General features: G+C 39.5%; 7 protein-coding genes and 1 pseudogene across 13 annotated transcripts; 7 read left to right on the forward strand and 1 right to left on the reverse strand.

The window, feature by feature from the left end:
- Positions 1-19,287: 19,287 nt before the first annotated feature.
- Positions 19,288-23,303, forward strand: LOC142848725 (cathepsin 7-like). Of its 2 annotated transcripts, none has more exons than XM_075970907.1 (7): positions 19,288-19,413; positions 19,813-19,935; positions 20,019-20,162; positions 20,707-20,935; positions 21,412-21,570; positions 22,072-22,189; positions 23,133-23,303. In XM_075970907.1, the coding sequence occupies exons 1-7, from the start codon at positions 19,288-19,290 to the stop codon at positions 23,230-23,232; spliced, it is 999 nt and encodes a 332-aa protein (XP_075827022.1). In that variant the 3' UTR covers positions 23,233-23,303. The 2 variants fall into 2 exon arrangements, with proteins under 2 accessions (XP_075827022.1, XP_075827023.1); XM_075970908.1 differs by having other exon boundaries at positions 20,707-20,931; positions 21,408-21,570.
- A 3,962-nt stretch (positions 23,304-27,265) lies between these two features.
- LOC142848726 (cathepsin 8-like) lies at positions 27,266-31,294 on the forward strand. Of its 2 annotated transcripts, none has more exons than XM_075970910.1 (7): positions 27,266-27,391; positions 27,683-27,805; positions 27,926-28,072; positions 28,479-28,707; positions 29,171-29,329; positions 30,141-30,258; positions 31,195-31,294. In XM_075970910.1, exons 1-7 carry the CDS (start codon positions 27,266-27,268, stop codon positions 31,292-31,294), a joined length of 1,002 nt encoding a protein of 333 aa, XP_075827025.1. The 2 variants fall into 2 exon arrangements, with proteins under 2 accessions (XP_075827025.1, XP_075827024.1); XM_075970909.1 differs by having other exon boundaries at positions 28,479-28,703; positions 29,167-29,329.
- A 22,081-nt stretch (positions 31,295-53,375) lies between these two features.
- Positions 53,376-57,570, forward strand: LOC142848728 (cathepsin R-like). Its single transcript, XM_075970911.1, has 7 exons — positions 53,376-53,501; positions 53,810-53,932; positions 54,027-54,179; positions 54,697-54,921; positions 55,805-55,967; positions 56,572-56,689; positions 57,471-57,570. Exons 1-7 carry the CDS (start codon positions 53,376-53,378, stop codon positions 57,568-57,570), a joined length of 1,008 nt encoding a protein of 335 aa, XP_075827026.1.
- A 6,700-nt stretch (positions 57,571-64,270) lies between these two features.
- LOC142849175 (U6 spliceosomal RNA) lies at positions 64,271-64,370 on the reverse strand (annotated as a pseudogene).
- A 13,474-nt stretch (positions 64,371-77,844) lies between these two features.
- LOC142848729 (cathepsin Q-like) lies at positions 77,845-81,423 on the forward strand. 2 transcript variants are annotated; one of them, XM_075970912.1, is made up of 7 exons: positions 77,845-77,970; positions 78,257-78,379; positions 78,474-78,620; positions 79,090-79,314; positions 79,739-79,901; positions 80,586-80,703; positions 81,324-81,423. In XM_075970912.1, exons 1-7 carry the CDS (start codon positions 77,845-77,847, stop codon positions 81,421-81,423), a joined length of 1,002 nt encoding a protein of 333 aa, XP_075827027.1. The 2 variants fall into 2 exon arrangements, with proteins under 2 accessions (XP_075827027.1, XP_075827029.1); XM_075970914.1 differs by having other exon boundaries at positions 78,260-78,379.
- A 25,876-nt stretch (positions 81,424-107,299) lies between these two features.
- On the forward strand, positions 107,300-111,058 carry LOC142848730 (cathepsin Q-like). Of its 2 annotated transcripts, none has more exons than XM_075970916.1 (7): positions 107,300-107,425; positions 107,713-107,835; positions 107,930-108,076; positions 108,724-108,948; positions 109,373-109,535; positions 110,215-110,332; positions 110,959-111,058. In XM_075970916.1, exons 1-7 carry the CDS (start codon positions 107,300-107,302, stop codon positions 111,056-111,058), a joined length of 1,002 nt encoding a protein of 333 aa, XP_075827031.1. The 2 variants fall into 2 exon arrangements, with proteins under 2 accessions (XP_075827031.1, XP_075827030.1); XM_075970915.1 differs by having other exon boundaries at positions 109,373-109,501; positions 110,175-110,332.
- Positions 111,059-115,221: 4,163 nt separating this feature from the next.
- On the forward strand, positions 115,222-119,389 carry LOC142848731 (cathepsin Q-like). 2 transcript variants are annotated; one of them, XM_075970917.1, is made up of 7 exons: positions 115,222-115,347; positions 115,635-115,757; positions 115,852-115,998; positions 116,454-116,678; positions 117,497-117,659; positions 118,389-118,506; positions 119,290-119,389. In XM_075970917.1, the coding sequence occupies exons 1-7, from the start codon at positions 115,222-115,224 to the stop codon at positions 119,387-119,389; spliced, it is 1,002 nt and encodes a 333-aa protein (XP_075827032.1). The 2 variants fall into 2 exon arrangements, with proteins under 2 accessions (XP_075827032.1, XP_075827033.1); XM_075970918.1 differs by having other exon boundaries at positions 115,638-115,757.
- Positions 119,390-137,245: 17,856 nt separating this feature from the next.
- Positions 137,246-141,318, forward strand: LOC142848732 (cathepsin Q-like). Of its 2 annotated transcripts, none has more exons than XM_075970919.1 (7): positions 137,246-137,371; positions 137,654-137,776; positions 137,871-138,017; positions 138,473-138,697; positions 139,525-139,687; positions 140,319-140,436; positions 141,219-141,318. In XM_075970919.1, the coding sequence occupies exons 1-7, from the start codon at positions 137,246-137,248 to the stop codon at positions 141,316-141,318; spliced, it is 1,002 nt and encodes a 333-aa protein (XP_075827034.1). The 2 variants fall into 2 exon arrangements, with proteins under 2 accessions (XP_075827034.1, XP_075827035.1); XM_075970920.1 differs by having other exon boundaries at positions 137,657-137,776.
- Positions 141,319-144,179: the final 2,861 nt, after the last annotated feature.

Here is a 144,179-nt window from a genome sequence, read left to right on the forward strand (position 1 = left end):
TAAAGAGGTTGAGCACACCTTAAGTGTCTTTTGGCCATTTGAACTTCCTCTGCTGAGAATTCTCTGTTCAGTTCAGTGCCCCATTTTTTAATTGGGTTAATTAGCATTTTTTCTTTTTAATATTTATTTATTTGTTATGTATACAGTATACAAAATTCTGTCTGTGTGTATGTCTGCAGACCAGAAGAGGGCAGCAGACCTCACCACAGATGGTTGTGAGCCACCATGTGGTTGCCGGGAATTGAACTCATGACCTTTGGAAGAGCAGGCAATGCTCTTAACCACTGAGCCATCTCTCCAGCCCCTCTACTGAGGATCTTTTTTTAAAATTTAATTTATTTATTTATTAAGGATTTCTGCCTCCTCCCCGCAACCACCTCCCATTTCCCTCCCCCTCCCCCGATCAAGTCCCCCTCCCTCATCTGCTCGAAGAGCAATCAGGGATCCCTGACCTGTGGGAAGCCCAAGGACCGCCCACCTCTATCCAGGTCTCCTAAGGTGAGCATCCAAACTGCCTAGGCTCCCCCAAAGCCAGTACGTGCAGTAGGATCTAAAATCCACTGCGATTGTTCTTGAGTTCTCAGTATTCCTCATTGTCTGCTATGTTCAGCTAGTCCGGATTTATCCCATGCTTTTTCAGACCCAGGCCAGCTGACCTTGGTGAGTTCCCGATAGAACATCCTCATTGTCTCAGTGTGTGGGTGCACCCCTCGCGGTCCTGAGTTCCTTGCTCATGCTCCCTCTCCTTCTGCTCCTGATTTGGACCTTGAGATTTCTGTCCCGTGCTCCTCTGTCTCTGTCTCCTTTCATCGCCTGATGAAGGTTAATATTCATGAGGATGCCTATGTGTTTGTCTTTGGGTTCACCTTCTTATTTAGCTTCTCTAGGAACATGCATTATAAGCTCAATGTCCTTTATTTATGTCTAGAAACCAAATATGAGTGAGTACAACCCATGTTCCTCTTTTTGGGTCTGGCTTACCTCACTCAGGATAGTGTTTTCTATTTCCATCCATTTGTATGCAAAATTCAAGAAGTCCTTGTTTTTTACTGCTGAGTAATACTCTAATATGTATATATTCCATATTTTCTTCATCCATTCTTCCATTGAAGGGCATCTAGGTTGTTTCCAGGTTCTGGCTATTACAAACAATGCTGCCATGAACATAGTTGACCATATACTTTTGTTGTATGATAGGGCCTCTCTTGGGTATATTCCCAAGAGTGGTATTGCTGGATCCAGGGGTAGGTTGATCCCGAATTTCCTGAGAAACCGCCACACTGCTTTCCAGAGTGGTTGCACAAGTTTGCATTCCCACCAGCAATGGGTGAGTATACCCCTTTCTCCACAACCTCTCCAGCAAAGGCTATCATTGGTGTTTTTTATTTTAGCCATTCTGACAGGTGTAAGATGGTATCTTAAAGTTGTCTTGATTTGCATTTCCCTGATCGCTAGGGAAGTTGAGCATGACCTTAAGTGTCTTTTGGCCATTTGAAGTTCTTCTGTTGAGAATTCTCTGTTCAGTTCAGTGCCCCATTTTATAATTGGGTTGATTAGCCTTTTGCAGTCTAGTTTCTTGAGTTCTTTATATATTTTGGAGATCAGACCTTTGTCTGTTGCGGGGTTGGTGAAGATCTTCTCCCAGTCAGTGGGTTGCCTTTGTGTCTTAGTGACAGTGTCCTTTGCTTTACAGAAGCTTCTCAGTCTCAGGAGGTCCCATTTATTCAATGATGCCCTTAGTGTCTGTGCTGCTGGGGTTATACGTAGGAAGTGGTCTCCTGTGCCCATGTGCTGTAGAGTACTTCCCACTTCCTCTTCTATCAGGTTCAGTGTGTTCGGACTGATATTGAGGTCTTTAATCCATTTGGACTTGAGTTTTGTGCATGGTGATAAATATGGATCTATTTTCATTCTTCTACAGATTGACATCCAGTTTTGCCAGCACAATTTGTTGAAGCTCAGGAAACTAGACTTTAAGGTTAATTAGCATTTTAAAATCTAGTTTCCTGAGTTCTCTATATATTTTGGAGATCAGACCTTTGTTTGTATCGGGGTTGGTGAAGATCTTCTCCCAGTCAGTAGGTTGCCTTTTTGTCTTGGTGACAGTGTCCTTTGCTTTACAGAAGCTTCTCAGTTTTAGTAGATCCCATTTATTCAATGTTGCCCTTAATGTCTGTGCTGTTGGGGTTACACATAGGAAGCGATCTCCTGTGCCCATCTGATGTAGGGTACTTCCCACTTTCTCTTCTATCAGGTTCAATGTGTTCTGACTGATAGTGAGGTCTTTAATCCATTTGGACTTGAGTTTTGTGCATGGTGATAGATATGGGTCTGTTTTTATTCTTCTACAGGTTAGATCTTGAGAGGACAATAATCAACTTTATATGGAAAAACAAGAAATCCAGGATAGCCAAAACAATCCTATACAATAAAGGATTGTCTGGAGGCATTACCATTCCTGACTTCAAACTCTATTACAGAGCTACAGTGATGAAAACAGTGTGGTACTGGCATAAAAACAGAGAAGTCAACCAATGGAATCGTATAGAAGACCCGAATTTTAACCCACAAACCTATGAACACCTCTTTTTTGATAAAGGAGCCAAAAGTATACAATGGAAGAAAGAAAGCATCTTCAACAAATGGTGCTGGCATAACTGGATGTCAACTTGTAGAAGAATGAAAATAGACCCATATCTTTTTTGTGCTTTTTCATATGTCTCTAAGAAAAAGTATTACCTCACTGTCAGGGGACAGGTGCTTTCATTGCTCTGAAATGTTGTCTCTTTGTTTCTGACCAGTTTATCAGAAGCCACTCATTTTCCACTCTAGGAAAAGTCTTTCCAGCCTTCCATGCTTTGCCCTCTCTCTCCAGCACTCAAGCCCAGTGTCTCCCTGAACAGTGGGAGATTACACTGTTCTGCAAGCCAGGGCTTTGTCAGCAGGGGTCGCTTAGTGTCTGTTGACTGGTCAGGATTGGCTGACTAACATTATCATCCCTAAATGGTTTAACTTGCTTAAACACCTTTATACATTTAAACAAAAGGGGATCAATGATCCCCTTTAATTTGATTCAAACTGGCAAATTGAAAATGGAGATGCAGATGGAGTGCTAGAGAAACTGCATTTATGATTCCAAGCATAATGTAGAAAAGTAATCTCCTTTGGGTTAATTTCTTGAAATCTCCCTACAGCCAACAGTTAGTGGTAGATTCCAGGGAATCAATATCAGCCACTAGTCTGACTGCCAATAGAATATTTCAGTAAGGACTAGGTGAAATAATTCTGTTGGCTTTCCATACATAGAGTTGGAGGTTGTATCTGAGGAAAGACCTTCCTTGTTTGAGAGAGGAAGGAAACCAAGTGGTCAGACTGGACATTGGCATGCTTTGTCTTTCTGTTTGTTGTCTTTCTGTTTATTTTTCCACGGTCTTTTACAGAGACCACAATAAGCTAATGATCATTCTTTCCAATTCTGTTTTGGCTTGGCAGGTACTAGACTTGAATGATTCCAGATCAATCCTCCAAAAATATACTCAAAAGATAAGGGCTGGAAAGACTGAACAGCATTTAAGAGCACATATTGCTCTTACAGAGGATACAAGTTCAATTCCCAGCACTTACATAAGACATTTCACAACTACTTGCAACTGAAGAGCTAGGGGGACCTGACCTCTGTCTACAGCCACATTACATACCTCCCCCATTCATACACATAATTAAAAAATACCAACAATCCATTAAAGAAGATATGAGTCAACTGAGGCATACACAAATGGATTTTTTTTTCTTCAATGATTTAAGAAAGAAATGGGAAGGAAAGGCAAGGTCACTTCACTTAGCCAGATTTTATTGATATTAAAATCACACATGTCACCAGACAAACAGGTAAAGAAATATTCCCTGTGTAGCAATGTGAACTGAAGCTAGAGTCTAATTCTGCCTAGAGGACTAGGGTTCTATATTTGGGGTATGGGACGGTTCTACTTTTCTCTCTGGATTGTCTGGTTTGGGTTAATGGATTGGATAGTTTTGAGAAATTATTCCATTGTGTATGATTTACCACAGGAAGTCCAGTAATTGGAGATTTGAAACTCCCATAGATTGATTTCTGCCTATTGGAGAAAGTATGAGAAGTCTGTGCCATGGGGAAGAAGGACTCAGAAAAACACCATCTCTTTAGAATTGTTTTTACTTTCTTATCTGCTTATTTATATTTTGAGTATTTCAGGTAATATATTTTGATCACATTGCTTTCCTGATCCTTCAACTCTTTTCAATGATATCTTTCTAATCCACCCCAAAAATGCTCTTTTTCTCTCTGGAAAAAAAAATTACCAAATCAGAACCAAAACAAACGAAGCCAAAACAAATCAAACTGAAATAGCAGAAACAACAGAGCAGCTCAGTTTGGGTTGCCCAACTACTCCTGAGCTCTGAAATGTGTGTGAGTAACCCAGAGTTACTCCACTGAAGGAAACTGATCTTCCCTCTCCCAAGAGCTACCTGTTTCAAACAGCTTCTTTCCCAGGAGTGAGACCCTGTGACCACTTTCCACTTTATGTGTTGGGATTTTGTCTAGCTTGAGTTTGTGCAGGCCTTGTGCAAAGTGTCACAGTCAGTGTGAGTTCATACATGCATCATCCCTGACACATTTGAGAGCTCTGTTTTCTGGGAGCTGTCAACCACCTCTGGCTCTTACAGTCTTTCCATTTCCTCCTTTGTATAGATTCCTAAGTCTTATGGGGAGGGGTGTAAGGAAGACAAGCCTGGGGGATGGATTTCTCCAAAGTCTTTCACTTTCTCTGCACTGTTATAATGTAGAAGACCACCATTTGAAACAAGCTACATGACTCCCATGATCTCTCAGCTGAACTGTTTCTGTCTTAGCATGTAACATTAGGCTTCTTGAGTCTGCATCTACAAACCACATATGTGAGCTTCTTTTCTCATTGTTGTGAGAGAACATTTTACCAAAGTAACTTAGAAAAAGAAGAATCTAACTCACAGTCTGAAGGTAGAGTCTGTCATGGAAGGAAGGGAAGTCCTGACTGTGTGGGTGGGAAGAAGCTGGTCCCATTACACTAACAGTGAGAAGTGAAAAAACAAAGAATGTTAGTGTTCAGCTCACTCTCTCCTTTTTTAAAATTGAAAATAGATTCATCTGTCATATATTTCCTACTAATCACAGTTTCTCTTCCTTCCACTCCCCCTCTGTTTCTCTTAAGAAAAGAGAAGGTCTCCAAGAAAAACACAACTAAATTTACAAAACAAGACACAGTAAGACAAGGCAGAATCCTCACACTGAGACTGGTCAAGAGGAGGAAGAGCCCCAAGAGCAGGCAAATGAGTCAGAGGCACACTTGATCCCCCTTTCAGGAGTCCCACAAAAACCCCAGCCCAACAGCTATGACATACTCAGAGGACCTGGTGCAGGCTCATGCAGCCACATGTCTGATGTTTCAGTCTCTGAGTCCATATGAGCCCTACCTAGTTGACTCTGTGGCCCGTGTCCTCCTGGTGAACTCTACCCAGTGGAGTCTGCCAGCCACATCATGTTCTTAGATGCCAGAACAAACCATTTTGGAAACTAAGAGCAAGTCCAGAGGTGTTTCCATGGTGATTATTAGTTCCCATGACATTGACAAAGGAAGTTTGATGTTATAAGTTCTCCCCATTAAGATGACAACCAAACACATCTGATTTAGCTGATACTCTAATATTCTACTTAAGACTTGCTTCCTCTGGTATTGAAAAATCTGCTCAGCCCATGCCAGTTTCTGCAGTTTCATAGGTCCCGAGAATGTCCAAGTGTCCACAGTTTCTTCCAAGACTCAGTGCAGTCCCTAAACTTTGAGGTCTCACAAAATTAAAAAAAAAGCATGATCCCAACTCCCAGAAGGAGAAACAGAAGGATAATGATAAGGACAGAATATGTGCTACCTAAACCCAGTAGGACAAACACCAAATCCTGAAATCATGTTTTTTTTTCTATTTGTGACTTTTGATGTAATAATTTGGGATCCAGTAGCCAAAGAGATTTGTGACTTCCCAAGTTTACCACATATGGCTAATTTCTTTCTTCTAAGAAGGTGGGGAGACCTTATTTTCCATATTTAGGAAAAACCTCTCCACAGCATCAATAAAGGGTAAGTTTTTAAGTATTCTCACCACCTTTTCCCAGAAGAATTGTTATATATATCAGGCTCAAAGGAACCTAAAATTCTCATACAATACTCTTGAAGGAACAGGGTTAACCTCCTAATTTCCAGGTGACTGTGTCTCTCTGTTTCGTAGATGATGAAGGATCTCAGGGTCATAGAGAACTTTAAGTTCATCTCTACTGTGAGTGAATATTCAGTATTAATGGTGAGGAAATGGTGAACCCAACTCTCTTTTAGGGAGAAAATAGACACACTTACTTCCTTTGTTTTCATAGAGAGAGCATCCAATGTTTGCTTAGGGTTTTTTTTTTTTTAAAATCAATCCATTCAACAATGGAAGCCTTTGAGTACAATGGAGCTTTTCTGTTATATTCTGATGCCCGTTGATGCACTCTGGCACACTTTTAAATTTATAAAACAATATAGGCCAGTGGAATTTACTTTTTGTCTTTTCACTGGTTGTATTTACTTAGACTTCTTAGGGATCACTTCTGAGCCCTCTTATGATCTTGTTGGCTGCTTTGGCCCTGTTTTCACTACCAGGTGTTCTATTGTAGTAATTAAGGGCAACAGCCAAAAGGACAGAGATTCAAACAAATTTACATACCCACAATGATATTAAATTATTATCATAAGTTCAGGCTGAAAAGGAAGAGAAAGCACAGGCTATACAATTATATTTTCTTAGAAAGTTGTTAAGTTTGCTTTTCAATACCAAGTCATCTTTTTTACTTAGTAGGGAAGATTATACGAAATCCAAACCCAAAAAAGGTGTTTATATCTCTCCCGTGTGAGTAAGTAGAAAGTGCGGCCTAACAAGTGGAACACTCAACTGAGTAATAAATTATCAACAGAACATAAGAACTCCCATTTCAAACTCTTAGAAAAATCAAAGTAAGAATTTATTATTCTATGTTCTCTTCTATCAGGTTCAGTGTATTTGGCTTTATATTGTGATCCACTTAGATTTGACTTTTGTGCAGTATCCTAGACATAGATCTGTTTACATTCTTCTACCTTCTGACATCCAGTTAGGCCAGTACCATTTGCTGAAGATGCTTTATTTTTTTCTATTGTATAATTTTGGCTCCTTTGTAAAATACCAGGTATACATAGGTGTGTGGATTTACATCTGGGTCTTCAATTTTATTCCATTGATCTACATCTCTGCTTTCTTGCCAATATCATGTAATCTTTACTACTATCACTCCATATTAGAGCTTGAAATCAGACATGATGATAACTCCAAAAGTTCCTTTATTGTACAGGATTGTTTTAGCTTTTGTTTTTCCATATGAATTTGAGTATTGTTCTTTCAAGGTCTGTAAAGAATTGTGTTGGAATATTAATGGTGATAGCATTGAATCTGTAGATTGCTTTTGGCAAGATGGCAATTTTTACTATGCTAGCCCTGCCGATCCATGAGCATGGAAGATATTTCCATCTCCTAATATCTTCTCCAATTTCTTTCTTCAAAGACTTGAAGTTCTGACAATTCCCTGAACAGAGCACCAGTCATGGAGGTACAAAGATTGACAATTAATAAATGGGAGCCCATGAAACAAAAGTTTCTGTAAGGCAAAAGTCACCAACAATAAGATAAAACGGCAATCTACAAAATGGGAAAAGATCTTTAACTACGTGTGACAGTGGGATGATTTCTAAAATTCATAAAGAACTCAAGAAAGTAGACATCAAAAAATGAAATAATCCAATTTAAAAATGGAGTGCAGATCTAAGCAGAGAATTTTCAACAGAAGTACCTCAAAATACTGAAAAACACTTAAAGAAATATTCAACATGGAAATACAAATCAAAATGACTCTGAGATTCCATCTTACATCAGTCAAAATGAATAAGATCAGAACACAAATGACAGCTCATGTTTGAGAGGATATGGAGCAAGGAGAACACTCCTTTATTGCTGGTGGGAATGCAAGCTTGTACTTAAAGTCAATATGATGGTTTCTCAGAAAACTGAGACTCAATCTACCACAAGTCCCAGCTGTATTAGTCTTGGGTATGTACCCAAGGGATGTTCAATCATACCACAAGGACACTTGTTCAACTCTGTTCATAGTAGCATTATTCACATAGCCAAAACATTGGAACAACCTAGATGTTCCTCAATTGAGGAATGGGTAAAGAAAAGGGGTGTATTTACACAACGGAGCATTACTAAGCTGTTAAAAACAATGATATTATGAAATTTGTAGGCAAATAGATGAAATTAGAAAAATTCATGCTGAGTGAGGTAACCCAGACCCAGAAAGAGAAACATGGTATGTACTCACTCATACGTGGATAATAGCTGCAATATGCGAATGCTCCAATCCACAAATGAAAAAGGACACTAAAAAGAAAATCCCACACTAGCTCAGAATTGAGTATAACAAGGGGTTATTTATTTAGGGGTAGACTCACAGATCACAATCCTCTGCATGAACGGGGATCAGGAACTGAATCATGCCACCAGAAGATAGGCTGGACACATGCTTTACATCAGCATTTATAGCATAAGAGGCTACACCCAAGTGGGAGGGTAACTTAAAGGCTACTGGCTGTAGGAATTTCTACAGCACCCAAACCCAGAGAAGGTAGATAGCAAGGAAGACTCAAAGGGGACATTCAGATCCCCCTGGGAAGGGGAAATAAAAGAGATTTTTTGAGTGGACTGTAGGCAGGTGGGGACGGGAACATCAGTGATCATGTTGGTGGAAATGGAGGTAAAGAATACTGAAAGAGACTACGGGAAAAGGGGTACATTTCAGGGTCAGACAGAAGCCTGGCCCAAGGGACTCTCCAAAGAATCTACAAGGAGGATCCCAGCTAAGACTACTAGTAATTGAGGATACATAACCTAAACCTGCCATAGTCCATGATCAGGAAAGAGTACAAATTGAGGGATTAGGAAACCAACCCAGCCACAGAAACTTCAATCTACAGTCTGTCCTGCCTATGGGTTGTGCTTGGTTAAGGGTGGTCTAGAGATTGAGGGAGTGGCCTAAAACCTACGCCAGGAGAGTAAGGTCAGCCTGGCACTGCCTGGAGTATCAGGACTCACAGGTTGGATGACCTAGGACAGAACCAAATGTGGTTGGAGAAAAAAGTCAATGCAAAGATGTCTAATGAGATTATGCTATAGTTATAGATTGGTGCCCAGACTAATTGCCATCAGAGACTTCATCTAGCAACTGAAGGAAACAGCTGCAGAGACCTGATGTGTGTTTCCTCTCTGTATGCTGTGAATACCATTGGTTAATAAAAAACTGTCTTGAGCCTGCACAGAGCAGAATAGAGGTAGGTGGGAAAAACTAAGCTGAATGCTGGGAGAAAGAAGGCAAAGTCAGGAGAAGCCATGTAGCCCTGCTGGAGATAGACATAAAAACTTTACCCGGTACACCACAGCCTCGTGGCAATACACAGATTAATGAAGATGGGTTAATTTAGAATATGGATTAGCCAGAAATATGCTTAAGCTATTGGGCAAACAGTACTGCAAGTAATATGGTTTCTGTGTGATTATTTTGCAGCTGAACAGCCAGGAACTAACTAGCAGCCTCCTACAACAGAGACCCAGTGCAAAACATTAGTCAGAGCTTGGGGAATTCTGCTGAAGAGGAGGAGGAAGGATTGTAGGACCCAGAGATGTCATGGATATCATAAGAAAACCCACAGAATCAACTAACCTGTGCTCAAAGTGGCTTTCAGAGACTGAACTGACATCCAAGAAGCCTGTATGGGACTGGTCTAGGCCCTTTTCATATATGTGACAGTTGAATAGCTTGGTCTTCTGTGAGAACAGGGGTTGTCTCTGACTTATTTGCTGGCTTTTGGGACCCTAATCCTCATATTGAGTTGCCTTGCCCAGCCTTAATTTGTGGGGAGGTGCTTAGTCTTACTGCTTCTTAGTATTTCATGTTTTGTTGATATCCATGAGAGGTGTGTCTTTTCTCTTAGAGTAGCAGTGATGCATGATGGGCAAGGAATAGCCCCTGGAACTTGGTTAGGGTTTTTGAATGTGAAGGGTGTTCCCTGAAACTCATCCCTGAACAGTTCGTATATTTAGAGCAAGATCACCATAACTGACTTTTAATTGTTTGATTTGACAGATGAGTTCATTTCACTGAGGAAAAGCACAGGTGTGAACTTACGTAGGGATACTATACAGCAGAAGGAAGTTGGATGTGAACCTCCCACCCACCTGAACCGAGCGTGAGAACATGAGCAAGGCTCTGAGTCTGCAGAGCAGGTGTGTCCTTTGCCCCAGTGATGATGTTCCTGTTGACTACTACTTTCCTGTTGGTTGTGTCTATCGTTTAAGGCTCAGGGGCCAAATCCCTGACTCATTGGGATTCAGAGTGATAGAAGTTCTGTACTTCCTACCTACCCTCCTCGTAGCTCACGTGTTCTTATAAGACGGTGCTTGGCTGTATTTGTTTGAGTTTGAAGAATATGTGTATTTGGTACTTAAGGTAACAACATATAGTACAGGTACCTTTCTATATTACAGAAAGAAATGAGACTAGGGTGTTCATTCAGCCCTATGTGTGTAGCCAGAGAGATTGTGTGTGAGCAGCTTCACTATGTACATCCTTTAGCAGTGAGCAGGATAAGAGTTCATTATGGTAGAGTCTGTACTGAGATCTCACTCTTCTGTCATGAGTGTGTTTAAGGTGTGAGTGTTTCTAATAGAATTTTACTGCACTTGCTGTGATCACACTGTTGTGAAAACCTTATTTAAGACTCAGAAATGATAGACTGCTATTCTTTCACATTTTCTCCTCTTCCTTTTCCCTAGTCAGATCCTGTGTTAGCACTAGCACCAATGAACTGTCAAGTCTTTTATCAAACATTTTATTTGTTTAATTATGTGACTGAGATTTCCTCATTTTCTTTTTCTTGATTGCCAGCTGCTGTGGTATTTTGGTGAGATTTCTCATGCCTGAGCTAAGAGAAGCACCGGTGTCCATTCTATGGAACTTTAGGCTACAGTATCACTGTTTTCCCTGATCTCTGTTCAGAGAAGCCATGAGGATTTACCAGAGATGATGACCAGCATTAGTGAGCATAAAGCCTCTTGCTGAGATGGGGAACATCTTTGAGGGGAACACACAAGCCTCAACTATTGTTGATCAAATCTATCTAGAAAGTGTTAGTCTCTGCTCTGTGGGCATCTGTCAGCACCATTCTCAAGGTCATCGCTAAGTACTATTTTCAGCACTCAGTGTGTGTCTCTGCATCTATGTGTGTTTCATGACTTTCTGCTTTGCTCCTTTTCTTCTATTTTTATTGTTTATTTTGTCCTCTTTTGTTTTTTATTTCATCTAATTTCATATCGTTTTTATTGTTTAGATGCCTATTTGCATCCTCAGGCATGGATTTTGGTCCATGTAGAAGTAGGTAGAGTCTGGATGGAGTTGGGGAAGGAGAAACCATAATCATAAGTATTGTCTAAAAAATATACTCTCCATAAAAATATTAAAACAAAAATGAAAAGAAATTAGTTTTGTGGTCTCCATAAACTCAGGAAGCAACTGGTAAACTGGGCTGTGATTAATAATAATATCTACACCTTAGATATTATTGTTGTATTATTACATATTATTAGTGCATTGTGTCCAAGTCGCCATGCTGCGAACTTTTGTATGCATCATTTTATTCTCATAGCAGTCCTATAAGGTGGTGCTCCTACTTTTGTAATTTAGTAGGCCAAAAATGCCAGTGACCGCAGGAAATCATCTAAGGCTAGGTTGATAGGCTAATAGTCTGCTCTTTTGATGACTGAATCACTTCAAGGGCTAAAGCCTAACCAGTAGACAGCTGCTGTGAATGCTTTGTCTAATCCCCCATACTGCCCTGCATCCTATATTCCCTTTCCCAACAGGCAACGGAATATCTTTAAAAGTAATTTGAAAAAATATGTGCTGGGGATGGAAACTGTTTGCCTGGCCTGGAACGGTCCCAGAAGTCAGATGTAGCTGATGGAGAGATCATGGGAGTGGCTGCAGTTGCAGTTCTGGCCAAGAGCCTATCAGACCCAGCCAGGCACAGTGGTGGCAGGCTAACCCAACTGCTTTTCCTATGGCCTGACATAAACTGCTGGAGCTGGCCCCACTAAGTCCACGGAAGCGAGGAGATGCATGGAAGTCCCATAGAGGTGTGCCAGGATAAGGAAACCAGATGACTGAGGAGGGAATAAATTTTCATTCTCTACTTGCTAACACATTACCTTAGCTGCTAATTCGTATCAACTGATGAGTTAAATGAACTACAGTGGAGTTTTGGAGAACCCGTTCACCATTTAAGAGGTATTATTACATGAGTTTGGCTTTTTCTTGTTGTTGGGGTTGTTTTGTCTTTGTTTTATTTAAAAAAATGCTAACTTTTGAGTATCTGACAAAATTAAAGAAATGTCTTTTTAAAAAATCAGTAAAAAAAAATTTTGAAAATGGATGGGTCACCAAAGTCTCTGCAATAACCTAAAGAGAAAAGAAAAGTGTGTGTGATTATATAAGCAGAAAGAAAAAATGTGAGGGAATTTATATTGAAACAGTTCTGTAAAATTATAATGTAGGCAAAAGAAAGAAAAACATGGTGTGGTTTGATGATTAATATCCTCATAAGCTTGGGTATTTGAACACCGAGTTCCCAGTTGGAGAGGTTTCATAGGTACAATCTTGATAGAGATGATGTCACTGGGATGAGTTTTGAGACTATATAGCCTCATTCTACTTCCAGTTTATTCTCCCCTTTGCTTCATTCTTTTCTTTTAAAAATTTATACCCCACACCTCTACCCATCAATGCTTGAATATAAAGCATAGCTGAGTCATAGAAGATAGAGAAATGAAACTGGTACTGAACTAGAATTTTCATTTACTGACCTAGAATTTTCATTTCTATCGGATGGCCTTCATAGGTCTGGAAGATACTATACACACTACTACTACAGAAAGGTAAACGTCAGTATTGCCTATTAGTGAACCCTATGAGGTACGATAATTATTGCACTACCATGACGTGTCTAGTGGTGCAATAGTTGCATGACCATTATTGGTCTAACCAATCAATATCTGGTTGGACTTAAGTCTTGCTTCATAAGATGAAGTCCATAATTAGCATCATTATTTGGATGAAAATCTATGACTAGACAGATCATAGGCCCCAAGAGTAAATACACTTTTATAATGCTACTGATTAGTCATGGTATTTAATGAACTCATATTGACTTATTATACCCCCAAATTAATACGTATCTCAAGCCATTTATAGAAGCTTCTACTTGATGTGGATGGTGATTATCACAAAGACCTAGAACTGGCCAAGAAGACTAAGACGCTGCAAAATGCTCAGCTGGAAATGGGACATATATACAACAACTGTTCCTTCATGGTTCAGCCATCACTGTGGAAGGGTAGCAGGAAAGTATGAGAGCTAGAAATATCTGATGACCACAAGGAAACAAAGTCTTCTGGACAAGACAGGGAGGCTGCAGAGATGAACTCACAGGTAATGTCACAGCACACACTAGACCTGTGTAAGCCAAGAACAAATCTCCACTTGAACAAGGCAACTAGGCATGAAGTCTCACCATTAGGCATGGAGCTATTGACAAGTCTTGCTGCTGGGAGAGAGAGAGAGTTATTGTTCACTAAGACTGTAGTCCCAGCTAAGCTAGTACATCAATGAAAGGCCAAGAATATTTAGGCAGAACAATTAGTTTTGATGGTTTAGAAAATGTCCCAGTGATGTAGGTGGGTCATGAGATTAGTAGTTAAGGATGTGCAGGTCTGAGAAGGGTACACAGAGAGGGCTGAGTGTGAGAAAAATAAGTCCCAAAGAACTAATTAGAAAAAAAAGAACATAGTTCCAGGGATCATTGCTGTAGCTTCTTTTTTTAATTTTTAGGACAGACTTCTGAGTATCAGGCAGCATTCACCCTTCATGCATCATAAGTAGAAGGAAGCAGGAAGCTTTGTCCAGATTCTTCTTTGACACAAGCAGTAGCACAATAAACTTGATTAATGTCAATGTGTGTTCTTTTTTCTCCATGAACTCTGGAAAAGGATTGGCCTCACTGCAGTGTCCCTCTACTTGAGAAAAGGATTTACTACATATATATGTCACTGTTCAGGGACCGTTAATTTGAAATTCTTGAGCGATATTAGGATAATGGGTAAGAAATGATTTCACAGACTTTCTGTACACAGAAAGGCTCTTCACTCTCTAGCATTCTATTTGAATGTATGCTTCTCAGTACTTATAATAGAGGGCTATTGTTGCATTTTGGTTCTTTAGCTTATAGCTCATTTTCTATTGCTGTGATAAATATCATGAACAAAACCAACCATGAGGAGCAAAGGGATTATTTGGTTTTCAGATTATAATCTAATATTGGGAGAAGCAAAAGGCTTCCATACGTGTGAGAATGGTCAAGGTCATAAATACCAAGGATGTGCTGTTCTCCAGAGGTTCCAGTTGCTAATAAGGTTTGCCCGGCAACAAATGTCATTTCATAGTCACAGGTTGAGTTTTGAGGAGGAATTTCTTGATATGACTTTCTGTCTCAAAACATTTAATTTTTTAAAATTCAGTTATGAGGTTATAGGTGTAAGAAAGAAATCATATGAGGAATACTAATAAAATAGCATTGAGGTTCCCAGTGTCGTTCTGAGCTTTATAAACAGGCATCTCCTCTCATTTCTACAACTACCATTTACAGGGCCCCCCAAACTTTAGTGGAGGTCAGCACTAATCTGTGGGCTTGAGAAAACTTAAATGTCTGGATGCAATTTCCTGAAGCTCTGGTTTTGCACATCTTGGGTAGATTTAAGAATTATGCTTTCCAGCTGGGTGATGTTGGCACACACCTTTAATCCCAGCACTCAGGGAGGCGGGGCAAGTGGATCTCTGTGTGTTTGAGGCCAGCCTGGTCTACAGAGTGACTTCCAGAACAGCCAGAGATACACAGAGAAACCCTGTCTTGACAAAAACAAACAAACAAAAAGATTTCCTAGCAAGATCTTAGGGATGGAGTTGCCACTGATCATATAAAAATCCGTGTACAGATGATGAGGTGTCTTCTATGACCAAACTTGTTCATGCTTCACTTTAGTGAAGCACGCAGATGAAGGGTGGTCCTATCTACCTCTCTAATGTGGGGTAAGAATGTCAAGTCAGGTCACGCTAGAGCAGCTTAGAAAGGGCAAGTGAGGTTTAGATCCTTTTACCTTGTTCCTGCACCACACTTGATTCTTGAGGCCATCTGAGAAGATCCCTAGGTCTCTATAAGCAATACCACTCTTGGGAATATACCCAAGAGAGGCCCTATCATACAACAAAAGTATGTGCTCAACTATGTTCATGGCAGCATTGTTTGTAATAGCCAGAACCTGGAAACAACCTAGATGCCCTTCTATGGAAGAATGGATGAAGAAAGTATGGAATATATACATATTAGAGTACTACTCAGCAGTAAAAAACAAGGACTTCTTGAATTTTGCATACAAATGGATGGAAATAGAAAACACTATCCTGAGTGAGGTAAGCCAGACCCAAAAAGAGGAACATGGGATGTACTCACTCATATTTGGTTTCTAGCCATAAATAAAGGACATTGAGCCTATAATTCGCGATCCTAGAGAAGCTAAATAAGAAGGTGAATCCAAAGACAAACACATAGGCATCCTCCTGAATATTAACCTTCATCAGGCGATGAAAGGAGACGGAGACAGAGACCCACATTGGAGCACCGGACAGAAATCTCAAGGTCCAAATCAGGAGCAGAAGGAGACGGAGCATGAGCAAGGAACTCAGGACCGCTAGGGGTGCACCCATACACTGAGACAATGGGGATGTTCTATCGGGAACTCACCAAGGCCAGCTGGCCTGGGTCTGAAAAAGCATGGGATAAATCCGGACTAGCTGAACATAGCGGACAATGAGGAATACTGAGAACTCAAGAACAATGGCAATGGGTTTTTGATTCTACTGCACGTACTGGCTTTGGGGGAGCCTAGGCAGTTTGGATGCTCACCTTAGGAGACCTGGATAGAGGTGGGCGGTCCTTGGGCTTCCCACAGGTCAGGGAACCCTGATTGCTCTTCGAGCAGATGAGGGAGGGGGACTTGATCGGAGGAGGGGGAGGGAAATAGGAGGTGGTTGCAGGGAGGAGGCAGAAATCCTTAATAAATAAATAAATTTATAAAAAAGAATATGGTCATGATTTGAAGAAGATGCTTGCTCATCTGGTGCCATATTGGATAACAAAAAAGATATTCTGTGACACTCAATATGTCATTACTTGGAAAAATTTACTAAGGACCCTAGAGATACATGTAAGAATGTCAGAGTGGGGAAAGTGGGTCTGCTCAATAGATGGGTTTGCTCAACATACGTTCATATAACATATTTACAGACAAAGAGAAGTATGGAGATCTGAAAATGCAACAATATTGCAACAAAACAGCATCAGAGTTGAAGGATTGGATTCAGGGTTCTTGCTGCAGACAGACAAGGATGACTAGACTTCGCCTGGGTCACCATGGAGGAAGAGAACCCTGATCAGATTTGGAGGGTTATCAGATAGCAATAATGATTTGTGGAGACTTGGCTTATCAGTGTTCTTCAAGGGAATGAGATAGTGAGGACGTGCATAGACACTGTTAGCAGAAACTCAAAACTCTAAATGGAGCGTTCCAGGTTTATTAAGCAAGTAATGAATACTTAGGCATGTACAAGACTTATGACCATTATACTGGGTTATTCTATATGGCATAAATATTCATCACTGTTTGTATTACATTTAGAAATGTATTGATTGAGTTTAAATTTTGTGCAAATTTGGTAGTGTAGGATATAGAGTAGATAGGTATCATACACTTTTCTCCTCATCAAAGGAACCAATAAAATGCCATATTGATTACAGAAACAGAATATATTTGTGTTCATTTAACATAAAATTTCATAACTTGATTAAGGAGGATATTTTGACAGTAGGTACAGGGGACTGATTTATTTCCTAATGGTCCCTCTTCCAAATTTTCTAAAGTAGAAATTTCCTCCACCATGGCAATGGTGAGGAAAAACATTCCATGTATGGCAGCAGGCAAAATACTAAAGGGAGAAAATGAAGCAAGGGGTACTGAGGGTGAGGACAGGGATAGGTGGATTGTTATTAATTAGTCTGTAGCTTCCCAAAAGCTAATGAAATCTTCCCAGAGATCTACTTGGTGATTTTGCACAATGATGGTGTCCCAAGGGACACTTAGATTTATATCTAAAATGTAAATGTTGAAATTTCAGGTGATATATGTGTTGCTGAATGAAACTATTGACAGGTGATGGTGCTTGGCAATGGGTGTTCAACTTTACCTCCAGCAGGGAAATGTGGGAAAGTTTCATGAGACCACGCACACTAGGGCCTTCATTTCCCTCCTCTTTGGTCTTGAGAAACACTTGCTATATGGAGTCACCCCTCCAGCTTTAGGCTTCTCCTGAAATCTAGCTCTGTTCCTTTGTAACACTGAAAAGAAGGCATGCCAAAGTTAATGTTCTCAAAGCATCCCAATGTACCTAAGGATTAAACATGAACTACAAGTGTAGAATATGCTGACAACATGCTCCATGGTGGCAACCTAATCCTCTTATTCTAAACTAAGTGCAAGTCTGAAATCCTACAAAGCTTTTCCGGGAAACATCCGAAAACGTCAATTTTGAGCCTTTGCTGAGAAAAAATGGCAGGATGTTGTGCGATGCACAGCCTCAAGGTTGGTTCAGCAACTTCCTCTCTGAAGATCCACAAGTTCAGCCATCATCCACAGGAAGCAGTTCACATCCACACCTCTAGGACAGGCAAGATTGAATCTCATTAGGAGCCTGGAGGCCCAATCCAGTTACCACCGTAGCCAATCAGAAGAAGGGAAATGTTGATGAAAAGGGCCGACTAGACAGAGACTTGGGATTTAAAGCCTGAGTGAGGTGTTGATGGGCCAGATCCTGACACTTCAGCAACCTCTGAAGAGCTTCTGCTGCGCACCGAGGAAACAGTGGTTGACACAGGTGAGGACCTGCTTCCACCAAGGCTGAAAAGGAATTGATCCTGGAGTAGAAGCCTTGAAAGACTCCATGGAGAACCAGGCAGATTCCTAGGAATGAGACTATCTTCTCAACTTCAGCAGCCCTGCTGTGTGGAGGTAGAAAAGGTCAGGGAATCCAGAGAGAAAACCAGACCCCTCCTGGGTCCAAGTTTGTATAGGTTCCAATTCAGTGCAAGTCTGGTCCTGGCCAGAGAGAGTGACAGCAGAAACCATCCACACCAGGATCATTTAAATCTCATTCTCAGCCTACAGAGATTATTTTTTGAACATCACCACTAGAAAGAAGTTTCTTTCTATGATTGTCAAGTACAGAAGTATAAGGTTGCATTCCTCTAGTCAAGATCTATAGGATCTATAGGAAGCGTGACTTTTGAGACCCAGCTGGGCCTGATCCTGAAATTTTAAGAAGTCTTTATCTAGTAGCCTATCATAAGTGGTGGCTATGGTTTCCAGGGGCTTTTCCATATGAGCCTTTTCTGCAGAGTCAGAGTGTGTGGCAAAGTTCCAGTAATGCCTGGACTACTAGTAACTTTGATCTACCCATATGAAGGAGAGGCAGTCTAAGGTGCTTTCTTTTAAGAGGGAATGTTTCTAACAAGCCCATCTCCTGCTCCTTATTAATACAGGATATGATGTAATGTGAACCCCAGATTCTTTGGATCAGATTCCACACCAGAGAAGTTTTGTATTATTACAAATACTCAGTTAACTGTTGTAAGACCCTAGTTATGGAAGATTTGAATTTTGATACCCATAGTCATCTTTCTGATCATGTCAATTTGCAGTACACGGCAGTTTCCAGGAATTTCTAGACTTTTTTTTCCCACAGGCAATTTTATGTAAAAACTAAATGCTATCCATGACATTTCCAGTTCAAACTCATGTTTAGCTATTTCAAAAATCTTTGAGTCAGTATTTGGGAGAGTACTTGGAATAATTTTATCTGGCACAAATGGCTTAAATTCTCAAGAGTGTTGGTGTATTCTCCTCTTCATTTTTCTTCTCTCTACAGGTGTTTGAGACATGATTGCTGCTGTCTTCTTAACCATCCTGTGCTTGGGACTGGCCTCAGCTGCTCCAACACCAGATTGCAGTTTGGATGCTGAGTGGGAGGAGTGGAAGAGGAGCTTTGAGAAAACATACAGCCAAGTAGGTCACATGGACACAGTAGGTCACATGGACACAGTCAGGTCACATGGACACAGTAGGTCACATGGACACGGTAGGTCACATGGACACGGTAGGTCACATGGACACAATAGGTCACATGGACACCCGAATCAGTGTCTTTGTAGAGCACGTTCATTGCTATTGGGGGTCCATGGATATAACAGAGACCATAGATGCCATCTCTCTTGAGGTATCAATGTAACAGAAGATGAGCACAAGGTGGCCACTGTCTCTCTCATTGGGTGTCGAGAGTGGCTTGCTATAGGGTCTTGAGATTTCTCTCTACAACGTCTATGCATATGCAGCAGCCAGTCCCTGTGGTCAGGTAGTACAGGGGTGTAATTAGAAATGAATGCCATTCATTCTGTTTATTTCCAGGAGGAAGAAAGACATCGGAGAGCAATATGGGAAGACAATGTCAAGATGATCAAACTGCTCAGTGAGGAGAATGGCCTGGGGATGAACAACGTCACCGTAGAGATGAATGAATTTGGTGACATGGTGAGTGTGACTCACACTGTCCTGCACTCGTTCTTTTCCTCTTCTGTTGTTTAAATTGAGTCTTTATGTGCTCTTCCCTGAAGACTGGTGAAGAGATGAGGGAAATGATGAAGGGGAGTTCAGTTCTGACTCTAAAGAACGGGAAACCCATCCAGAAACGAGAGATCACAGTACCAAAATTTTTGGATTGGAGGACAAAAGGCTATGTCGCCCCTGTGCGGAGACAGGTATGACAACATCACTTGACTTCTTCCTCAACTACTGGGATGGAGCAGGTTATTGACATGCCTATCTTGTTTGAATGTAGTACAACATACTATTCACCAAACACATTCTTGTAACTTGAATGCCACTGGTACTGTAATTACCATTCTGTCGCTAGTAACTAATGTTTCCTGGTTGTCCCAATGAATGAGCAATCCCTACCTCATGCCTTAGCAATTATAGGACCCATTCACAGATAAATTCCGTGTGCTACTTACCCTTAATCCTCCATCAATAGTCCTACTACTTCTCCCACCAGACTTAATTTCTTCCATTAATGACATTTATTGCATCAGACATCCAATAGATCATGGTGTTATGTGTATCTGTTTGTTTTTGTGTGGCTACTCACTGGGGCATAAGAACCCTTTCAATGGAGATCGATCCTTCTTACTTAGGCATCAATCAAATGCCAATAGTTCATTTTTTGATAAAGCATTCAATATCTTAAGTTATTGTTGCAGTTAGTATTTGTTTGTGAATGACAATATTTTCTTCCCACCTCAGCTAGGTTGTGGTGCTTGTTGGGCTTTTTCTGTGGCTGCTTCCATAGAAGGACAACTGTTCAAGAAAACAGGCAAAATGATCCCACTGAGTGTCCAGAACCTAATAGACTGTTCTAGACGTTATGGCACTAATGGCTGCCAAGGAGGCAAAGTTTATAGTGCCTTCCAGTATGTAAAGAACAATGGAGGTTTGGAGGCTGAAGCAACCTATCCATATGAAGCAAAGGTAAGTGAGTTTACGGGGTGGTCATTTTGATTCCACTGGGGCAAGCAGAAAATGGCAGAAATAATCTTTTGTTTTCAGAGGTCACATTGAATGGACAACCTCTCTTTTACACTACCAGTTCTGCCAAATAGTATCCACCATTGCATGCTTGTCTGATTCCATTGTTCAATGTAGGTGTTCTTGATTCTTTGCACATGGAGAATATGTGCAAACCATTCCACATATAATACAGATTTCTGTACCATGAAAGTTTCTTATAGATAGGTAGCCCAATGAGGTGTCACTGAAGCCTTAAGAGCTAATTTTCAGTTTCAAATCTCCTAGTAACTCCTAGGAATTTCCCTTCCTGGAATGATTTATAACAGTCCAGATGTGGGGTTGGTCCTCTGCAAAGTGCCAAGTGTTGTGGTTCTGACTTTTGCTCTCCAGAAGGTAAATGGAAGTAACCAAATCTTTTAACTCTTTACTTTTTAAAGGAAGGACGCTGCAGGTACCGTGCTGAACGTTCTGTTGTCAAAGTTGCCCGCTTTTACGTTGTCCCAAGTAATGAAGAAGCCCTACTGAATGCTTTAGTAACTCATGGGCCCATTGCTGTTGGAATTGATGCTGAACATGAATCTTTTAAAAAGTATAAGGGAGGTAAGTATGTGGTTTTTCTAGACATTAATGAGGAATGCTTGTGACCCTTTGGGACATTCTGGGTTGATGTCCTAATAATGTATAAAATTTGATGTGAGCATTAGTGTTTGTAAATTTTTCACTTGTCCATGCAATAATCATGTGTGCTGTCACTATGTGACATGACATCTCTATCCATGTGAACCCTTCATTATTCATCATTATTGTTTAACTTTATTTACTTCATTTTTCTCTACCAGGCATATTTTTAAGTTGTGGAATGATTGTCTTTTCAGAACTGAATTATAAAGAATGTCTTGCATTAAGTAATTTATGTTCAGTTAGGGTTTCCTGAATTGGTCCTATTAGTGAACACACAAAATATGAAAAAGTCATCTTATATGGGTATAGAGAAAGACCTTTTGTTATTTTAGTGCAATTATAACATGCCTCACTTACTATTGTTGACCATGGTCACTATCAGGTTCCTGGAGCCCTCCACTTCCTCAATTTATTTTTCAGGTATATACCATGAGCCTAAATGCAGACGTGATTCTCCTAACCATGGTATGCTGTTGGTCGGCTATGGCTTTGAAGGCAAAGAGTCAGAGGGCAAGAAATATTGGCTGGTCAAGAACAGGTATAAATTGATGAAATTATTTGTAGTTTAGTTTTCAAATGAGGTTTATGTTTATAGTGAGAGTTTATGTAGAAGTCACAGAAAGCAGTTACAATTAAGTTGAAAAGAAATGTGTGTGTGTGTGTGTGTGTGTGTGTGTGTGTGTGTATGTGTGTGTAGACCTGATGCTGATATCAGTTGTCTTCCTTGGTTCTTATATATTGAGGAAGAAAGAGTTACTGGTCCTAGAGTTTTCTATTTTTGGTAGTGTGCTTATCCAGTTTGTTCTAGTAATGGCTCACTTCTGCAGTTACAGATTGACTGCAGAAACATCCTAGTTTTTTTAAAAGTTACTTTCATTTGTTGTGTGTATCTGTATGAGTGAATACTGCACGTAAGCAGATGCTCATGCAGACCAAATGAAGACACCACAGTCTCTACAGCTTTAGTTACAGGGGAGTGTGAGCTCACTGATTTGGCTGTGCTGGGAGGGAACGTTGGTCATGTGCAAGAGCTCCAAGTGCTCGTAGGCACTGAAACATATCTTCAGCCTCATTTTGGCTTTAAGGAGAACTTGGGCTCACACCCCAAACTTTACGCTTGTGTAATCTGAATTTACTTTCTGATCGCTGTCTTCTGGAGCAAATAACATATAATATAGGAACACAGACTTTAGAGTCTGTCGCTGCTTTCCTTGGCAATCAATATAATCTTTGTATCATCGATTTTCTATTTCTCATTGTTTTTTTCTGAGCAACCTGTGGATGGAAGATGCCCTAATTTTCTCTGCTGTGACTTTTGCTGTCCTCTGTGAGATAACTCTTGGTACTCTGGAATCGATTCTCTGCCTTTTCTAATGCTTTCTATTGCATTGACCTTTGGCTCAGTGCTCAAATGCGGAGCTATTGCAATAATCCACTCTGTCATGTCTTTTCTACTAAGTGGAAAACCTGATTTCTTTCAGCCATGGTGACAATTGGGGCGAGAAAGGCTACATGAAGATTCCCAGAGACCAGAACAACTACTGTGGCATCACTTCCTATGCCATGTACCCTATGTTGTGAGCTGCTTGGTGATAAGAAGGAGGAGAAGATATGAGGGATACACATACAGAAGAACCCCATCCTCTTTAAATTAGGCAACCTCTGCTGTGTGCAGAAGACACTATAGACATTGAAAAGCCAGGGTAGGAGATAAAATCTGGTATGTTTGCTCTAGTAAGATATGATTGCTGCTGTAACTGATGTTCTGTACCGATTTGTGTCTAGAATTCCTGTGGTGACTTGATTGCTAACTGTTCCAATGTACCAAATGATGCCATTAAAAATAAACATTAAATTCAAATGTAGTGTCTACTCTTTGAATTTTTGTGAGGTGACATTTTTATGGTCAAACACAGTATTTGTCTTGAAGACAGAACTGACTGTGGTGCTGGTGTTCTAGGAGGAAGAGTGGGTGATTCCTCTGTGATGGATGGCTTTTCATCATTGTTTCTGGTTTGCTTGCAGAGTTCTATTTGCACATCACCAACAGTGGTATGAAAGATTTTTATGAAAACTCTTGGCTTCTGTGCGGTGTGATGGCACCTTGTACTGCTCTACCATATTGCTGGGTGTAACTCTCCCTTGTTCAGCATCTCAATCTTGTACCAGCTTCCCTGTGACTGTGTCAGAGACATCAAAGTGACCATGTCTGCAGTTACAACAACACATATACAGAAGGACTTCTCACATCAATACAATATATCTTGAGTATAGTTTCTTTTTTAATTAATTAGATTTTTGTTCTTAAAACATTTTCGTTTATTTTTCATACCAACCATAGTAGTTTAGCGGTTTCACCTCCCTCCACTCCTCCCAGTACCCCCACACTTTCCATCTACCCTTTTCCCCTTCCACTCCTCCTCTATCTCCATTTAGAAAGGAGCAGTGACACAGGTCTGAGAAGCGTTTGGAGAGGGGGAGGTGGTTAGCTTTGAAGCCTTTGATAGGCGTGCTACAATCCTTACAACCATAGACATTATTTCCTAAGCTGTCGGTTGTTCTCCACAAACGGGTGGTGATGCTCTATTGCTGAAACAACATTTATATTATCTCCCTGAACACAAGTTCAAGCCAGAGAGGATTTCAGCAATGAGTGTGGAAGTAGATATGGGCTACCACCCCTAACCTTAACATAGGCATATTGAAAGAGGAAGCAACCAAATGCAGCAATCAGTGAGCAAACCCAATATGATGCCTCCAAGTAATAACAAATTACAGAATGAGTAAAGGAGGAGATTTGACAACAGCTATGGGAGGTCAAGTTTTCTTAATATCCCTACCTTTTAATATAACTACAATGGAAATTTCTTTCAATTTGCCTATGTTAAAAAAACTACTCAGCCCATAGACATAGACAAATTTTTACACAGAAAAAATGAAATGATGGATGCTGAATTTGGGAGAGAGGGGATAGTGAATTATTGTTTAACAAGCCCAGAGTGTTCCCAAAGAAAAGAAAACCCATTAATAGAGCTATTTGGTATAAACAGAGACTCTGCTTTGTTTTCCCAGTCACCCCTAGCCAAATAATCTCACAGAAACTATATTAATTACAGCACTGTTTGACCTATTATCTCAGGCTTATTATTAACTTATTCTTACATCTTAAATTAACCCATTTCTATTATTTTGTATTTTACCACAAGGCTCATGATTTGTTACCTCTTGCATCTTGGGTGGCTACATGGTGTCTGCCTGACTGCCTTCTTTTCTTCTCTGTCTCTGCTTTGATTTCCTGCCTTGTCATATTCTGCCCTGTCATAGGCCAAAGCAGCTTCTATATTATCCAATGGTAATAAAACATATTCATAGTATACCGAGGGTAACCGCACATTAACTGGCAAATAGTTGTACAACAAAGGGGCATGTATGTGGGGCTCGTTATATGAAGCAATGTCTAAAGTAATACATGTGTCATTCAACTCAAACTTGCATATGACTGCCCGATGCAATCTCCAAATGCAAAAATCATCAGACAGTATCATGATATCCAGACTGCCTTTGTCTTGAATCCCTTTCCTGTTTGTGGGTTACCCACCCTTACGTTTCTTGTGAGAGCCAGTTGTGTTCCACCTTGACACAGGGAAACAGCATCCCCAGGGTCTGTATTCTCACAACATCCCTCTGTAGCTGTGGACTAATGAAATACTAAGCTAGAACATACTCATTCCATTCTATGGATAGCAAAACCTCTCACTCCAATCTAAAGTAACTGTTTGTTCTGGATAGTTTTATGTCAATGAGGCATAGGCTAGAGTCATCAGAGAGGAGCAAGCCTTAATTGAGGAAATGCCTCCACAAGACTGGGCTGTAGGTAAGCCTGGAAGGCATTTTCTTAATTGGTGATTTATTTGGGGAGTGCCAAACCCATTATGCATGGGGCCATCTCTGGGGTGTTAATCCCGAGTTCCATAAAAAAGCAGGCTGAGCCAGCCATGATGAGCAAGCCAATAAGCAGCATCTCTTCATGGCTTCTGCATCAGCTCCTGCCTCCAGCTCCCTGCTCTGCTTGAGTTCCTGTCCTGACTTCCTCTGATGAACTTTGAGGAGGAAGCACATGCTGAATAAACCCTTCCTCCTCAAGCTTCTTTGTTCATGGTGTTTCACCACAGCAATAGTAACACTAAGACGTTGTATGGTTGACAACTTTACCAGGAAACTTGTTTTTTATTTTATTTTATTTTATTTTATTTTTGAGTCGTCTGTTTACACAAAGCATCATGTATCATGTGATCCTTCAAGGAACAAAGGCTGGTTCTCTGCCTTCTTCTGATAAGGTCCATGCAGTCTCCTGAGGCAGCCCACACCCACCCCTCCAGGACATCTGGGATCAGATCTCAGTACTTGTCCCAGAGCCTGGAGGCCCAATCCAGTCACCAGCATAGCCAATCAGAAGGGCAAGACTGACTTACTGGCCAGAAACTTTGTATTTAAGGCCCAAGTGAATCACAGCCGTTCAAGATCCTGGGATCTCAGCCAAGCTTTAAACTGAGTCTGTGGAAAGCACTGAGGCATCAGAAGTCTTCCCGGTAAGGCCACACCTCTTCTAAAACAGAATGATAAGGGACAGGGAATGAGAGGATCCTTCTGGAGAATTGGGCAGGAATGAAACTATACGTTTAACATCTGCAACTCTACTGTGTGGAGGTGGAAGTGGGTAGAAAAACAAAAGGGAAAAACAGCCCCCCCCCCATGGGTCAACTTGGCATTGGTTCCCATAAAGTCCAAGTCCGGGGCTTTCTACAGAGTCATTCAGCTGATTCTTGTGCTTCAGGTATCATTTCCTTCTCTTCCTGAACCAACAGGGATCATCTTCTTGCACATTCTTCACTGACATATGTAGAAGTATTGGTAGATTGCATGGCCCTCAACAAGTCTTATAGTGAGTGTTGTTTAAGAAACACATTAAGTCGTGACTTGAATCTAAAAGTGATTATACCTTGCATCCCACCTACACTGGTTTTCAGTGGCTTTTCCCTGTGATCCTTTCATCACTGAAGTAGAGAATAAAGTATGTAATCACAAAGGTGGAATCAAGGGAATCATACTGATCCTCCTTATATTTTCGAAAAACAACAGTTCAGAAAATTTTCATTCAAGAGGGGGGTTTTCATGACAAGCCTACATAACAATGATTAGGTGGGGGTATGATTGTTGTTGGGCCACAACTCTTGGGGTTACCTTATGGTTAGGATTAATCGCCACATAGGACAAGCTTCATGTCATACAACTCCATGTACTAAGCTCCCAGTTGTGTAACTTTTTAATTTTGAGGCGTGTAGACGTCCTTCTGAAAATAAAAGCTTGTAGTACATAGGCTGTTTGGACACACACTTTGCATTTTGGTGGAGCATCTAAATACCTCCATGGTATCTTTATCCAAAATACGTATTTATTTATTTCCCAAGTCTGTGGATAAATATTTGCAATAATACTTCAGGTAATTTTATCCACCATGGATGTCTTTATTTCTCAGGAAGGAGTAAGAGTTATTTTAGGAGTGTTGCTGTCGTCTCAGTTCTATTTCTCCTCCTCGCTCTCCAGGTCGTGAGAGATGACTCTTTTTGTCTTCCTGGCCATCCTGTGCTTGGGAGTGGCCACAGCTGCTCCCTCATCTGATCACAGTTTGGATTCTGAATGGCAGGAGTGGAAGATAAAATATGGAAAAAACTACAGCCTGGTGAGTAATATAAAAACTGTCCAGAGAGGCCCCACAGAGAATAGCCCATGTTGTTGGGGTTTATGGGTGCCACAGAGGCCAGAGAGACCACCTCAGCAATTGCCCAAAGCTGTGCACGGAGAGCACACGGTGACCAGGATCTCTGTTCTTAGGTGTGTGGAGAATGGCTTCTGATGAAGTGTCCCGAGATCTGTCTCACGACCTCTAGTCACTGCTGGCAGTGAGTCCCATTGGTCAGCTTGGGTAGCGGTTTGATCAGAAAGAAATGTCATTCATTATGTCTATTTCCAGGAGGAAGAAGGACAGAGGAGAACAGTATGGGAAGAAAATAAGAAAATGGTTCACCAGCACAATATGGAATATAACCAGGGGAAGAAAGGCTTCACCATGGAAATGAACGCCTTTGGTGACATGGTGATTGTGATTTGCATTGCTTTACATTGTGGTTTTTGTTGGTTTGTTATTGTGTCTTTTATTTCAATTCATTATGTGAAGTCTTATGCTTTTTAATGATTTATGTTCTTTTCCGTGAAGACTGGTGAAGAATTCAGGAAAATGATGACTGATATTCCAGTTCAGACTCCTAGGAAGAGGAGAAGTATCCAGCAATGTAGGGTCAGCTATGTCCCTAAATTTGTGGATTGGAGAAGGAGAGGCTACGTGACTCCTGTGAAGACACAGGTATGACAGCGTCATGTGCCCGTCTTCCTCAACTACTGGGGAGACAGACAGAATTGATATCTCTGTGTGCTAAGTGTGGAGTGACACATAATTCACTTTTAATATATATTTTTATTTTTGGAAGGTTTCGTGTGTTTGTGTTATATATATAGATCATATCCATGACCATGATCTCCATCTACCTAGTGGTCTTCCCCAAATCATCCTCCAGACTTCATGTCCTATGTATTGCCCATATGTTCATGCAAACATGAGCAAACTGCCAGCAGTCAGGTCCCCCAGAAGAATGAAAATCCCTCCCTGGCACCAGTTACCTGCTAACAGTTCATTCGTTGACACAGTACTCAGTTGTCTGATTTGAAGTTGCTATTTGTTCTTTGATGACCGTCTTCTCTTCTCTGCTTAGGGTAGGTGTAATTCTTGTTGGGCTTTCTCTGTGGCTGGTGCCATAGAAGGACAGATGTTCCGGAAAACAGGCCGACTGGCCTCCTTGAGTCCTCAGAACCTGTTGGACTGTTCTAGACCTGAAGGCAATCTGGGCTGTTATAAAGGCAACACATACTATGCTCTAGAGTACGTTCAGTATAACGGAGGTCTGGAGGCTGAGGCAACGTATCCGTACGAGGCGAAAGTAAGTGGATCTACTACGCTACTGTCATTCCAGCCAGCTTCAGACACGGGGCAACTGCAGAATAATCCAGTGTCTTCAGAACTCCCGTTGGAAGGTAGAATCGATGTACACCAGCAGTGGTCTCATGAGAGCATCAGTTCTTGCACGGGTTTCTAATGTGATGGTTTCCTTGTAGCTGTTCCTGTGCTATGCACCCAGAGAATATGCAAAACACTCCACTTTTAATGGAAATTTCTCCCTGTGGTAATTTCTTACAGACTTAAAGACCTATGAGGTGTCACTGAAGACATGAGAGTTGATTTTCAGTTCCCAATCTTCCAGTAACATTTTACTTCCTGCGATGATTTATAACAGTCCAGACATGGGGATGCTCAGCTGCAAAGGGTAGGGTTGTGGTTCTGATGCATGTTCCCTAGGAGGTAGGTGGAAGAAACTGAGCCTCTTCTCTCTTTACCTTGTAAAGGAAGGACACTGCAGGTACCATCCTGAACGTTCTGCTGCTATAGTTACAGACTTTGTGTTTGTCTCAAAGAATGAGGAAGCCTTAATGCATGCTGTAGCAACTATTGGGCCCATCTCTGTTGGAATCGATGCTAGACATGAATCTTTCAAGTTGTATAGGGAAGGTAAGTGGGTGTTTACCTACGTTTGTCAATCTATGATTCTTGACTCCTTTGGGGGTCAAACAACCCCTTCACAGGAGTTGCATATCAGATATCTTCCATACCAGACATTTATATTATGATTCGTAACAGTAGCAAAATTATAGTTATGAAGTAGCAACAAAAAATAATTTCGTGATTGGGGTCATTACCACATGACAAACTATTAAAGTGTCACAGCATTAGGAAGGTTGAGAACCACTGCTCGAGATGCTATTGAAGAATGGTCGTGAAACTTCTGCTAGGCATAGAGCCCAAGTTTCTGCGCATAACATTTGATGCTCATAATTAGATCACTGGATTCCATGTATGATTATGCAATAATTATGTGTGTGGTTTTCATTCAACATACCATTTCCGTGTCTGTGAGCATGTTGTAATTTATAGCTACTTTTAGGCTTAATTGTCAATGTTTTCCCACTTCGTATGCACTAACATATGGAAAGATTGCCTTTTTAGACATGAATTATAAAGAGTGCCTTGGATTAAGTAACTTATGTTCAGTTATACTTTCTTGGACTGGTGTACCATTAGTGAAAATTCAAGGTGAGAGGGCACCATATGTTTGTAGGGAAAGTGTGTATTAGCAAAGCCGTGTTCTTCATTTGTACTTCTTTGGCATTTGATGAGAACCTGAATCAGGAATCCTGCCCACAGTGGGGCCTAATTTTGCTTTTTTTATTTTTATCCATTAGAAAATGCCTTATTTACTATTTTGGGCCATGGTCACTATTAGGTTCCTGGGGCATCTCACTCCTTTGATTTTATTTTTCAGGTATTTATTACGAGCCAAACTGCCGCAGTGAGGTCATCAACCATTCTGTTCTGTTAGTCGGCTATGGCTATGAAGGAAGAGAATCAGACGGCAGCAAATACTGGCTGATAAAGAACAGGTAGAAATTGCAACCATTATTTATATTTATATTTAAATTTCCAAATGGATTTTCTGTTTGGAGTCTGAATCTAGATAAGAGCTTCTTTTTTTTTTTTTGACCAATTGTACGTGTGCATGCATCATGTCTGTTTGCATGTGTTTGTGTGCAACCAATGACGGTACCAGTTGTTTGCCTCGGCTGTCCTTCAAGGCAGATCTCACTGATTCTAGAGTTTACTGTTCAGTATAGTTCCTCAGCCGGGCTGCTGAGATATGTCCTCACTTACGGGGTTTCAGGCAAGCTGCAGTGACCACCAGGCTTTTTAAAAAATTATTATTTTCACTCATGGAAGGGTGTTTTTGTGAGTTTGTTCTACCTGTGAGCAGGTGCCCAGGGAGACCTGAAGAGGACATCAGGTTCCCTCAGACTGTGGTTACAGGAGGCTGTGAGCAGACTCGCGTGGTTGCCGGGAAAGGAACCTAGCTACTGTGGAAAAGCCCCTTGCTGTTAGGCACAGAGCCCTCGCCAGCACCCATGCTGGCTTCAAGTGGGACCCTGGACTTGAAGTATCCTCATTCCTAGTTTGTGGCCAGCTCTGGACCCTTTGGACTCTCTCTGTGATGGGGACAACCAACTCATAGTGTGTGGTCATAGCATCAGGTTCAGCCACTGGTTTCTTTGGGTGCTAATAGCATGTTTGTGTCCGTGATCTTTCTAAAAGCGAGCATATTTGTTAGTTCTGTGCCTCCTGTAGGTGGAAAGATACCCTGCTTTTCCCCTGCTGTGAGTTTCAGTCCTGTGCAAGGTAGCTCTTGGTTTTCAGAAGCTGACATTCTGCATTTTCTGATCGCTGTGTTAAGTAGGCTATAGGCCCAGTGTTCACGAGAGGAGTTATTGTAATGAATCCACTGTCCTGTGATCTTTCTCCTGAATGGGAAACATGGTTCTTTTCAGTCATGGTGAGAAATGGGGCATGAATGGCTACATGAAGATTGCCAGAGACAAGAACAACCACTGTGGAATCGCTACATATGCCATCTACCCCAGAGTGTGAGCTGCCTGAGGGTACCAAGGAAGAACTAGACTGGGGAGAGCCCATAAAAAGGAGGCACATTCCTTTAGCATGACCGATCTCTGCTGCATGAATATAGTGCTTGAGTCGCTGAAGAACACATCTGTGATGTGTTTACTCCAGGAAGACACGGGGCTACTGTAACTGAAACTCTGCTCTGATTTGTGTTTGATTCCTGTAGAAACTTGATTTTATTTTTTTATGACTGTACCAAATAATGTCATTAAGAAGGTTTAAGCTCAAATGTACTGTCTGTCTTCTTTCAGTTTTTATTGTTATGACTTTTTAAAATTTAAGTAATTCTTTTTAATATGTGTTTTATCTAAAAAATAACTACATTGCCCCCTTTTTTCTTTTCTTCCTCCAACTCCTCACATAGCCCCCTCTTTTCCTCTCAGATTGATTTTATGTTTTTCTTTGGTAATTTTATATATCTAAAATATATATTATATAATATACTTACTATACTTTAATATATTATTAAAACATTAAACATATTCTAACATATATTAAAATATGCAAAATATATTTATATTTTATATATGCTAATATATTTAACACAATATACTTTGGTGTTTATATATAATATATTACATAAGTATATTATATAAAATAAAACCTGAAGAATCCAGTTTTGTTGTTTATTTGCACATGGCTTCAGGACTGTTTGCTTTGCATTGGGTAGGGGTTTGTCTCTGGGAGAGTCTCTGAGAGAGCTTGTCCTCCTCTTGGCATTCACAACTCCTGCACTTTAGACCCAAGGAACACTGTGGAAGATAGGGCAGAAGAGGGTCATGAAGTCTGCGGTGAGACTGCGTCTCCTAGAAACAGCTCATTAAACCATATACGAACAATGACACTATCAGTAGACATGCTAACTCAGAAGGGCGACCATCCCAAGAGTCCCAGGCTTAGGCAAAAACTAGATAATTAACACAGCGACATTGTACTCAAATAAGTAATCAGCATGAAGACATACATTTTTGTGATGTTGGTATTCTGGGAGAAAGAGTCGGTGGCTCTTTTGCCACAGTCTCCAGGAGAATCCACTCCATCATGACTTAGGAGAGCAAAATAAGTTGGGGTTGTCAAAAGAAAGCCTCGCAGGAGCGCAGATCAGGAGACTTGTTTAGGCCTAAGAATGGGGTCTTCAAATGCAAACAGTTACCTGCTATCTGAGTGGTACACGGGTATAAAACAAGGTGGCTTCAACATCTAAAACCAAGCTCAGTGCTTGTCTCTTAGAAGCCCCTTTGCTTCCTGTGATCTTGATTCTGTGGGAGTGTATATTTCCACAACATCCTATGATCTCTAGAGAAAGGTTGTGGGTGCCTTCTTGTCTTTCTGAATTATGTGGGGCAGGTGAGGAAACTGAAGGCTTGTTTTTAGCATTTTATGATCCTCTGTGACTTAGTGAGGGAATATTCTCTCAACGTTCATCTCCATGCTCAGATCTCCAGTCAGGGTTTTCAATGGAGACGATTTTCCCGTTTGGGAAGTCACCTCGTATCTCTGCTTTTCCTTGAGCAGGAAGCTAGTCATTGCTCGTAGTGGCCTGAACAGTTCTCCGTTCTAGAGAAGCCAGGTTCTGTCCTTGCAGTAAAAACCCTTCTTTATAAGACAATTCATATATTTTGCTTACATATTCAAATGACTAAGTATTTCTACCTGCTGTATTGGTGCAATTCCCCAGCTCATTTTGAATTCACTTATTTCTATTAAGTAGAGTGGAAATCAGAATTGTTGTAATTTCAATCTTTCCCTCCAGGCAGTTCCTTGATAGTTTTCTGATCACTTTTACTCAGCGGTGAGCACTCTGACCTTCCAGTATGGTCTGTCTTGGAGAGACATCCTCACTAGTGCAATAGCAGCATTTACACCATGAGAGTTACCAACCTTTTTCTGATTGGAATTAAGTTTCCTAACAGGGAGCACCTCTTTTGGGAATGAGAATTTTTTAATTCTAAATATATTTTGTTTATATTCTTTCCCTCCCCGAATCCTTCCAGATCCTCTTCTCCATCAAACTTTAAGTTCTCTCTCAGAAAAACAAACAAAAATCCAATACAGAAACAAACCCCCTCAACAATGAAAACAAAACAAATCTGTACTCAAAAAGAGAGAAACCAACCAACCGTACCAAACTGTAACAAAATAAAAGCAGCACACACACACACACACACACACACACACACACACACACACTGGAGTCCATTACATGTTGGTCAACTATGACTGAACATGAGGCCTCTCTTGGAGTGGTTGATAGATCCAGTGTCATTCTATTAGAGAAAATAGATATTCCTTCTCCCAGCAGCTGAGAGTGACAGATGAGTTGCTAACATTTACCCTAGTGGCTAGGGTTTCGTTCATTAATTCTGTCATTTTTTAAAAAAAATATAACAAAATACAATATAAGATAAAACAAAACCTATCACATCAGAGTCGGACAAAGACGTTTAAAAGAAGGAAAGAGCCCAAAATCAGGTGCAAGAATCATTTGCACACTTAGGAATCCCATAATCTCACTAAACTAGAAGCCATGGTATACAGAAAAAGGACATGGTAAGGACCTGTGCTGGTCCTGTGCATATAACTTTAGTCTCTCTGAGTACGTGTGAACTTCGTTCCTATTCCTTCAGAAGTCCTTGATTCCTTGGTGTCCTCTATACCCTCTGGCTCCTATACTTCCTCTGCCTCTTCCTCTTCCATAGCTGTAGGGGAAGGGATCTGATGGAGACATTCCTTTAGGGTTGAGTGTTCCACAGTCTCTCACTCTCTGTATATGGGCCTCTGTATTTGTCCCCATCTCTTGCAGGAGGAGGCTTCTCTGATGATACATGAACAAAAGCACCGATCCACAAGTAGAGCAGAATACCATCTGGACTTGCTTATAAATACATTTTTTTAAAGACCAGTAGTATTTGGTTTTACCTATGTCTCAAAACTATCTAGTATACAGGGTTCTTGATTACCCAAGCACTGTTAGGTATGGATTCCATCTAGTGGAAAGGGTCTTAAGTCAAATCAGTGATTGTTTGGTTTCTTCTACAAGCTTTGTGCCAGGATTGTTTGGTTTCTTCTACAAGCGTTGTGCCAGGATTTTCCTGGCACACCTTGCTTGCAGTAAATCATTATAGATAAAGTGTTTGTGTCTGGCTTGTGCTTACATTTCTTTTTAAAGAGAGAGTATAGCTTGCTCCTGTACCAAAGATGCTAAAATGTATGGGAGAAGGAGTTTTGTAGGTACCCACTAGAATTCTCCATGTTTAGTGAGTTCTGTGAGTGTTGTTTCAGCATAGTGGCTTGCTGTCAGTGGAGAGCAGCTTACAGTCTTGACAACAGTTTGGGTTCCATGGGGATTCCTGTGAGATCCATTTTGTCAAAAAATCAATTAGATGTAACTTAATCCCAGTACTGGATGCTTTGTTTGGTAACAAGAGATAGCCCGTTTGGTACTGTCTCCATTATTTGGGGATTTCATTTAGATTTCCTTCATATATGTAGGTATTCCAGAAAGTCGTATTAGGCTGTGGAAGGGTTTCTTACTGCCTCATTATCTGAGCCAGAAAAATAGGAATTTCCTGAGCGGGGAAATTTTTAAATAACTTTAGGTCAGGATACATGTGTCAGTATTTCCCACTAGGTGGCACCATTAGGTAAGAGAAAGACAAGCTTAGCATGTTTTGTAACATTTGTAGATCTTACCATTGAAAATTCTTTGCATTAATTTCATTTGGAAACCCCATAGAAGTCAGGAAATTAGTAACAGGAAGTGTGTGTGGGAGGCTTTAAAGAGAGGGGATACAGAATGCAGTTTGTACAACATTAAAAGGAAACAATTGGAGGGAGGTTTAAATGGTGATTGGAGATCTGAGGGCAAGGGAGAGAATAGAGGAATAAACAACCCTGAAAACCTTTTGAAAATGTCATGCAGTAAACTTCCTAAAATATTGCACACACATGCCCTATTTCTGCCTTGAGTCACAGAGCAAGGGTGTATCACGCTAGCACTGACCTGAGCATCCTCCTACTGCCTAACTGTCATAGTACTGGAAGGGACTATGCACAGCACTGGAGGTGAAAGGTCATTACCACTCTTACCAGGATGTGAGGCCTCTGAGCTACAATGTATTTTGTCTTGACAAGACTTGCCAGTCCGGAGTGTAATAGTGTCATGAACATTACTGAAGTTATCAACCAACTCATGATTGGATTTAAGTGCTGCTCCACAGGATGAAAATCATACCTGGAACCATTGTTGGGCAAAGCCTCTGTGGCTAGAGAAGTCATAGACTCTAGCGAAGGAAGATGCTACAATTATTCTATCAAGTGAACGTAGTACTAAACTGATTCCTGTAAGGTCCTTACACCCATGGATTAACCCATCTCTTAACCCTGTTCAGAGAGACTTCAATTTGCAGTAGATTTTATTAAACAGAGATCCAAAACTCATTAAGGTTCTGAGAATAAAAGATACAGAATTGTCTGAGCGAGATGGTACATCTTTGTCACACTCACCTCTGAAGGGTCAAGCAAGGATCATGGTCAGTTCCCCTTCTAATGCCAGGTCTTTTCTCCCAAGATTACTCTCAATTCTGGAGGACACTGCTTTGCTGAACTCTGGGAGCTTACACTGCAGTTTTTGGTGTTACGTTGTCTCTCCTCTCAAAGAATTGTACAGAATTTTAGAATCACTTCTTGTTATCAGAACAGCTCTGATAAAACAGTCAGCATCCCCATTGCTCATTATCTGGAGAATGGTCTACATCATTCTAAACATGCCTCATCAAGGATCCTTTTTCTTATAACAAGTTCTGTTATTCAGTATGTGGGCATTCTTAACTAGAAAGATATCTCCATTATATACATTCTAGGATAGGGAAGGAGAGAAGGGAGCAGTATCGGAGAAGAATATGAGAACGACCAAAATGCTCCATGCAGAATCTGACCAGGGGAAGTACAGCTTTACCATTGGAATGAACTTCTTTGGTGACATGGTGACTGTGGCATGGATGGCTTCACACCGTCTTTCTCCACTTCAGTTCCTTACATGGAGTTTTGTTGTTGTTCTTCAATGACTTATTTACTTTTCCTTTAAGACTGGTGAAGAATTTTGGAAAATTATAACTCATCCTCAAGTCCCATATCCCAGGAAGGTGAAGAGAATTCAGAAACATATGGTTGGTGACATTCCCAAAGAAAAGCTATGCAACTTGTGTGCAGTATCAGGTATGACAGAATCACATGCTCATTTTTCTCATCATTGGGAAGATGAGAAGGAATTGATATCTATGTGTGTTCAGTGTAGGGTGACATAAAATTTATTTCTAAAGAATGTTTTCGATTTGCATTTCCCTGATCGCTAAGGAGGTTGAGCATGACCTTAAGTGTCTTTTGGCCATTTGAACTTCCTCTGCTGAGAATTCTCTGTTCAGTTCAGTGCCCCATTTTTTAATTGGGTTAATTAGCATTTTAAAGTCTAGTTTCCTGAGTTCTCTATATATTTTGGAGATCAGACCTTTGTCTGTTGTGGGGTTGGTGAAGATCTTCTCCCAGTCAGTAGGTTGCCTTTTTGTCTTGGTGACAGTGTCCTTTGCTTTACAGAAGCTTCTCGTTTTAGTAGGTCCCATTTATTCAATGTTGCCCTTAATGTCTGAGCTGTTGGGGTTACACATAGGAAGCGATCTCCTGTGCCCATCTGATGTAGGGTACTTCCCACTTTCTCTTCTATCAGGTTCAATGTATTCTGACTGATAGTGAGGTCTTTAATCCATTTGGACTTGAGTTTTGTGCATGGTGATAGATATGGGTCTATTTTCATTCTTCTACAGGTTGACATCCAGTTATGCCAGCACCATTTGTTGAAGATGCTTTCTTTCTTCCATTGTATACTTTTAGCTCCTTTATCGAAAATGAGGTGTTCATAGGTTTGTGGGTTAAAATTCGCGTCTTCTATACAATTCTATTGGTCAACTTCACTGTTTTTATGCCAGTACCACACTGTTTTCATCACTGTAGCTCTGTAATAGAGTTTGAAGTCAGGGATGGTAATGCCTCTACAATCCTTTATTGTATAGGATTGTTTTGGCTATCCTGGGTTTTTTGTTTTTCCATATAAAGTTGATTATTGTCCTCTCAAGATCTGTGAAGAATTTTGATGGGACCTTGATGGGGATTGCATTGAATTTATAAATTGCCTTTGGTAGAATTGCCATTTTGAGATATAATCTTACACCTGTCAGAATGGCTAAAATAAAAAACTCCAATGATAGCCTTTGCTGGAGAGGCTGTGGAGGAAGGGGTACCCTCATCCATTGCTGGTGGGAATGCAATCTTGTGCAACCACTTTGGAAATCAGTGTTTCGGTTTCTCAGGAAATTCAGGATCAACCTACCCCTGGACCCAGCAATACCACTCCTGGGAATATACCCAAGAGATGCCCTATCATATGACAAAAGCATTTGTTCAACTATGTTCATAGCAGTATTATTTGTAATAGCCAGAACCTGGAAACAACCTAGATGTCCTTCAATGGAAGAATGGATGAAGAAAGTGTGGAATATCTACACATTAGAGTAAAAAAAAAACAATGACTTCTCGAATTTTGCATGCAAATGGATGGAAATAGAAAACACTATCCTGAGTGAGGTAACCCAGACCCAAAAAGATGAATATGGGATGTACTCACTCATAATTGGTTTCTAGCCATAAATAAAGGACATGGAGCCTACAATTGGTGATCCTAAAGAAGATAAGTAAGAACGTGAACCAAAGGAAAAACATATAGTTGTCCTCTTGGCTATGGAAGTAGACAAAGTTGCCGGGGAGAAAATTGAGATCTTGGGGGTGGGGTGGGATGGGGGTAAGGGGAGATGGGGAGAGAAAAGGGAGAAGGGGAGGAAGGGGGGAACTTGGGGAAAAAAGGAGGATTGGGATAAAGGAAGGTTGGATAGGGGAGCACGGAAGCACAATTCTTAGTTAAGGGAGCCACCTTAGGGTTGGCAAGAGACTTGAACCTAGAGTGGCTCCCAGGTGCCCAAGCCGAGGTCCCCAGTTAGTTCCTTGGGCAGCTGGGGATAGGGAACCTGAAATGACCCTATCCTATAGCAATACTGACGAATATCTTGCATATCATCATAGAACCTTCATCTGGTGATGGATGGAGATAGAGACAGAGACCCACACTGGAGCACTGGACTGAGCTCCCAAGGTCCCAATGAGGAGCAGAAGGAGGGAGAACATGAGCAAAGAAGTCGGGACCATGAGGGGTGCACCCACCCACTGAGACAGTGGAGCTGATCTATTGGGAGCTCACCAAGGCCAGCTGGACTGTGACTGAAAAAGCATGGGATAAAACTGGACTCTCTGAACATGGCGAACAATGAGAGCTGATGAGACTCCAAGGACAATGGCAAGGGGTTTTGATCCTACGTAATGTGCTGGCTTTGTGGGAGCCTAGCCAGTTTGGATGTTCACCTTCCTAGATATGGACGGAGGGGGGAGGACCTAGGACTTACCACAGGGCAGGGAACCCTGACTGCTCTTTGGACTGGAGAGGGAGGGGGAAAGTAGTGCGGGAGGGGTAGAAGGGTGGGAGGAGGGGGAGAAGGGTCGGAGGAGGGGGAGGGAAATGGGAGGCTGGGAGGAGGTAAAAACTTGTTTTTTTTTCTCATTTTCTCAATAAAAAATGATTAAAAAAAAGAATGTTTTCATTCTTTGATGGTTTCACATATCCATATTGATCATACCAATAAACTATTGTACACTTAGAGACTCTACCACATCTTTCTTCAGACTTCATGACTGTTTTATAAAAATTGTCATTAGTAATCATCAGACAACAGTATGTCACTTTCCCTGTGGCATAAGCAAGTGGCCACTTGTTAAGTTTCAAAGAATGACATTCCCTCCCTGCCTAGTGCGGATAGTTCATTTTTTATTCAAAAAACTATTCAGCTGTTTGAGTTGTTGGAATTGCTACTTGTTTGTGGATGACTATCTTTACTTCTCTGCTTAGGGTAGATGTAATTCTTGTTGATAATTTTTTAGTGACTGGTGCCACAGAAGGGCAGATGTCCCAAAAAACATGAAAACTGGTTCATCTGAGTGTACAGAACCTACTGGACTGTGCTAAACCACAAAGCTCTTCTTCAAGCTCTACAAACTATGCCTTACAGTATGTGAAGGACAATGGAGGCCTGAGGAAAATGTATCCATTTGAAACAAAGGTAAGTAGAATGTCTAAGTTGTCATCTCAGTCCCTTTTAGGCAAAGGGACAACCTCAGAAATAATCAATTGTCTTTAGAATCCTATTAAATGGCAGGCTCTCCTTTAAACCACCAGGGCTGTCAACACAACGTCAGCATTTACATGGTTATTTGAATCAGTGGTTTTCATGTAGATATCCCTGTTTCTGTGCACACAAATAGTATGTTTAACATTCTACATAAAATATAAATTTTTCTCTATGAAAATTTTCTATAAAATTTCTATAAAATGACTTACGGGGTGTCATTGAAGAGAAGAGAGCTAATTTTCTGTTCCAAATCTCCCAGTTGATTTCACTTCCTGGGATGGTTTATAACAGCCAAGACTTGAGTGTGCTCAGCTGCAAAGTGCAGAGTTCTGTGGTTGTGATTCATGCTCCACAGAGGGGCAGAAGTAACTGAGCCTCTTACCTGTTTACCTCTTAAAGAAAGGACAATGCCGGGACTGTCCTGAAGGTTCTGCTGTTATGGTCACAGTCTACATGATTCTCCTAAGAAATGAAGTAGTCCTAATCAACGTTGGAGGAACTAGAGGGCCCATGTCTGTTCACACTGAGGCTGCACATCTGGCATTCAGGTTTTATAAGGAAGGTGAGAACATGTTCTAGATATTAATGAAAAAACTTGGTGGCACGCTCATGGCAAGCCAGGAATATAGATTCTATGGAAGAGCATTAAGTGCTTTTCGAAACTGACCAGACCCCATCTTGCCTTATGCTGGAGTCCTGGACTTGAGCTAGGCTTCTTCACCGTGTGTGGGCAGTGTTTGTCCCTCTGAGCTCTCTCGACAGCTGTACCAGCAGCACAGAGCATGTCCTCATGATATTAAAATTCTGTCACTGTTTTCTGAGGTGTTAATGTCATATTTGTGATGCTACTTTTATAAGCTTTGGTAGATTTGTTAGTCGTGAACTACACACAGGTGAAGATACATTCATTCATACCAATTTGTCTTCTGGGCCAGGGTTACCCCACTCAGAATGATTTTATTTTTAGTTGTATCCATTTGTCTCAAAATTGTACAGTGGCTTTTTTTTAACAGTTGAGTAGTACTCCATTGAGTACATGTACCACATTTTCTTTATTTATTATTCAGGTGAGGGACATCTGGGTTGTTTCCAGTTTGGGAGTATTATGAATAAAGCCACAATGAGTATAGTTGAGTGAGTGTCCTTAAGGTAGGACTGAGCATCCTTTGGGTATATGCCTAAGAGTGATGTACTGCAGGAGCCCCTTCAGCCAATAGCCTTTAAGATACCAGCCCACTTGGTCTCTTATATCATAAATGCTGCTGTAAAGCTTGCACTCGTTCTCTTGCTTCTGGCTCTTGCTTCTGGCTGCTTGACTCTGTTCCTGTTACCCCTGTGATCTAGGACAGTGATCTGTGAGTCTCCCCTAAACAAATAACAATTTATTATACATAATTCTGATCTAGTGTAGGATTATTTTGTAACTTCTGTCATCAGTGGTATAGCTGGGTCTCGGTGTAGATTAATTCTCAGTTTTCAGAGGAACTGTCATAATGATCTCCATAGTGGCTGTACAAGTTTGCTCTTCAGGGATTTAGAATGTTGGGGCTGTTCCTTAAGATTTATCCATGAACAAGTATTTTATAGGGGACAATGCCTCTGATGGGTAAGTTTTCATTGCTTAGTTCTTGACAGGTAAAGAACATTTAAGTGAGGAGGATATGGAAGTAAAATTGTGTAGGGAAGGCAGAGATATGAGACAGAAGGAGAACAGAAGTCCTCATATCTCTATCAGAGGACACTTGCATAGATGTGACTCAGGAGGGATGGACTGTTTTGGCCCAGGGCTTCCTTTCCTGTTGACCAGCTCTTTCCTGATGACTGTATATCTCTTAGAATTCAAAGAGTACCTGACTCAAAGTCTAGAATAATTTGTCACTGTGACACAGTATGATGGAAATTCTTCTATATAACTTTGCTAGCCTGGGTTCACTGTATTTGCCTGATGCAAGATCACTCTAATATTTGCCTATATTCTTACCGTCTTCTCCCCATAGCTCACATATTCTGACAAAGCAGGGTCTTAGTGGTACAAGATAGAGTTTTAAGAATGTGTCTATACATTGCTAAGGAAGCAAAATAAAAATCAGAAGTTTTGAGAGATCAGCAAATGAACTGAGAGTACAGTGTGGCTTTAGTCCTCTGTGTTTAGCTAGATAGATGCTGTGTGATCTTCAATGTGAAAAGAATCCTGCTGGTAAACATGAAGTAGTTCTTAGCCCCCTTTTCTGCTCAGTGACCTCAGTTCTTCATTCATAAAAATCTCTTAAAGTTAAGTGTGTTAATAGAGTTTAACTGGCCTACCTGATGTTACTGCCTTGTGCCAAGCTGATTCTAGCCTAAAAAACAATACTTACTAAAACAAGTCTCTCACCCATTCCTTATGAACTCCTTGGCCTGGCTTACTCAATTGTATTGGAGATGCTAAGGTCAGGGGTGTCTCAGGCAAACAAGGAATAGAGTGAGAGATCTTTCTACCCAGAATTTCTGGAATCCAAATATCACATGAGAAAAAAATCAGGATGATGATATGAAAAAAAATATTAAAGAGTTTATAGTAAGTTATACTACAGAGTCAAGTACCCAATCACTGTGTGAGTGAGGAATCCTTCAGAAACATCCAACCTGACAGGGTTTAGTTGGTGGTCTTTATCCCTAACCTCAGGAAAGAAGCAGAGGTGCCATGGATTGTGTTTTGCATAGTGTTTGTTGACAAGGAATATTCATTTTACTGATGCATCAAGGGAAAGACTAGAGGGTCTGAAGGTTCTTTTGTTTAATCTAAGCTCAGTGAGATGATGGTTGGACCGCTCCTGTGGAGCGCTTGGTATTTAAGGTGAAAGTTCACACATTCGCCCTCCTTCTCTGTTTGCCCTACTGTGTTCTTCCCACTTACTGTTGCTTGCTTCTCAGCTGGATCTTGTTACAAAGCAGTATTATTGTGCTCTAAACTCTTCTGTCAAAAATTACTTGCCTGCATCCCTGTTTCTGTGCACACAAATAATATGTTTAACATTCTACATAAAATATAAAATTTTCTTTATGAAAAATTGAGGCTTTTTTCAAAACTTGAAAGTTGAAGCTTCCACCCTTTCCTTTTTCATTTTATTGTCAGAATCTGTGGATTTGGGGTCAGGTTTACAGGGAGCTATAACAAAGGAAGTGCCCATGTCTATCACACAAATAATCTATTCACAAGATCAGTGGTCTCTATGTCTGATGTGTTCAGAGATACCATTAGGTAGGTGAGGATTAGCATTGATGAGGAGAAAGTCCCTCTTGGGATGGGAACAAATATCTCTTTAAGGAAGAAATACCACTCTTGTAACTGGGTCCTGTGCTCATCAACTACACAACAGTGGTTGCCAAACTTCAGGGAGATCAGAGATTTGCATGTGTAATTCTGCCTCAAATTAATTATAAGGCCAGGACCAAACCTTTTATGTTTATGGGATGCTTGCATCCATCTAAGCATTTTCAGTGCTTTGCTTTCTATAAGCTACATTAACAAAAGTCAATACTGAAATCCTATTTGAAAAATTTGTGGACTTTGAGTTGTTTTTTGGTATTAAAAATTTTATTTAAAATTTTTGCGAATACTAAATTTCAAGTTACGTTTGGTGGATTACTAGAATGGATAAGAGAACCTGTTTTTGAGTCCCTTGCTTTTGGGGTTTGACAAGGATAGGTGATTTCAGGTGTCGGGGGAAGAGGGGGTTTGGCTGAAATGGCTTTTTTTTTAGTATGGTTTGAGTCGTATGTCTAACAAACATGGAAACTAAGTCCTTGGAAGCCTGGTAGGAGGAACATAGCATTTGCATGGTTAGTACTGCTTATATTAAATGTCCTGGAGCCATTAATTAATTTATTGTGGAGGGTTATATGAAAATAAATGATACTTGACTAAAAAGTCCAGCTACATAATAAATTGACCTTCAGGCCTTGATGGCTATGCTGAGTCACAGCATCCCCAAAATTAAAAAATACCAACTGCCTTTGCTGGAGAGGTTGCGGAGAAAGGAATACACTCATCCATTGCTGGTGGGAATGCAAACTTGTGCAACCACTCTGGAAAGCAGTGTGGCGGTTTCTCAGGAAATTCGGGATCAACCTACCCCTGGACCCAGCAATACCACTCTTGGGAATATACCCAAGAGAGGCCCTATCATACAACAAAAGTATATGCTCAACTATGTTCATAGCAGCATTGTTTGTAATAGCCAGAACCTGGAAACAACCTAGATGCCCTTCAATAGAAGAATGGATGAAGAAAGTATGGAATATATACATATTAGAGTACTACTCAGCAGTAAAAAACAAGGACTTCTTGAATTTTGCATACAAATGGATGGAAATAGAAAACACTATCCTGAGTGAGGTAAGCCAGACCCAAAAAGAGGAACATGGGATGTACTCACTCATATTTGGTTTCTAGCCATAAATAAAGGACATTGAGCCTATAATTCGCGATCCTAGAGAAGCTAAATAAGAAGGTGAATCCAAAGACAAACATATACGCATCCTCCTGAATATTAACCTTCATCAGGCGATGAAAGGAGACAGAGACAGAGACCCACATTGGAGCACCGGACTGAAATCTCAAGGTCCAAATCAGGAGCAGAAGGAAAGAGAGCACGAGCAAGGAACTCGGGCCCGCGAGGGGTGCACCCACATACTGAAACAATGGGGATGTTCTATCGGGAACTCACCAAGGCCAGCTGCCCTGGGTCTGAAAAAGCATGGGATAAAACCGGACTTGCTGAACATAGTGGACAATGAGGACTACTGAGAACTCAAGAACAATGGCAATGGATTTTTGATCCTACTGCACGCACTGGCTTTGGGGGAGCCTAGGCAGTTTGGATGCTCACCTTAGGAGACCTGGATGGAGGTGGGTGGTCCTTGGACTTCCCACAGGTCAGGGAACCCTGATTGTTCTTCAAGCTGATGAGGGAGGGGGACTTGATCGGGGGAGGGGGAGGGAAATGGGAGGCGGTGGCGGGGAGGAGGCAGAAATCTTTAATAAATAAATAAATTTAAAAAATAAAAAAATAAAAAATACCAATTGCCCAAGATCACAATTATGTTAGGCATGGGCTGATTGGACCCGTACCATCGAGATGTCTTATTTAAGGGGAACGTATGGACTATAAAACATTAATATGGTCCTGACGTAAGAACCAGATGCCTGGTAAAGTTTCACATTAGTCATCCCCAAGTTTAAATGGGCCCTGAGGGAGAAGAGAGGCATAGGTGGGCAGGTTGTTGGTTTCACGGAGGATGGTAGATTAATAGACAAAATGGGGGAGGGGAATAGTCGTATGGACAAGAAAGGTTTATGACAAAATGGTGTATGTAAGATGACGCAGATTTATCTGTAAAGCATCAATTAAGTAATTGTGTATCAAAATCATGGTTTAATAAGTGGTATATTGATAAAGAATGTAATGTCCTATATAACTGATAGTTAATACATGCTTATATGTTTGGGGAATATAATTTAATGTACGATATACATAAATATATTAATGTACTATATAAATTTATGTACAAGAAGTAGTTTAAAAAGAATGTCAGCTTTGGGTGTTGACGGTGGGGGAGGAGTCCTTCCTTCTTGGTGTCCTGAGAAAAAATAATTTTCATTTCTGATTTACAAGACCGGTGTAATGTTTATACTATCAGGACATTTGATCTAGGTCTAGAATGTTGTTTTCAATTATGCCTGTGATTGGTATGAAGATTACAATAATGGCGTGGTAGCCGACTGAGGCTATTTGTCTGAAAATGATAAGTGGGTGTTCAACTGGTTGGCCTCCAATTCATGTGAGGATAAGAAGGTCAGCTAGTAAGATTCAGTATATTGTTTGTGTAATCAGACAGAAGGGAAACCCTTGTTATTTGAGGTGTGGAGAAAAGGTATGAGCTAAGATAAGGATTGATAGGATTAAAGCTAGGACTCCTCCTAATTTGGGGGGAATGGATCAAAGGATGGCATAGGCAAAGAGAAAATACTATTCTGGTTTAATGTGTGGTGGAGTGTTAAGTAGATTTTCTGGGCTATAATTATCAGGGTCTCCAAGAATATCTGGGAAAAATAAAACCACAATTATGAGAGCTATTAATAGAAGGAGGGCTCCTAGAAAGTCTTTCATTGTGTAATAAGGGTGGAATGGGATTTTATCTGCCTCTGAGTTTAGGCTGATGGGTGGTTGAAGCCTGTTTCCTGGAGAAATAGTAGGTGGACTAATATGAGGGCTGTAATGATGAGAGGAAGGATAAGCGCAATGCAAAGAATCATGTAAGAGTGGCTTTGTCTACTGAAAATCTACCTCAGATTCATTCTACCAGGGTTGTACTGATGTAAGGAGGTTTGTGATTAGTGTAGCTCCTCACAAAGATACTTGTCCAAATGGGAGAACATAGTCTATGAATGCTGTTGCTATTACTGCAAATAGGAGTACAATTCCTATGTTTCAAGTTTTGATTATATTGTAGGAGCCATAATAAATTCCTCATCCTACGTGGAGGAACAGGCAAATAAAGAATCTAGAGGCTCCTTTTGCATGTAGATAGCGGATTAGTCAGCTGTAGTTAACATCTGGGCAGATGTGAGTGAGTGATGAGAATGGAGTTGATGTATCTGATGTGTAGTGTATGGCTAGAATAATTCTGTGAGGATCTGGACAATTAAGCGTAGGCCAAGCAGAGAGCCAAAATTTCATCATGATGACATATTTGATGGGGCTGGGAGGTCGATGAATGAGTGATGGATAATTTTATTTAGTGGACTTTTTTCAGATGATTGTCATTAGGTGTTTCTATAGTTGAATAACAACGATGATTTTTTCATGTCATTGGTCATAGTTAAAGTCTATGTAGAAATTATGACAGAATCTATTTATCTTCTAAGTCTATTGACTTTGTTAGGTTGTTTAGGCACTTCTTTGAAGCTTTCTCCTATTTATGGTGGGTTATGTTTAACCGTTAGTAGGTGTTCAGGTTGTTTAACGGTGTTAGGATTGGGGGGGGTCTTTTTTAGGTCTCTCCTGAAAAAGGAGAAGAGAGAGAGAGAGAGAGAGAGAGAGAGAGAGAGAGAGAGAGAGAGAATGCACATGCTTTACTTTGGCATTTATAGTATAAGAGACCATGCCCAAGTCAGCTGGTATCTTAAAGGCTACTGGCTAAAGGAATTCCTATGGCCCTTTGTTATTAATTTTTAAATAAGTAGTACTATATTTTGCTGATATATTAATGACTTAATAGTTTTCATCTTGAAGTAAATAACTAAATGTTTTGTTGCCACATTTGCAAGATGTCTCCACTGACGATATCTGGTTGCACAGAAATTCTGCTAATTCTGAATACAATCTATTTTTATTCTGCACAGTTCTCCTTCATCCATTTATGTAATTTGTGCCTTGCCCCATGGATCTGTATATTCAAATACAAGCTCATAGAAATTAGTTCTGGAGCATTATTACGATCAGTAGAGAAAAAGATGACAATATTTATGAGAGACGCAGGTCTGTACGCACTATTATATGGTTGACCCAGAAGGCAGTCATCCTGTTTGTGAGAATCTTACAGTCATGTAAAGCACTGACATACTCTGTCTTGCTCTGAGCAGTTTACACACACTCCTCTTCTCATTTTACAGCTCCATGACAGTGCTTCTAAAATGTCAGTGGAGCCAGAACCATCCTAGGGGCTTGAGCAAACTCCAACATCTAGATATAATTCCCCAAGGATATCATTCAGTATGTGTGAGATACACTTCCGAAATGTGTTTTCATAGCAATTCTGAGTTATGATGTCACCACCGACCATGACCTCAGGAGAAAGAATCATTGCCTAGATGATAAGTTGCCTCATATGACTAAGCTTACATATGAAGGTGTTCATAGAAGTGAAGGTTGTAGGTAGAGGGGCTGCCAGAAATAGCGTCAACACATGATGTTCCTGCAATCATTAGAAATGGAAGCTGAGCCACAGATCCATGATTTCATGCCTGACCCAGCCCTCATGATTTGCTTGGCAAACTCGAGAGCTCATAGCTCCAAGAGAAGCAAACTGTGATTCTTGAGGCCATCTAGGATGACAGTCTAAGTCTCTGAAACAACGTTACGTCCATTTCATAAAGGTCTCTGCTCCCCTAGTGGAACAGTGGAAGAAGAATATCAAAGTAAACTGTTCTATAAGAGAAAGTTATTCTGAAAAACTCACGAAATTGTAACCAGGATGACCTATGAAGCAACACTGACATACATACAGGGATGACACACTCCTGTACTGACGCAAGTCTTAGCAATGCATAAACCCATGTAAGGAGATTTTGTTCCAACGGTAACGTTAGTGCTCCATAAATGCGTAATATTCTGGAGAAACAGAAACATTTGGTTTGAAGGGATTGTGACTAATCAGATGTACAGGAACTTGCTGTAGGCAGGTAAAGTTGAACAGACTTCACCTGGGGCCTAACTGGGAAGAATCCTGATCAGATAGGAAGAGTGCTCAGAGAGAAATAGTGATGGTCTGTGCTCTTCTGTTTTATAAAAATTGCTTTTAGAAAAGAGAGGATACATGGATGGAGACAGTGTTAGCAGGCACTTGAAACTTTGATTCAACTAGGGCCATGTCTTACTTAGTATATTTTGAGAATAATAAATGTTTCAATAATTTATGGACATAATAATATATTACTCTCTCTGACTTAAATATCTCTCACTTTGGGCAGAGGAGGAAATATGATGAGAGATATCTAATGCTAAAAGCCTTTTGAAAAGCAGTATGAAAACCAACTACTATAGAAGTGGCTGAAAATAAATACATTTATTGAAAGAATTTAAAAGAAATAAACATATAATGAGGGATACAATATTGCAAATAGACTTTATAGGTATGAAAATAAGTCCCTAGTGCTAAGAATGGAGTTCATCTTCTTAAATATTTGTCAGGATATATGACTCCATTGCTGAAGACCTCTTATGGTGTAGAATACAGAGAAAGATGGTTCTTCATTAGTTGTTTCCTCGCTACTGAGTAGCAGTCATAATGCTTGATGGTGCTGTGCATGCTATGTAAGGAGAGAGCCATCATTAATATCACTATGATATAAAATCTAAGATATACAAGAATCCCCCTATAAAATGTGAGGAACAGTCACACAACTATTATGGTAGTAGACAGCTACATTTTGTTTGACAAAAGGGCCATTCTGTGAGATGGATCCCACACCTGATACTATAAGTGAGAAACGTTGATATAAGGTAGATGACAGGCCCAAGGGGAAAACATACCACTATTATTCTGCTAAAAGACAACAGTAACAGAAGAGTCCTAAGGTCATATTGTCACATCCATAGGCCATTGATCAATCCTTGTTAGAGAAGATTCTTGCTGTCGAAGGCAATTAGCACAGAAATCCTCAACTGGACAATATAAAGAGACCGGACTACTTCAGAATGAGTGGCCTTGAATGGGATGTGTTTAACACACCCCTTCCTCCTATGCTCAGGGATTTATGTGGAAGAGAGGGTGGGGAGATTGTCAGAGCTGGACATGATTTTTAAGGAAAGAACATTTCTCAGACACAACTGGCCTGAAGTACTTATGAATGAACTCCAAGACTGTGATAACATGCTCAACACTAACACAAGCTCAAGCCGGACGTAATCCCAATATGAAGAAGAGGAAATGAGCACAATACCCCACCAATAGTGAGAAAGCTATTTTCAAATTCTAGCTGTCTGGAGCAGGACAGTCAGATTTGCCCAAAGATTTGACACTTGGTGTTCCACATAAAACCCAAGGCATACGTAATCCTCAGGAAAGGCTGTGGACACAAATTGATTATCACATTTTGTAGTAGCTGTTTTCCTTTTCTTTTTTAAGAGATAAAAAGAACATGAAGTTGGGTGGGCAGGGTGAAGAGCATCTGGGAGAAGTTGGAGGTGGAAAAGAAAATGATAAAAATATAAAACCAAACACAACTGGAAAAAATTCAATAAAATGATTCCTAATGATATTCTGCTATACTTGTAGATCAGAGCCTAACATAAACATCACTGGAGAGGCTTCATCTATCTAGAAGATAATGGAAGCAGATGCAGAGACCCACAGCCAACCATTAGGAAGAGCTAGAGGAATTCCATGAAATAGAGGGAGAAAGGATTGTAGAAACCAAAAGGGTCAAGAACACTAGGAGAAGTCTACTCACACAGTCAACTAACCAAGGCTCATAGGGGCTCACAGAGACTGAAGCGACAACCAGGGAACCTATATAGGTCAGACCTAGATCCTCTGCATATGTGTTATGGTGTGTAGCTGGGTGTTCTTGTAGGGTTCCTAACAGTAGGAGTAAGGACTGTCTTTGAGTCTTTTGCCTGCACCTGACAGCCTTTTCCTTGTACTGGATTGCCTCGTCCAGCCTTGACACGAGGGTACGTGTCTCGTCTTACTTATTGTAACTTGTTATGCTGTGTTCACTTTATATCCCTGGGAGGCCTGCCCTTTTCTGACAGGAAACAGAGGTAAGTAGTTGGGAGGAGAGGAGGATGAGGAAACTGCGGTCAGGATGTAATGTATGAGAGAAGATTAAAATTAATTTAGTAAATAAATAAATAATGAATTAAAATAAATCAAACAAATGGAAGCTAAATATAGCATAGAAGACTCTGGGTGAGAAGTAAGAACTGACGTCTCTACTTGGTGTTTTTCAAATTCCCTAAAATAGTCCGATGTACTCCTCAAAAATATTCTCTGTTTCTGCTACATTTAGCAGCTTATTGATTGGTCTTGGATTTTATGTGCATTAGGAAGAGAAGGGTATAGAATTCATACATAGCACATATTTCTACCCTGATCTGAGGAAGCCACAAATGCAATAATCAATGGATAAATCAAATAATATAAAACTCTGTTTCGTATGACATAATACAACCTGAGAAAATAAGGAAAATGTGATAGTCATTATTTTGAGATTTTTTACCTCTTGTTTGTTCCATATTTTAATACTGGTGAAAAGACAGTACCTTCCACCGGGCCTCTTATAAGGAAAAAGATTCAACCAAAAACACTAGCCAAATAGCTATACAGACAGAAAGGGTGTGTGCTAAGGCAGGGGAAGGACAGTGCAGTATTCTTATTTAGTGTTCAGATCTATCTTTACAATAGTCCTAAGTAACTCCCAGGGCTTGTTACAAAACAGTGTGGCTGCCTCTAAGGCCAGCAGAATATGTCCTGAAAACTGATAAATACAGGAACTTCCAGTTGATGCCTGTGTTGCCATCATCAAGAGTGAAAGATAAGACGGTGCCTCTAGGTGGTGGCTCAGTTTAGTTTCCGAAAGAAAAGGCAGTGTCAAGAGACCCCTCACAGCAGGCCATTGGCTTTCCCACTTAGTGCTCAGCCTTACACAGGACTTTCTTCTTGAGGAGTCACTATCTCCTAAAGATTCTAGTGAGATGCAGCTGTGTTCTACCCTGACAGAGGGAAACAGGGTATCTCAGGGTCTGTGTTCTATAAGATTGAACCATCCAGAGGTTGGATCAACCGTAGCTGTGAACTATCCACAAATCAGAATATAACAACTAAGTCTAAGCCAAGGATGGAAACCAAACCTTCCATTTCTAGTATGAAATACAGCACAGCTTTGCCAGGAAATATAGTCATCAAGAAAAATACCAGGTATAATATGATGCAAAGTCTGTAGTATGGCTGGCTAATATTCTCTGACAAGGTCAGCAAAATCAGGTTTTCAAAATCCACAAGGAAGCCCAAACTCATCCCTGAGGGAGAGTCCGAGATTATATCTCAGAAAGAGCCTGAAGTCAGAGTTCTTGGATGCTTAAACTCGTCATCAACACAACCAATCAAAAAGAGGACATGATTGAGGGGCAGAGCCAACTGTCTAAATGTTTGGGATTTAAAGCCCAAGAGCGGGGTTGCTGAACCAGGTCCTGGGACTTCAGCAACATTTGAAGGGTTGAGTCTGTGGAGTGAACTGAGGCAGTGGCAGTCCCCACAGGTGAGTCCCTGACTCTTCCGAGGCAGAATCCTAAGTTGTCCTGGAGGGGCCTGGGAGAGACTCCATGGGAAGATCCCCAAGGAGAACACATTCTAAAGCTCGGCATACATGCTATGAGTAGGGAGGGGAGGGTGGAGGGAAGGCAGAGGAGAATCCCATGTTCTTTCCTCTAGCTCCAGGTTTGCGGAGTATCCACTAAGTACAAGTCTGAGTGTTTCCACAGAGAGTGACAGTAGATGCCATACACACCGGTAACCGTCAAATGTCATGTCCTGGAAAATATAGATGGTCTCTTGCACATGACCCCTGGGTGTATCTATTTTCAGTGCGTGTGCAGATGAGGCAGTCATAGAGTGAGAGGTGCCATGTCCCTATGCAGGCTCCACCGAGACGGTTGCTTTAGAGACCCAGAAAGTCCTGAGCATGAATTGTCATAAGGGTTTCCTATTGTACTCCACATCTACACTTGGATCTGGTTTCCTTGCTTTCTTCCTCCTCCTCCTCCTCTTCCTCCTCCTCCTCCTCCTCCTTCTTCCTCTCTTTCTCTCTCTCCTTGTTTTTCCCCAGGGTAGCCCTGGCTATTCTGGAACTCCTTCTGTAGACCAGGCTGGCCTTGAACTCACAAACATTAGCCTGCCTCTATCTCTGGAGTCCTGAGATTAACCATCACTGATTGGCCTATTAACTCTAACTTCTTATTGGCTAACTCTTACATCTTAATTTAACCCATTTCTAGTAATCTGTGTATCAACACGCGACAGTGGCTTACAGGCTAAAGTTTCAGCATGTCTGTCTCCGGGGGATGTCTGACTCGGGAGGCTCCATGGCATCTTTCTGACTCTGCCTTCTTCCTCCCAGCATTCAGTCCAGTTTTCCCCACCTACCTAAGTTCTGCCCTATCAACAGGCCAAGGCTGTTTCTTTATTCATTAATGGTAATCACAGCACACAGAGGGGACTCCCACATCATCTGAGTAGTTGGTAGGGCCTCTGAAGTTATTATTTGAAGTTCTGACCAGAATGTTGTAAGTAGGTGCACCAATTAAACTAACCAAGCTGGAATCATCTTGAGCAGCTGGTACCCAAAACTGATCTTAAAATAGCACTATCATCATCATGGCATCATATCAACCAGGTTGTCGTTGTTGTGGGGTCCCATATTTTTTCTGGAAACTTTTAAAGACTACTGTAGGAAAATTTATTGTTCATTGTGGAAAACATTATTCATATAGACATATATTCAGTGAAGGGTACAATAGAGCCAATAATAGGTATGGACATGAGATATAGTCGATTATAATAAAGTAGTCCCACACTAGCTCAAAATGGAGTATAATAGAGGTCTCTTTATTTAGGGATAGACTCACAGATCAGCAGTCCTCTCCTTGAGCAGGGAACAGGAACTGAATCCAGCAGCCAAGGGGCTGCACATGTTTCTACATCTGTATATATAGTACATGTGGCCACGCCCGGAGTGAGCCAGCATCTTAAAGGCTATTGACTGAAGGCATTCTCACAGCAAAGTTTGCCTGATAGAAATCTCTTTAGCTTCTGTTACTATGTATGGAGATCTCGCTGAAATAATAAGATGCAACAGAATTTAAGTTTTCATTGCTAGAATTCTGAGCTCATGCTCTTCACTTTGTCACTGGATCTAATAACATCAGAAGCTGAAGACATTTTATAAATGTTTGTGTAGGCAGGTCTTAATATCTCTCCCCTCTCCAGGTGCATTAGTCATGATGTCCATACTCTTCCTGGTCATCCTGTGTTTGGGAGTGCCCTCAGTTGTTCCAACACTTGATCCCACATTGGATACTGAATGGCAAATGTGGAAGATGGAATATGAAAAATCATACAGCCTGGTTAGTAACCTAAGAACTCTTCAGAAGAACCTCAGAGCACATTGCAATTGCTGCTGCAACTGTCCAGGAAAAATAGAAGTCACAGATTCCCCCCCTTCCCCCCACATTACTGAGAGATTACATAATTATGATCCTTGTGAGCACAGGGTAGCCAGAGTCCCCTTTCCTCAGTATGAGGAGGATGTGTGGCTCTAGTGTCCGAGGCTAGCTCTCCTAGGCCTCTCATTAGCAGCAGCAGCAAGTCCACAAGGTCAGCTCATGCAGGAGTTTAATTATAAAGAAATGTCACCCATTATGTTCTTATCCAGGAGGAAGAAGCACAAAGGAGAGCAGTATGGGAAAAAAACTTGAAATTTATTAAACATCACAATGAGGAGAATGCCCTGGGGAAGAATGACTACACCATGAAAATGAACGCCTTTGGTGACATGGTGAGCGTGACATGCATTACTTCACACTGTGCTCTCTTGAGTGCTTTACATGGAGTCTTTTCTTTTATAAGCATTTATGTACTTTTCCTTGAAGACCGATGAAGAATTCAAGAACATGTTGGTTGAATTCCCAGTTCGAACTCACAACAAGGGGAAGAGCTTCTGGAAACGTGATGTTGGTGATGTGGTTTTCCCCAAATTTGTGGACTGGCGAAAGAAAGGCTATGTGACCCCTGTAAGAAAGCAGGTATGGCCATGCCATGTGCCCGTCTGTGAGAAAGCAGGTATGGCCATGTCATGTGCCCGTCTGTGAGAAAGCAGGTATGGCCATGTCATGTGCCCATCTGCTTACAGCATGTTGAAGAGGAAAAGGACATGGTGTGTTATACACATTGAGTGTGAAGAGAGGAGCAATACACTTTTAAATAATATCTTTTCTTCTTTGATTGCTTCATACACTTTTATAAGTATATTAATCCTAGGAAAGCATCACACCCTCTCTCTTTTAAACTCCATCACTCTTTCTGTAGAACTCATGCCCTATTATTGTCACTAATAACCCATGAAACCAATTGGTCTGTGCAAATCTGACACAACCGAGACATGAACAGACTTCTAGGAGTCAGGTCCTTTAGGGGATTGATTATCCCTGCCCAGTCATCTATCAACTGCTTTTAAATAATTTTCAAAAAGTGTAAGTTTGTCTGAGTTCTTTCTGTGATTGGCCTTTGTTTGGGGATGACAATCTTTTCTTCCCTACTCAGGGCAACTGCAGTTCTTGCTGGGCATTTTCTGCAATTGGTGCCATAGAAGCACAGGTAATCTGGAAAATAGGCAAGCTCACCCCTCTGAGTGTGCAGAACCTGGTGGACTGTTCTAAACCTCAAGGCAACAATGGCTGTCTTTCGGGTGATACATACAATGCATTCCAGTATGTTTTGCACAATGGAGGTCTGGAGGCTGAAGCAACTTATCCATATGAAGGCAAAGTAAGTGGACCTTCTATGTTGTCATTTTAACTCACTTTGGAGTGTGGGATATTTGTAGAGAAAATCCACTGCCTTCAGAACTCAAATTATTTGGTAGAATCTCACTGTACAACATTAGTTCTGTCATTAGAGTGTCTACATTTGCATAGCTTCCTGGTGAAATGATTTCAGTGCAACTCTGTTGTAATAAGGGCGGCGGCGGGGCTGCGTCCCCAATACCCCAGCCGCCTGCCCGGCTAGCTTTACCCGAAATAATTACACACAAACTGTATTCATTTAATCACTGCTTGGCCCTTAGCTCTAGCCCTTACTGGCTAATTCTGATATCCCAATCAACCCATCTCTAATAATCTGTGGCACCGGTCTTACCGGGAGGATTCTAGGTCGGAGCTTCATCGCGTGTGTCTGCCCGGGAGCGGGGCATGGTGTCTCTCTGCAGAGGCATCTGCTCCCGAGAAGAGAGCTGTCGAGTCTGACCTCACTTCCTCTTCCTCCCAGCGTTTTGTTCTGTTTACTCCTCCCACCTATCTCCTAACCAATGAGAGCCAAGCAGTTTCTTTTTATTTAACCAATGACCTTCCTCCATCACAACTCTCTTTGCTTCTGTGCACATGACGAATATTCAAGCTATTGTACATATTATACAGATTTCTCCACCATTAAAATATCTTATGGATAGGAAGACCAACTGGTTGTTATTGAAGACATGTAAACTAATTTTCAGCTCTAAATCTCATAGTAGCATTTCACTTCCTGGGATCATTTACAATAGCCCAGACTAGAGTGTGCTCAGCTGCAAAGTGCAGAGTGTGATGGTTTGGGCTCTTGTTCCCAAGAAGGTGTCTGGAAGTAACTGACTATCTTACCTCTTTATATTTTAAAGGAAGGACCATGCAGGTATAATCCAAAGAATTCTGTTGCTGATATCACAGGATTTGTGTCCCTCCCAGAAAGTGAGGATATCCTAAAGGTTGCTGTAGCAACGATTGGGCCCATCTCTGTAGGAATTGATGCTTCTCATAATTCATTCAGGTTCTATGAGAAAGGTATACACATTTTCTTCTAGATAAGATAAACATTATGACATCCCTATGCCACAATGTGTTCATATATTGGTATTTATGTATAAATGTGATGTGAATAGTTGGTTTTCTGGGATTTTATTTCTCTCTGTATCATAGACTTGAGTGCAGTTTTTCACCTGATGTGACCACCACATGCAAGTTAATGTGCTATAATTAATAACATTTATTGGTTGGGTAATTTTTCAACTCTCCTCCATTTCATGGAAGTTTTAGGTATTTATAGAAATCGATTGTCTGAAATTAAAATAAAACAGATCTTGAATTAAGTAATTTATCTTGTATGAATTTAATGTGGCATGAGATTTTTATAATAAAAAGTGCAAAATTCCAAGAAGCCATCTCATATGCAAGTAGGCAAAGAGTATCAGCAATTTTATGCTGTTTGGGATTGCTCCCCCTTTCTGTGAAACTCTCCTTACAGTGCTAGTCTTGGTAACAATTAATCAAGCTCTTTATTGTAGTTTCCATCATTTCAGAGAACTCTGAAAATATCTCCTACTGTTGGTGGTAGGCTCACTGTCAGGTGTTCTGTGCATCTCACATTGGCTCCCACTTTATTTCTCAGGTATTTATCATGAGCCAAACTGCAGCAGTGGTTCAACGAGTCATGGAGTTCTGGTGGTTGGCTATGGATTTAAGGGAAATGAAACAGATGGTAAAAACTACTGGACGATCAAGAACAGGTATAAATTGCCAAAAATGTGTATTTTAAATTTCAGGGACTTGAGAAATAGTTCAGTGCTTAAAAGCACTGGCTCTCTTTCCATGGGGTTCATAAAGGAGTTGCACACTGCAGTCAGTAGTTAGAATCATAGCATAAAACTTTATCCCATTTAAGTTGAACAGTGTCTGTTCTTGTCTTCCCATGTACATTCATGAGGATTGTGTCCATGTGTGAATGTTTGCATATCTGTGGATACATGTGTATGCAAGTGCACATGTGTAGAGGTCTGATGTTAACATCAGATTCTTCTCAATTTATGCAGCTTCTATATTGTAGCAGTGTGTCTCACTGATCTACGAGTTCACTGTCTAGTCAGTCTGGCTAGCCAGCTTGGTCTAAGTATGTTCTGCCATCATTTCCTGGGAATCTGAGTTACAGGCACAATAAAATGCTCATTGCTTTTCTAAAATCTGATACATTTCTTAATTTTGAACCAGATAGGAGTAGACAATCATTCTGCCTATTCTCTACTGTGGTGTTTATAGTCCTGTTTTTGCTGCCTCTTGATGCTCAGGAGTAGACCCTCTACCTTTTCTGATCCTTCTGTTAGGTTGGTCTCTGGTCAATATATATATATATATATATATATATATATATATATATATATATGTGTGTGTGTGTGTGTGTGTGTGTGTGTGTGTGTGTGTGTGTGTGTATAATGTATGTAATGTGTGTATATTATATAATAAATACAACATGCAATGATTTTTCCACTAAATGAAAAACATTATTTCTTTCAGCTGGGGTACAAAATGGGGCAAGGGGGGCTACATGAAAATTGCCAAAGACCGGAACAATCATTGTGGAATTGCTTCATATGCCCACTACCCCACTGTATGAGCAGCCTGATGATGTCACAAGGAAGCAGTTGGTGGAAGACAACATTTACAGATGAGTGCTATTTGCTTCTTGGTGATCACCCTTTGATGGGTATTTTCAAGAATTGTTTCCCTGAAAAACTTCATCGTCATATGAATTTTGAGACCTTTCACCTGTTTGGCATTATGGCCACTATTGCTCTAACCAATGTATGTTTATGATTCCTGTAGAAACTTAGTATTAGTTTTAAAGATTGTGCAAATAAAAATCATTTAAAGAGTAAAAAATTTAAATATATTTTCTGGGTTCTTTCTCTTTTTTTTCAGTGACTTTTTGTGATCAAACTTGCAGTTCATTATGAACTCAAAACTGGGTGTTATTCTGGTGTTCATAGGCTAATGTGAGTGGATCTGCTGTGAGAGATGGTAGTCAACCAGTGGTCGTGGTTTGCTTATAGAGTTCTAGTTATCCTCCAGAATTCCAGTCCTGAAAAGCTATATGATAATTTTTGGATTTGATATTTTTATCTAACACAAATTCATCCAATCCCAATTCTTGGCCCGTTTGTGCAGTGCCATTGACCCCATGTGCTCCTCAAATGCACAATGCTGGGCTGTGACTCTACCTTGTCATGACTTCAACCCTGTACTAGCTTCGTCTAGAGCCAAGAAAACATACTACAGCACGCACTGATAAAAGTAACATAGCTGCAGTCTTAAAATAGACTGTATAAGTATCATAGGATTCTTTACAAGATAAATGAAGAAATCGATGCTGACAGACAGAGTGAAAGGAAATGAACAAAATAATTCAAGGCCTAAGAGCAGAAATAGAATCCATAAAGAAAACACAAACTGAGGGAATTCTGGCAATGAAAAATTTTAGAATTCAGACACAAACCTTTGAGTCAAAACTCAACAAGAGTATAAGAGTTGAAAGAAAGATTCTTCAGGAACTGAAAACAAGATAGAAACAATAAATACTCTAGTAAAGGAAAATAATAAATTAATAAAATTCCAAACACAAATCATCGAGGGAATGTGTGACACTATGGAAAGACAGAATAAGAATACGAAAAGGAGAATAAACACAGGTAAAAGACACCGGAAATATTTTCAACAAAATAAGAGAGAAAATTTTATAACCTAAAGGATGAGGTGCCTCTAGAGGTACAATGTACAGGAATCACAAACCACCACAAAGACAAAATCCCCTCAACAATGACAATAAAAATACTATGTATGTATAAAATACGAAAGACTGCAACGGGAAAGACAATATATGAAGACGGGACTATTAAAATAGCCCCTGACTTCTCAATGGAGACTGTAAAAGACAAACAGCCCAGGGCAGATACTCTACAAACGTGAAGAGACCTCTGATGCCAGCCCAGACTAATATATCCCAGGAAACATTCAATAATGATAGATGGAGAAAGAAAGGCATTTTATGATCATTTCTAATTTAGCCATTACCTATTTTAAAATACTGTCCTATGGAAGGCACTAGAAGAAGAACTTCTACCTTCAGAGATTAAAAACATACATGATAAAACAAAGAATAGGTATCCCCCCAGACTAACAAATAAAATTGGGGGGGGTACCCAGATAACAAAACTATAGGAATAAAAAACACCACAATTCATTGATAACCTTCCACATTAATGGTCTCAATCCCCACCCTAAAAGAAACCAACTAACAGAATGAATGCAAAAATAGAATCTAACTTTATGCTGCATCCAAGAGCCATATCAAAGATAGATGTCACCTCAGAGTAAAAGAATGGAAAAATATATTCCAAGCAAATGGACCTAAAAAGCCAGTTGTTATATCCAGTTAATACCTGACAAAATATTCGTCAAGCAAAACTGATCTGAAAAGATAGAGAAGGACACTTCATACTCATGAAAGGAAAAGTCTGTTTGAACTTTTAGGATCTATGCACCAAACAGTGGGGTAGGAAAGTGCATAAAGAGACTACTACTACTTAAAACACACATTGATCCTGACACACTGATAGAGGGAGACTACAATGTCTCACTCTAGACCATAAGAAGGTCATCCAGAAAAAAAACTATACAGAAATGCTAGAACTAAGAGACAATATAAACCAAGTGGACCTAACAGGTATTTATAAAACACAAAAGAATATACCTTCTCTACACATCATGGAACTGTATCCAAAATTGACCACCACATCACTAAAAGTAAAGCAAATCTCAAGAGGTACACACACCAAAATAAATAAATAAAAATAAATAGATAGATAGATAGATAGATAGAATAGCAGCTTCTGTAAGGCAAGGGACATTGTCAATAGAATAAAATAGCGGCCTACAGAATGGGAAAAAAATTCTCATCAACCCCACATCCAATAGAGGGCTGGTCTGCAAAATGCTTAAAGAGTTCAAGAAACCATACATCAAAAAATCAAATAATTCAGTTAAAAATAGGGTACAGACCTCTACAGAGAATTTTCAACGAAGGAATCTCAAATAGCCAAGAAACAAATTAAAGAAATTAAAGAAATGCTCAGCATCCTTATCCATCAGGGAAATGGAAACCAAAATGACTCTCAGGTGATCAATTTTAACAGACCCAGAACCTCTAATGAAATAGAAACAATTAAAAGTCTACCAACCACTTTTTTTGTTTATGATCTCTAGCGTAGTGACAGAAGTCAAAGTAGAACAGAAATTGGTAGCAAGAAAAGGACTGTTGCTGTGATAGACCTGAGTGTGTTGTTTTGGAGAATTGTGGTGACATTTAGAACCCTGTCCTTTAAATGCCAATGAGTTTTCAGAGCTTAGTGTGATATTTAGTGTTTCATAAAGATTATGGGGCAATCCAGAGGTGAGAAATGATGCTGTCCAGTGTTGTTAGTATCCCTGTTTTCACCTGGGTGTGAGGCAATGAGTAAAGGAGTGTTTAAATAGTATGAATATTGTGTCTAGGAAGGAATATAAATAGCCCTAATATAAGTCTGAGCATTTTGGCTCCGTAAGTGTAAAAATATAACTTAAAAAGCGTTTTGGTTAATTTAGTAAAAATGTTGCATTACTAGAAATAATGTAGTACCTGTGAGATAGAAGTTTGCACCAGGCAGATCTTGTAAGAGGTAGGCATCATGAGCAAGCTCCAGACAGGCTACGAGGCAGCTCAAATATGTGCCAAGCCCAGGATATATTTATGATATGTTAATGATCAAAATTCAAGAGGAGGAAGAAGAAACTGTAATCAGGATGTAATGTTTGAAAGAAGAATAACAGAAAAATTAATTAATTTAGAAAAGAATTTACAGGAAGCTGTACTACAGAGTCCAGTACCCAATCATCTTGTGAATGAAGAATCCTTAAGAGATGGCCAAAATTGTTGGGTTTATGTGGATGGCTTTATCCTAAATCTCAAGATAGAAGCAGAGAAAACTTTGGTTATATTTTGAATAATGACTGTTGGCAAGAAACACTCATTTTGACTACAAGGTCAAAAACCGTATTTTTTTTTTTTAATTCCAACTTAGTGGGAAAGCCTTGGATCCCACTCCTGGAGAACATGCGGCATTTAAGTTGCTCATTCATGAATTTGCCTTCTTTCTCCACTTGCTATCTTTTGTTCTTCACATATACCTCCTTTTTTTCTCAGTTGGATCCTAGTATCACAGAGCTGTACACTCTTCTATCAAGGAACTACTCATTTGTATCTTCACACTGAGGTTTTTTATTTGATTGCCAGATTGGAGAATTTGAATCAGGTTTACAAAGTCCTGTTAACAAAGGAAGGACCCCTGTCTGTCTCACAAAGGATCAGCCTACAGTGTCAATGCTTTCTCTATGTCTGCATTCAGAGAAGCCATTAGGGCTATAAGGGGAAGTAGTAATTAGTACTCATAAAGAGAAATCCCCCTTAATTTGTCAGTATTCTAGGGAGTGGTGAGGTTGTTGTCACAGGTATGGACATGCTAAGGTCCCCAATGCATCAAGCCCATGGAAATGGAAAAGATTTATTTCTTTATGGAATTCTAAATTCTCCCAGATGTAGCCTATGGAATCCCACCTGGAGTTAGATAATTCTCTCAAATTTAGTGCCCTGGTGTTGACTCACATGAGAAGAGCAATGTAAAAATTACTCTGGCAATTTCAGTATTTTGTAAAAAAAGATGTTTCCATTCAGTTCTCCTTGTTGTATAACCTCATTTAAAAATACAGACAATAGACTTAATGTATAAATCATATAAATTTGAATTTCAAGAGTATTCTGAAGTTCGAGGTATCAAATATTTAGTTTTATCTAAACAACCCCATTCATCAACATCTATTACTTTATCAATTATAATAAGAAAACTGAGAAGCAAAGTGCAATAGTATTTTCACTTGTGCCCAGCATAAAGGAAATCTAAGAATATCCAGTAGGAATGGAATCTCAGGATAGATGTAGAGAGATCTATGCATGTCATTTCAGCACACTTCTTGGCCTGCAAGATCAGCACCATGGATGTAGGTCTATGCAACTACAGCAAGCTCCACATGACTGAAAGATAAGGACATTGTAAACTTCCCAAAGGAGGCCTTATCCCCTCTGAGAAATGAATGGGGGTGGGAAGGGAGAAGTGGAGAGTCAGAAGAAGGGGACGGAGGAGGAACTGGGGTTGGCATGCAAAATGGAAAAAACTTAAATGAAAAAAGAAAGCTAGGGAAAGGCAGGGAGAAAGACAAAAGTAAAAGGGAAATAATGAGGAAGGAATGAAGGAAGGAATAAGAGAGGAAATAAGGTACAGTGGAAAGATATGTAGAAAGAAAATGTAAGATGAAATCATTTATAGGGATAGAAAGAGAGTAGATCAATGATAGATAAATAGATAGATAGATGATAGATATATGATAAATAAATAGATGATAGATAGATAGATAGATAGATAGATAGATAGATAGATAGATAGATAGATGACAGATATCTGGTAGTGCCAGACCTGTTCTGCATTAACTTTTTCACTCATTCTGTGGAAATATAGACTACATTAGCAATGGTGAGAGGCAGTGCAGTTGATCCTCAAAGAATTGTCCATATGACCTAACCTGCTGCACAAACAACCTGGATGAATGAAAATATGTATTAAGGAAAATTCACATGAACAAATATTCTAGAACAGCTAGCTAATAATAACAGCCTAAAACTATGACAAATTATCACTGGTTGAAGAATATATAAGTGAAATGTATACTCATAGCCTAAGGATTTTAAGTCACAAGATGAAGTGTTGATATATGCCACAGCACGAATGATTTTAAATTATTAAGTCAAACAAAAACTCATGACGTAAAATGAGCTACTCCGTCATTTTATTTTTATGTAGGAAGCATCATAATATATTACTGAGATATTCATGAGATATTAGTTGCTGTCCTATCAGTTCTGAAGTATGGCATTGCTGCTGACTGTGAAGCCGTGGGAAATGATCATTGTGTAGACGGTAAACTGCCTCATGTGACCAACTTCACACAAGACGATGTTCACAGTCATGGTGTTTGATGGGAAGTGCTGCCTGATAACTGTATAAGCTGGGAAAATGACTTCAGTGCACATCATACCAGCAATCCTTAGAAATAGAAGATGAGCTATAGATGGATTAACCTCACCTGACCCAGAAGAAGGATGGTATACACTTCAACCTAGCATCCCACGAAAGGCGTTTCTGGGTAGGACTGTGTGTCATAGGAACTAAGACCAACTACTGACTCTAAGGGCTTTATTAGAGTCCAGTTACTGAGCAGCAAATGGAAGTGCCGCTTGAGTGAAGAATTAGCCCACACAGTGGGAGAAAATACTTGCTGACTGTATATGCAAGGGAATTAGTGTTTTGTATATATTGGATATGCACTGAACTGAAAAATAACAAACAATAAAACAAACTAAATAGAAAGATGGACTTTTGAACTGGATAGAAAGTTTTCAAAAGAAGAAATAGAAATGGCTGGTAGACACTTCAGAAAGGTTTCAAAATCCTTAGCTACCAGGGAAATGCAGACTGAAGCAGAGTAAAGATTCCATCCCATGATAATCAGAATGGTGATGATCAGGGATTCACATGACAACACGTTCTGATGTGGATGTGGGAAGTCATCTTACCTGGCTCCTCCAGATTTGGGAAGATTTGCCAGTCAGCCTGGAAAGGGTTAATCTTTCCTCATGAGAAAATGAAAGCTAACGATCCAGAAGAAGAGAAATTAGGAATCCAGACATCCAGCAAGAATTCAAACAGCACGGACACATCCTGATAATGCTCATTCTCACCCCAGCATCCACTGCACATGAATATCTTCCCTGGACACAGTGCAGATGCAGAGAAATGAGTGGGCTACACACAGCCAGTGAGAAAAGTGGAAATGCCAGCTACTGTAGAAAGTCAAACGATGGCAAATAATGGCCTGAGAACAAATCTCTTTTGCATTTGGCTTTATAAATGAAATGATTTGAACTCAGCCGCAACTTTTCTTTGACTCTAGTCTGCGGCTGCTGGTTTGTATACAGGGCTTTGTTAAGAGATACATCAGAAAGGTTTTTCTTCAAGACTTGGTATTTCTACTGAAGGAATGTTAGTTTCATGGAGGAGGTATTTATCGTGATTGTATATAACACTATAACTATTCAGTTTGATCACACACATATAAAAACAAATGAGGAAATCTTTATTATGTTGCAAAACCATCTATGTAAAGTTCATAGTATAAAATAAAAGATTAATTATGTGTCATCCTTTGCACAAGTGCCATGTTAATCTTCTCTGTATCATTATGATTTTAGGGTATGTGCTGCCAAAGTTTCACAGAGAATAATTTTATTCCTGTAAAATGACTGCTTCCCAAACTAATTGAACTTTAAATCTAGAATACTAAGCAAACTATAATAAACTTCCTGATATAGTCCGAAACAAAGACAATTAAATTAGTCATATCTAAATTCTACATTTTTCTAAAACAAATGTTTATTGCACAGAAAATAAAATTAAAAGCTTATGGCTACGCCAGCATTTAAAAAGTCGCTGCTAACTATAAATACCACATTGAATCACAAATGTCATATTTAGATTCCATAGTTTATGAAAAATGCACAATAGTTCTTTTAAAAAACATGAATTTTATACAACTTTGTTATTACAGCACCTTTGAATATGTTTGAAACATAAGCAATAATCAACTTGGTGAAATCTAGGACAGATCTTTTACATAACAACACCTGTAAGAGGTGTTTACAGAATGTGACAAGCATGGGGCTATCTAATGACTGAACTGGGAATGTCTAAAGTGCTTTCAGTGCGTGGGAATGTCGAAATAGAAAGTTTGGCAGGAGTATTTTGTTTTGAAACTAAAATGCTAGTAAACATTGTTCAAAACAGTGGTTGAATAAACTGAAATTTAAAAGTTTTCTTAAAGTCTAGCCACTTTTAATTACAATGTAGTCAGGGTCACTAACAAGGAAAATAGAATATATAAATAGTGAAAGTTGATATGATTGTATAAGTTACATACTTCAATATGGAACATAAAGATAATTTTAGAAATGTAATTGTTTAAATACCTTATTTTAGTCTTCCTACATTTGAAAACTGATAGATATACACCAATCTTATGTTTAGTAATTGATATACCTGCTTTGTGTTGATAGGAAAAATTATTTTATTTTGATATTTAAATAATTCTAATATATTATGATTAAACTGGTCTAGTGTGTATTTAAGCACATATCTACATGTGTGTATTATTTTTTAAATTTATAGGAGAAAAAATAATGTGGGATTCCTCTTTCTATGCTGTGGATATGTTTTATTTATTATTTGCAAGTTGCTTACAATGCACTACCTGTTTACTTAGGTATTATTGTATCTTCTGGTGTCTTTGATGGATTTAAAGACTAAATAGTTATAGTTATAGTTTTCCTTGGTTATGGTAAAAGACAAATTATATAAAACTTTAGACACAAAAAATATTATAACTGTAATTATTGCTTGATACCTGTTTTGTTATATCTAATTTTACTCTGTTAAAGTTAAAAGCTTCCTTTTATTTAGAAAAAGAAGCTGTCCAGGCCAATTGCAGGGCAGAATAGAGGCAGGCTGGATCAATTGAAAATGTTATCAGGCCTTGGATAAAAGTAGAAGATGTAGACCATCAGTGAAAAATAATGATTAAAACCAAACCAAAAACACCAAAAAGGAATATGTAGAAGTTTGGAAGATTATGAAAAGACATCTACCAATCACAGGCATAGAAGGAAAAGGCAAATCCCATGTAAATGTTGTAGAACTGACATTCAACAAGATCATAGAAGAAAGCTTCCCCAAACTTCCCAAGCCAAGAAATGATACACCAAGGAGCACACAGAACACTTGTTTGTGATTTGTGCCTTTTCTCTGGTAATTTTCAATACCTTTTCTCAGTTTGCATATTTAATGTTTTTAACTATGATGTGGTTTGTGGAATTTTTCTGATGCATCACAAACAAGGACAAACCCAGCATAATAAGAGGTGACGTCTTAATAGAAAATTTAAAAGACAGGAGGTCTTAGAGAAATGTGCTCCAAGTCCTAAGAGCCCTCAGATGCCAATCCAGGCTGCCTTGCCCAGCAAAAGCATCTCACAGTGATGAAGGACAATAAAAACCTTTCCATGTTGCAGCGTATCAGAACTGAGTCTGCTAAGTGCTCTGATGGCAAAATCTTGTTTGTCAACTGGGCATAAATGGAAAAGGAAACCATATTTGAAATATAACTTCCATAGGATTGGCCTGAGGGCATGTGTTTTGGGCATTTTGTTGACAACGAATTGATGTGGAGGGACTCAGCCCACTTGAGATTATACCATCCTTACACAGGCCAACCTGGGGTATAAAGGAATTGCCATTGAACGTGAGCCTAAAAGTAAATAAATACTGGGCATTTGGGCTTGTTTTCTCCACCAAACTTATGCTTTGAGTTCTATACCTTGACTTCCCTAAATAATGGAGTAAAAACTGTGAAATGAACCCTATTATCACCCAGTTTTCTTTGGGTCATGAGTCTAGCATAGTGACAGAAGCCAAAGCAGAACAGAGATAGGCGACAGGAAAATGGGGAGTTGCTATGATAGTCCTGACTGTTGCTTTTGAGCATTGTAGTGGCATTTGGAAGCTTGAGATGTAAGTACCATTGAATGCTCAGAGCTTAATATGCTCTTCAATGCATTCTGTAGATTATGGGGAAGTCCAGAGGCAGGAAAGGATGCTGTCTATTGTTGCAAGGTTCCTAGATTTTGTGTCTGATAATTTAGACACTAAGTGATGGAGGAGTGTATTGTGTCTATGAAGAAACACACGTTCCCCAAACATGTATCTGGATATTATGATTCCTTAAGTGTAAGAAACATAACTTAAAAAGCATTTTTGTTAACTTACAAAACATTATGCTTAAGTAGGAATAATGAAAAGCATGATATACAAATTTGCACCAGGCATCTCTGGTAAGAACTAGGCCTAAGACACAAGTTACAAGCAGGCTACTAGAAAACTCAGCTAGGAGCCTATCCTAGAACTTAGCTATGGTATGCTAATGAGGGAACGCCCAGGTGGCACTGAGATGCTAGTGAACCAATCCCAAACTATGATCTCTGATAGCACAAAGCTATTGCATAGTTCAATGATAAGCTTACTGAAACTTTGGGAATGGGCTGTAGAATCATACCACTGAGCTCTTGAAACATAACTTCTCTAGTTTTGTGCTTATACCCACATGAAAGAGGACTTAAGAATCTGTGTATTGTCTTGGTCTCAGAGAACTCTGAACTTTCAACATTGTCACTGGGCTCACACAGGCCTGTCTATCAGTCATAGCCATTGACCTAAGCTCATGAGAAGCTCCTGAATGTTCTAGACTTCCATGAGCTTCATTATTCACATGAAAGAGGACTTAGAAATCTGTTCTTTGTCTTGGTCTTTGAAGTTTCAACACTGTTATGGGGCTCATACAGGTCTGTCTGTCAGTCATAGCCCTTGACCTAAGCTCACAAGAAGCTCCTGGACTTCCATCAGTGCCATTGTCCTAGACTGACATTGAAGGACTTCACAGCAGACGTGGGGCAAGCCTGAAAGCTTCCAAAGCATCCTCAATGGAGAGTTCCCCCAGGAAAACCAATCAGCAGCATTTCTGCACAACAGCTGCTCCTGCTTGGTGAGATGTCTGCTTAACTTTTATGTTACCACGGTATTATAATGAATGTTTATCTGCGTAAAGCTTATATATTCAAAAGGCAAATCTTGTGTGAATGCCTTGGTTACTTAGCGCCTTGGGGCTCATAGGCTCATTGACTGTGGAAAAAGGTGGGGTCATTTTGATGTCTAAGCATAATCCTTGATGCCAAGGAAGAGTTTGCTTGCCCTTACAGGTGAAATACATCCTTCTGGCTAGGATTTCAGGGTAGCAGTGATTTATTCATTCAAGGAGTTGAGGTACCCCTAATTTCTGGTCAAATTTTAAAATGTGGAGGATGTTCCTTATTAAAAAACAAATATTATATTGAAGTCATAAATCTGCTGAGTAATTTTTCCCTGTTTGGTTCTTAACAGGCAAAGGACATTTTAGTGAGGAAGGTATAGAAGTGAAAGGGTATAAGGAAGTCAGCTACATGACAGAGAAAGAGAGTATAGGTTCTCCTTACGTCTATCCGGAGGCCCTTGGGTGGATTGTGACTCAGGAGTGGTGGATTGTTTTGGCCCAAGGCTTCCTTTCCTGTTGACTAGCTCATTATTGCTGATTGTATCTATCTCTTAGGGCTCAGAAAGTATCTGGCCCAACGTCCAGGATCATTTGTCACTGGGACACAGAGTGATGCAAGTTCTCTGTACGTCTTTCCAAGCTGGGGTCCACTGTAGTTGCCAGATGCAAGATCACTCAAGTCTCTGCATGAATTCTGACCATTTTGTGCCCACAGCTAACATATACTGCCAGGGGAAGGATTTAGTGGTATACGCTAGAATTTGAAGAATGTATCTATACATTTGGAAGGGAACAAATAAAGAGATGTCTTTAGGGATAACCAAGCCAATACAAACTACATTGTCAACTCAGTCTTCTATGGTTAGCCACATAGATGGTATATGTATGATTTATTGTGAAAAACTTGTAGTGGTGAAGAGGATCAAGGATTTCTTGTCATTTCCTTATGCTCAGTGACCTCAGTTATTCATTCATGGGTGTATTCAAAAGATATATGTGTTAATTGAGTTTAACTGGCCTCCCCCATGTTACCAAGTTGTGCCAAGCTGATTCTAGCTTCAAAAGTTATACATATGCTTTCAAGTCTTCCATCCTTTCTGGAGGAGCTACTCCTTCTGACTTCTCTATGGTATTCTCAGACACAGAGGGAGCTGGATGGTAATCATTCTATTAGTTATTTCCAGGCTCTATATGTCATGTGAGAAAACTTCAGAATGAAGAATTGAAATTTGTAAGCAATACCACTCTTGGGAATATACCCAAGAGATGCCCGATCATATGACAAAAGCATTTGTTCAACTATGTTCATAGCAGTATTATTTGTAATAGCCAGAACCTGGAAACAACCTAGATGCCCTTCAATGGAAGAATGGATGAATAAAGTGTGGAATATATTCACATTAGAGTACTACGCTGCAGTAAAAAACAATGACTTCTCAAATTTTGCATGCAAATGGATGGAAATAGAAAACACTATCCTGAGTGAGGTAACCCAGACCCAAAAAGATGAACATGGGATGTACTCACTCATAATTGGTTTCTAGCCATAAATAAGGGTCACGGAGTCTACAATTGGTGAACCTAAAGAAGCTAAATAAGAAGGTGAACCCAAGGAAAAACATATAGTTATCCTCTTGCCTATGGGAAGTAGACAAAATTGCCAGGGAGAAAAGTGGGATCTTGGGGTGAGGTGGGTTGGGGGTAAGGGGAGATGGGGAGAGAAAAGTGAGAAGGGGAGGATGAGGGGAACTTGGGGAAGCAGGATGATTGGGATAAAGGAAGGCTGGATAGGGGAGCACGGAAGCACAATTCTTAGTTAACGGAGCCACCTTAGGGTTGGCAAGAGACTTGAACCTAGAGTGGCTCCCAGGAGCCCAAGGCGATGTCCCCAGTTAGTTCCTTGGGCAGATGAGGATAGGGAACCTGAAACGACCCTATCCTATAGCAATACTGACGAATATCTTGCATATCATCCTAGAACCTTCATCTGGTGATGGATGGAGATAGAGACAGAGACCCACACTGGAGCACTGGACTGAGCTCCCAAGGTCCCAATGAGGAGCAGAAGGAGGGAGAACATGAGCAAGGAAGTCAGGACCACGAGGGGTGCACCCACCCACTGAGACAGTGGAGCTGATCTATTGGGAGCTCACCAAGGCCAGCTGGACTATGACTGAAAAAGCATGGGATAAAACCGGACTCTCTGAACATGGCGAACAATGAGGGCTGATGAGAAGCCAAGGACAATGGCACGGGTTTTGATCCTACGTAATGTGCTGGCTTTGTGGGAGCCTAGCCAGTTTGGATGTTCACCTTCCTAGACATGGACGGAGGGGGGAGGACCTTGGACTTTCCACAGGGCAGGGAACCCTGACTGCTCTTTGGACTGGAGAGGGAGGGGGAGAGGAGTGGGGGGAGGGGGAAAAGGGTGGGAGGAGGGGGAAACTTTTTTTTTCCTTTTCTCAATAAAAAAAATATTTAAAAAAAGAATTTAGAGCAATTATACTGCAGGGCAAAAAAAAAACAATCTTGGCATGCATGAGAAATCCTTATGAGACATCCAACATGACAGGATTGGTTAGTGATCTTTACCCCTAATTTTGAGAAAGAAACAGAGGGAACATAGACTTTAAACAGTGTTTGTTAGCAAAGAATACTCATTTTAGGTCAGAAGCCACTTCTTGTTGAATATCAGCTCAGTGGCAAGACTGTCAACACTTCTAGAGAGCATGTGGTGTCTAAAGTGAAAGATCTCAAATGAACTTTCTTCTCCACTTGCTGGTTTTTGCATCTTTTCCACTTACCTCCTCTTGTTTCTCAGTAGAATCCTACTATAAAATCTGTCTCACTAAGCTGTGAATAACTTATTTATATTCTCACAGTGAGGCTTATTTTAATGGCAAGTCCTTCTGAGCCTGTTGGCCAGTAACTTGAATGTACTCCAGGTTTGCTTGCAAATACTGCACCAACAATGAAGACTCCTCCACAGATGGGCAACTTCTACGGAAGAGGGCCCACCTAAGACAGGGAAGGGGCCTCCCAAAGATGGGTAGGGGTTTACTCTTCTGAGATGACCTAAGACAGGAGGGTCTTCTGCTTTATAAAAAATTTAGGGGGGAGATGTTTGGACTAATTGAGTCCTGGCTTTCAGCTGCTCTTCCCTGTCTACAGCCTTCTAATTGAAGTTACTAGAAGCTGTGCCTAGCCTAGAGGATCAGAGGATGGGATTTTCACCTGTTGGCCATTGACTGCAGTGTATTTAAGCATCCATGGTGCTATTAAAGAAGGGCTTTTGTACCAGTGATTGGAGGTCCGTGTGTTGGTCTGTCTCTGCGTGTGTTTCCACAGCCTCCAGCCCCTTGCCCAAAGCTCACGAACTGGGTTCTAGCGCATAGAGTGCAGACAGGGGCCTTGGTGCGGGGCAGCTAGAAATAATGCAGTTTATGTGAGATGGAAGTTTGCACCGGGCAACTCTGGGGTGAACCACGCAAGCTCCAGGCATACTAAGGAGCTCAGATAGGAGCCTAGCCGAGGACATATCTATGAGGTGCTAATGAGGTATATCTAAGGTGGTCCTGATGTGCCAGACAACCAGCCTGAAGTAGTGAGTTCAAATAGTGCAAAGCTATTGCCTGATGGAAGCATTAAAAACATGGAAGTATGGGAATGGTCTGCAGGATGACACCACTGTGCTCCCATGACATGAAGACAGCACTGTGGTTGGGCCCACACAGTCCTACCTAGCAGCCATAGCTCACAAGGATGTACTGAAAGTCAAACTGCCCGTCTTACCATGAATGAAGGACTTTAGTGGCAAATGGAGATCAGTCTTGCAATCTCCCAAAGTGTTCTTACTGGAGGAAATTAACCAGTGGGACCATGCAGCAGCATTTCTGCACTACAATTGGTTCCCGCTTGGTAACTCTTACATTATCATGATAATACTCTGTGCACCTTTTATATTAACGTGACATTATAAGAAATGCTGGTGTGGATAAGTTGACTATATTGAAAAGACAAATCCTGTGGTGTGGACACCCTAATGGCCTAGCACCTACAGCCCATATGCCTGAGCACTCAGCAATGAAGATGCTGTAATTTTGGTACTTGAGCATTGTCGCTGGTGCCAGAAATAGCTTGTTTGCCCTTACAGATGAAATGCCTCCTTGACGCCAAGGAGTCAGAACAGCAGTGATGCTTCTGAAGCAGTGAGGTGCCCATGGAGCCTCGTCAGGGTTTTAGACTGTGAGGATGTTCCTTGTAGCTTATTCATGAGCAATATATCAAGGTGTTAACTCTGCCAAGAATTTTTTCTCTATTGCATTTTTACCAGGCACATTTTATTGAGGAAGATAAGGAAGTGAAAGAGTGTAAGGAAGGTAGAGACATGAGGCAGAAAAAAAAGAACAGGTCCCCCTTATGTCTCTTAGGAGGCACCTGGATAGATGTGACTCAGGAGGATTTGACTGTTTTGGCCCAAGGCTTCCTTTCCTGCTGATTGTGTCTTTCTCTAAGGGCTCAGCAAGTACCTGACCGAAGGTCCAGAATCATTGGCTACTGAAACAGAGTGATGGAAGTTCATCTGTAGACCTTTGCAAGCTAAGGTTCACTGTAATTTCCTGATGTAAGGTCACTCAGTTGTCTGCTTGTATTCTGACCATTTTGTCCCTAAAGATGGGCCTTAGTGGTATCTATTAGAGTCTGAAGAATAGGTTACACAATTGAAGGGAGCAAAAAAAGAGTGAATGCTTCTAGAACTTTGCATGGAAATTCAGATTACAGTGTGAATTTGCTCTTTTTTTTTGTTTTTATTTTCAAGACAGAGTTTCTCTGTAGCTTTTGGAGCCTGTCCTGGAACTAGCTCTTTGTAGACCAAGCTGGCCTTGAACTCACAGAGAGAGATCCACCTGCCTCTGCCTCCCGAATGCTGGGATTAAAGGGGTGCACCTCCATCCCCTGGCTGAATTTGATCTTCTATGTTTAGCTGCAGAGATGGGTGTATGAGGAGGAAGGAGTTCTTGTCATTCCTTCCTTCTCAGATTCTACAATCCATTATTATTTAAAATTGTGAATAATTTTAAATTATTAAGTCAATTGAAAAATAATGACCTAAAAATGACGTACTTTATTAATTTATTTTTATGTAGGCATAAGTGTAATATTTTATTGAGATATTCATGATATAATAGTTTTCATCTCAAAGTGAACATTTCAATTTTTATGCCATATATGCTAGGCTGTATATACACCTCCATTGATGATATCTGGTTGCACACTAGTGCATATGATACATATGCACTGTCATGACGTTGTTCCAGGAGGAAGTCAACCCCATTTGTGAGGACTTGGCAGTCATGGAAATCAGAGCAAGGATAAAATTTATTCCCGCCATGTTGCTGTTGTTCTTGTGCTAAGAAGTTTATACTTGCTCTTCCTCTCATTTGTCAAAAACTCCACAAAAGTGATTTCCAAACTTCAATGGTGCTCATAACTACATTAGGTTCTTGAGCCTGGATATAATTCCCCAGGGGTTTCATTCTGTAGATGTGGAGTTTATTTTTAAAAGTTTTCCTAGCAGTTCTGAAGGATGACAGACTGTGCTATCAACCATGACCTCATAGAAAAGAATCATTGTGTAGATAACGAACTGCCTTATATGACTAACTTTACATATGTAGGTATTAAAAGCAGTGGGGGCTATAGGTAGAGGGTGCTGACACTTAACTTTCTAATGGGAGGAAATAACTTCAATGTATGTCATGCTCACAAGCATTAAAAATTCAAGCTCAGCAAGAAATATGTCTACTATCCTTATCTCTGAACCTTTCTTCATGATTTGCTTGACAAACTCAACTCTGTAGGTTCAGAGTACCAAGCATACCAAATGTGATTCTGAAGGACACATTAGATGAGAATCTAAATCTCTAAAACTTTGTCATGTCCATTTCATAAGGGTGCCTGGAGATAAATTGAATAATATCAACGCAAACTTCTTAGAAGAGAAAAATGATCTTTGACACTCACGCAATACAGAATATATTTAAGAACGACACACTCCTCAACTGAGGCAGAGGTCTTAGCATTGAAATAACCCATGTAAGGAGATTTTGTTGCCAAGGAGAATATTGGAGCTCAATAGAAGAAAATTATTATGAAGAATGAAAATAATTGGCATAAAGGGATTCTGACTAAGTAGAAGTACAGAAACTTGCTACAGACTGGTAAAGTTGAGCCAGTTTCAGAGGGTATCTGGTAGGAAATTATCTCAATTAGATATTATGAGTGCTCAGATAGAAATAAAGGCCATCAGAATTGCTGCTTGACATAGAATGATACAAGGATTTAGACAGCATTAATAGATACTTGGAGCTCTGAATCGAGCCATGTCAGGTCTTATTTACAGATTCAGAGAATAAAGATTTCAATCACTTATGAACATAATGATTTGTTACTTTCTCTGTCTTAAACATTTTTCACTCTGAGCAGAGGAAGAAATATTTGGATAAATAACTAATACTTAAGTTTTGTTTTGTTGTTATTTTTTATTATTTTTTTATTGAAAAAAATTTCCGCCTCCTCCCAGCCTCCCATTTCCCTCCCCCTCCTCCCACTCCTCTCCCCCTCCCCCAACTCCTCTCTCCCTCCCTCTCCAGTCTGAAGAGCAGTCAGGGTTCCCTGCCCTGTGGAAAGTCCAAAGTCCTCCCCACTCCATCCTGGTCTAGGAAGGTGAACATACAAACTGGCTAGGCTCCCACAAAGCCAGAACATGAAGTAGGATCAAAACCCCATGCCATTGTCCTTGGCTTCTCATCAGCCCTCATTGTCTGCCATATTCAGAGAGTCCGGTTTTATCCCATGCTTTTTCAGTCACAGTCCAGCTGGCCTTGGTGAGCTCCCAATAGATCAGCTCCACTGTCTCAGTGGGTGGGTGCACCCCTCGTGGTCCTGACTCCTTTGCTCATGTTCTCCCTCCTTCTGCTCCTAATTAGGACATTGGGAGCTCAGTCCAGTGCTCCAGTGTGGGTCTCTGTCTCTATCTCCATCCATCGCCAGACTTAAAAGCCATATAAACAAACTATGATAGAAGTGTATGAAAATACATATACACATAAAAGAAACACAAGTGGGTCATCTTGTATTAGAGGAGATAGTACATTACCTAAACATGATATGTTACCAATTAAAACCTAGTTCTAAGAATGAGTTTCATCTCTTGGAATCATGATGTGGTATGTCCTTTGGTATATGTGTTCTTTTACTGGTTGATGAATAAAGATGTATTCACCTATGGTCAGTCAAAATACCACTAGGCAGGAAATTAAAACAAAGATACATGAAGAGTGTACGTGGACTTGAGGAGATCTTGTGTCGTCTCTGAAGGAGAAAGTTGCCAAATCATTATCAATATGCTGCAGCATGTGACAATACAGAGTGTAATTTATGGTGTAAGAGCTGACAAGGAATATGCCTGAGTCATTAGTCAAACTGTGTTGTACTTAATACAGTTTCTGTGTGATTATTTAGGTGGGGGCCATCATGAAATGAAAGTGCAGTCTCCATTTAAATAATCAAATGGCCTATCTTAGTCAGTGTTCTGCCATTACAGAGAGACGACATGACTGTGGAAACACCTATAAAGGAAGATATTTAAATGGGTCTTACAGTTTCAGGGGCATTGCCCATTTTTATCATGGCAGGGAGCACAGCATTATAAAGGCAGGCAGGCATGGTACTAGATAAGCAACAGAATTTCACATTCGAGTGATACTGGACTTGGCATGTGCTTTTGAAACCTCAAAACCAACTCCTAGCGATGGATTTCCTCCATCAAAGCTATACCTCCTAATCCCTTCAGATAGTTTTATTGACTAGTGAACAAGCGTTCAAACCTGTGAGCTTGTGGGAAAGATATTCTCTTCCATATCATCTAATTCCCCTCCCTGGAACCATAGGCTCATAGATACATCAGAATGCAGAAATGCATTCATTCCAAATTAAAGATATTCTATGGTCTGTAAGAGTCTCAACACCATTTAAAAGTCCAATATTCAATAATCCAATAAAAAATGGAGTACAAACCTAAACAGAGAACTGTCAACAGAGGAATCTAAAATGGCTGAAAGATACTTAAGAAATGCTCAACATCCTTAGTCATCAGAGAAATGCAAATCAAAATTGTCCCTGAGCCCAAAAGAATGGGTCCTGAAGCAGTAAATATAGTAACTTTGAATTGATGCTGTGCTGGGACAATAAAGAATGCTAGGTAAATAGTGCTTGTAGATGGCAGGCCCAGGTAACATCCAAAAGAGAAAAGTCAGAGAGTTTCAAGAGATGCAGCCAGAGCCTGCCATTTATTTTCCCTCTTGTACTTCAACCTTGAAAACCACTTGCCCCTTTGAGGTTCATATCTCCTAAATGTCTTGTGATATCCAACTGTATTACACATGGACATATAGAAACAGGGCATCCCAAGAGTCTGTGTTTTCTAGGATCCAACCATAGCTGAGGAGGAAACACAAAACAGAATGCATTGATTAACTCCTGCCAGGGATGGTAAACAAAGCAGCCCATTCTAACTGCAAGAGCACATCACACATCTTTTCCAGAAAGTGTAATCAGAAAGCAAGAAGCTCAGTACACTGTGATCCAAAGCCTACAGGACTGCTATCCAACTTGCTTTGACAAGGTTCACCAAGTCAGCTTCCTGTTGTCCAGAGAGGAATCCCACAGCCATGCCAGAGGGAAAGTGAGAGGTTATCTCTCAGAAAGAGCCTGAAGTACTAGTGCTTGGAGAATTATTCACGTCAGTAACACAGCCAATCAAAGGGAGAGCATGATTGATGGGTGGGTTCAAATGGATAGATATTTGAGATCTATAGCATGGGTAAGTCACTTCGGTGTTAGACTCTGGAACCTCAACAACCTCTGAGGAGTTGAGACTGTGGAGTGGACGAAGGCAGTAGCCGTCACGACAGAGAGGTAAGACCATGACTTTCCAAGGCAGAATGTCACGTACTTGTGGGGTGGGGGTTGAGAGACTCCAGGGAAAATCAAGTAAATGCCAAAGGCAATAGTCTAACCCTTAGGAACCCTGGAGTGTGTAGTGAAATGGGTAGGAAAGGTAAAGAAGACACTACATGCCTTATGGGTCTGCTTTTATAGGGAGGGTCTCATTACATAAAAGTTTGAGTCTGACCTCAGAGATTTACACAAGTAAACATCACTGGCACATACTGGTCCAGAAGAGATCATCTCTTGTACATAACTCCAGAATGGATCTGTTTTCATTTCACACGGACAGACATAGTAGCAGATGGTGTGTTCCTATCAAGTCTTTAGGCAGTGTTGCTTTTGAGAACCTGCAAGTTCAGAAATGGATAATCTCTCTATCAACTTGGTATTGTACTCCACGTACTCCCATGGTCCCGGCCTCCTTCTGGTTTTTAATGTGATGCTATCCTCACATAGGTAGTGAGTTGGGAGTTTGATTGCGTATTCCCAGCAGCAGAACACAAGTAATAATAAATGACTCTTCCAACATTCTTATAGAAGATATTTCACAAAGTTTCATTGAAGAGGGGAGGGTTAAAGTCAAACCTACCACTTTTTGTACATTAAAAATGCTTATGTTATCATGTAGTCCCAACTATTGACCTATTTTGAAAGTAGAATCCAATATCATGTGAGAGAAGTTTTGCTTGGTATAAAAAATGAGTCAGTGAAATCCTAAGAAAATGGTTGTCTTTTGCTTCTGTTTTTCACAGAGGATGGAGACATTTCTGAAATAGTGAGATGCAGTTCACCAAAAGTTTTCACTGCTAGAATTCTGGGGACAGGCTCTTCATTTTATATTGGATCTAATAAATACCAGTGGATGACTCAGTTCAAACACATCCTTGACCTTCTTCTACAATCTTTTAAAAAATATTTGGGACAATAATTCAACAACTTTTCTTGACCACATATGGATTAATTTCTTATGAAGGAATAAGAAGACATAAAAGCATTGCTGTAATTATGTCTTCATTTCTCTCTCTAATACAGGTTCTTCAGATATGATTCCTACTATCTTCCTGGTCATCCTGTGCCTAGGAGTTGGGTCACGTGTTTTGGCACTTGATCCTGGTTTGGATGCTAAATGGGAAGAGTGGAAGATACTCTATGAAAAATCATACAGCCTGGTTGGTATCCTGGAAACTGTCCAGAAGGGCACCAGAGTGCAGCTGTCTAGGCATAGTAGAGGTCATAAGTGTCCCACCACAACTACCACCACTGAGGTTGCTTAATCACAACCATTGTGAGCAATGGGTAGCCAGATTCCCTTTCGTCAGTATGGGGAGAATGTGTGACTATTGTGTCCTAGACTAGCTCTCCTGGGCCTCTAATCACCTGCACAGTAAATCCACAACATCAGCTTGTACAGGAGTTTAATTATAAAGAAATGTCACCTATTATGTTCTTATCCAGGAGGAAGAAGCACTGAGGAGAACAGTATGGGAAAAGAACATGAAAATGATTAAACTTCACAATGGGGAGAATGGCCTGGGGAAGAATGGCTACACCATGAAAATGAACGCCTTTGGTGACATGGTGAGCGTGACATGCATTACGTCACACTGTGCTCTGTTGTGTGTTTTACACGGAGTCTTTTCTTTTATAATCATTTATGTACTTTCCCTTGAAGACTGATGAAGAATTCGAGAAAATGTTGATTGCTTTCCCAATGAAAACACAAAAGAGGGGAAAGGGCATCTGGAAACGAGCTCTTAGCGGTTTACCCAAATTTGTGGATTGGCGAAAAGAAGGATATGTGACCCCTGTGCGGCACCAGGTTTGACAGTGCCCCCTGCCCTTCTTTTTAAACCATATTGAAGAGGAAAGAAATTAGTATCTTTGTTTTCTTATTGAATGAGGAGAGACTTGGAACTCATTTTTTAAATAATATATTTTCTTCTTTGAAATCTTCATATATTTTCCAATATATATTGATCTTGACAGTTCAGCAAACACATTATCCAGATATGCACTTCTACCACATCTCATTGTAGAGTTCACATCCCTATTGTCATTATATTGTCATTAATAACCGATAAAAGCAAAAGGTCTTTCACAAATATGTTCGGGGGTGGACCCACAGGAGCATGTGCATACTACCCGCATCCAAGTTTTCTTGGAGACTGCCAATTCCTTTCTAGGCATCTATCAACTGCCAGTTCCTCATGTTCACAAATTATTCACATGTCTATGTTGTTAGCTGAGTTAGTATTTGTTTGTGAAAGACCATATTTTCTTCACTCTAGGGCAATTGCGGTTCTTGTTGGGCTTTTGCTGCAACTGGTGCCATAGAAGGACAAATGTACAAAAAGACAGGCAAACTCATTCCTCTGAGCGTGCAGAACCTAGTGGACTGTTCTAAACCTCATGGCAACAATGGCTGTGCATCTGGTGAAATATACCGTGCTTTTCGGTATGTTTTGCACAATGGAGGTGTGGAGGCTGAGGCGACCTACCCATATAAGAAAAAAGTAAGTGGACCTCATGTTATTTCAGCTCAACCTGTAGTGAGGAACAACTGTAGATATGATACACTATCTTCAGCACTCAGATAGGATGGTAGAATCTCTCTGTACAGCATCATCGCAGCCATTAAGTATCATCCTTTGCGTAAAGTTTTGGTATCATGATTTTGGTATGACTGTCTTCCATGTACATCGAGAACATAGAAACTATTAAACATATAATACAGATGTCTGGAACAGTAAATTTTCTTATGGATAGGGGGAACTATTGGTTGTCATTGAAGACAAGAGAAGTTATTTTCAGTTCTAGATCTTTTAGTACCATTTCACTTCCTGGGATGAGTTACAATAACCCAGACATTTGTGTGCTCAGCTGCAAACTGCCAAGTGTTGGAAGAAACTGAGTCCTTTATCTCTTTAACTTTTAAAGGAAGGACCATGCAGATACAATCCTAAGAATGTAGCTGCTAAAATCAGAGAATATGTGACCCTCCCAGAAGATGAGGATATCCTAATGGATGCTGTAGCAACTAAAGGACCCATTGCTGCTGAAATGCATGTGTATCAGAAGTCTTTTTCATTCTACAATGAAGGTTAGCATATTTCCTTCGAATGAAGAAAATAATTGTGACATCTTTGTGTTATGACAAGTTCTAAGACTGGCTGTTAAGTAAAAAATATGACGTGAATGGTTAAGTTTCTGAACTTTACTCATCTCCAAATAGTCCTGAGTGCTGAATTTCTCCTGATATGCACACTCGTATGAAAGCTAATGTATCCTATTCAAAAAATTTATTGGTTAGCTGATTTTTCAACTCTTCTCCATTTCATGGATGTTTTAGTTGTTTATAGAAACTGATTGTTTGAAATCAAATTATAACAGAGCATTTTGATTAAATAATTTATGCCTTCTAAATTTAACTTGGCATGAGACTAGTAGAAAATCTACAAACTTCTAAGGAGTCAATTCATATGCATGCAGACAATAGCTATCAATAAAACTCACTACTTTGGATTTCTTCAGTTTTCTGTGAAACTGTGTGTATGTGTGTCTGTGTGAGTGTGTGTGTGTGTATTAGCATTCTTGCAAACAATTCATCTAGCTCAAGTCTGACTGTAGTTTATATCGAGTTCAAGCATGATTGCAGTTTCTATTTAGCTGAAGTCTGATTGTAGTTTATATAATTTCAGAGAGTGTTGAAATATTTCCACTGTTGGTGGCTGTGGTCACTCTCAGGTGTCCTGTGCATCTCACATCAGCTTCTGTTATTTCCCAGGCATTTATCATGAGCCAAACTGCAGCAGTACTGATGTTAATCATGGAATTCTGGTGGTTGGCTATGGATTTGAGGGAAATGAAACGGATGGTAATAACTACTGGCTGATCAAGAACAGGTATAAATTGCCCTGAAAATCTGTATTTGAAATTCCAGGGGCTGGAGTGATGGTTCAGTGGTTAACTGCACTGGATCTCATCCAGGAGATTCTTCCAGGCATCAATTGTTTCCCAGTCATTATATACCTTCTATATTGAGGCAGTGTTTCTTGCTGATCTAATAATTCACTATTAAGTCTGCCTAGCCAGCATGTTCTTGGTATGTTCTGTGTCTATGTCCAAAGAATGTGGGTTACCGGCACACTATAATGTCAATCTGGCCTTCCCGGGGCTCTTGAAACTGATCTCAGATTTTAACTTTCTCAGCTCTCATATAGCCCTAAGAACTTACTAACAATATGTTATCATAGAATTCCCATTGCTTCACTGGTTTCAAGGGTATCAATGTCATGTATGTGACATTGATTTTCTAAAATATGATACATTTGATAGTTCTGAAACATGTAATGTTAGAAAGGCATCCTGCTGTGGTTTTTACATGCCTGTGTGAAGCACCTCTTAGTACTCAGGAATAGACCCTCTGCCTTTCCTGATCATTTTGTTAGGTTGGTCTCTTGCCTATTGTAATAAATCCAGCATGTGATAATATTTCTACTAAATAGAATATGATTTCTTTCAGCTGGGGAAAAAGCTGGGGCATGGACGGCTACATGAAAATTGCCAAGGACAGGAACAACCACTGTGGAATTGCTTCATATGGCCACTACCCTCTTGTGTGAGCAGCCTGCTGCCCACGTGGAAGCAGTTAGCAGGAGACTGCATTTCCAGAGAGGTTGTATCCACTTCAAAGACCAGCCTTTGCATAGTGTGTTAAAATGCTGAGTCTCTCAAGATCCACACTGCAATGTGAATTCTGGGAGATTTCAAGTATTTGAAATTATAAGATTTGTAACTGCCTCTATCTAATGAGTGCTTATGATTACTGCAGTAACTTTATTTTTAATTTTAATGCTGTGGAAATAAAATCATTTAAAAATTAAAATTCAAGTATCATTTCTAGTTTTGTATATATATATATATATATATATATATATATATATATATTTGTGCAGTTACGTTTTTGTTGTCAAGCATGCAATTCACCTTGAAGTGGGACTCAGTGTTGTGTTGGTGTCTGGAAGAAACAGTGGGTGGATTTTCCTTGATGGAATGTACTGTTCATCGCTGTGATTTGCTTTAGGGATTCTCTTTATCCACCCGCAACCCTGCTCTAAGGAATCTATGACAACATCTGGATTTGAAAGTTTTAGCTAACACAAACATGGAAGTCCACAGAAGTATCTTCATTCCACCTTGACTGAAAATCAGAGAGTTCATGCCTATTCTTTCTCCTTCACGGCTATTGACAAGAAGATTGGCTTGAGGTGTGTCTACTAATAAAATATCTTGGCCGAGGGTGCGGTTACTTGGTTCTTTGGGTATTAAGATGACCCACAGAGGGGGATATGTTGCACCTTGACCAAAGGTCTGAGGGGTCAGATATATTATGTTTCTTCAAGGAGATGACAGGATGTTTGGCCCAAGGTGTGACTGCTTTCAGGATGCTTGGTCTAAGGTGTGATTGCTGCATGTCCTGCCTAAACAACAGAATACTTAACTCAGGAAAAAGTTTCTTGATGCTTCAGGCACTGAGGCACGTAACTGCTCTATTTCTTCTGTGTATCATGTTGAAGCAATCTTTTGACTTCTTCCCCTACCTTTGGATTGGGTTATATAAGTATATGGAAAATAAATGCAGGCAAATTCAGTATTCACTGAATTGACCTTCCAACTGTTTTCTGTGAGTGTGTATCTCTGTTCCTTTGAATATTTCTAATCCACATGCCCCTACCCTGGAACATGTGAACCCTGTTGAGGCTGGACCCTGACAGATGTTGCCCCAATGCTGGACCCCAGTTTCAGTTCTTGGCCCCTCTCTGCAGTGCAATGGCACCATGTGCTCCTTCACTGCATTGAACTGGGCTGAGACTCTCTCTTATTCATTAATTAACTTCGTGTTGGCATTGACTGGAGCCTAGAAACCCTGCTACAGTAGGCTCTAATAAGTGTAACATAGCTGAAACACATGACAACGACTTAGAAATAGCCTATAAAGCTATGAAAAAATTTTTAAAGGAGGAATGAAAAGGTAAATGAGGAGAAAAATGGTGTGGGACAGTGGTCTGTCAATTATATATTAAATAAATGTTGATTGGTCAGTAGCCAGGCAGGAAGTATAGGCAGGACAACCAGACAGGAAGTAGAGGCAGATCAAGGAGAACAGGGGAATTCTTGAAAAAGAAAAGCTCTTTCTATAGTCCTGTTCCATCCACAGAAGAAGCAAGATGTGACTGCCCCTCAAAAAGTGGTACTGAGCCATGTGGCTAATATAGATAAGAATAATAGGTTAATATAAGTTATAAGAGTTAATAAGAAGCCTGAGATAATGGGCCAATCAGTTTATAACTAATATATACCTCTGTGTGATTTCTTTAGGACCTAATGATTGCAGGGACCAGGTGGGACAGAAAAACATCTGACACCAAACCGTGCCCAACATGGGACAATTGCATCCACATAAGCCTGAGAGAGCTTGGAATGTTATTCTAGATAAAAAAGAATAGAGTTAAACATGTCTTCCTAATAACAGCATTTTCTCAGATGGGCTCTTCTTGCTAGAGACAAGTGATCTCATTTAAGAGAGGCTTCCTGACTCAGCTTAAGCTGTAAAACCTTGCAGTTCTTTTAAAATGTCCTACCACAAAACACTTAAATGGTGTTGATGAAAAGCGCCTGCATGCCTTTTGGTTTTCAGCTATAGCAGAAAAAAAGCTGCGCCATTTTAAAATGCTGGCTTTCTGAGCCATCCTGCCAGCACTAACTCTGATTCTTTCAGGCAGGAGGTCCAGCTACAGAGCATTTGACTGTGTTTTGTGAGCACACTTTTACAGTTTGCTTACTTGCAGGGACCTTGAGATACCATAGAGTTGTGGCAATAAACATGGCTCTGGCCAGTTCCTCAGCCATGAAGCTGGAATCTCAGAAAGCTAAGGAATGGGCTGGATCCAGTAAAAAAAAAAAAAGAGCAAGTAGCATATACAGAAAGGACTATTAGAATAACATACATATGACTTCCCAATTGAGACTTTAAGGTCAGAAAAAACTGGACAGTAGTTCTACAAATTCTAAGAGATCAGAGAATTCAGCACAGTCTGCTATATGCAGGAAAACATTAAATCAAAATAGACTGAGAAAGACAACCCATGAAAAAGTCATATTTAAGCAGTATCTATCTAAGTGTTCAGTCCTATCATAGGTGCTAGAAGGAAAATGTCAACCTAAACAGGTTAACCAAACCCAAAAGAACAGCACTAAATAAGTTCACATCAGAATTAAAAAGAAGGGGCAATCCCACAACATAAAAAACAAAAACAAAATTAGAAATCAATAAACAATGTTCCTTGATAACTCTCAACACAAATGACTCCAATAGAAACACAGACTACCAGAATGGATGCAAAAAACACTAAATTCTCTCTTCTGTTGGATATAAGAAATACACCTTAACATTAAGGATAGATATCACTGAAGGGTGAATGGATCGGCAAAGATATCCCAAGAAAATAGACCTAAGATGAAAGTTGATGGATCCAGTTAATATCTGACAAAATAGATGTGAAGCCAAAACTCTTAGAAGAGATAGAGTATAACTCATCAAGGGAAATATCCACCAAGAGGACATTTTGATTTTAACATCTATGCACCAAATTCATCAAAGCCAAGTTCGTAAACACAACTACAACTTAAATCACATACGGACCCTATAAACTGACTCTTATACACCATATAGTGTATTACGTCAATGCTGTACTCTCACTTATAAACAGACCATCCAGAAAAAATTATACAGAAATTCTGGAAATAATTGATATCTTAAACCAGAAAGACCTAACAGATATTTACAGAAAAATTTTCCCATTACCAAACATGCAAAACTCTCCTATTCCCACAACCTCAAAGGAACTCTGAAGCACAGGCTGTGGCTACACAGAATGGACCAAGTGGTGAGTGATTACACAACAGACTGGACACTCCATTCTTTAGATCCTCAGTATGGGGGCATTACCCTGGGCCTCTCCCTCACCTGACTCAGCTTCTCTAACCAGTCAGCAGGCAAGCTTCCAGAAGGTAGGCTGCTCCAACACCCCACCCCACCTATCGGACCCTATAAGCTACACATCACACTCCACCCACAAAACCTCCTATCCCCTGCCCTCAGAAAAACTCTGAAGCACAGGCTGTGAGTAGAGCAGGAGAGCAGACCAATAGAGTAGACCGTGAGAGCAGACCAAGAGAGACCCCAGAGTATCTCTGAGACACAGAGAACAACAGTTCAGAACACAACAAGAAGAGCTCACAAAGACAGATTGCAACTGTAAGGATTGGACCAAAAGGCAAAGACACTGCCAGCACCAACTGGAGGAAGAACTAGATAGGTGCCAATGCAAGCATTCATTCAACAACCTAAAAAGCAACATGGTAACACCATCACCCAGTGGTAGTACAACAAGAAGACTTGATCATCCTGACCCAGAAGAAACAAAAGAAAATGATTTAATATGTAACTTTATGAGGATGATGGAGACCTTTAAACTGGAAATGAAAATTTCTTTAATGAAATGGAGGAAAAAACAAACAAAAAAGTTGGAAAAATCAATAAATCTCTTAAAGAAACAGAAGAACACTAAGAAAAAACAATCAAACAGGTGCAGCAAAGATTTCAAGCAGTCAAGACATGAAAACTGGAATAGAGACCATAAAGAAAGCACAACCATGGGAATTCTGGTAATTCAAAGTGTGGATAAATAAACAGGAACTGCAGATGCAGGCATAACCAACAGAATACAAGACACAGTAGAGAGAATCTCGGGTGTTGAGGATACTATAGAGGAAATAGATTCGTTGGTAAAAGAAAATGTTAAATCCAACACATTCTTAACAAAAAACATCCAGGAAATCTGGGACTCAATAAAAAGATCAAACCTAAGAATAGTAGGAATAGAAGAAGAAAAGATGAGATCAATGGCACAGAAAATATATTCAATAAAATCACAGAAGAAAGCTTTCCCAACCTAAGGAAGTATATCCTTATAAGGTACAAGAAGCTTACAGAACACCAAATAGTCTGGACCAAAATAAAAGTCCCCTTGACATTTAATAACCAAAGGCAAAACATACAGAATAAAGAAGGGATGTTAAGAGCTGCAAAGGAAAAAAGGCCAAGTAACATATAAAGACAAACCTATCATAATTACATCTGACTTCACATTTGAAACCATGAAAGGCAGAAGGTCCTGGAGAGAGGTGTTGTAGCCACTAAGAGACCAATGATGCAAGCCTAGACTACTATACTTAGCAAAGCTTTCAATCACCATCAATGGGAAAAACAAGGTACTCCATGACAAAGTCAGATTTAAATACTACCTATCCAAAAATTACGCCCTATATAAAGTACTAGAATAAAAACACCAACCCAAGGAAGCTAACTGACCCACAAAAACACAAGCAACAGATAACTTCACACCAGCAAACCCCATAGAAGGGAATCACACAAACACAATTGCTGAAAAATAACAGGAATTCTCAGTCACTGGTCATTAAAATCTCTTAATATCAGTGGAATCAATTCATCTATGAAAAGACACAGGGTATAAGAATGGATACAAAAGCAGGATCCATCTTCCTTCGGTGTACAAGAAATATGCCTCAACCTAAAAGACAGACATTATCTCAGAGTAAAGGGGTGGGAAAAAACATTTCCCAATCAAATGGACCAGGAAACAATTGACTGTAGCAATCCTAATATCTAATAAAATAGATTTCAAACTAAAATCAATCAGAAGAAATGGGGAAGAACACTTCATACTCATCACAGGAAAACTTAGTCAAGATGAAGTGATAATCCTGAACATCAATGCCCCAAGAACAAGAGCAACCACATGTGTTATAGAAACATTACTAAAGCTTAAATTTCACATCAATCCCCAAATACTAATAGTAGAAGACTCCATTCTCCCTAATGGACAGGTCAACCAGACAGAAAATTAACAAAGACATAAGAGAACTAACAGATGTCATGACTCAAATGGAATAAAGAGACATCTACAGAACATTTTGCCCAAAGACACCTTCTTCTAAGCACCTTTTTCTAAGCACCTCCTAGCACCTTTTCTGAAATTGACCACATACTTTGTAACAAACAAACCTTAACAAATACAAAAAATGAAAACAAACCTCTGTACTTATTGTATCCCCATAAAAGTTAGAATTCAACAACGTACTAATTGCAGAAAGCCTAAAAACTCATAGAAATCGAACAGTGCTCAGTTGAATCACCACTGGATCAAGGAAGAAATAAAGAAAGAAATTAAAGACTTCTGAGAGCTCAATGAAAATGAAGAAACAACTACCCAAACATATGGGACACTATGAAAGCAGTGCTCAGAGAAAAGTTCATAGCACTAAGTACCTACATAAGGAAAGTAGAAAAATCTCACACTAGTGATTTAATATCACACCTGAAAACTCTAGAACAAAAAGAAGCAGACTCAGCCAGGAGGAGTATATGACAGGAAATAATCAAATTGATGGCAGAATCAACAAAATAGAAAACAATACAAAGAATCAATAAAACAAAGTGCTGGTTCTTTGAGCAAATTAACAAGTTAGACAAACCCTTATCCAAACTACTCAAAAGGCAGAGAGAGAAGTTCCAAATTAATAAATTCAGAAATGAAAGTGGGGACATAACAACAAACACTGAGAAAATCCAGAGACTCATTAGGTCATACTACAAAAACCTATACTGCACAAAATTGGAAAATGTAAAAGAAATGGACAATTTTCTGAATAGGTACCACATACCAAACTTAAAACAAGACCAGGTAAACAATTTAAATAGACCTATACCCTTCAAGGAAATAGAAGTAGTCACCAAGAACCTTCGAAGAAGAAGAAGAAGAAGAAGAAGAAGAAGAAGAAGAAGAAGAAGAAGAAGAAGAAGAAGAAGAAGAAGAAGAAGAAGAGGAAGAAGAAGAAGACGGAGAAGGAGAAGATCAGGGCCAGATGCTTTCATTTGAACTCAACCAGAACTTCAAAGAAGAGCTAACATCTGTACTCCTCAAATTGTTCCACATATTAGAAACATAAGAAACATTGCCAAATTCTTTTTATGAGGCTACAGTTACCCTAATACCAAAATCACACAAAGAGTCAACCAAGAAAGAGAATTACAGAACAATCTTCCTCATGAACATTGATACAAAAATACTTTATAAATTGCTGGCAAACCAAATCCAAGAACACATTAAAAGATCACACCATGATCAAGTTGGCTCCATCCGAGAGATGCAGGGATGGTTCAATATACAAAAATCTACCAATGTAATCTATCATATAAGTAAACGGAAAGAAAAAACCATAAGATCATCTCATTAGGTGCTGAAAACACATTTGTCAAAATCCAACACCCTCATTATAAAGGTCTTGGAGATATCAGTGATACAAAAAGAATGTATCTAAATATAATAAAAGTAATATACTGCAAGTTGACAATCAAGATCAAATTAAATGGAGAGAAACCAAAGTGATTCCACTAAAATCAGGAACAAGAAAAGTCTGTCACCTTGCTCCATATCTATTCAAATAGTTTTTGAAGTTTTAGCTAGAACAATAAGATAACAAAAGGAGATCAAGAGAATACAAGCTGAAAAGATAGAATTCAAGCTTTCACTATTTGCAGATGATATGACAATAAACATAATTGACCCCAAAATCTCTACCAGGAAACTCATAACTTCAGCAATGTGGCAGGACATAGAATCAACTCAAAAAATCATTAGCCCTCCTATATAACAATGATAAAGAAACTGGAAGTAAATCAGAGAAACATCACCACTCATAATAGCCACAAGTAAGATAAAATATCTTGGGGTAACACTAACCATAGAAGTGAAAGAAATGTTGTACAAGAACTTTAACCCTTTGAATAAAGAAATTGAAGAACATACCAGGAAATGGAAAGATCTTTCATGTTATTGAATGGGTAAGATCAACATAATAAAAATGACAATCCTACCAAAAACAATCTATAGATTCAATGCAATCCCCACAAAAATCCCAATACAAATTTTCACAGACACTGAAAGAATGATACTCAACTTCATATGGAAAAACAAAAAACCCTGGATAGCCAAAATAATCCTGTATAATAAAGGAACTTCTGGAGGCATCACCAATCCAGACATCAAGTTCTATTATAGAGCTACAGTACTGAAAACACCCTGGTACTGTCATAAAAATAGACAGGTTGACCAATGGATTAGAATTGAAGACCCAGGTGTTAATCCACACACCTACGAATAGTTGATTTTTGAAAAAGAAGCTAAAATTATACAATGGAAAAAAGAAAGTATCTTCAACAAACGGTGCTGGTATAAGTGGATGTCAACATGTAGAAGAATGAAATAGATACATATCTATCCCCATGAATAAAGCTCAAGACCAAATAGATTAAAGGCCTCAATATAAATCTGATCACTCTGAACCTGATAGATGAAAGAGTAGGAAGTAGCCTTCAAAGCATGGGGCACAGGAGACCACTTCCTAAATATAACCCCAGTAGCACAGACCCTGAGAGCAACAATAAATAAATGGGACCTCCTGAAACTAAGAAGCTTCTGTAAAGCAAATGACACAGTCAGTAAGACAAAAGGGCAGCCCAATGAATGGGAAAAGATATCTTCACCAACCAAAATTCTAGATTTATTTATCACACACATAAATAAGCAATACAGAAACATTATGGGTGCACAAAGGACCAAGATAACTGAGGTAATCTTGAACCAAAAGAATGCTAAGCGCAGCAGCATCCTACATAATTTCAAATGATAGTGCAGAGCTACAATAATGAAATCAGCATGGTGCCGACATATGAAACAGACATATGCATATAAACCAATGGAAAAGAATAGAGGAGCCAGATATTCCTACATGACTGTTTCTACAGTACACAAAACAAATGAAAAAAACAAAAACAACAAGAAAAATAAACTAAAAGCTACCAAAGCAAGAAAAAAAATTGAAAGAAATACAAAATCCTCAAAAATTGATGGTACAAAATTTTATTTGAAGAAACTGAGTTGGATGCTTCTATTTCATCCTGGGAAAGAAAACAAAACAATAAACAAACAAACAGAAAAACAACTCCAAATGGATCAAACATCATCCTAAAACCTAATAATCTGTAACTTCCAAACCTGGCACAAGCGACTCTTTCAGGAATCTACAAGAAAAACCTGAAGTAAAATCCTCAGCAAGAACACATACATAGCCTGAACTGGCCATTTCCTGTGACCAGATCGGTGCCTAGCCAGACTGACATCAGAGAGGCTTCATTCAGCAGCAGCTGATAGAAGAAGATGGAGACACACAGTCAAACACAAGGTGCAGTTAGGCAAACACTACAGAAGAGGAGGAAAAAGGATTGCAGGAACCCAAGAGGTCAAGGACACCACAAACAACACACACAGAATCGGCTTAACTGGCATCACAGGAACTCACAGAGACTGAACTGACAATCAGGGAACCTGTTTTGGACTCACCTGGCAGTCTACATCTGTTTCAGTTATATAGTGTGATCCTCTATGAGAAACCACGCAGAGGGAACAGCCCCTATTTCTGACTCTTATACTGGCTGTTAGAACCCTATACCTCTTACTGGGTCACCTTGCCAAGCCTTACTATGCAGGAAGGTGCCAAGACTTAGCGCAACTTGATATGCCATGTTTTGTTGATACTCATCAGAGATCTATCCTTTCCTAACAAAAACAGAATAGGAATGAATTGCAGGTAGGAACAAAAGGATAGGGGCAAGGGACTGGAAGAAAATGACGGAGGGCAAACTGTGGCTAGGATATAAAATAAATAAATAATTAATTTTTATTTGAGGAAAGAAGTAGAATATACACTTCACCCTAGTGTCACCTGGATGACATTTCTGGGTTGGACTCTGTAGCACAGGAACTAAGACCAGCTGCTTACAAACTAGACCTCATTAAATGACAGTTTCCTTGAAGCAGAGGAAAGTATCAGCTGAGAAAAGAATTTGCCCACATAGTAGTGGAAAAATACTCACTGACTACTCTAAATCCCACAGAAAAATAATATCTTTAATAGGCACCAAACTAAAAAATGATAAACAGAAAAACAAACAAATTAGAAATATGGGCTTTCGAACTGGATAGAAAGTTTGTTGCAGAAAGTTGCTTGTTCTTCCTGGTTTCCCAGCTATCATAGACTTGAAATAATCACACAGAAACTGTATTAATTAAAACACTGCTTGGCATATTAGTTCTAGCTTCTTATTGGCTAACTCTTACATGTTAATTTAACCCATTTCTATCCATCTATATATCACCATGAGGTCGTGGCCTACCAGCAAAGTTTCAGCACATTTATCTCCGGAGGAAGCGGCTCCATGGCATCCCTCTAACTCTGCCCTTCTCCCTCCTAGCATTCAGTTTAGTTTTCCCTGCCTACCTAAGTTCTGCCTTGCTATAGGTTCAGAGAAGTTTCTTTATTTATTTGTTGTAATCACAGCATACAGAGGGGACTCCCACATCAAAAGTTCTCAAAAAAAAAAAAAAGAAATAGAAATGGCTTATAGACACTTTAGAAAGTTTTCAAAAAACTTAGATACCTGGGAATTCTGGTTAAATATATGTAGAGATTCCATCTTATGTTAGTCAGAATGGTAATGGTCAGAAATACACATGACAGGAAATTCTGATGTGGATGTGGGGAAGGGGACCCTTACACGCTGTCGTTGGCAAAGGATCAGCTCCATTCAATGATCATACGTGGCTCTTGCAGATTTGAACAGACTTGCCAATCAGTCTTGGGGGGGGGTTAATCTTTCCTATGAGAAAGTGAAACAGGAACCTAGAAACTTGGATATCTACTAGGAACCAAACAGCAATGCCACTTCTGACAACACTCATTCTCACAAACATTGAGAGGACACCACAGGATTTGACATAGATAAGTATCTACCCTGAACACAATGCAGACACAGTGAACTGAAGGGGCCAGACACAGCCAGAGAGAAACATGAAAATGCTGGTGTGCTGGCTGGATTGTGCCATGTTGATACAGACTGGAGCTTTCTGGAATAAAGGTGCCTCAATGGAGAAAATGTCTCTTTATGATTGACCTTGCTTTAAAGCCTTTCTAAATTAGAGATTGATGGGTTGAGGTCCAATTATTTTGTACAGTGCCATTCTTGAGTTTATGGTCTTGGGTTCTAAAACAAAGTAGGCTGTGGCAGAATGGGAAAAGATCTTCACCAACCCCACATCAGATAGAGGTCTGATCTCCAAAATATACAAAGAACTCAAGAAATTGGTCATCAAAAGACCAAATAATCCAATAAAATTTAGAGTACAGACCTAATCAGAGAACTCTTAACAGAGGATTCTAAAATGCCTGAAAGACACTTAAGGAAATGCTCAGCATCCTTAGTCATCAGAGAAATGCAAATCAAAACAACTCTGAGATTCCACCTTACACCTATAAGGCTGACCAAGATAAAAAAAAAAATGATGACAACTTATGCTGGAGAGGTTGTGGGGTAGAGGGAACACTTCTGCATTGCTGGTGGGAATGCAAGCTGGTACAACCCCTTTGGATGTCAGTGTGGTGATTTCTCAGAAAATTAAGAAACAGCCTTTCTCAAGACTCAGCAATACCATTTTTGGGCATATATCCAAAAGATGCCCAATTGTACCACAAGGATATGTGCTTTACTATGTTCATAGCAGCATTGTTTGTCATAGCCAGAGCCTGGAAACAACCTAAATGTCCCTAGACCAAAGAATGGATAAGGAAAATTTGGTACATTTACATAATGAACTACTACACAGCAGAAAAAAATTACATCTTGAAATTTGCAGGCAAATGGATGGAGCTAGAAAACATCATTTTAAGTGAGGTAACCCAGACCCAGAAAGACAATTATCATTTGTGCTCACTCATAAGTGGGTTTTAAACATAAATCAAAGAAAACCAGTCCACAAATTACAATCCCAGAAAACCTAGACAACAATGAGTACTCTAATAGAGACATACATAGGTCTAACCTACATGGGTAGTAGAAAAAGACAAGATCTCCTGATTCAATCCAAATTAAAAATATTGGGAGCATGGGGACCTTGGGAGAGGGTTGAAGGGGAGTGGAGAAGCGGGGGTGGGGGAGCAGAGAAAAATGTAGAGCTCAATAAAATCAATTAGAAAAGCAGGCTGTGCAACCATAATGAACAAGCCAGTTAGCAGCACTCTGCCACTGCATCCTCACCCGCTATGGCTTCCAGATCATAACCCTGTTTGAGTTCCTGTCCTGACTTCCTTTGATGATGAACTGTGGTGTAGATGTATAATCTGAATAAACCCTTTCTTTCCCAGGAGCTTTTGGTCATGAAGAGCTATCACAGCAACAGTAACTCTAAGACTGACAAGAGATGAGAATTTCAGAGGCTGGCAAAAATGATGTAAAAATAAATTGTTACCTTTTGTTTATATATATTTGGATTCAACAACATGTTATTTAATTCTAGTCTGTATATAAGTTATGTTAAAGAGATATGTCAGGGAAAATTAGGCCAGTTCCACAAAGATTTACTTCCACCTGGTGCATGAGATTTGCCATTCGTTAGACATGAAATGAGATTTATTGACATGAGTAGAAGACACCATTACTATACTAACATGGAAGCCTTACAAGTAAAATTGATCAATCAGAAACACACTATCAAACCTTGAAGACAAAGTAGAGGATTTAGACAGTCATTGAAAAATATGAATAAAGACAAAACCAGAAACAATAAAAGGAATAAGTAGAACTTTGGGACACTATGAAAAGACAGCATCTATGTATCGAGGGCATAGAAGAAAAAGAATAATTCCAGCTGAATGGCATAGACCAGATCTTCAGTGTGTTCATTAAAAAAAAACAAACAAACTTCCCAGACTCCTCAGAATAAGAGAAGTCATACCTGTTTAAAAACAAGAAGGCAGAACACCAAATAGCACCAGAACAGAAACTCCACATATCATATTAAAGCTAAAACAGTAAATCTGCAGAACAAAGAAAATTAAACATACTGAACACTACAGAGAAAAGTCACAAATCACAAACAAGGACAAACCCATCAGAATAACAGGTAAAGCCTCAATGGAAACTAGAAGACAGAAGAATTTAGAGCCATGTTTTCCAAGTTCTAAGAGATCACAGACATCAGCCCAGACAACCTTACCAGCAAATTATCTGATAGAGTTGAAGGACAGTGGGAATATTCCCATGATACAGGCTAACAAGTCTTCCAGACCAGGCATGATGGCTAATCTTGGTTGTCAACTGAACATACACAGGAGAGAGAATCTTGTTTGAGAGAGACCTTCCATTAGGTTGGCCTGTAGATATGTTTTTGGGCTTTGTCTTGACTGGTAATTGACATAGAAGGGTCCAGCCTACTTGGGGTGAGACTATTCCTACACAGATGGGCCTGGGCTATACAAAAAAAATGGTGGCCGAACATGTCATGGGGAATAAGTCAGCATTTGGCATTTGAGTATGGGTTTTACTTCAAACATATGCAATAAATTCTATGCCTTGGTTTCTCTCAATAATGACCTAAAAATTGTGAAATAAATTCTTTATTATTCCCAAATATCAGTTTTCTTGTGGTCATGATGTCTAGCATAGCAAAACTGCAACAATAGAAGCAAAATTGATGTTGCATAACTATGATACATCTGACTGTACTGTTGTGGAGGATTGTGGTGGCCTTTGAGGCTTTTCCTCTACAAGTCATTGTGAGCTTAATGTATAGTTCGGTATATTCTATAAATTGTGTGGAAGTTCAGAGTCAAAAGCAAATGTTGTTCGTGGTTGCAATTCTCCTATGTCTGTGTGTGAGTGAAGCAACGAGAGAAGAGACGATACCATAGTGTGAATATCATGTCTAGGGAAAACACACTACACACTAATACATGTCAGTGAATTTACATTCCACCAGTATAAGGAAGAAAATATTTTGGGTGATTTATAAATCATGTTGCATGAGTGGGAATTATCATACCAGTCATATCAATGAGATCACAGTTTGGCACCAGGAACTCTGGTAAAAACTAAGCATCATAAATGAGCTCCAGGCAGGCCTCTAGGCAGCATAGATATGAGCCTAGCTAGCCCAGGATATAACTGTGAGCTAAATCCAATAAGCTAAATACAAGCTGCTACTGATGTGCTAGACAGTCAACCCTAAGCACTGAGCTCTGATAGTGCAAAGCTACTGCACAAGGAAAAGATTTAAAAACTAGAACTGTGGGTATGAGTGTAGGATGATACTGACGTCCTCCCAAGAAATGAATTTTATAGTTTCTGTGTTGATACCCATTTGCTAGAAGACCTAAGACTCCATGCATGCCGCTGGCCTCAGTGACCACTGACTTTCAGAATTTTAGGTGGGCTGACACAGGCCTCCTGTCAGACATAACCATTGACTAAAATCAGAAGAATGTCCTGGATAGCTATCAATGCCACCCTGAGGATGCCACAGGGGAGAGACTTCACAGCACAGGTGGGTCAAGCGTAAAGGATTGCAAGTGTACTCGCTGGAAAAGTTCTCCAGTAGAACCCAGCAGTAGTAGCAGTGTCTCTGCACAACAGGTATTTCCTGCTTGGTGGACTATCTGCTTACCATTTATATTGGTATCATATTACACGCAACATTTGTGTGAATATACTATATATATTCAAAAGACAAATCCTTTGTGGACATCCTAAATGCCTAATGTCTTACAGTCCATACGCTTCAGCACACTGCAAAAAAGATGGGTCATTTTTGCACCTGAGCATCGACCTTCTTACCAAGCAACAGATTTTTTGTCCATTACAAGTCAAATGCATCCTGGCAATCAGGAATTCAGAGCAGCAGGAATTCATCTATGGCGGTGAGTTACCCATGAATGAAGCCTTGTCATAATTTTAAGATGTGGAGAAGGTTCTTTTTCGCTCATTCATGAACAATTATTGCACTGAGGCATTTCTCGGCTGAGTTATTTTCCTATGTTTGGTTCTTAACTGAAGAAGGATATTTCAAAAAGGCAGATATAGAAGTGAAAGGGTGTAAGGAAGTCAGCTACATGACAGAGAAAGAGAGTATAGGTTCTCCTTACGTCTATCAGGAGGCACTTGCGTAGATGTGACTCAGGAGAAGTGGATTGTTTTGGCCCAAGGCTTCCATTCCTGTTGACTAACTCCTTCATGCTGATTGAATCTATCTCTTAGGGCCCAGGGAGCATCTGACTCAAGGTCCAGAATCATTTGTCACTGGGACAGAGAGTGATGGAAGTTCATTATGACTTTCCAATTTCACTGTAATTATCCGATGCAATGTCACTCAAGTGGCTACATGTGTTCTGACAATTTTGTCTCCACAACTAACATATCCTGCCCAATGAGGGTCTTAGTGGTATATGCTAGAGTTTGTAGAATGGGTCTCTACATTTGGACATAGAACAATAAAGAGAAGAAGCCCTTAGAGATCACCAAACAAATTCAGAGTACAGTGTAGACTAGGACTTCTGTTTAGACACACAGGTGATGTGCGAGGTTTACTGTGTAACACTTCTGCTGGTAATGAAGAGGAAAGATTTCCTGCCATTCTCTCCTGCTCAGTGACTTCAGTTCTTCACACATGGGTGTCTTCAAAGGTTAGTGTGCTAATAGAATTTAATAAGTGCCCCTGATATTTGAGAACTGTGCCAAGGTGATTCTTGTTTAAGAAATATAGAGTTACCAATTCAAGTCAATCTGTCTTTTCTTTTGAAATCCTCAATCTGATTTCTTTATCTGAGCAGGTAATGATTGGGGGTATTACAAACACAAAGTGTACAGGGAGAGCCATCTTTCTACCCAGTATTTCCAGGATCTAGAAAATATATTAAAATTTAAGGATGAAGAAAGAAAAAATATTAAAAATTCATAGGAAGCTGTAGTGCAGAGCCAAGTACACCATCAAGTAGTATTTGAGTAATCCATAAAAGAAAGCCAACATTACTGGAGTTAGTTGTTGGTCTTATCAAAAATCTCAGGAAAGATGCACTTGGATCATATGTTATATTTTGATTAGTGTTTTTGGCCAAGCAATATTCATTTTACTTCTTTGTCCAGGAGAAGACTCGAAGGTCAAAAGCCAGTTTTTATTTAATCTGAAATCACTGGGAATAGTTGAGACCAAACTATTGTGTGTCACAGGGTGTTCAAAGTTCAAGATCACACAATCACCTTCCTTCTTCATTTGATATCAAGAAAATATATAATACAATTAAAATTGAGGTATAGCTCTACATAGAGAATTCTGAAAAGAGCTAACTTAATGGTTGAGAAACACTTAAATGTTCAGCACTGTTAGTCTTCAGAAAAATGCAATTCAAAACTACTTTGAGATAGCATAGTATAGATATATGAAAAAGACAGATAAATAAATGGAAAAAATAGAGGGGTCAGATATAAATGCATTCAGCTATACCTATTTGACTGTTTTTACAGGATGCAAAAACAAACAACCAAACAAAAACAGCAAGAAAAACAACATAAAAAAAACACCAAAACAAACAAAAAATGTTGAAAGAAACACAATATCCTCAAAAATTGATGGTACAAAACCTTTATTTGCAGAGGTGGAGTTGGATGCTTCTACTTTACTCTGAGGGAAAGAAAACAAAACAAAAAAACTCAAATCAAAATGCGTCAGACATCTCAGCCTAAAACCTAATAATCTGAAATTTCAAAACATGACACAAGGTAATCTTCCAGAAATCTACAAGGATGACCCAAGCAAAGATACTTAAAAGATGCATAGCAAGAATTGGCCATCTCCTGTGATGAGCTTAGTGCCTGGCCCAGTTGTCATCAGAGAGGTTTCATTCAGCAGCTGATGGAAACAGATGCAGACACACAGTCAAGCAGTACGTGTACATGAGGAGGTGTCAAGTTACTGCAACTTTATATGCCATGTTTTGTTGATACTCATGGGAGGTCTGTCCTTTCCTTAACAAGAACAGAAGAGGAGTGGATTGGGGGTGGGAGCAGAGTGGTTTCTATGAGTAAGTGAGAGAGGAACCTATAAACCCAGATATCTAGCAGGAATTCAAACAGCAATGCCACTCGTGACAGCACTTATTCTCACAAGCACTGAGAGGACACCCCTGGATTTGATGTAGATAAGTATCTACCTTAGACCCAATGCAGATATAATGAATGGAAGGGGCCAGACATAGTCAGTGCGAAATACAAAAATGCCAGAATATTGATGGGTTTGTTTCCAGTTATTCCATAGAGTGTCACTTTTGATTTGATGATCTTGGGTTCTATAACAAGCAGGCTATGAACCATGATGAATATGCCAGTTGTCAGCACTCTTCCTTCAGATCCTCATCGGCTATGTCTTCAAGGTCCCACCCCTGCTTAGGTTTCTGTTCTGACTTCCTTTGATGATGGACTGTGGTGTAGATGTATAATCTGAATGAAGCTTTTCTTCCCCAAGAGATTTTGGTTATGATGGTTTATCACATCAACAGTAACTCAAAGACAGCCAAGAGACTAGCATTTCAAAGCCTGGCAAATAATGACATAAAAGCAAATTTCTATCTTTTGTTTATATAAATGAAATGTATTTGGATTCAACCACATCTCTTATTTAACTCTAGTCTGTATATAAAGCATGTTAAAGAGATGTGTCAGGGAAAGTTGGGCAGTTCCACAGATTTGCTTCCATCTGGTGTGTGTGCTTTGCCTTTCATTAAACATGAAATGAGATATATTGATATGAGTAGAGGACACCATTGCTATACTTCTTTGGAATGCCTTACAAGCAAATTGAACAATTAGAAACACAATATCAAACCTTGAAGACAAAGTAGAGGATCTGGACAGTCAATGAAAATTATGAATAAAGAAGCACTTTGGAGACCATGAAAAAGACAGCATCCATGAATCATCGGCATAGAAGGAAAAGAATTCCAGCTGGCTAACACAGACCAGATCTTCACTGTATTCACAAAAGAAAACTTCCCAGACTCCTCAAACAAAAGAAGTCATACCTGTTCAAAAACAAGAAGGCAGAACAACAAGTAGCACCAGAACAGAAACTCCACAAATCACTCAAATTTAAAGTGGTAAATAGGCAGAACAAAAAGAGGGATTGAGAATTACCAGAGAAAATGCACAAATCACAAACAAGGGCAAACCCATTAAAATAACAAGTAAAATCTCAATGTAAACTACAAGACAGAAGAGCTTAGAGCAATGTGCTCCTGTTTCTAAGAGATCATAGATGCCAGGCCAGACAACCTTACCAGCAAAATTATTTGAGAGTTTAAAGACAATGAAAAATTCTCCATGATACAGGCTAAAAGAATAAGTCTGACAAACCAGCCGTATTGGCTAATCATGGTTTTCAACTTAACATACATGGGAAAAGAACCTCTTTTGAGAAAGAGCTTCCATGAGATTGGCCTGTGGACATGTGTTTGGGGTATTTCTTGACTGGTAATTGATGCAGAGGGGCCCAGCCCACTGGGGGTGACACCATTCCTACACAGGCGGCTCAGGGCTCTTCTTAAGGAGCCACTGTTTGTTCTCAGTTGTTCGGCAGTTCAGACCTGAAATAATGACACAGAAACCATATTATTTAAATCACTGCTTGGCCCATTAGCTCTAGCTTCTTATTGACTAACTTATAGATTAATTTAACCCATTTTTAGTTATCTGTGTATCACCACGTGGCTGTGGCTTACCAGCTAAAGTTCCCAGGATCTGATTCTGGCCGGACTACATGGCTTCTCTCTGACTCTGTCTCTTCTCCGCCTAACTAAGTTCTGTACTGCTATAGGTCCAAGGCAGTCTTTTATTAACCAATGGTAATCATACCATACAGAGGGGAATCCCACACCAGGTGCTCTACCAAAAAATAAAAAAACAACAAAAAAATGTGGCCAAACATGCGACTGGGAGTAACTCAGTTTTTGGCATTTGACCATGGTTTTTACTTCAAACATAAGCCATGAATTCCATGCCTTGGTTTCTCTCAATTATGATCTATAAATTGTGAAATAAATTCTTTATTATCTCAATTTTTTGTGGTGATGATATCTAGCATAGCAACAACAGTCACAGTAAAACCAAATTGGTGAGGCTGAACATGGTTTTTGCTATGGTTGATGCTAACTGCATTGTTTTGGAGGATTGTGTTTTCAAGATTTTCCTGTAAAAGCAATGTTGAGCTCAGATCTTAATGGACAGTTCAGTGGATTCTATAAATTATGTGGAAGTTCAGAGTCAAAAAGAAATGCTGTTCGTTGTTGTAATTCTCCTAGGTCTATCTGTATGTGGCACAATGAGGGAAGAGATGAGGAATATTAATAATGTCTAGGGAAAAGCATACAACACCCTAATATATGTCTCCGAATTAAGATTCTACTAGTGTAAGGAAGAAAAAATGGGGTAATTTATGAACCACATTGTGTGGGTGGGAATGATGTAATGCATATGAGATCACACTTTGGCACCAGTGACTCTGGTAAGAGCTAGGCATCATGAGCAAGCTCCAGGCAGGACACTAGGCAGCTCAGATATGAGCCTAACCCAGGATATATCTGAGATATGCTAATGAGCTAAATCCAAGCTGGTATTGATGTGCTAGGAAGGCAGCCCCAGCTGTGAGCCCTGATTGTACAAATCTACTGCCCAATGAAAGGATAAAAAATAATGGAACTATGGGAATGGGTGCAGGATGATACTACTGTCCTCCAAAGACATGAATTCTCTAGCCTATGTGTTGGTGCCAATTTACTAGAAGACCAGTGTTATGCATGGCTCTAGCCTCAGTAATCAATGACTTTCAGAATTGTAGGTAGGCATACACAGGACTCCTGTCAGACATAGTCATTGACTAAGTTCAAAAGGATCTCCTGGAGGCTACCAGTGCCACCCTCCAGATGCCACAAATGAAGGACTTCACAGCACAGGTGGGTCAAGCCCGAAATATTGCAAACTCACTGGAGAAGTTCTCCAGTAGAACCCAACAGCAGTAGCAACGTTATTTCTACACAAGTGTCTCCTGCTTGGTGAAATATCTGTTTACCATTTATACAGGTATCATACTATAAGGAATATTTTATGAATATACTAAATATATTCAAAAGAAAATCTTGTGTGGACATCCTAAATGCCTATTTCTTACAGTCCATATACACGAGCACTCTGGAAAAGAAAAATGGGTCACTTTCGCACCTGAACATTGTCCTCGGCGTCAAACATCAGATTATTTGGCCCTGTCAAGTGAATTGCATCCTGGTGGTCAGAAATTCCAGGCATCAGAGATTCATCTAAGGCAGTGCGTTTCCCCTGAATGAGGCTTTGTCACAATTTTAAAATGTGGATTTTTTTTTCCCACTCATTCATGAACAAATATTACACAGAGGCAATTCTCTGCTGAGTTATTTTCCTCTGCTTGGTTCTTAACTAACAAAGGACATCTTAATGAGGAAGGTTAGAATTAAAAGAATGTAAGGAAGTTAGAGTCACGATACAGAAAGAGGGTACATGATCACATCCTCTCTAACAGGAGGAACTTGGGTAGATGTGACTCAGGATGGATATACTGTTTGGGCCCAAGGCTTCCTTTGCTATTGACTAGATCTCTCCTACTGATTGTGTCTGTCTTGTAGGGCTCAAAGAATACCTACCCCAAGGTCCAGAATCATTGGCTACTGGGACAGAGTGATGGAAGTTCATCTGTAATTCTTTGCAAGCTAAGGTTCACTGTAATTTCCTCATGTAATGTCCCTCAGTTGTCTTCTTGCATTCTGGTCACTTTGTCCCCACAGTTCATACATCCTGCCAAAGGAGGGTCTTAGTGGTATCTATTGGAGTTTGAAGAATAGGTTACACAACTGGAAGAGAGAAAAAATATGTAATGAATGCCTCTAAAGATCGACAAAGAAATTCAGAGTGCAGTGTGATTTTAGTATGCTACGTTTAGCCACATAGATAGTATATGGGGTTTATGTGAAAAACCTTTAGTGGTGAAGAAGAGGAGGGAGTCCCTGTCATTCTTTCCTTCTTAGATTATAACTTTCATGTTAATGAAAGTCTTTAAAAGGAAAGTGTGTTAATCAAATTTAAATGACTTACCTGATGTTTGAGACTTGGGCCAAACTGATTCTAGCCTCAGAAATTATATATATATATATAATTATGAAGAAAGAAAATAATTAAAATGAAGGTATTTTAAGTAGAAGTACAGAAACGTACTGCAGACAGGTAAACTTGAACCAGCTTCAGAGGACACCTGTTAGGAAATGATCTCGATTAGATCTGATGGGTGCTCTGATAAAAATAAAGACTGTTCTTCCTCCTTTGATTTATCAGAATTGCTGCTTGACATAGGATAGTTTAGGGTTAGGGTTTAGACAGCATTCATAAACACTTGGAGCTCTGAATCAAGCAGGGTCAGGTCTCATTTATAGATTCAGAGAATAGAGATTTCATTCACTTGTAACATGAGAGCCTGCTTGTTGGTGTTTCTGTCCTCCAGATGTTTAGTTCCAGAGAAAATCACAATCCACTTCCTGCCTGGTTGTCCTGCCTATACTTCCTGCCTGGCTACTGACCAATCAGCATTTATTTAAAACATAATTGACAGAATACAGAATTGTCCTGCAACATTTTCACTTATGAACATAATGATTTGTTGCTTTCTTTGAATTAAGCATTCTTCACTCTTGGCAGAGGAATAAATGGATGGATAACTAACATTTAAAGCATTTTGAAAAGACATATCAAAACCAATTATGGTAGAAGTGTCTGAAAATACATATACACATAAAAGAAATTTAAATGTGTCATCTTGTAATAGAGGAGATAGTACACCAACTAGACATCATATGTTATCAAATAAAAACCTAGTTCTAAGAATGTGTTTTACTTTTCTGAATCATGATGTGGTATATCTTTCAGTATATGTGTTGCTTTTATTGGTTGATGAATAAAGCTGTTTGAACTATGGTCAGTCAAAATACTGATAGGCAGGAAGTTCAAATAAAGATACATGGAGAGTGTAAGTGGACTTGAGAAGATTCTGTGTAGCTTCTGAAGGAGAAAGATGCCAAATGATTATAAGTATGCTTCAGTATGTGGCAATACATAGATTAATAGAAATTTTTTAATTCATAGTGTAAGAGGTGACAAGGAATATTCCTGAGAGATTAGCCAGTGTAGTACTTAATACAGTTTTTGTGCGATTATTAGGTGGGGGCCATCATGAAATGAAAGTGCAGTCTCCATTTATATAATCATATGGCCTGTCTTAGCCAGTGTTCTGTCTTTACAGAGAGACAACATGACTGGGGAAACACCTATAAAGGAAGATATTTAATTGGGTCTTACAGTTTCAGGGGCATTGCCCATTTTTATCACGGCAGGGAGCACAGCATTATAAAGGCAGGCAGGCATGGTACTAGATAAGTAACTGAGAATTTCACATTCGAGTGATACTGGACTTGGCATGTGCTTTTGAAACCTCAAAACCAACTCCTAGCGATGTATTTCCTCCATCAAAGCTATACCTCCTAATCCCTTCAGATAGTTTCATTGACTAGTGAACAAGCGTTCAAATCTGTGAGCTTGTGGGAGAGATATTCTCTTCCATATCACCCAATTCCCCTCCCTGGAACCATAGGCTTATAGCCACATCAGAACGCAAAAATGCATTCAATCCAAATTAAAAATATTCTGTAGTCTGTAAGAGTCTCAACACCATTTAAAAGTCCAATATTCAATAATCCAATAAAAAATGGAGTACAAACCTAAACAGAGAACTGTCAACAGAGGAATCTAAAATGGCTGAAAGATACTTAAAGAAATGCTCAACATCCTTAGTCATCAGAGAAATGCAAATCAAAACAACTCTGAGATTCCATCTTACACCTCTAAGAATGGCTAAGATCAAAAACACTGATGACAATTTATGTTGGAGAGGTTGTGGGGAAAAAGGAACACTCCTGCATTGCTGTTGGGAATGTAAGTTGGTATAGATCCTTTGAATGTCAGTGTGACAATTTCTCAGAAAATTAGGAAACAACCTTCTTCAAGACTCAGTAATACCACTTTTGGGTATATACCCAAAGGATGCTCAATCATACCTCAAGGACATGTGCTCAACTATGTTCACAGCAGCTTTTATTTTTTTGTTGTAGCCAGAACCTGGAAACAACCTAAATGCCCCTCAACCAAAGAATGAATAAGTAAAATGTGGTACATTTACACAATCTTGAATTTTGCAGGTAAATGGATTGAGCTAGAAAACATCATTTTGAGTGAGGTAACCCAGACCCAGAAAGACAATTATCACATGTACTCACTCATAAGTGGATTTTAAACATAAAGCAAAGAAAACCAGCCCACAAATCACAATCCCAGAGAACCTACACAACGATGAGGACACTAAGAGACACATACATGGATCTAATTTACATGGGTAATAGAAAAATACAAGATCTCCTGAGGAAATTGGGAGCATGGGGACCTTGGGAGAGGGTTGAAGGAGAGGGGAGGCAGGGAGGGGGGCAGAGAAAAATATAGAGCTCAATTTAAAAAAAAATAAAATATGCAGTGTTCAAAATCTCTAATACTTGTGTCATTGTCTTTATTATTATTATTTTATTACTTTAAAAAGTACCAATCCAAATTCCCACTTCCTCCCCTCCTTCCACTCTCTCCAAATATCCTCCCCTTCCTCGCCCTATAATTCTAAGAAAGGAAAAGGCACCCTGCACTGTGGTAAGTTCAAGGCCTTCCCTACTACATCTAGGTTGAGCAAGGTATACATCCAAAGAAAATAGGGTCCCAGAAAGCCAGTACATGCAGTAGACACAAATCCCAGTACCACTGTCAGTGGTCCCTCAGTCTGCCCCAACTGCCACCCACATTCAGAGGGACTAGTTTGATCCCATTCTTATTCACTCCCAGTCAGTTGGAGTTGGTGAGCTCCCATTAGCTCAGGCAAACTGTCTCAGTAGGTAAACCCCTCATGGTCTTGACCTCTTTGCTCATATTCTCACTCCTTTCACTCTTCAAATGGACCTTGGAAGCTCATTCCAGTGCTCCGATGTGGTTCTCTGCCTCTGTTTCCATCTGGTGTTGGACAAAGGTTTTATGGTGATATTTAAGATAATCATCAGTCTAACTATAGCGCAAGGCCAGTCCAGGCACCCTCTCGTCTATTGCTTACACTAAGAGGCCATGGATGCAAGCCCAGACTACCATACCCAGCAAAGCTTTCATTGTGTCAATGTCTTAACTGTAACCCCGTGTAAAATTAAGCTTAAAAGCAGATCAAATTCTTCCAAAATAAAATGGCACAGGATATACATTACCATTGCAAAGGCAAAGAAAGAGAATATAGTGAGGAAATACTGTACCAAAAGAGGAACTAATACCGGCAGGGGAAACTCCAAATTCTACATTTCTATGTCTGCTGTCAAAGTGTTCTTCAGATTTCCAACTCCTTTTAATTCTAAATGCCTCCAGGTACTGATTGCAATACAATGTGAATGGTTGTCCCTAACCCACCAGGATGGGACCTGAAGCAGTAAATATAGTAACTTTGAATTGATGCTTTGCTGGTACAATGAAGAATGCCAGGTAAGCGTTGCTTCTATATGGCAGGCCCATGTAACATCCAAAAGAGAAAAGTCAGAGAGTTTCAAGAGATGCAGCCAGAGCCTGCCATTTATTTCCCCTCTTGTACTTCAACCTTGAAAACCACTTGCCCCTTTGAGGTTCATATCTCCTAAATGTCTTGTGATATCCAACTGTATTACACATGGACATATAGAAACAGGGCATCCCAAGAGTCTGTGTTCTCTAGGGTCCAACCATAGCTGAGGAGGAAACACAAAACAGAATGCATTGATTAACTCCTGCCAGGGATGGTAAACAAAGCCGCCCATTCTAACTGCAAGAGCACATCACACATCTTTTCCAGAAAGTGTAATCAGAAAGCAAGAAGCTCAGTACACTGTGATCCAAAGCCTACAGGACTGCTATCCAACTTGCTTTGACAAGGTTCACCAAGTCAGCTTCCTGTTGTCCAGAGAGGAATCCCACAGCCATGCTAAAGGGAAAGTGAGAGGTTATCTCTCAGAAAGAGCCTGAAGTTCTAGTGATTGAAGAATTATTCATGTCAGTAACACAGCCAATCAAAGGGAGAGCATGACAGAGGGGAGGGCTCAAATGGATAGATATATGAGATTTATAGCATGAGTAAGTTACTGCTGTGTCAGATTCTGGAACCTCAACCACCTCTGAGGAGTTGAGACTGTGGAGTGGACTAAGGCAGTAGCCATCACGACAGAGAGGTAAGACCATGACTTTCCAAGGCAGAATGTCACGTACTTGTGGGGTGGGGGTTGAGAGACTCCAGGGAAAATCAAGTAAATGCCAAAGGCAATAGTCTAACCCTTAGGAACCCTGGAGTGTGTAGTGAAATGGGTAGGAAAGGTAAAGAAGACACTACATGCCTTATGGGTCTGTTTTTATAGGGAGGGTCTCATTACATAAAAGTTTGAGTCTGACCTCAGAGATTTACACAAGTAAACATCACTGGCACATACTGGTCCAGAAGAGATCATCTCTTGTACATAACCCCAGAATGGATCTGTTTTCATTTCACACGGACAGACATAGTAGCAGATGGTGTGTTCCTATCAAGTCTTTGGGCAGTGTTGCTTTTGAGATCCTGCAAGTTCAGAAACTAATAATCTCACTATCAACTTGGTATTGTACTCCACCGACTCCCATGATCCCGGCCTCCTTCTGGTTTTTAATGTGATGCTATCCTCACATAGGTAGTGAGTTGGGAGTTTGATTGCGTATTCCCAGCAGCAGAACACAAGTAATAATAAATGACTCTTCCAACATTCTTATAGAAGATATTTCACAAAGTTTCATTGAAGAGGGGAGGGTTAAAGTCAAGCCTACCACTTTCTGTACATTAAAAATGTTTATGTTTTCATGTAGTCCCAACTATTGACCTATTTTGAAAGTAGAATCCAATATCATGTGAGAGAAGTTTTGCTTGGTATAAAAAATGAGTCAGTGAAATCCTAAGAAAATGGTTGTTTTTTGCTTCTGTTTTTCACAGAGGATGGAGACATTTTTGGAATTTTGAGATGCAGTTCACCAAAAGTTTTCACTGCTAGAAAGCTGGAGACAGGCTCTTCATTTTATATTGGATCTAATAAATACCAGTGGATGACTCAGTTCAAACACTCCTCAACCTTTTCTAAAATCTTTTAAAAAATATTTGGGACAATAATTCAACAACTTTTCTTGACCACATATGGATTAATTTCTTACGAAGGAATAAGAAGACATAAAAGCATTGCTTTAATTATGTCTTCATTTCTCTCTCTAATCCAGGTTCTTCAGATATGACTCCTACTATCTTCTTGGTCATCCTGTGCTTAGGAGTTGGGTCACGTGTTTCGGCACTTGATCCCAGTTTGGATGCTGAATGGGAAGAGTGGAAGATACTCTATGAAAAATCATACAGCCTGGTTGGTATCCTGGAAACTGTCCAGATGGGCACCAGAGTGCAGCTGTCTAGGCATAGTAGAGGTCATAAGTGCCCCACCACAACTACCACCACTGAGGTTGCTTAATCACAACCATTGTGAACAATGGGTAGCCAGATTCCCTTTCGTCAGTATGAGGAGAATATGTGACTATTGTGTCCTAGACTAGCTCTCCTGGGCCTCTAATCACCTGCACAGTAAATCCACAACATCAGCTTGTACAGGAGTTTAATTATAAAGAAATGTCACCCATTTTTGTTCTTATCCAGGAGGAAGAAGCACTGAGGAGAACAGTATGGGAAAAGAACATGAAAATGATTAAACTTCACAATGGGGAGAATGGCCTGGGGAAGAACGGCTACACCATGAAAATGAACGCCTTTGGTGACATGGTGAGCGTGACATGGATTACTTCACACTGTGCTCTCTTGTGTGCTTTACATGGAGTCTTTTCTTTTATAATCATTTATGTACTTTTCCTTGAAGACCGATGAAGAATTCAAGAAAATGGTGGTTGGTTTTCCAATGCAAACACACAAGAGGGGAAAAGGCATCTGGAAACGAGCTCTTAGCGGTTTACCCAAATTTGTGGATTGGCGAAAAGAAGGATATGTGACCCCTGTGCAGCACCAGGTTTTTTTTCTTTCTTTTTTTTAAATTTATATATTTATTAAGAATTTCTGCCTCCTACCCGCAAACGCCTCCCATTTCCCTCCCCCTCCCCCTATCAAGTCCCCCTCCCTCATCTTCTCGAAGAGCAATCAGGGTTCCCTGACCTGTGGGAAGCCCAAGGACCGCCCACCTCCATCCAGGTCTCCTAAGGTGACAGTGCCACCTGTCCTTCTTTTTAAACCATATTGAAGAGGAAAGAAATTAGTGTCTTTGTTTTCTTCTTGAATGAGGAGAGACTTGGAACTCATTTTTTAAATAAAATATTTTCTTCTTTGAAATCTTCATACATTTTCCAATATATATTGATCTTGACACTTCAGCAAACACATTCTCCAGATATGAACTTCTACCACATCTCATTGTAGAGTTCACGTCCCTTCTATTGTCATTAATAACCGACAAAAGCAAAAGGTCTTTCACAAATATGGTGGTGGGGGGGCCCAAAGGAGCATGTGCATACTACCCGCATCTAAGTTTTCTTGGAGACTGCCAATTCCTTTCTAGGCATCTATCAACTGCCAGTTCCTCATGTTCACAAATTATTCACATGTCTATGTTGTTAGCTGAGTTAGTATTTGTTTGTAAAAACCATGTTTTCTTCTATCTAGGGCCGTTGCGGATCTTGTTGGGCTTTTGCTGCAACTGGTGCCATAGAAGGACAAATGTACAAAACGACAGGCAAACTCATTCCTCTGAGCGTGCAGAACCTAGTGGACTGTTCTAAACCTCATGGCAACAATGGCTGTGCATCTGGTGAAATATACCGTGCTTTTCGGTATGTTTTGCACAATGGAGGTGTGGAGGCTGAGGCGACCTACCCATATGAAGGAAAAGTAAGTGGACCTCATGTTATTTCAGCTCAACCTGTAGTGAGGAACAACTGTAGATATGATACACTATCTTCAGCACTCAGATAGGATGGTAGAATCTCTCTGTACAGCATCATCGCAGCCATTAAGTATCATCCTTTGCGTAAAGTTTTGGTATCATGATTTTGGTATGACTGTCTTCCATGTACATCGAGAACATAGAAACTATTAAACATATAATACAGATCTCTGGAACAGTAAATTTTCTTATGGATAGGGGGAACTATTGGTTGTCGTTGAAGACAAGAGAAGTTATTTTCAGTTCTAGATCTTTTAGTACCATTTCACTTCCTGGGATGAGTTACAATAACCCAGACATTTGTGTGCTCAGCTGCAAATTGCCAAGTGTTGGAAGAAACTGAATCCTTTATCTCTTCACCTTTTAAAGGGAGGATCATGCAGATACAATCCTAAGAATGTAGCTGCTAAAATCAGAGAATATGTGGCCCTCCCAGAAGATGAGGATATCCTAATGGATGCTGTAGCAACTAAAGGGCCCATTGCTGCTGGAATGCATGTGTATAAGAAGTCTTTTTCATTCTACAATGAAGGTTAGCATTTCCTTCGAATGAAAAAAAAATTGTGACTTCTTTGTGTTATGACAAGTTCTAAGACTGGCTGTTAAGTAAAAAATAGGACGTGAATGATTAAGTTTCTGAACTTTACTCATCTCCAAATAGTCCTGAGTGCTGAATTTCTCCTGATATGCACCCTCGTATGGAAGCTAATGTATCCTATTCAAAAAATTTATTGGTTAGCTGATTTTTCAACTCTTCTCCATTTCATGGATGTTTTAGTTGTTTATAGAAACTGATTGTTTGAAATCAAATAATAACACAGCATTTTGATTAAATAATTTATGCCTTCTAAGTTTAACGTGGCATGAGACTAGTAGAAAAACTAAAAACTTCTAAGGAGTCAATTCATATGCATGCAGACAATAGCTATTAATAAAACTCACTACTTTGGATTTCTTTAGTTTTCTGTGAAACTGTGTGTATGTGTGTCTGTGTGTGTGTGTGTGTGTATTAGCATTCTTGCAAACAATTCATCTAGCTCAAGTCTGACTGTAGTTTATATCGAGTTCAAGCATGATTGCAGTTTCTATTTAGCTGAAGTCTGATTGTAGTTTATATAATTTCAGAGAGTGTTGAAATATTTCCACTGTTGGTGGCTGTGGTCACTCTCAGGTGTCCTGTTCATCTCACATCAGCTTCTGTTATTTCCCAGGCATTTATCATGAGCCAAACTGCAGCAGTACTGCTGCCAATCATGGAATTCTGGTGGTTGGCTATGGATTTGAGGGAAATGAAACGGATGGTAATAACTACTGGCTGATCAAGAACAGGTATAAATTGCCCTGAAAATCTGTATTTGAAATTCCAGGGGCTGGAGTGATGGTTCAGTGGTTAACTGCACTGGATCTCGTCCAGGAGATTCTTCCAGGCATCAATTGTTTCCCAGTCATTATATACCTTCTATATTGAGGCAGTGTTTCTTGCTGATCTAATAATTCACTATTAAGTCTGCCTAGCCAGCTTGTTCTTGGTATGTTCTGTGTCTATGTCCAAAGAATGTGGGTTACCGGCACACTATAATGTCAATCTGGCCTTCCCGGGGCTCTTGAAACTGATAAAATCTCAGATTTTTAACTTTCTCAGCTCTCATATAGCCCTAAGAACTTACTAACAATATGTTATCATAGAATTCCCAACGCTTCACGTGTTTCAAGGGTATCAATGTCATGTATGTGACATTGATTTTCTAAAATATGATACATTTGATAGTTCTGAAACATGTAATGTTAGAAAGGCATCCTGCTGTGGTTTTTACATGCCTGTGTGAAGCACCTCTTAGTACTCAGGAATAGACCCTCTGCCTTTCCTGATCATTTTGTTAGGTTGGTCTCTTGCCTATTGTAATAAATCCAGCATGTGATAATATTTCTACTAAATAGAATATGATTTCTTTCAGCTGGGGAAAAAGCTGGGGCATGGACGGCTACATGAAACTTGCCAAGGACAGGAACAACCACTGTGGAATTGCTTCATATGCCCTCTACCCTCTTGTGTGAGCAGCCTGATGCCCACGTGGAAGCAGTTAGCAGGAGACTGCATTTCCAGAGAGGTTGTATCCACTTCAAAGACCAGCCTTTGCATAGTGTGTTAAAATGCTGAGTCTCTCAAGATCCACACTGCAATGTAAATTCTGGGAGATTTCAAGTATTTGAAATTATAAGATTTGTAACTGCCTATATCTAATGAGTGCTTATGATTACTGCAGTAACTTCATTTTTAATTTTAATGCTTGTGGAAATAAAATCATTTAAAAATTAAAATTCAAGTATCATTTCTAGTTATATATATATTTGTGCAGTTACTTTTTTGTTGTCAAGCATGCAATTCACCTTGAAGTGGGACTCAGTTTTGTGCCGGTGTCTGTAAGAAACAGTGGGTAGATTTTCCTTGATGGAATGTACTGTTCATCGTTGTGGTTTGCTTTAGGGATTCTCTTTATCCACCAGCAACCCTGCTCTGAAGGAATCTATGACAATATCTGGATTTGAAAGTTTTAGCTAACACAAACATGGAAGTCCACAGAAGTATCTTCATTCCACCTTGACTGAAAATCAGAGAGTTCATGCCTATTCTTTCTCCTTCACAGCTATTGACAAGAAGATTGGCTTGAGGTGTGTCTACTAATAAAATATCTTGGCCGAGGGTGCGGTTACTTGGTTCTTTGGGTATTAAGGTGACCCACAGAGGGGGATATGTTGCACCTTGACCAAAGGTCCGAGAGGTCAGATATATTATGTTTCTTCAAGGAGATGACAGGATGTTTGGCCCAAGGTGTGACTGCTTTCAGGATGCTTGGTCTAAGGTGTGATTGCTGCATGTCCTGCCTAAACAACAGAATACTTAACTCAGGAAAAAGTTTCTTGATGCTTCAGGCACTGAGGCACGTAACTGCTCTATTTCTTCTGTGTATCATGTTGAAGCAATCTTTTGACTTCTTCCCCTACCTTTGGATTGGGTTATATAAGTATATGGAAAATAAATGCAGGCAAATTCAGTATTCACTGAATTGACCTTCCAACTGTTTTCTGTGAGTCTGTATCTCTGTTCCTTTGAATATTTCTAATCCACATGTCCCTACCCTGGAACATGTGAACCCTGTTGAGGCTGGACCCTGACAGATGTTGCCCCAATGCTGGACCCCAGTTTCAGTTCTTGGCCCCTCTCTGCAGTGCAATGGCACCATGTGCTCCTTCACTGCATTGAACTGGGCTGAGACTCTCTCTTATTCATTAATTAACTTCGTGTTGGCATTGACTGGAGCCTAGAAACCCTGCTACAGTAGGCTCTAATAAGTGTAACATAGCTGAAACACATGACAACGACTTAGAAATAGCCTATAAAGCTATGAAAAAATTTTTAAAGGAGGAATGAAAAGGTAAATGAGGAGAAAAATGGTGTGGGACAGTGGTCTGTCAATTATATATTAAATAAATTTTGATTGGTCAGTAGCCAGGCAGGAAGTATAGGCAGGACAACCAGACAGGAAGTAGAGGCAGATCAAGGAGAACAGGAGAATTCTGGAAAGAGGAAAGCTCTTTCTATAGTCCTGTTCCATCCACAGAAGAAGCAAGATGTGACCGCCCCTCCAAATATTGTACTGAGCCACGTGGCTAACATAGATAAGAATAATAGGTTAATATAAGTTATAAGAGTTAATAAGAAGCATGAGATAATGGGCCAATCAGTTTATAACTAATGTATATCTCTGTGTGATTTCTTTAGGACCTAATGATTGCAGTGACCAGGTAGGACAGAAAAACATCTGACAACAAACAGTGCCCAACATGGGGCGATTGCATCCACATAAGCCTGAGAGAGCTTGGAAAGTTATTCTAGATAAAAAAGAATAGAGTTAAACATGTCTTCCTAATAACAGCATTTTCTCAGATGGGCTCTTCTTGCTAGAGACAAGTTCTCTCATTTAAGAGAGGATTCCTGACTCAGCTTGAGCTGTAAAACCTTGCAGTTCTTTTAAAATGTCCTACCACAAAACACTTAAATGGTGTTGATGGAAAGCTGCCTGCATGCTTTTTGGTTTTCAGCTATAGCAGAAAAAAAGCTGCGCCATTTTAAAATGCTGGCTTTCTGAGCCATCCTGCCAGCACTAACTCTGATTCTTTCAGGCAGGAGGTCCAGCTACAGAGCATTTGACTGTGGTTTGTGAGCACGCTTTTACAGTTTGCTTACTTGCAGGGACCTTGAGATACCATAGAGTTGTGGCAATAAATATGGCTCTGGTATTGAATGCCTCTAGGTACTGATTGCAATGCAATGTGAGTGACTGTTCGTGAGCCCAACAGAATGGGTTCTGAAGCAGTAAATATAGTAACTTTGAATTGATGCTGTGCTGGAACAATGAAGAATGCCAGGTAAATAGCACTTCTAGATGGCAGGCCCATGTAACATCCAAAAGTGAAAAGTCAGAGAGTTTCAAGAGATGCAACCACAGCCTGCTAATTATATCTCCTCCTCTACTTCAATCTTGAACACCACTTGGCCTTTGATGGTCATGTCTCCTAAATGTCTTGTGAGATCCTATGTATTACACACTGACACATGGAAACAGAGCATCCCAAGAATCTGTGTCCTCTAGGATCCAACTATAGCTGAGGAGGAAACACAAAACAGAATGCATTGATTAACTCTTGCCGTGGATGGTAACCAAAGCCTCCAACTCTAATTGCAAGGGCACATCACACATCATTTCCAGAAAGTGTACTCAGAAAACAAGCAGCTCAGTATAATGTGATCCAAAGCCTACAGGACTGCTATTCAACTTGCTTTGACAAGGTTCACAAATTCAGCTTCCTGTTGTCTCACAGCTGTGCCAGAGGGTAAGTCAAAGGTTATATGACAGAAAGAGCCTGAAGTTCTAGTTCCTGAAGACTTAATTCTGTCATTAACACAGCCAATCCAAAGCAGCTCATGAGAGAGGGGCGGGCTCAGATAGAAAGATATTTGGGATTTATCGCATGAGTAAGGAGTTGCTGTGCCAGATTCTGGAACCTCAACCACCTCTGAAGAGTTGAGACTGTGAAGTGAACTGAGTCATCACCACAGATAGGTAAGACCCTGTGTTTGCCAAGGCAGAAATGTAGGTGACGTTGGGGGAGGTGTTTTGAGAGATTCCAGGGAAAATCAAGTGAATACCAAGACTATAATATAAGCCTCAGCAACCCTGGTGTGTATAGCTGTAGTGGAATAGGTAGGAAAGTCAAAGATGACAGCACATCCCTTCTAGGTCTGTTTGGATAGAGTCCCATTACGTGAAAGTCTGGATCTGTCCCCAGAGATTTACAGTTGGTTCTTTGAACACCAGTAAACATCACTGGCACTTACTGGTCCAGAAGAGATCATCTCTTGCACATAACCTCAGAATGGATCTGTTTTGAGTTCACATGGACAGAAGTAGTAGCAGATGGTATGTTCCTATCAAATCCTTTGGGCAGTGTTGCTTTCGAGAAAAAGCAAATTCAGAAACTGATCATCCCACTATCGACTTGCTATTGTACTTCACCTACTCCCATGGTTCTGGCTTCCTGTTGGTTTTTTATGTGATGCTATCCTTATATAGGTAGTGAGTTGGGAATTTTATTTCACATTTGCAAGGATAGAACACAAGGAATAGTAAATGACTTTTCCAGCATTCTTATAGAAGATATTTCACAATGTTGTACTAAAAAAGGGAGGGTTAAAGTCAATCCCACTACTTTCTGCATATTAGAAAGGCTTATGGTGCCATGTAGTCTCAATCCTGAAGCTCACCTTGAAAGTAGAATCTAATACCATGTGACAAAAGTTTTGCTTGGTATAAACAATGACTCAGTGATATCCTAGACTATGATAGCATTTTTACTTCTGTTCCTCACAGTGGGTGAAGACATGTCTGAAGTAATAAGATGCATTTCACCTAAAGTTTTCATTGCTAGAATTCTGGGCTCATGCTCTACATTTTGTATAAAATCTAATAATCATCATTTGATGACTCAGTTCAAACACATCCTACAACTTTTTTGCAGTTTCTCAAAAATTATTTGGAAGAATAATTCAAAACTTTTATTGACCACAATGGATTAATTTATTATGAGGGAGTAAGAAGACATAAAATTATTTCTGTAGTTATGTCTTCATTTCTCTTTCTTATCCAGGCTCTTCAGCTATGACTCCTGCTGTCTTCCTGTTCATCCTGTGCTTAGGAGTTGGGTCACGTGTTTTGGCACTTGATCCCAGTTTGGACGCTGAATGGGAAGAGTGGAAGATACTCTATGAAAAATCATACAGCCTGGTTGGTATCCTGGAAACTGTCCAGAAGGGCAGCAGAGTGCAGCTGTCTAGGCATAGTAGAGGTCATAAGTGCCCCACCACAACTACCACCACTGAGGTTGTTTAATCACAACCATTGTGAACAATAGGTAGCCAAATTCCCTTTCATCAGTATGAGGAGAAGGTGTGACTATTGTGTCCTAGACTAGCTCTCCTGGGCCTCTAATCACCTGCACAGTAAATCCACAACATCAGCTTGTATAGGAGTTTAATTATAAAGAAATGTCACCCATATTTGTTCTTATCCAGGAGGAAGAAGCACTGAGGAGAACAGTATGGGAAAAGAACATGAAAATGATTAAACTTCACAATGGGGAGAATGGCCTGGGGAAGAATGGCTTCACCATGAAAATGAACGCCTTTGGTGACATGGTGAGCGTGACATGCATTACTTCACACTGTGCTCTCTTGAGTGCTTTACATGGAGTCTTTTCTTTTATAATCATTTATGTACTTTTCCTTGAAGACTGATGAAGAATTCAAGAAAATGATGGTTAATTTCCCAATGCAAACTCACAAGAGGGGGAAAGGCATCTGGAAACGAGCTCTTAGCGGTTTACCCAAATTTGTGGATTGGCGAAAAGAAGGATATGTGACCCCTGTGCGGTACCAGGTTTGACAGTGCCACCTGCCCTTCTTCTTAAACCATATTGAAGAGCAAAGTACTTAGTGTCTGTTTTCTTATTGAATGAGGAGAGATTTGCAGCTCATTTTTTAAATAATATTTTTCCTTCTTTGAAATCTTCATACATTTTCCAGTATTTATTGATCTTAAAAGTCCACCAAACATATTCTATGGATATGAACTTCTACCATATCTCATTGTAGAGTTCATGTCCCTTCTATTGTCATTAATTACTGATAAAAGGAAGAAGTCTTTCACAAATATGGGTGGGAGAACCCACAAAGCATGTGCACACTACCAGCATGCAAGTTTGCTTTGAGACTGACAATTCTTTCTAGACATCTGTCAACTGCCAATTCCTCATTTTCACAAATTATTCACCTGTCTATGTTATTAACTGAGTTAGTATTTGTTTGTGAAAGACCATATTTTCTTCACTCTAGGGCAATTGCGGTTCTTGCTGGGCTTTTGCTGCAGCTGGTGCCATAGAAGGACAAATGTACAAAAAGACAGGCAAACTCATTCCTCTGAGTGTGCAGAACCTAGTGGACTGTTCTAAACCTCATGGCAACAATGGCTGTGATTGGGGTAACACATACTTTGCCTTTCGGTATGTTTTGCACAATGGAGGTGTGGAGGCCGAGGCGACCTACCCATATAAAGGAAAAGTAAGTGGACCTTATATATTGTCATTTCACCTCAACATTGAGTGAAAGACAACTGTAGATATGATACACCATCCGCAGCACTCAGATCGGGTGATAGAATCTCTCTCTATACTCTCATTTCAGTAAATAATAAATATTGACCTTTGCATATATTTTGGTGCCATGGTTTTGGTTTGGTTCTCTTCTATGTACATAGAGAATATAGAATTTATTGTGCCTGTAATAGAGATTTCTGTCATGATATAGGATGTCCTGTTGTATATATGTTGCTTTTATTGGCTGATGAATAAATCAGTTGTGGTCAATGATTTAGTAAAGTAAAGCCAATTGTGATATTCAAACACAGATAGAGAGAAAGAGAGAGTAATCAGTGTCAAGGTGATGCCATGTATCTGCTGAAGGAGAAAGATGTCAGAACATTACTGGTAAGCCACAGCTTTGAGGCAATACATAGATTCATAAAATTTGGTTATTTTAAGATATAAGAGCTAGCTATGAATATACCTGAGGCATTGGCCAAATATTGATGCAACTAATATAGGTCCTAGGTGATTATTTTTGTCTGGGTGGAAGGGATGTGAAAGCACAGTCTCAACTTACACTGCAGCAATAAAAATTCTTATGGATATGAGGAAATATTAATTGTCACTGAGGACAAGAGAACTTATTTTCAATTCTAGATCTTCCGGTACCATTTCACTTCTTGGGATGATTTACAATAATATAGAATTTTGCATGCTCAATTACAAAGTGGTTGTGATTCTCTCCTAGGACATGGAGGGAAGAAACTGAGTCTTTTATCTCTTCACCTTTTAAAGGAAGGACCCTGCAGGTACAATCCTCAGAATGTAGCTGCTAAAATCAGAGAATTTGTGGCCCTCCCAGAATATGAGGATATTCTAATGGATGCTGTAGCAATTCAAGGGCCCATTCCTGCTTCAATTGATGCTCTCCATGATTCTTTTAAGTTCTACGATGAAGGTTAGCATATTTCTTTCCAGATATAGAAAAGGCCACTGTGACATCTCTATGTCATGACAAGTTAACAGACTGGCTACTATGTAAAAAAATGTGATATGAATGTTTAACTTCCTGGATTTTACCAATCTAATAATAGTTGTGAGTAAAGAATTTCAACTGGTATGCACCCTCATATAAAAGTTGATGTGTCCCATTTAATAAAATATATTGGTTAACTAATTTCTCAACTCCTCTCCTTTTCATGGACCTTTTAGTTGTTTATCAAAACTGATTATCTGAAATGAAATTATAACACAGACTTTGAATTAAATAATTTATGCCTTATAAGTTTAACTTGGCATTAGACACTAGTAGATAAACTGTAAAGTTCCAAGGAGTCATTTCATGTTCATGCAGCAAGTAGCTATCAATACACCTCACTATTTTGAATATTTTCAGTTTTCTGTGAAATTGTATGTTTATGTTTCTGTGTGTGCCCCCATGTGTGAGTATTAGCATTTTTGTGAACATTTAACTAGCTCAAGTATGATTGTATCATTTCACTGATTGTTGAAATAGATCTATTGTTGGCGGCTATCGTCACTGCCAGGTGTCCTGTGAATCTTACATCAGTGTCTGTGTTATTTCTCAGGCATTTATCATGAACCAAATTGTAGCCGTTATAATTTGAGCCATGCAGTTCTGGTGGTTGGCTATGGATTTGATGGAAATGAATGTGTTATTTCTCAGGCATTTATCATGAACCAAATTGTAGCCGTTATAATTTGAGCCATGCAGTTCTGGTGGTTGGCTATGGATTTGATGGAAATGAAACAGATGGCAATAACTACTGGCTGATCAAGAACAGGTATAAATTGCCATAAAAATCTTTATTTGAAATTTTGGGGGCTGGAGAGATGGTTCAGTGCTTAATGACACTGGAGGCACGTACAGGGGATTTTTGATGAGATTGCAATTTTCAGACAATATTTTGATATAAAGTTAGAAGATTTGTTTCATTTAAGTTGAACAAAATCTGTTCTTGTTTTCCCATGTGCATGGATGAGGTGTATATGACTGTCTGCATGTCTGCGCACATGTGTGCACCAGTGAACATGTGTAGAGGTCTGATGTCAGCATAAGTTGTTTCTCAATCACTATATAACTTCTATATTAAGGCAGTGTTCTTTTCTGATCTAAGAGTTAACTATTTAATCTGGCTTACCAGCTTGTTCTTGGTATGTTCTGTGTCCATGTCTCGAGAATGAGGTTTACGGGCATACTATAATATCAATCTGGCTTTCCAGTCACTCTTGAAACTGATTTCCTCTCTTTAACGGCTGAGCTCCCTGAAGCTCTCAGAACGTACTAACAGTATGTTCTCAAAAAAATTCCAAACCTTTCATTGGTTTCTAGGGTATCAATATCATGTGTGTGACATTGATTTTGTACAATGCTATACGTTTGATAGTTTTGAAACATGTAACAATAGAAATGCATTCTACTGCGATGTTCACATTCCTGTGTGAGGCACCTCTTGGTGCTCAGGAATAGACCCTCTGCCTTTCCTGATCATTTTGTTAGGTTGGCCTATTGACAAATCCGTCATGTGGTAAGCATTGTACTAAATGGAAAATATGATTTATTTCAGCTGGGGACAAAGCTGGGGCATGAACGGCTACATGAAAATTGCCAAGGACAGAAAGAACCACTGTGGAATTGTTTCATTTGCCCAGTACCCTCTTGTGTGAGCAGCCTGATGCCCACAAACAATCACTTGGCGGGAGACTGCATTTCCAGAGATGTTATATCCACTTCAAAAAGGAGCCTTTGCTTAGTGTGTTAAACTGCTGAGTCTCTCATGGTCCACACTGCAGTGTGAATTCTGAGAGCTTTCAAATATTTCAAATTACAAGCTTTATAACTGGTTCTCTGACTAATGAGAGTTTATGATTCCGGAGACAACTTTATTTTCACTCTTAATGCTTGTGTAAATAAAATCATTTAACATTAATTTCAAGTGTCATTTCTAGTTTCTTATGTGCAGTGACTTTTTTGTGGTCAAGCACGCAATTCACCTTGAAGTGAGGACTGATTGTTGTGCTGTTGTCTGGAAGAAAGGGTTGGACTGTCTTCCTTGATGGGTGGCATTCTGCATTGTTGTGGTTTGCTTTCAGCGTTCTGTTTTTCCACCAGCAACCTTGCTCTGAAAGACTCTATGATAATTTCTGGTTTTGACACTTTTAGCTGACACACATGTGGGAGCCCACAGAAGTGGATCCATTCCACATTGACTACAAGTCAGAGAGCTCACACATTTTTTTGCTACTTCAATGATATTGACAAGAGGGAGACTTAAGTGTGGCTTTAAACAATATATTTTAGCTTATGGTGTGGTTGTTTGGTGTTTTGTGTATTATGATGGCCCATAGAGGGAATCTCTGCCACCTTGACTGAAGGTCAGAGAGTTCAAGCCTATTCCTGACAGAAGGCTTGACCCAGGGAATTACTGAATACAGAATACGTGGTCCAAGGTGTGATTGTTGCATTTCCTGCTTAAACAACATATACTTAATTCCAAATACAGTTGTTTGATGTTTCAGTATTAATGAGGTAGGCTTGGAAGTAAAGGAAAAAGGACAAAGATTTATAGAAGGGAGACAAGTTGGGTGTGGTAGCACAGACCTTTAATCCTAACACTTTTGTGGCAGAGGCAGGTGGATCTCTATGAGCTAAAGGGCTTCCTGGTCTACATACTGAGTTCCAGGACAGCCAACGATACACAGAGTAATCCTGTGTGGAAAAAAATTAAAAATAAAAATTAAAAAAATAAAGCTTAAAATAAAACCACATAAAGGTGGTAATACACAGAATATGAATACTATATGCTATTGTGTTGTTTTTTAATTGTTTGATGGCTGAGGAAGAAGCTATAATTGTGAATAATTACTCTGTAATTATTCCTTACATAACTATTTGTTTTGAAGAGACAGAGAAGTGTGGATCTGGATGGCAGGGGATGTGGGGAGGAATTGGGAGGAGAGGATGAGAAATCATAATCAGGGTATACTGGTTGAAAAAAGTTTATTTTCAACTAAAGAAAAATTATATCAAAAAAGATACAAAGCCTCAATTTCATTATATTGTGAAGGGAATTTAGATACATGTGAGATCAAAATTAAGACAAAAAGAACTGAATCATTAAACAGATCTATAATCAGCAATCAGGTTGAAGCAACAATAAATGTCTAAATAAATCACATCTACCCTCAACTCATAAATAAATACCAGGGACAGATGGCTAACTATGAACTTCTAAGAGAACCCAGAGCAGCAGGGATTCATCTACAGCAGTGAGTGCCCATGAATGAAGCCTTGTCACAATTTTAAGATGTGGAGTATGTTCTTTTTCACGCATTCATGAACAATTATTGCACTGAGGCATTTTTCTGCTGAGATATTTTTCTATGTTTGGTTCTTAACTGACGAAGGATATTTCAATTAGCCAGATATAGAGGTGAAAGGGTATAAGGAAGTCAGCTACATGACAAAGAAAGAGAGCATAGGTTCTCCTTACTCTATCAGGAGGCATTTGCATAGATGTGACTCAAGAGAAATGGATTGTTTTGGCCCAAGGCTTCCGTTCCTGTTGACTAGCTCCTTCATGCTGATTGTATCTATTTCTTAGGGCTCAGAGAGCATCTGACTCAAGGTCCGGAATCATCTGTCACTGAGACACAGAGTGATGGAAGTTCATTTGTACATCTTTTGAACGTAGGGTTCACTGTAATTGCCTGATCCAAGGTCACTCAAGTGTTTTCATGTGTTCTGACCATTTTACCCCACAACTAATATAAACTAAAAAATGAGGGTCTTAGAAATATATGCTAGAGTTTGTAGAATGGGTCTCTACATTTGGAAACAGAAAAATAAAGAGGAGAATCCTTTAGAGATCAGCAAACAAATTCACAGTACAGTGTGGACTAAGGTGTTCTGCTTAGCCACATACATTAGGTGTGACATTTACTGTGTAATACTTCTGCTGGTAACGAAGTGGAAAGATTTCCTGCCATATTCTCCTGTTCAGTGACTTCAGTTCTTCACACATGGGTGTCTTTCAAAGGTTAGTGTGCTAAGAAAATTTAACAAGTTCCACTGATATTTGAAAACTGTGCCAAGGTGATTATACTTTAAGAAATGTGAACTTACTAATTCAAATCAATCTGTATTTTCTTTTGAAATCCTCAGTCTGACTTCGGTATCTGAGGAGGTAATGATTGGGGGTATTTCAGATACTAAGAGTACAGGGAGAGGGAACTTTATTCCAGTATCTCCAGGTTCTAAAAATATATTTAAATAAAGAATGAAAAATTTTAAAAACAATTTAATCCATGGTGATCTGATAAGACACAGGTGGTTACTAATATTTTTTTGTAACTGTGGATGTTTGCTTTGTTACCGACTATGTGGTCAATTTTCGAGAAGGTTCCATGAGCTGCAGAGAAGAAGGTATATTCTTTCCTATTTGGGTGGAATGTTCTATAGATGTCTGTTAAGTCCATTTGCTTCATTACCTTCATTAATTCTCTTATTTCTCTGTTAGGTTTCTGTATGATTGACCTGTCCATTGGTGAGAGAGGAGTGTTGAAGTCTCCTACCATTAGTGTGTGCGGTTTGAAGGCTGCCTTGAGTTTTAGCAATGTTTCTTTTATGTACGTGGGTGCTTTTATATTAGGGGCATAGATATTCAGGATTGAGACTTCATCCTGGTGAACTGTTCCTGTTATGAGTATAAATGCCTCTCTCCATCTCTTCTAATTGATTTAAGTTTGAAGCTGGACTGTGACTGAAAAAGCATGGGATAAAACCTTACTCTCTGAACATGGCGGACAATGAGGTCTGATGAGAAGCCAAGGACAATGGCATGGGGTTTTGTTCCTACTTCATGTTCTGGCTTTGTGGGAGCCGAGCCAGTTTGGATATTCACCTTCCTAGACCTGGATGGAGAGGGGAGGACCTTGGACTTTCCACAGGGCAGGAAACCCTGACTGCTCTTTGGACTGGAGAGGGAGGGGGAGAGGAGTGGGGGCATGGGGAGAGGGGAGGGAGGAGGGGGAGGGAAATGGGAGGCTGGGAGGAGGCAGAAATCTTTTTTTCAACAAAAAAACAAACACACACATACACACGACTGCAGCTTATGCATATGTAATTTTTACAGTCACTAAAAATATTTGCAAAGTAATGTAAGCTCCAAATGTTTGCTTTGAATAAAACAAAAATAATTTTACACTTGGAAAAAAACAATTTAAAAGCTCACAGGAAGCTACAATGCAGAGCCAAGTACAATATTGAGGAGTATTTGAGTGATCCTTGAGAGAGAGCCAATTTTACTGAGTGAGTTGGTGGTCTTATCAAAAATCTCAGGAAAGATGCATTTGCACCATAGGTTATATTTTGATTAGTGTTTTTGGGCACGTAATATTCATTTTACTTCTGTGTCAAGGAGAAGACTAGAAACTCAAAAGCCAGTTTTTGTTTAATACAAAATCAGAGGGAATATTGGGACCAACTAACTCTACATCCAACAGAGATTTAGTGTCCTGAATATGAACAACACTGAAAAATGATAAACAAGAAACAAACCAATTAGAAAGATGGGCTTTCTAACTGGACATAAAGTTCTCAATAAAAAAAAGAAAGAAAAATGGCTAGTAGATACTTTTAAAACTTTTAAAAATACATACTTGGGAAATGCAGATTAAAACTACGTAAATAATTCTGTCTGATGTCAATCTTGATGGCAATGATCAGAAAGAGACATGACATATTCTAATGGGGAAAAGTGTGGGAAAGGGCACCCTTACACAATGTTCCTGGTAAAAGAACCGCTCCATTTAGTGATCATACCAGGCTAACACACATTTGAACAGACATTCCAGTTATTCTTGGGAGGGTTATACTTTGCTATGAGAAAGTGAGAGAACACCCTACAAACCCAAATATCTAGCATGAATTCAAAAACCAGTGCCACTTCTGACAGCACACATTCTCACAGCTCATAGAGGACACCCCAGGATTAGATGTAGATAAGTATCTCCCGTGGACCCAATGCAGATATAGTGAATGGAAGGGGCCAGACACAGTCAGTGAAAAAGACGAAAATGCCAGTGTGCTGGCTTTTTTATGTCAAGTTGATATAGTCTGGAGTTCTCTAAATAAAAGGGGGAGCACCTCAACTAAGAAAATGTCTCCTTAAGATTAATCTTGTGATGGGGCCTTTCTTACCGATTGATGGGTTTGAGTACAGTTATTCTATACAGTGTCACTTTGGATTTGATAATCTTGGGATCTATAACAAGCAGGCTTTGCAACCATGATGAACAAGCCAGTTGTCAGCACTCTTTCTTCATATCCTCATCGGCTATGTCTTCAAAGTCCCACCCCTGCTTAGGTTTCTGTTCTGACTTCCTTTGATGATGGACTGTGGTGTAGATGTATAATCTGAATGAAGCTTTTCTTCCCCAAGAGCTTTTGGTCATGGTGGTTTATTACAGCAACCTTAACTCTAAGACAGCCAAGAGATTAGCATTTCAAAGCCTGACAAATAATGACGTAAAAGCAAATTTCTATCTTTTGTCTATATAAATGAAATATATTAGGATTCAACTACATTTGATATTTAACCCTAAAAAGATGTCTTAATGAAAATTAGGACACTCCCATGAAGATTTACTTCCACCTGGTGTATATGGCCTGTCATTAGACAAGAAATGAGATTTATTGATATGACTAGAATAAACAATTACTACACTAATATGGAAAGCCTTAGTAGCAAAATTGATCAATTGGAAGCATAATATCAAGCCTTGAAGATAAGAAGAGGAGCTAGACAGCCAATGAAAATTATGAATAAAGAACTTTGGTAGACCATGAAAAGGCAACATCTATGAACTGTCAGGATAGAAGGAAATAAATTCCAGCTGGATGGCATGGACCAAATCTTCAACATGTTCACAAAAGACAACGTCCCATATTGCTCAAACTAAGAGAAGTCATATCCGTTCAAAATCAAAAAGACAGAACAACAAATAGCACCAGAACAGAAACTCCACATCAAAAAGAGGGATTGAAAACTACCAGAGAAAATTCACAAATCACAAACAAGGGCAAACTCATTAGAATAACAAGTAAATCCTCATTATAAACTACAAGATGAAAAGAATTAGAGGAACGTGCTCCTATTTCTAAGACATCACAGATGCCAGTCCAGTAACGTTATCAGCAAAATTTTGTGACACAGTTGAAGGCCAGGGAAAAATTCTCCATGATAATGGTTAGCAGACTATGTTTACCAAACCAGCCGTGATGGTTAATTCTGTGTGTTAACTGGACATAGATGGGAAATAAACCCTCTTTTGAGAAAGAGCTTCCATCAGATTGGCCTGTGGGCATGTGTTTGGGTTATTGTCTTGACTGGTAATAAATGCAGCGGGGGCCCATCTAACTGGGGGTGACACCATACCTGCACAGGTGGGCCTGGACTATACAAAAACTGTAGCTGAACATGGGACTGGGAGTAAGGCAGAATTTGACATTTGAGCATACATTTTACTTCAAACATATGCCATGTATCCCATTTGTCCCAATGACGATCTATAAATTGTCAAATCAATTCTTTATTATCGTGGTCATGATGTCTAGCATAGCAACAAGAGCCACAATAGAACCAAATTGGTGAGGCTGAAATAGGTTTTTGCTATGGAAGTTCTGTCTGCATTGTTTTGGAGGATTGTGCTTTCCTTTCAGGCTTTTCCTATACTAGCCATTTTGAGCTCAGAGCCTAATGGACAGTTCGGTGGATTCTATAAATTATGTAGAATTTCAGATTCAAAACCAAATGTTGTTCATTGTTGTAATTCTCCTAGGTCAATCTGAGTGTGAAGCAATGAGAAAAAAGATGATGACAAGTAAATATTAATTATGTCTAGGAAAAAACACACATTACCCTACCATATGTCTCTGAATTTAGATTCTACCAATGTAAGAAAGAAAAATCGATAATTTATGAACCATGTTGTGTGGGTGGGAATGATGTAATGCATATGAGATCACACTTTGGCACCAGTAACTTTGGTAAGTGGTAGGCATCATGAGCAAGCTCCAGGCAGGCCACTAGGCAGCTCAGATATGCGCCTAGCCCAGGATATATCTGAAATATGCTAATGAGTTAAATCCAAGCTGGTGCTGATGTGCTAGGAAGGCAGCCCCAGCTGTGAGCTCTGATAGTACAAAGCTACTGCCCAGTGAAAGGATAAAAAATAATGGAACTATGGAAATGGGTGCAGGATGATACTGCTGTCCTCCAATGACATGAATTCTCTAGCCTGGGTGTTGATGCCCATTGTAGAGTGGACTAAAGATTCCATACAGGGCCCTGGACTCAGTGACCACTGACTTTCAGATTGTAGGTAGACCTACATAGGCCTCCTGTCAGTCATAACCATTGTCTAAGCTAAAAAAATATCCTGTATGGCTACCATTGCCACCCTCAAGATGCCGCAAATGAGGGACTTCACAACTCAGGTGAGTCAAGCCTGAAGTCTTCCAAGAGTGCTCACCAGAGAATTTCTCCAGAAGAACCCAGCAACAGCAGCATTACTACACAACAGAGGTTTCCTGCCTGCTGAAGTATCTGTTTACCAGTTATGCTGGTATCATATTATAAGGAATATTTGTATGACCATACTGAATATATTCAAAAGACAAATCTTTTGTTGAAATGCTAAAATCCTAATGTCTTACAGTCCATATGCTTCAGCACTCTACAAAAATGATGGGTTATTTCGCCACCTGAGCATTGTGCTTGAAGCGAAAAAACAGATTATTCGTCCATTATAAGTGAAGTTTATCCTGGTGGTCAGGAATTCAGAGCAGCAGGGATTCATCTGTGGCAGTGAGTAACCCATGAATGAAGCCTTGTCACGATTTTAAAATGTGGAGTATGTTCTTTTTCACGCATTCATGAACAATTATTGCACTGAGGCATTTCTCGGGTGAGTTATTTTTTCTATGTTTGGTTCTTAACTGACGAAGGGCATTTCAACAAGGCAGATATAGAAGTAAAATGGTGTAAGGAAGTCAGCTACATGACAGAGAAAGAGAGCATAGGTTCTCCTTACGTCTATCAGGAGGCACTTGCGTAGATGTGACTCAGGAGAAATGGATTGTTTTGGCCCAAGGCTTCCGTTCCTGTTGACTAACTCCTTCATGCTGATTGAATCTATTTCTTAGGGCTCAGAGAACATCTGACTCAAGGTCCGGAATCATCTGTCACTGGGATACAGAGTGATGGAAGTTCATTTGTACATCTTTTGAACGTAGGGTTCACTGTAATTGCCTGGTCCAAGGTCACTCAAGTGTTTTCATGTGATCTGACCATTTTCCCCCCAAATAACATATACTGCCAAATGAAGGTCTTAGTGGTATATGCTTGAGTTTGTAGAACTGGTCTCTACATTTGGACATCAAATAAAGTGGAGCAAACACTATAGAACATCAAAAAATAAAAATTCAAAGGGTGGATATGGAAGCAGGGAAGAAAATATCTTAATTAAGGAGCCATTTTAGGTTTGGCAAGAGACTTTACCCTAGAGGAGTCCCTAGGTGTCCAAGGGGATGTCCCTAGCTAGGTCCTTGGGGAGTAGAGTAGAGGGTGCCTGAACTGGCCTTATCCCATAGCCACGCTGATGAATACCTTGAATATCACCATAGAACCTTCATCCAGTGATGAATGGAGGTAGAGATAGAGACCCACATTGGCCCACTGCACTGAGCTCCCAAGGTCCATTTGAAGAGCAGAAAGAGGGAGAAGATGAACAAGGAAGTCAGGACCACAAGGGGTTTGTCCACCCATTGAGACGGTGTGACTGATCTAAGGGGAGCTCAAAAACACCAACTGGACTGGGCTAGAAAGAGCATGTGATCCAACCAGACTCTCTGAATGTGGCTGACATTGGGGGCTGACTGAGAAGGCAATGATAAAGACACTGGGATTTGATTCTATTGGTTTTTTGGGATCCTAGTCTGTTTGGATGGTTACCTCCCCAGCTCTGGATGGAGGGAGGAGGGCTGTGGACTTCCCACAGGTCTGGGTACCCTGCACTCTCTTAGGACTGGAGGGAAAGGAGGAAGTGGGAAGGAAATAGGAGTAGCAGAGGAGTTGGAAATTTTGAAAAGTTAATAAAGTATTAAAAATATTCAAAGTACAAGGTGAACTAGCTCTTCTGTTTAGACACATAGATGAGATGTGATGTTTTCTGTGTAATACTTCTCCTGGTAATAAAGAAAAAGATTTCCTGTCCTCCTCTCCTGCTCGGTGACCTCAGTTCTTCACACATGGGTACCCTTCAAAGGTTAGAGTGCTAATAGAATTAAAAAGCTCCCCTGATATTTGAGAACTGTGCCAAGGTGATTATAGTATATGAAATATGGACTTATTAATTCACATCAATCTATCTTTCTTTAGAAATGCTCACTCTAACTTCTTTATCTGAGGAGGTAATGACTGGGGGTATTTTAGACAAAAAGAATACAGGGTGAGCCAACTTTTTACCCAGTATTTCCAGGATCATGAAAATATATTAAAAATTAATGATGAAGAATTTTAAAACTGACATGAAGCAGTAACACAGATCCAAGTACACCATCAAGTGATATTTGAGTAATCCTTAAAAGAGAGACAATATTACTGGAGTGAGTTGGTGGTCTTATCAAAAATCCCAGGAAAGAAAGACTTGGACCATAGGTTATATTTTGATTAGTGTTTTTCCACAAGCAATTTTCATTTTACTTTTGGGTCAGGGAAAAGACTCGAAAGTCAAAAGGCAGTTTATACTTAATCCAAATTTACTCTGAATAGTTGGGACCAAACTATTCTGTGGTAGAGGGTGTTCAACGTTCAAGATCACACAATCACCTTCCTTCTTCATTTTATATCAAGAAAGCATAATACAATTAAAACTGAGGTACAGCGAATAGAAGACCCTGACTTTAACCCACAAACCTATGAACACCATTTTTTCGATAAAGAAGCTAAAAGTATACAATGGGAAAAAGAGAGCACCTTCAACAAATTGTGCTGGCAAAACTGGATGTCAATCTGTAGAAGAATGAAAATAGATCCATATCTATCACCATGCACAACACTCAAGTCCAAATGGATTAAAGACCTCAATATCAGTCTGAACACACTGAACCTGATAGAAGAGAAAGTGGGAAGTACTCTACAACACATGGACACAGGAGACCACTTCCTACATATAACCCCAGCAGCACAGACATTAAGGGCCTCATTGAATAAATGGGACCTCCTGAGACTGAGAAGCTTCTGTAAAGCAAAGGACACTGTCACAAAGACAAAAAGGCAACCCACTTACTGGGAGAAGATCTTCACCAACCCCACAACTGACAAAGGTCTGATCTCCAAAATATATAAAGAACTCAAGAAATTAGACTGTAAAAGGCTAATCAACCCAATTATAAAATGGGGCACTGAACTGAACAGAGAATTCTCAACAGAAGAAGTTCAAATGGCCAAAAGACACTTAAGGTCATGCTCAACTTCCTTAGCGATCAGGGAAATGCAAATAAAGACAACTTTAAGATATCATCTTACACCTGTCAGAATGGCTAAAATAAAAAACACCAATGATAGCTTTTGCTGGAGAGGTTGTGGAGAAAGGGGTACACTCATCCATTGCTGGTGGGAATGCAAACTTGTGCAACCACTCTGGAAAGCAGTGTGGCGATTTCTCAGGCAAGTCGGGATCAACCTACACCTGGACCCAGCAATACCACTCTTGGGAATATACCCAAGAGAGGCCCTATCATACAACAAAAGTATATGCTCAACTATGTTCATAGCAGCATTGTTTGTAATAGCCAGAACCTGGAAACAACCTAGATGCCCTTCAATAGAAGAATGGATGAAGAAAGTATGGAATATATACATATTAGAGTACTACTCAGCAGTAAAAAACAAGGACTTCTTGAATTTTGCATGCAAATGGATGGAAATAGAAAACACTATCCTGAGTGAGGTAAGCCAGACCCAAAAAGAGGAACATGGGATGTACTCACTCATATTTGGTTTCTAGCCATAAATAAAGGACATTGAGCCTATAATTCGCTATCCTAGAGAAGCTAAATCAGAAGGTGAATCCAAAGACAAACATATACCCATCCTCCTGAATATTAACCTTCATCAGGTGATGAAAGGAGACAGAGACAGAGACCCACATTGGAGCACCGGACTGAAATCTCAAGGTCCAAATCAGGAGCAGAAGGAGAGAGAGCACAAGCAAGGAACTCAGGACCACGAGGGGTGCACCCACACATTGACACAATGGGGATATTCTATCGGGAACTCACTAAGGCCAGCTGGCCTGGGTCTGAAAAAGCCTGGGATAAAACCGGACTTGCTGAACATAGAGGACAATGAGGACTACTGAGAACTCAAGAACAATGGCAATGGATTTTTGATCCTACTGCACGTACTGGCTTTGGGGGAGCCTAGGCAGTTTGGATGCTCACCTACTAGACCTGGATGGAGGTGGGTGGTCCTTGGACTTCCCCCAGGGCAGGGAACCCTGATTGTTCTTCGAGCTGATGAGGGAGGAAGACTTGATGGGGGAAGGGGAGGGAAATGGGAGGCGGGGGCGGGAAGGAGGCAGAAATCTTTAATAAATAAATAAATTAATTTAAAAAACTGAGGTACAGCTATACATAGAGAATTCTAAAAAGAGTTAACTCAATGGTTGAGAAACACTTAAAGAAATGTTCAGCACTGTTAGTCATCAGGGAAAGACAATTCAAAACTCCCTTGAGATTTCATTTTCCATCTGTCAGCTAAGACAGACAGTTAAGGTCAACAAAAGAAGTGGCAGTTCATACTGATGATGATGTTGAATAACAGGGAACAGAGAGTCATACATTGCTTTAAGACGGCAAACTTGTAAACCTCTATGAAAATCTGTGTGAAGATGCTTCAGGAAGTTAAGAATCAATCGACCTCATGATTCAGCTCTCCCACAATGGGCATGTAACAAAAATATGCTTCATCCTACCACAGAGATACTTGATAAACCAAGATCATTACTGGTCTAGTCACAATATCAGAACTTTGAAACAATGGAGGGATCTTTCAGTGAATGGAAGTCCAAAGAAAATGAGTACACTTACACAATGAAGTACGACTTGACTGATAAAAAATAAACTCAGAGGTAAATGGATGTAAGTAAAAATCATATTTATTGTGGTAGCTAAGACCCATAGACAGATATAATATATTTTCTTCTATATGTGATTAGCTGTAAAGTAAATGTTAAACAAGTTACCATCCATAGAATATGGAGACAGGTACAAAGTAATGTACTTGGAGGTACTGATCAATCTTCTCAGGAAGGACAAAAATTAATAGTAATAGTCATTGAGAGCAGGGTAGTGAAACAGGAGACTCAAGTGGGGATCAGGACACATGCTGGGATGAGACAGAGAATACAGAGAAAGACAGTTAAAGTGAAGGCTCACTCGAGTGTTAGTATGGCAACCTAATACTGTAGAAACTTCCTAAATGATTTACATATCTGAAGGATATCTATTCGCATTTGCCAAGTAATCAAAAGAAAGGATGACTGTGCAACTAAGTCCATATCTGTTTCTTCTACATTTTATTGGCCTGTTTTCCTTTGTTTTGATTATTGGTTTGTATATTTTCCCATTCGATTTGTATTTATTATGTCTTATGTTTTATTTTACTTTAGTTCCCTTTTGTCCCTTACATTTCTTACAAGAGACAGAAAGCCTGGCATCAAAAAGTCAGTAAATGTAAAGAGAAATTGGGAAGATTGATGGAGGAGGAAACATAATCATGACACATTATATGAAAAAATCTATTTTCAGAACATACATAAGTGTAAAATTGAAAAAATATTGTATTAGTTATAGAAATAACTAAATATCTAGATATATGACTTAACAAATTTGAGACAAGAAGACCTAAAATCCTTAGAGTCTTTCAGCAGTAAGGTTCAGGAAATATCTAATGTTTCACTGAAACATATCTGCCTCATCACCCCCCAAAAGGCCCAGGACCATATGGTTAACCAGGAACTTGTAACAGAATTTTATCAAATTGATATTACCAATGCTCAAATTGTTACACAAAACAGAACAGGCAAATGGCATTTGCTTTATTCCCTCAATAATAATGCCCTTCACACACTCATATCCTCTCACATTAAAGCCTCTCATTCCAAATTTTCTAAATCTTTATGAATTCATTATTACCATGTGACCAAAATAAAATATAAACTCATAGCAACCACATGAAAATTAGACACCTATCTCCATGATCTACAAAGAGTCTAAAATGGTTCAATAAAATGCTAACAAACAAAATGCAAAGATACATCAAAAACGTCATTCTTCATGACCAAATTGTCTTTAATCCAAAGATTCAGTGGCAGACTAACATTTGGAAATCAAAAATGATATCAATCACATATATTGATTCAGTAAAATACCCAACATCATTCTTGTAATAGAGGAGATAGTAAACCAACTAGACATCATATGTTACTAAATAAACCAAGTTCTAAGAATGAGTTTCATTTTTTTTAATCATGATGTGGTATATCCTTCAGTATATATGTTGCTTTTATTAGTTGATGAATAAAGTTTTTTTTCACCGATGGTCAGTTAAACTACAGCTAGGCAGGAAGTACCATCAAGGATACATTGAGAGTGTAAGTGGAATTAAGGTGACTCTGTGTAGTTACTGAAGGAGAATGATGCCAAATTACAATCAGTATGCAATACATAGATTAATAGAACTTGGTTAATTCATTGTTTAAGAGCAAATAAGGAATATTCCTGAGTGATTATCCAAACAGTGTTGTACTTAATACAGTATCTGTGTGATTATTTAGGTGGGAGCCATCATGAAATGATAGTGCATTCCCCAATTACATAATCAAATGGCCTATCTTAGTCAGTATTCTGCCATTACAGTGAGATGACATGACTGTGGAAACACCTATAAAGGAAGATATTTAATTGGGTCTTACAGTTTCAGGGGCATTGCTCATTTTTATCATGGCAGGGAGCACAGCAGTATAAAGGCAGGCAGGCATGGTACTAGATAAGTAAGTGAGAATTTCAAATTCAAGTCTTCAAGCAGTACAAAAAGAGAGTGACACTGGATTGGCCTGTACTGTTAAAACCTCAAAAGCAACTCCCAGTGATGTATTTCCTCCATCAAAGCTATACCTCCTAATCCCTTCAGATAGTTTCATAAACTGGTGGACTGTAGGATGAGGGCGTGCTTGTGGGGGTTTGTGTTCTGTATGTATTTATTTATTATGTATGCAACATTCTACCTCCATGTATGCCTGTACGCCAGAAGAGGGCAACAGATCTCATTACAGATGGTTGTGAGCCACCATGTGGTTGCTGGGAATTGAACTCAGGACCTCTGGAAGAGCAGCTGGTGCTCTTAACCTCTGAGCCATCTCTCCAGCCCGGGGGTTTGTGTTCTACCCAGTTCCCACAGCAAGTAGGGCCCAAAGAAAATCACACAGGGGTCTCCATAAGTTAAAAACCTATGGGCCCATCAGCTCAGGCTTCTTATTAACTCTTATAACTTATATTAACCCATTATTCTTGCCTATGCTAGCTACATGGCTCAGGACCTTTTTTAGTGGGGTAGGTCACATCCTGATTTTCAGTGTCTGGACAGGCTTGGATAAAGAGCTTCTTTCTTCCCAGAATACTCCTGCTCTTATTGTCAAACCTCAACTCCCTGTCTGGCTGTCCTGCCTATATTTCCTGCCTGGCTACAGGCCAAGAAGTGTTTATTTAGAACATAATTGACAGAATACAGAATTGTCCCACACCAGTGAACAAGCTTCCAAATATGTGAGATTGTGGGAGAGATATTCTCTTCCATATCACCCCATTCCCCTTTCTGGAATAATAGGCTTATAGCCACATCAGAATGCAGAAATACATTCAATCCAAATTAAAAATATTCCATATTCTATGACAGTCTCAAAACTCTTTAAAAGTCCAATGTTCAAAGTCTCTAATACTTGTGTTAATGTCTTAACTGTAATCCCTTGTAAAATTAATCTTAAAGGCAGATCAAATCTTTCAAACATACAATGGTACAGGTAATATATTGCCATTACAAAAGTAAAGAGATTTTGTTTTTTTTTTCCCTGTAATACCTATATTTTAGCAATCAGCTGAAAACATTTCTTTCTTTGTTTTATTTTTTTGATAACATTTTTATTTATTTATTTTATTTATTTATTAAAGATTTCTGCCTCCTCCCCGCCACCACCTTCCATTTCCCTCCCCATCCCCTGATCAAGTACCCCTTGCTTGCCAGCCCAAAGAGCAATCTGGGTTCCCTGCCCTGTGGGAAGTCCAAGGACCACCCACCTCCATCCAGGTCTAGTAAGGCATCCAAACTGCCTAGGCTCCCACAAAGCCAGTACGTGCAGTAGGATCAAAAACCCATTGCCATTGTTCTTGAGTTCTCAGTAGTCCTCATTGTCTGCTATGTTCAAATCCTACAATGGATTGGGTGCATATGCAGAGACACATACAAACAGCAGGTGACCAAATCAGAAGGCACAGTTGAGGAATACTCCCAAACAAAAAGGACTGTAATGATTGGGCCTGTAAACTCAGCCCTTGGGAAGTCAGGCAAGAGGAGGGCCAGATGGACTAGGCCAAACATGAAACAAAGAGAATGGAGGAGTGACAGGGAAGTGAGTGGGAGGAAAGTAGTTAAGAAGGAAGGAAAGAAGGATGATAAAAGAAAATGAGAGGAAAACTGGAAGGGAAGGAAGACACATAGGCAGAAAGATAAAAAAAGGAAGGAAAGAAGGAGACAGAGATAGAGAGGGGTATTTGTTCAGCAGGTAAGCTGCTTGCTGTAGGCAGATGCTGATTTCCATTGCTGGCACCCACAGCATGGACAAAGTTTAGGTTGTGCTCTAACCTTCCCACATAATAAAAGCTGTGTTATGCTTGGCTAAACTGTAGAGAAGAATTTTAGGATATGCTCTGTTTGAATGATTGGACATTAGTTTGCACAGTGCCTGTCTTTGAGTCATTATGAAAAACATTGCCAAAAACCAATAAACAACAACAAAAACTAGCAAAAAAAAAAAGTAAAGAGAGACTTTATAGTAAGAAAATACTATACCAAAAGAGCTACTAAAGCTTGAAGGGAAAACTTCAAGTTCTATATCTCTATGTCTGTTGTTAAAGTATTCTTCAGATTTCAAAATCCTTTAGCTTTGCTGACTGCAACACACTTCTCTCCCTTGGATTGGTTCCACACCCTGTTATCAGCACTCATTATTGGGTATCTCCTGACTCTGGCATATAGAACATGTTGCTGTTTCTAAGACCATGTGGGTTTTACCATCACAGCTTCACACAATAACCTCCATTGATTTCTAGGCAGGGACGCTTCAGACACATGCCTTGCCTGAGCAGCCTTCCTAAGTCACAAAGAGATTGCACAAGCTGTAAAGGCAGAACCATGGAGGCAAATTTGCTCAGTCCTTATGTTTTCTGGGCTTGGAACATAGTCCCTTAATTCTGAATGCCTCCAGGTACTGACTGCAATACAATGGGATTGACTGTCCCTAGCCCACCAGGATGGGTCCTGAAGCAGTAAATATAGTAACTTTGGATTGATTATGTGCTGGGACAATGAAGAATGCCAGGTAAATGGTGCTTCTAGATGGCTGGCCCATGTAACATCCAAAAGGGAAATGTCAGAGAGTTTCAAGAGATGCAGCCAGAGCCTGCCATTTATTTCCCCTCTTGTACTTCAACCTTGTAAACCACTTGCCCCTTTGAGGTTCATATCTCCTAAATGTCTTGTGAGATACAATGTATTCCATACGGACATATAGAAACAGGGCATCCCAAGAATCTGTGTCCTCTAGGATCCAACCATAGCTGAGGAGGAAACACAAAACAGAATGCATTGATTAACTCCTGCCAGGGATGGTAAACAAAGCCTCCCATTCTAACTGCAAGAGCACATCACACATCATTTCCAGAAAGTGTAATCAGAAAGCAAGAAGCTCAGTATACTGTGATCCAAAGCCTACAGGACTGCTATTCAACTTGCTTTGTCATGGATCACAAAGTCAGATTCCTGTTTTCCAGAGATGTATTCCAGAGCCATGCCAGAGGGAAAGTGAGAGGTTATCTCTCAGAAAGAGCCTGAAGTACTAGTGATTGAAGAATTATTCATGGCAGTAACACAGCCAATCAAGGGAGAGCATGACTGAGGGGTGGGTTCAAATGGATAGATATTTGAGATTTATAGCATGGGTAAGTTACTGCTGTGTCAGACTCTGGAACCTCAACAACCTCTGAAGAGTTGAGACCGTGGAGTGGACTAAGACAGTAGCCATCACCACAGAGAGGTAAGACCATGAATTTCCAAGACAGAATGTTAGGTACTTGTGGGGTGGGAGTTGGGAGACTCCAGGGAAAATCAAGTAAATACCAAAGACTATAGTCTAATCTTCAGAAACAGAGGTTTGTGTAGGTATAGTGGAATAGGTAGCAAAGACAAAGATGACACCACATCCCTTATAGATCTGTTTGTGTGGGGTCCCATTACGTGAAAGTCTGGATCTGCCCACAGAGATTTACACCAGGTCTTTGAATACCAGTAAACATCACTGGCACCTGCTGGTCCAGAAGAGATCATCTCTTGCACAAAACCCCAGAATGGATCTGTTTTGAGTTCACATGGACTGAAGTAGTAGCAGATAGTATGTCCCTATCAAGTGCTATGGGCAGTGTTGCTTTAGAGATCCAGCAAGTTCAGAATCTAATAATTCCACTATCACCTTGCTATTGTACTCTACCTACTCCATGGTTCTTGGCTCCTGTTGGATTTTGATATGACACTATTCTGATATAGGTAGTGAGCTGAGAATATGATTTCACAGTTCCAAGGGTAGAACCCAAGGTATAGTAAATGACTCTTCCAAAATTATTATAGAAGATATTTTAAAATGTTTTATTAAAAAAGGGAGGGTTAAAGTCAAGCCTAGTATTTTATGCATATTAGAAAGGCTTATGATGCCGTGTCGTCCCAATCCTTAAGTTCATCTTGAAAGCAGAATCCAATACCATGTGATAGAAGTTTTGCTTGGTATAAACAATGACTCAGTGATATCCTAGACTATGATAGCTTTTTTGCTTCTGTTCCTCATAATGTATGGAGACATTTCTGAAGTAATAAGAAGCATTTCTCCAAAGTTTTCATTGCTAGAATTATGGGCTCGTGATCTACATTTTATATAGAATCTAATAATCATAATTTCATGACTATGTTTAAACACATCCTACAACTTTTCTGCAGTCTCTCAAAAATTATTTGGAAGAAGAATTCAAAACCTTTTTGACCACAATGGATTAATTTATTATGAAGGAGTAAGAAGACATAAAATTATTTCTGTAGTTATGTCTTCATTTCTCTTTCTTATCCAGGCTCTTCAGCTATGACTCCTGCTGTCTTCCTGTTAATCCTGTGCTTAGGAGTTGGGTCACGTGTTTCGGCACTTGACTCCAGTTTGGATGCTGAATGGGAAGAGTGGAAGATACTCTATGAAAAATCATACAGCCTGGTTGGTATCCTGGAAACTGTCCAGAAGGGCCCCAGAGTGCAGCTGTCTAGGCATAGTAGAGGTCATAAGTGCCCCACCACAACTACCACCATGAGGTTGCTTAATCACAACCATTGTGAACAATAGGTAGCCAAATTTCCTTTCATCAGTATGAGGAGAAGGTGTGACTATTGTGTCCTAGACTAGCTCTCCTGGGCCTCTAATCACCTGCACAGCAAATCTACATCAGCTTGTACAGGAGTTTAATTATAAAGAAATGTCACCTATTATGTTCTTATCCAGGAGGAAGAAGCACTGAGGAGAACAGTATGGGAAAAGAACATGAAAATGATTAAACTTCACAATGGGGAGAATGGCCTGGGGAAGAACGGCTACACCATGAAAATGAACGCCTTTGGTGACATGGTGAGCGTGACATGCATTACTTCACACTGTGCTCTCTTGAGTGCTTTACACGGAGTCTTTTCTGGTATAATCATTTATGTATGCTTTCTTGAAGACCAATGAAGAATTCAGGAAAATGATGGTTGATTTCCCAATGCAAAGTCACGAGAGGGGGAAAGGCATCTGGAAACGATCTCTTACTGATGTACCCAAATTTGTGGATTGGCGAAAAGAAGGATATGTGACCCCTGTGCGCTTCCAGGTTTGACAGTGCCACCTGCCCTTCTTCTTAAACCATATTGAAGAGGAAAGAACTTAGTGCCTTGGTTTTCTTATAGAATGAGTAGAGATTTACAGCTCATTTTTAATAATATTTTTTCTTCTTTGAATTCATATATTTTCCAATGTATATCGATCTTGATGGTCCACCAAACACGTTCTCCAGATATTAACTTCTACCACATCTCATTGTAGAGTTCATGTACCTTCTATTATCATTAATAATTAATAAAGCAAGAAGTCTTTCACAAATGTGGTGGGGGGGGAACCCATAGGAACATGTGTACACTACGAGCATCCAAGTCCTGTGGGAAACTGACAACTCCTTTCTAGGCATCTGTCAACTTCCATTTCCTCATTTTCATGAATTGTTCACCTGTTTATGTTGTTACTCGACTTAGCATTTGTTTGTGAAAGACCATATTTTCTTCACATTAGGGTAACTGCAGTTCTTGTTGGGCTTTTGCTGCAATTGGTGCCATAGAAGGACAAATGTACAAAAAGACAGGCAAACTCATTCCTCTGAGTGTGCAGAACCTAGTGGACTGTTCTAAACCTCATGGAAATCATGGCTGTGACTGGGGCAACACATACTATGCCTTTTTGTCTGTTTGGATCAGTGGAGGATTGGAGGCTGAGGCGACCTACCCATATGAAGGAAAAGTAAGTGGACCTCATATGTTGTCAGTTCAGCTCAACGTAGCGAGGGACAACTGTAGACATGATACATGATCTTCAGCACTCAGATTGAATAGTAGAATCTCTCTCTATACTCTCATTTCAGTCATTAAGTATCGACCTTTGCATATATTTTTGGTGTGATGATTTCAGTGTAGTTCCTTTCTGGGTACATAGAGAATATTGAATTTATTGTACATATAATAGAGTCTCTGCCGTGATGTAGGATGTCCTGTCTTATATATGTTACTTTTATTTTTTTAATGAATAAATCAGTTTGGCCAATGACTTAGTGAAGTAAAGCCAGTTGTGATATTCAAACAGAGATAGAGAGAAAGAGAGAGAGAGAAAGTAATCAGTGTCAAGGTGATTACAAGTAGCTGCTAAAGAAGAAAGATGTCAGAACATTACTGGTAAGCCACTTTTTGTGGTAATACAGAGATTCATAGAAATGGGTTAATTTAAAATATAAGAGCTAGCTATGAATATGCCTGGGCCATTGGTTAAACATTGATGTAACTAATATAGTTTTTAGATGATTATTTGGGTCTGGGTTTGGGATATGAAAGCACATTCTCAACTTACACTGCAGAAAAAAATTCTTGTGGATAGGAGGAAGTATTGGTTATCACTGAGGACAAGAGAACTTATTTTCAATTCTAGCTATTCCAGTACTGTTTCACTTCCTGTGATGATTTATAATATTCCAGTTTTTGTGTGCTCAGTTGCAAAGAGCAGAGTGTGGTGGTTGTGATTTACTCCCAGGATATGGAGGGTAGAAACTGAATCTCTTATATCTTCACCTTTTAAAGGAAGGACCCTGCAGGTACAATCCTCAGAATTCATCTGCTAAAATCGTATCATTTGCGGAACTCCTAGAATTTGAGGATATCCTAATGGATATTGTAGCAACTGAAGGGCCCGTTGCTGCTGCAATTGATGCTCTCCATGATTCTTTTAAGTTCTACAGTGAAGGTTAGAATATTTTCTTCTAAATATAAAGAAAAAGCCATTGGGACATCTCCATGTCATGACAAGTTCTCCGACTGGCTGCTATGTGAAAATGTGATATGAATTGTTAAGTTTCTAGATTTTATTCATCTCCATATAATAGTCCTGAGTACTGAATTTCAATTGGTATGAACCGCCAGATGAAAGTTAATGTTTCCCATTTAATAAAATAATTGGTTAAGTAACTTCTTAACTCCTTCTTTTTTGTGGACCTTTTAGTTGTTTATAGAAACTAATTATCTGAAATAGAATTGAAACAGAGACTTTAAATTAAATAATTTAGTCCTGTAATTTTAACTTGGCATGAGACACTAGAAGAAAAACTGTAAAGTTCCAAGGAGTCATTTCATATGCATGCAGTTTGTAGCTATAAATAAATCTCACTATTTTGAATATTTTCAGTTTTCAGGGAAACTGTGTGTTTAATTTTTTGCGAGTGCCCCCATGTATGAGTATTAGCATTTTTGTGAACATTTAACTAGCTCAAGTATGATTGTATCATTTCACTGATTGTTGAAATAGATCTATTGTTGGTGGCTATCGTCACTGCCAGGAGTCCTGTGCATCTCACATCAGTTTCTGTGTTATTTCTCAGGCATTTATTATGAACCAAATTGCAGCCGTTATAATTTGAGTCATGCAGTTCTGGTAGTTGGCTATGGATTTGATGGAAATGAAACAGATGGCAATAACTACTGGCTGATCAAGAACAGGTATAAATTGTCATAAAAATCTTTATTTGAAATTTTAGCAGCTAGAGAAATGGTTCATTGGTTAATGACACTGGAGGCACGTACAGGGGATTCTTGATAAGATTGCAATTTTGAGTCAATATTTTGATATAAAGTTAGAAGATTTGTTTCATTTAAGTTGAACAAAATCTGTTCTTGTTTTCCCATGTGCATGGATGAGGTGTACTTGACTGTCTGCATGTCTGTGGACATGTGTGCACCAGTGAACATGTGTAGAGGTCTGATGTCATCATCAGTTGTTTCTCAATCATTATATAACTTCTATATTAAGGCAGTGTTCTTTTCTGATCTAAGAGTTCACAATTTAATCTGGCTTACCAGCTTGCTCTTGGTATGTTCTGTGTGTATGTCTCAAGAATGAGGTTTACATACCCATTATAATGTTAATCTGGCTTTCCAGTGTGGCTCTTGTGACTGATCTTAGGTCTTTTACTGCTGAGTTGCCTAAAGTTCCAAGAATTTACTAACAGTATGTTCTCATAAAATTCAAAACCCTTCATTGGTTTCTAGGGTATCAATGTCATGTATGTGACATTGATTTCGTATAATCTGACACATTTGAGAGTTCTGAATTATGTAATGGTAGAAAGGTATCCTGCTGTGTTTTCACATTTCTTTGTGAGGCCCTCTTGGTGCTCAGGAATAGACCCTCTGCCTTTCCTGATCATTTTGTTAGGTCGGCCTCTTGACATTTCCATCATCTGGTAAGTTTTCTACTAAATGAAAAACATGATCTCTTGCAGCTGGGGACAAAGCTGGGGCATGGATGGCTACATGAAAATTGCCAAGGACAGAAACAACCACTGTGGAATTGCTTCATTTGCCCAAATCCCTCAGGTGTGAACAGCCTTATGACCAAATAGAAGCGCTTGAAAGGAGACTGTAGTTCCAGGAGGTTCATCAACTTCAAAGACCAGCCTTTGCTTACTGTGTTAAATTGCTGAGTCTCTCATGGTCCACACTGCAGTGTGAATTCTGAGAGCTTTCAAATATTTCAAATTACAAGCTTTATAACTGGTTCTCTGACTAATGAGAGTTTATGATTCAGGAGACAACTTTATTTTCACTCTTAATGCCTGTGCAAATAAAATCATTTAAAATTAATTTCAAGTGTCATTTCTAGTTTCTTATGTGCAGTGACTTTTTTGCAGTCAAACCTGCAATTCACCTTGTAGAGGGGACTGAGTGTTGTGCTGGTGTCTGGAAGAAAGGGTTGGACTGTCTTCCTTGATTTATGGCATTCTGCATTGTTGTGGTTTGCTTTCAGTGTTCTGTTTTCCACCAGCAACCTTGCTCTGAAAGACTCTATGATAATTTTTGGATTTGACACTTTTAGCTGACACACATGTGGCAGCCCACAGAAGTGGATCCATTCCACATTGACTACAGGTCAGAGAGCTCACACGTTTTTTTGTTTCTTCAATGCTATTGACAAGAGGGAGACTTAAGGTGTGGCTTTAAACAAGATGTCTTAGCTTACGGTGTGGTTGTTTGGTGTTTTGTGTATTATGATGGCCCATAGAGGGAATCTCTTCCACCTTAACCAAGATCAGAGACTCCAAGCCTCTTCCTGCTCCTTCAAGGATATGACAGAAAGCTTGACCCAGGGAATTACTGCATACAGGATGCTTGGTCCAAGGTGTGATTGCTGCATTATCTGCATAAACAGCAAAATAACTAACTCAGGATACATCTGTTTGATGTTTCAGGTATTAAAGACATAACTGCTCTGTTTCTTTTTTATATCAAGTTAAAGCAGTCTGTTGACTTTTGTCCCACTTTCTGGATTGGATACATAGGCATATGGAAAATAAACATATTTATCCAATGATGTGGGACCCCAACAGATGTTGCCCCAACGTGGGACCCTGACAGACAAAATCACCCAGTTTCAATTATTGTCCCCTCTCTGCTTTGCAATGTTACCATGTGATACTCCAATGCACTGAACTGGGCTGTGACTGTCCCTCAGTCATTAATTAACCTTTTGTTAGCACCCATAGGGCCTAGCAACCCTACTAATGTAGGCTCTGATCAGTACAACATAGCTGAAGCCCAAAGAATTGGAAATAGCCTTTATGACTATGATAAAATTTCTTAAAGATGGAATGAAGAAGTCAATGAAGAGGGAAACAGTAAAAGAAAATTAATAAATTAGTTCAGGACATAAGAGTAAATACAGGATCTATAAATAAAACTCAAAGAAAGAAAATGCTGAAAATTCAAAATTTAGGAACATGAAAATAAACCTCAGAGAAAGTCTTATTAACAGATTCTAAAAGAAAGAAGAAAAACACTTAGAAAATTGAGAAAATATAAAAAAACAAGGATACCATAGTCAGAGAATATATTAAATCTGAAAAAAACCTAGAATACCATGAAAAAGACCAAATCTAAGAATAATTGAAATAAAGAAAGGAGAGACAGAGGTTAATGTCACAGAGAAAATTTAATAACATCAGAGAAGAAAATAACCTAAACTAAAGGAAAAAGTACCTGTCAAAGTAAAAGAAGTATACAGAACACAAAATAGTTGGCAAAAGAAGAGAAATCTGCCACAACACATAATAAGCATGCAGAACAAAGAATGAATATTAAAGGTTGCAAGTAAAAACACCAAGTAACATAAAAAGACAGGACTATTAGAATAATATATTACTTCAAAATTGAGACTTTAAGATCAGAAATGCCTGAAAATTGGTTCTAAAAACACTAAAGGAACAAAAAAAGTAGCTCAGCCTGCTATGTCCAGCAAAGCAGTCAATCAAAATAGATGGAGAAAGACATTTTATGACAGGTCTAAATTTAAACAGTTCCTGTCTAAAAACCAGTCCTATTATAGATGCTATAGGGAAAGCTTCAACCTGAACAGGTGAACCAAACCTTAGAAAACACTGGAAAAAAATAACTTAAGACAAAAATTAAAAGAAGGGACAATACCACAACATAAAACAAAAACAAAACCAGGAATCAATAAACACTGCTCATTGATAAATCTCAACAAAAATGATTTAAATAGACTCAAAGACCACCTAATGGCTGCAAAAAAAAATTAATCCATTCTTCTACTGAGTACAAGAAATAGACATTAACAGCAACCTGGTAAAAGGATTTAAAAAGATATATCAAGAAATGGACCCCAGATAAAAGTTGGTGGATTCAGTTACTATCTGACAAAACAGACTAAAAAACAAAGCTAACAGAAGAGATAGAGGATACTACTCTAATCAGAGTTTATCACTATCAAGGGGACATTTCAATTTTTAACATCTATGTATGAAGTCAAGTTCACGAACACAACTACAACTTAAATCACATACTGACCCTATAAACTGGCCCTTACACACCATACAGTGGTAAAATCAATGCTGTACACTCACTAATAAACAGGACATCCAGAAAAAATAAACACAGAAATTCTGGAATTAAATAATATCTTAAACAAAAAAAAAGAACCCAACAGATATTTACAGAAATTTTTACCCTTTACAAAAGAATATATCTTCTTCTAAGAAACTAATGGAACTTTCTCCACTTTTGACCACATACTCAAACACAAAGCAAATCTCAACAGACATAAGAAAGTTGAAATAACACCCTTTATCCATCCGATCTGATAGATTAAAACTGGTATCAACAATAGCAGAAACAATAGAAGCTTACATAACCAATGAAAACCAAAGAAGTGACTATTGAATAAATAA

Source organism: Microtus pennsylvanicus, chromosome 4 (assembly GCF_037038515.1).
Source record: "Microtus pennsylvanicus isolate mMicPen1 chromosome 4, mMicPen1.hap1, whole genome shotgun sequence".
NCBI classification, from domain to species: Eukaryota; Metazoa; Chordata; class Mammalia; order Rodentia; family Cricetidae; genus Microtus; species Microtus pennsylvanicus.

Bases quoted from the DNA above. Each gene is read 5' to 3' on its own strand.
- LOC142848725 (XM_075970907.1), top strand. From the start codon at position 19,288: ATGATTGCTGCTGTCTTCTTAACCATCCTGTGCTTGGGACTGGCCTCA. The intron at 19,936-20,018 runs GTGAGTGTGACT...TCTTCCCTGAAG, and splicing joins TGAATGAATTTGGTGACATG to ACTGGTGAAGAGATGAGGGA. The intron at 22,190-23,132 runs GTATAAATTGAT...GATTTCTTTCAG, and splicing joins TATTGGCTGGTCAAGAACAG to CCATGGTGACAATTGGGGCG.
- LOC142848726 (XM_075970910.1), top strand. From the start codon at position 27,266: ATGACTCTTTTTGTCTTCCTGGCCATCCTGTGCTTGGGAGTGGCCACA. The intron at 27,806-27,925 runs GTGATTGTGATT...TTTTCCGTGAAG, and splicing joins TGAACGCCTTTGGTGACATG to ACTGGTGAAGAATTCAGGAA. The intron at 28,073-28,478 runs GTATGACAGCGT...TTCTCTGCTTAG, and splicing joins TGACTCCTGTGAAGACACAG to GGTAGGTGTAATTCTTGTTG.
- LOC142848728 (XM_075970911.1), top strand. From the start codon at position 53,376: ATGATGTCCATACTCTTCCTGGTCATCCTGTGTTTGGGAGTGCCCTCA. The intron at 53,933-54,026 runs GTGAGCGTGACA...TTTTCCTTGAAG, and splicing joins TGAACGCCTTTGGTGACATG to ACCGATGAAGAATTCAAGAA. The intron at 54,180-54,696 runs GTATGGCCATGC...TTCCCTACTCAG, and splicing joins TGACCCCTGTAAGAAAGCAG to GGCAACTGCAGTTCTTGCTG.
- LOC142848729 (XM_075970912.1), top strand. From the start codon at position 77,845: ATGATTCCTACTATCTTCCTGGTCATCCTGTGCCTAGGAGTTGGGTCA. The intron at 77,971-78,256 runs GTTGGTATCCTG...GTTCTTATCCAG, and splicing joins ATGAAAAATCATACAGCCTG to GAGGAAGAAGCACTGAGGAG. The intron at 80,704-81,323 runs GTATAAATTGCC...GATTTCTTTCAG, and splicing joins TACTGGCTGATCAAGAACAG to CTGGGGAAAAAGCTGGGGCA.
- LOC142848730 (XM_075970915.1), top strand. From the start codon at position 107,300: ATGACTCCTACTATCTTCTTGGTCATCCTGTGCTTAGGAGTTGGGTCA. The intron at 107,426-107,712 runs GTTGGTATCCTG...GTTCTTATCCAG, and splicing joins ATGAAAAATCATACAGCCTG to GAGGAAGAAGCACTGAGGAG. The intron at 108,949-109,372 runs GTAAGTGGACCT...CACCTTTTAAAG, and splicing joins CCTACCCATATGAAGGAAAA to GGAGGATCATGCAGATACAA.
- LOC142848731 (XM_075970917.1), top strand. From the start codon at position 115,222: ATGACTCCTGCTGTCTTCCTGTTCATCCTGTGCTTAGGAGTTGGGTCA. The intron at 115,758-115,851 runs GTGAGCGTGACA...TTTTCCTTGAAG, and splicing joins TGAACGCCTTTGGTGACATG to ACTGATGAAGAATTCAAGAA. The intron at 117,660-118,388 runs GTTAGCATATTT...GTTATTTCTCAG, and splicing joins TTTTAAGTTCTACGATGAAG to GCATTTATCATGAACCAAAT.
- LOC142848732 (XM_075970919.1), top strand. From the start codon at position 137,246: ATGACTCCTGCTGTCTTCCTGTTAATCCTGTGCTTAGGAGTTGGGTCA. The intron at 138,018-138,472 runs GTTTGACAGTGC...TCTTCACATTAG, and splicing joins TGACCCCTGTGCGCTTCCAG to GGTAACTGCAGTTCTTGTTG. The intron at 139,688-140,318 runs GTTAGAATATTT...GTTATTTCTCAG, and splicing joins TTTTAAGTTCTACAGTGAAG to GCATTTATTATGAACCAAAT.